Source organism: Penicillium manginii (assembly GCF_028828005.1).
Source record: "Penicillium manginii strain IBT 31320 chromosome Unknown utg000005l:1.0-5665137.0:1.0-5668048.0, whole genome shotgun sequence".
Lineage (NCBI taxonomy): Eukaryota > Fungi > Ascomycota > Eurotiomycetes > Eurotiales > Aspergillaceae > Penicillium > Penicillium manginii.
The window spans coordinates 229,241-339,621 of record NW_026643106.1 but is presented as its reverse complement, the minus strand read 5'-3'; the positions used below and the strand labels follow the sequence as shown (position 1 = coordinate 339,621).

General features: G+C 47.6%; 25 protein-coding genes across 25 annotated transcripts; 17 read left to right on the top strand and 8 right to left on the bottom strand.

Moving 5' to 3' along the window:
- Positions 1-8,973: 8,973 nt before the first annotated feature.
- On the top strand, positions 8,974-9,508 carry N7533_006499 (VOC family protein; the record flags this gene model as incomplete). The annotated part of the gene is made up of 3 exons (XM_057103149.1): positions 8,974-9,190; positions 9,281-9,423; positions 9,476-9,508. The coding sequence occupies 3 exons, from the start codon at positions 8,974-8,976 to the stop codon at positions 9,506-9,508; spliced, it is 393 nt and encodes a 130-aa protein (XP_056958106.1).
- Positions 9,509-10,647: 1,139 nt separating this feature from the next.
- Positions 10,648-10,944, top strand: N7533_006498 (uncharacterized protein; the record flags this gene model as incomplete). Its single annotated transcript, XM_057103148.1, has 1 exon — positions 10,648-10,944. The coding sequence occupies one exon, from the start codon at positions 10,648-10,650 to the stop codon at positions 10,942-10,944; it is 297 nt and encodes a 98-aa protein (XP_056958105.1).
- A 308-nt stretch (positions 10,945-11,252) lies between these two features.
- Positions 11,253-11,792, top strand: N7533_006497 (uncharacterized protein; the record flags this gene model as incomplete). Its single annotated transcript, XM_057103147.1, has 1 exon — positions 11,253-11,792. One exon carries the CDS (start codon positions 11,253-11,255, stop codon positions 11,790-11,792), a length of 540 nt encoding a protein of 179 aa, XP_056958104.1.
- Positions 11,793-12,982: 1,190 nt separating this feature from the next.
- On the top strand, positions 12,983-13,602 carry N7533_006496 (SBDS family protein; the record flags this gene model as incomplete). The annotated part of the gene is made up of 3 exons (XM_057103146.1): positions 12,983-13,146; positions 13,289-13,412; positions 13,546-13,602. 3 exons carry the CDS (start codon positions 12,983-12,985, stop codon positions 13,600-13,602), a joined length of 345 nt encoding a protein of 114 aa, XP_056958103.1.
- A 417-nt stretch (positions 13,603-14,019) lies between these two features.
- N7533_006495 (H(+)-transporting V1 sector ATPase subunit A) lies at positions 14,020-16,106 on the bottom strand (the record flags this gene model as incomplete). The annotated part of the gene is made up of 6 exons (XM_057103145.1): positions 14,020-14,115; positions 14,167-15,063; positions 15,121-15,306; positions 15,370-15,788; positions 15,851-15,935; positions 15,990-16,106. The coding sequence occupies 6 exons, from the start codon at positions 16,104-16,106 to the stop codon at positions 14,020-14,022; spliced, it is 1,800 nt and encodes a 599-aa protein (XP_056958102.1).
- Positions 16,107-16,690: 584 nt separating this feature from the next.
- On the top strand, positions 16,691-18,211 carry N7533_006494 (F0F1 ATP synthase subunit alpha; the record flags this gene model as incomplete). The annotated part of the gene is made up of 1 exon (XM_057103144.1): positions 16,691-18,211. The coding sequence occupies one exon, from the start codon at positions 16,691-16,693 to the stop codon at positions 18,209-18,211; it is 1,521 nt and encodes a 506-aa protein (XP_056958101.1).
- Positions 18,212-19,309: 1,098 nt separating this feature from the next.
- Positions 19,310-20,479, top strand: N7533_006493 (CCDC90 family protein; the record flags this gene model as incomplete). The annotated part of the gene is made up of 1 exon (XM_057103143.1): positions 19,310-20,479. The coding sequence occupies one exon, from the start codon at positions 19,310-19,312 to the stop codon at positions 20,477-20,479; it is 1,170 nt and encodes a 389-aa protein (XP_056958100.1).
- A 1,373-nt stretch (positions 20,480-21,852) lies between these two features.
- Positions 21,853-25,588, top strand: N7533_006492 (cation-translocating P-type ATPase; the record flags this gene model as incomplete). The annotated part of the gene is made up of 4 exons (XM_057103142.1): positions 21,853-24,474; positions 24,524-24,665; positions 24,718-24,961; positions 25,003-25,588. The coding sequence occupies 4 exons, from the start codon at positions 21,853-21,855 to the stop codon at positions 25,586-25,588; spliced, it is 3,594 nt and encodes a 1,197-aa protein (XP_056958099.1).
- A 2,769-nt stretch (positions 25,589-28,357) lies between these two features.
- On the top strand, positions 28,358-30,958 carry N7533_006491 (oleate hydratase; the record flags this gene model as incomplete). Its single annotated transcript, XM_057103141.1, has 3 exons — positions 28,358-28,911; positions 28,984-29,962; positions 30,914-30,958. 3 exons carry the CDS (start codon positions 28,358-28,360, stop codon positions 30,956-30,958), a joined length of 1,578 nt encoding a protein of 525 aa, XP_056958098.1.
- Positions 30,959-38,855: 7,897 nt separating this feature from the next.
- On the bottom strand, positions 38,856-40,418 carry N7533_006490 (flavin-containing monooxygenase; the record flags this gene model as incomplete). The annotated part of the gene is made up of 2 exons (XM_057103140.1): positions 38,856-39,950; positions 40,008-40,418. The coding sequence occupies 2 exons, from the start codon at positions 40,416-40,418 to the stop codon at positions 38,856-38,858; spliced, it is 1,506 nt and encodes a 501-aa protein (XP_056958097.1).
- Positions 40,419-41,571: 1,153 nt separating this feature from the next.
- On the top strand, positions 41,572-45,280 carry N7533_006489 (uncharacterized protein; the record flags this gene model as incomplete). The annotated part of the gene is made up of 9 exons (XM_057103139.1): positions 41,572-43,113; positions 43,735-43,792; positions 43,855-44,228; positions 44,296-44,424; positions 44,480-44,575; positions 44,641-44,857; positions 44,967-45,046; positions 45,129-45,174; positions 45,243-45,280. 9 exons carry the CDS (start codon positions 41,572-41,574, stop codon positions 45,278-45,280), a joined length of 2,580 nt encoding a protein of 859 aa, XP_056958096.1.
- A 562-nt stretch (positions 45,281-45,842) lies between these two features.
- N7533_006488 (FAD-dependent pyridine nucleotide-disulfide oxidoreductase) lies at positions 45,843-46,111 on the top strand (the record flags this gene model as incomplete). The annotated part of the gene is made up of 2 exons (XM_057103138.1): positions 45,843-45,850; positions 45,895-46,111. 2 exons carry the CDS (start codon positions 45,843-45,845, stop codon positions 46,109-46,111), a joined length of 225 nt encoding a protein of 74 aa, XP_056958095.1.
- A 495-nt stretch (positions 46,112-46,606) lies between these two features.
- N7533_006487 (uncharacterized protein) lies at positions 46,607-46,864 on the bottom strand (the record flags this gene model as incomplete). The annotated part of the gene is made up of 1 exon (XM_057103137.1): positions 46,607-46,864. The coding sequence occupies one exon, from the start codon at positions 46,862-46,864 to the stop codon at positions 46,607-46,609; it is 258 nt and encodes an 85-aa protein (XP_056958094.1).
- Positions 46,865-47,899: 1,035 nt separating this feature from the next.
- On the top strand, positions 47,900-48,413 carry N7533_006486 (uncharacterized protein; the record flags this gene model as incomplete). Its single annotated transcript, XM_057103136.1, has 2 exons — positions 47,900-48,024; positions 48,074-48,413. The coding sequence occupies 2 exons, from the start codon at positions 47,900-47,902 to the stop codon at positions 48,411-48,413; spliced, it is 465 nt and encodes a 154-aa protein (XP_056958093.1).
- A 4,911-nt stretch (positions 48,414-53,324) lies between these two features.
- Positions 53,325-54,669, bottom strand: N7533_006485 (uncharacterized protein; the record flags this gene model as incomplete). The annotated part of the gene is made up of 2 exons (XM_057103135.1): positions 53,325-54,216; positions 54,266-54,669. The coding sequence occupies 2 exons, from the start codon at positions 54,667-54,669 to the stop codon at positions 53,325-53,327; spliced, it is 1,296 nt and encodes a 431-aa protein (XP_056958092.1).
- A 4,666-nt stretch (positions 54,670-59,335) lies between these two features.
- On the bottom strand, positions 59,336-60,007 carry N7533_006484 (uncharacterized protein; the record flags this gene model as incomplete). The annotated part of the gene is made up of 3 exons (XM_057103134.1): positions 59,336-59,450; positions 59,523-59,707; positions 59,789-60,007. 3 exons carry the CDS (start codon positions 60,005-60,007, stop codon positions 59,336-59,338), a joined length of 519 nt encoding a protein of 172 aa, XP_056958091.1.
- Positions 60,008-67,162: 7,155 nt separating this feature from the next.
- On the top strand, positions 67,163-67,707 carry N7533_006483 (uncharacterized protein; the record flags this gene model as incomplete). The annotated part of the gene is made up of 2 exons (XM_057103133.1): positions 67,163-67,222; positions 67,483-67,707. 2 exons carry the CDS (start codon positions 67,163-67,165, stop codon positions 67,705-67,707), a joined length of 285 nt encoding a protein of 94 aa, XP_056958090.1.
- Positions 67,708-67,901: 194 nt separating this feature from the next.
- Positions 67,902-69,743, bottom strand: N7533_006482 (tubulin alpha chain; the record flags this gene model as incomplete). The annotated part of the gene is made up of 7 exons (XM_057103132.1): positions 67,902-68,371; positions 68,427-68,930; positions 68,990-69,061; positions 69,117-69,204; positions 69,268-69,421; positions 69,482-69,540; positions 69,732-69,743. 7 exons carry the CDS (start codon positions 69,741-69,743, stop codon positions 67,902-67,904), a joined length of 1,359 nt encoding a protein of 452 aa, XP_056958089.1.
- Positions 69,744-73,085: 3,342 nt separating this feature from the next.
- On the top strand, positions 73,086-75,641 carry N7533_006481 (fungal specific transcription factor domain-containing protein; the record flags this gene model as incomplete). The annotated part of the gene is made up of 5 exons (XM_057103131.1): positions 73,086-73,280; positions 73,337-73,489; positions 73,576-74,315; positions 74,371-75,465; positions 75,542-75,641. 5 exons carry the CDS (start codon positions 73,086-73,088, stop codon positions 75,639-75,641), a joined length of 2,283 nt encoding a protein of 760 aa, XP_056958088.1.
- Positions 75,642-77,544: 1,903 nt separating this feature from the next.
- On the bottom strand, positions 77,545-78,636 carry N7533_006480 (isocitrate lyase/PEP mutase family protein; the record flags this gene model as incomplete). Its single annotated transcript, XM_057103130.1, has 3 exons — positions 77,545-78,167; positions 78,227-78,374; positions 78,427-78,636. The coding sequence occupies 3 exons, from the start codon at positions 78,634-78,636 to the stop codon at positions 77,545-77,547; spliced, it is 981 nt and encodes a 326-aa protein (XP_056958087.1).
- Positions 78,637-80,135: 1,499 nt separating this feature from the next.
- N7533_006479 (YoaK family protein) lies at positions 80,136-81,010 on the top strand (the record flags this gene model as incomplete). The annotated part of the gene is made up of 3 exons (XM_057103129.1): positions 80,136-80,268; positions 80,315-80,344; positions 80,424-81,010. 3 exons carry the CDS (start codon positions 80,136-80,138, stop codon positions 81,008-81,010), a joined length of 750 nt encoding a protein of 249 aa, XP_056958086.1.
- Positions 81,011-100,262: 19,252 nt separating this feature from the next.
- N7533_006478 (uncharacterized protein) lies at positions 100,263-101,620 on the top strand (the record flags this gene model as incomplete). The annotated part of the gene is made up of 3 exons (XM_057103128.1): positions 100,263-100,559; positions 100,613-101,242; positions 101,354-101,620. 3 exons carry the CDS (start codon positions 100,263-100,265, stop codon positions 101,618-101,620), a joined length of 1,194 nt encoding a protein of 397 aa, XP_056958085.1.
- Positions 101,621-102,283: 663 nt separating this feature from the next.
- On the top strand, positions 102,284-103,293 carry N7533_006477 (uncharacterized protein; the record flags this gene model as incomplete). Its single annotated transcript, XM_057103127.1, has 2 exons — positions 102,284-102,356; positions 102,413-103,293. The coding sequence occupies 2 exons, from the start codon at positions 102,284-102,286 to the stop codon at positions 103,291-103,293; spliced, it is 954 nt and encodes a 317-aa protein (XP_056958084.1).
- A 463-nt stretch (positions 103,294-103,756) lies between these two features.
- On the bottom strand, positions 103,757-104,379 carry N7533_006476 (uncharacterized protein; the record flags this gene model as incomplete). Its single annotated transcript, XM_057103126.1, has 3 exons — positions 103,757-103,946; positions 103,999-104,016; positions 104,078-104,379. The coding sequence occupies 3 exons, from the start codon at positions 104,377-104,379 to the stop codon at positions 103,757-103,759; spliced, it is 510 nt and encodes a 169-aa protein (XP_056958083.1).
- A 1,354-nt stretch (positions 104,380-105,733) lies between these two features.
- Positions 105,734-106,412, top strand: N7533_006475 (uncharacterized protein; the record flags this gene model as incomplete). Its single annotated transcript, XM_057103125.1, has 2 exons — positions 105,734-105,813; positions 106,124-106,412. Coding segments are annotated over 2 exons (369 nt in total), but the record flags the coding sequence as incomplete, so codon positions are not given.
- Positions 106,413-110,381: the final 3,969 nt, after the last annotated feature.

Here is a 110,381-nt window from a genome sequence, read left to right as displayed (position 1 = left end):
ACTTGAAAGTAAAAGATCTATGATCTCGTCTCTCTAGGGGCCCAGGCCGTCGTATGACATGGTGGCTAGGAGAAGTGCACTATTCCCCATGGAGTCCAGATGGTTGACGTCAATGTGCTCATGATTTAAGAGAATTTGTATTGCAACGGGGTCGTCGTATATGACAGCCAGATGGAGTGCGGTGTACCCTCGGTCATTTTGAATGTTGATATTGAGTCGCAGGTCTTTCAGAAGGATCCTTAAGACCTCGTGTTGTTGATATTCGAGGGCTATCAGGATCGGAGGTTGAGATTTTGGACTTCGACCATTTATATCTGTATCATATCGACGAAGTAGCTTTTGAACGGTTGGTAGTTCTCCTTGCATGATAGCAAAGGATAGGGCGGCTTGTGCCCATTGTTTGGGGTAAGAGACATCTAGAGACTTGCCGCATGGCAATAGACCAACAAGACGAGAGGCTTTTTGGAGCGCTGATCTCATCAGACGAATTAGCTGCCTTTGGTCGTACTTAGGCTTGAATGAGTGGAGATGACTCACGAACGAAATGTGGGGGGCCCGCCATGTTCTAGTAAAGGATGGGATTATCGCGCTATTTTTTCGCTGGATGATTTGTATCTCAACAAAGGAGATCTCGTTGTTGTATCATGCGACAATTAAATCAGCACAAAGACATTCAAGGTGATATTTATAGTGAGATTTCATTCCGAGCATCTTTGACCTTGAGAATATTTGATCTGCATTCACATATTTTCACATATGAACTCCCATAGTTGGTTTGCTCCAATTTTCAGCTTTACTTGAAGCTCATCCAATTACAACATGGATCGCTGTAGTTCCCAGAAGAGATCGATTCCGCGGAGCAAGCAATTGGCTCCCAGGAATGAAGCTGTCATGGGCTAATGTATCCGTAGGTGCGGATGGTGTTTTTCGAAGCATTAACCGCCAAAAGTAGGGAACCACAAGCTGACCATAGACGCAAGACTTAGCGCGAGGCAACAGAAAAGTATTTAGCTTCTTCTTGTTGAGAGTAGCAAAGATGAGCTATGTGGGACCGTGCCCTGCACAAGTCGTGTATACTCAATGCCAGTCCTCGACACATTTTTAGCAGAGTTCCCAGGAACTTGGTGTGAATAGTTCATTGCGCGAGCTCAAACCCGGTGGCAAGGCAAATATTCTTAACGCAAAGAATGACGACTCTCCTCCTCCTTGGATACACTAAGGCTCCCCTGGCTTTGAACTAAGCGTCGCCGTATTTAACGATCTTTATTTCGCAATCGGGACCCTCTTCTCACCGTGACACGTTGTTTCAATGTCTTTTGTCATGACTACCGAAATATATTTCCAAGCACTGCTAATTACAATGCTTCTATTTGCTTTGATAGCCAGGCTGCTCCTCTTATGGGTCTTCGGAGATGATTGGCCATTTCATAAGACGGACTTGGCCCTATACGTCTTATCCTTTCTCCTGTCCGCTGTATTGACAGGGCTTTTCTGGAGCGAGAAGAAATCGATATGGATTCAAATTCTCCTTGGAATTCTTTCAACAATTCCTTCTATGCAAAATGTTCGTTATAGCTTGAGAAAGCCAGTTCTACGCTGATTCTGGCCTAGTTTCTCCGCATCGACCTCCAGCAGCTCAATAATCCATTCATAAATCGATCGACACGTGTCGTATTCAGAATCTATGCTTTGACATCAACGGTCTTGAAGATAGTATTCATATTTATTGGAATATTCATGCTGGGTGATATTCATTTCACCACTCCCTTCCTGCTTTTCCTGGATCATCTCAGTGAAATGGCTTGGTGTCTGTGGTTAGTAAAATGCGCCACGCAGGGCCGGAAGAAGCTGCATTTTATCTTGACCCATTTATCAAACATGGGTGCTATATTGCTAGGAGTCGCTATCTTTGGTGCGATTTCAAGAAAATGGGACATTGCACTTGAGGTGATTTTCCATCATCTAAGCTTACATTATGGGAGAGCTGACATAGTTTAGATCCAGCTCATCATATGTACTATGCGGGCGATATACAGCCAGGCTATTACGTAAAGTGCAATGAATGGCTTTATGTAAATTGGCTGCGCCAAAATAGGTCATTTCGAAGGATCAGAAATTCAAATTGCCAATGATGAATCAATCATATCATTGGCTCCAATGAAAAGGGGTCTTAAGTGAAGAAGGGGGTGAAATGGCTGTAAATTTCGGTTGTGACTTTTTCATGTAGGCTAGATTTACACTACATAAAATGATTGTATACTAAGGGGCCTGTTGAGTACAGTACTTTAAATAAAGCGCTAGTCCTGGAATTCAAGTTCATTTGCCCAGGGAATCATTAGTTACGGTTTACCACTTACCAATACCAATGCCGGAACTTGCCATTACGCTATATTTGGTGAATCACCAGGAATACGTGAAGAAAAGATGGCGGGGCACTCATTGGCCTAATGCGGTCTAGCGCGGTATGAGTGGGGCACCGGGAAAGAAGACGTGTGTGTGCCGAGCGGGCGCTAGCGGCACCCATCCGCGGGGCCTCCCGAGCCCCTTCCAACCAAGAACAGGCGACGGCCGGCAGAACCGTTGAACCCGGAGATCATGTCAAAGATTCTTGGCGTCATGATGGATACGAGACTCAGATACAAGGAACACATCGTGAGGGCAGCGTCCAAGGGACGCGAGGCGGCGATGGAGCTTCGGCGGCTTCGGGGCCTATCCCCGCCAACAGCGCGGCAGCTATTCACCTCGACGGTGGCCCCGGGGTGGACTATGCCTCCAGTGTCTGGATGCACGCTTTCAAGAATGAGAACATCGGTACTTGCGCGGAAGAACGGTGAGTCAGAACGACGGAACTCGCTCATGCAGTCCGCCCGAAATCACAGCCTGCTTTGTTTTTTTCGAGTTCGCTCTGCGGATTAATTTTTACATTTTGCTCGTCTCAAATGAGAATGGCGAAACCACTTTTGCGGAGTCGATTTGACATGCCCGCCAAAGTCAGCAACCGGCGGTATTGAAATTGACGGTCATCGCGGATTTGCCGCACTAGACGTATCCTACGAGGGCGTAGAATACACGTGCCACGCCCACACGGGAGAGTAACATCACCGGCAACGTTTGAAGTCAACAAGCACATCTTCCCCACCATGCGTCACAAACTGGCCTGGCATCTTTCGAGTAACAATTGGGCCATTGTGACCGTCGCGGCAATAGACTGGCCGTACTTGCGAGGCTGCTTCTGCCAGCGAGTCCATGCTACTCGGTAGTGAAATCGAGGAGGTATTCGGTCGGGTTGCGGTTCCATTGAGCATAGCATCGGGGGGAAACAGCGAACTTCATTTTAGCGACTTGACAACATGGTTAGTTGGCTTCCAAATTATTCTAGTGCAGCACGGTTCCTGGTGACTGAAGGTGGTACAGACCTGCCCGTCAATGAAGTCTGGCATCGAGCATAGGCAAATCAAAGACGATGTAGCAGGCGTTAGCTCGATAACACGTCAGAAGGCCCGGAATCACTCCGTATCGCGGGAGATGGATGTTGGCGATGTTGGCAATATCTGCCAATGCATAGCCGTTTCGTATTTGCTGTTCGTGCGCCAGGCAAATCTTCAACGTGTCAGGACAAAGTGCCACTGGAGGAGAGAGTCATGGTATTTGGTCTAGGGTAAATTAGGAACTGGCCTGAATCGAATGCTCTCGTGGCGAGAAATCTGGGGTAGATCTAGTGTTGCGGGTTGGCTTGTCGCTTGCTCAGATACCACTGGGGCTTCATAGCGCTGGCTCTTAGCTGGTGATTGGTAACTTGACGCATCACTGGCTAATTCTGCTTTTATATAAACCCTAAAAACCGTGATATCTCTCGGTTGCCGTCCATGCTATGCTTCTCTTTGCTGTCGCCGGGGCTGCGATGGCTCACTTGGTCTAGCATGGGATCGGGTCATAGCTGCCGACAACCCTTCGGATCTGACGTGGGACGAGGGGTTCATAGCCGCCCTAATAGGATAAGCCCCTAATGCAGTGTCAGTTAAGTTCCGATCGGACAAGTAATGCCGGAGATGAAAACACTCGGAATATTACCATATGGCTAATCAGAGGGCATCGAGCCCTCCTGGACCGGGTCCACTAGATACGTCGAGCGAACGGCCGTTTCAACCAAGTGTGTCGAAGCAACGAAGGCGCAAGTATTCTCGCAGTGGCTTGGCCCATCAAACTGGTATACCTGGCTGGTGCACCTGGCTTAGTTTCAAGGACGACGGGGAATACGGCTAAGTAGTATCGAGGGCAATATTGACATTCGCCCTATGACGAGAAAGAGACATCAGCGATATTTTCCGAAGAACAGAGAGCCACAAACAAATAGACTCCGCACTGAGGCTTTAAATGCAGTCTCAGGCATTGGGAATAGGCAGTGGCAACGCATGGGGCAACTTACAAGACATGGGCAGGCTCATTTAAAACAATCGCTTTCCTAACAGAGAGTGATCAGCACAGGCTAACTACTCTCGAAACTGCCGGAGTGATTGAAACATACTTTGCCAGCTACTGCTGCGTGTGGCGTTCTAGTTCGATCAAGTCGACTTGGTGGTGGCTGATTTCGATCTATGATAAACCATCAGTAGGTAGCTTATGGGGGCCTTTCGTTACTCACTGTCTTCGCAACATGAGTTGATTATCGAGACCATTCCAGGTCCGTTGATTGAATCCCCAGAGGAACAGCCGAGACGGAACTGATATTCGACATTTTCCATGTTAGCATGGTCTCAAATGATCGGGTCACTAAACTTACCTGCCGTTTACAGATTTCAGTGTCGAGCATAATCAGACTAGGAGCAATACAACAGGTCAGTTAGATCACAAGTACATCACAGTTCGGGGTCTGGTCAGTCCGTACTGGAGGAGAGTAGCTGGCGAGGTCGAGAAATTTTCGATATTCTTTGCTCAAGATGACAAGGGAATGCTTGAGAACGACCATTCTGGTGGCGAGAGTTCCGGTACTTATAGCCTTGCATCCAACCCTTACTCTCGAGTCGATGTAACAATCCTTGCGAATTGTGAGGGTCTCAACACCGCTGACCCTCAGATTTCAGCTGGTTCAACATTTAACCATTGATCAGATGCAGTATTAGGAGGCACTGCGGCTTTTTCTTGATAATTGAGTATATCAAAAACCATACCTCACTGTTGGCACCGTTTCAACACTCCCGGCGGTCCTCACAAAAGCGCCGATGACGTGTTTCAGTATTCATCAACATGGGTTTGTACTTTATCGCTACCAGAGGTGGCACAACAACGGCCACCTCATTCAAATATGTTCACTGATAATGGGCAGTGTTTCGCCGATCAAAACGTTGAATGATGTTTGCGTCGTCGTTGTCGTCGTCTTTTCTTTCCCTTTTGTTAGGGTTTCACGCTAGGTCGAGGTCTGACTTGCATGTATGTGAGTGCCTATACGCAGTGCCGGATCTGCCCATTTTGACAGCTCTTTTTTTCTGATTGTTTTCTGCTATCGCTACGGAGCAGAACTGTGCTATCTGCATTGTTTTTTGATATTGCTATTTGCTTCTTCAAGACCCGCAAAGTACCTCCTTCGCTCAGTTTTATTCCTGAGCAATAGACGAGGCTCCAATCTTATTATTGTTCGGGTATGATGTTTTGGTGCACTTTGCCAGCCCAGTCAAGCCATTGTCGGAGCAAATATCCCACGATCCGGAAACTGTTTTCGGGGCTACTTTTGACCCGAAGATGTGTTCGTATCCCGCGAGATAATCATACGGGGAAATCGGCTCGAGTTTGAAGTACTGACTAGTGCTGACTAGTGCTCAATCGAATCATTGAGTTTAGTAGTTGAGACAAGACCTATTGCAAAGTGCTAACCGATACTATTATAGACAAAGCGCCTCTCCATGGTCGAAGAAATATGGGTAATCTGTCATCGTATTATGTGGCCCCTATTAGTATCAGGGCTTCAAAAGACTAAGAGCATCTCAAGAAGTTCATCTCAGAACGAGAACTCTACAGGTCTCTCATTCCGGTCTTTCTCCCAGGTACGAATCATTCATATGTAGACTGATCGGTTCCACACCCACGATTGTCAAGGTTGCTTCATCTGGTCACTGCCCCAGCTACAACTCGTGAAGCTATTGAAATCAGCTGCTTCTCCTTACCAAAGCTTCCGTTGGCTGCGAGATGGTCCTCTTCGTGCGCGGAAATCAAGAAAATGGCATTGCTGCCATCGGCTTTGGCTGCACGGTAACAGTGACCTGGACAGAGGCTGTGTAAGTTCACATCATAGAGTGATAGCCTTTGCATGAGTACTTTCGTGCGACCCGCTCCACATGTGAGGTATCCGATCGGTTTATGAGGAGACAGTCTGATTGATTCCACTCACCTCGCTCGAGTGACCAGAATTTGGCTTCAATTTACTGTCCGAGTAGTTGGTCTGGTACATCTTGCATCAGAGGCTGGGGATTGTTGGTTAGACAACTCTGTGTTTGTATGTGTATTGCTTGCGCTGGCTGGTCACCAGAGGCTGGCAGTCACCAAATTTGTATAATATCTGGTCAATACCCTTCCCCGGGCGGAGGCCGACGATGAAGCAGATTGAGCTTTTCGTTGAGACGCTCGCTCTCCATCCCTCTTTCCAACCGTCCTTGCTCCTCAGGGGCCCTCCACAGGCCATCAAGGAAGTCCTGAAGACTTCTAGTTCTTCCGGCCTAGAGGGACTGCATGCTACTGGCAGACTGTCCGTCCCTAAAGAATATCTGGCTCTGCTCCTCTCCAGTTAGGGGCCTTGTTCATCCAGGGAAGCCCAGCAGGCCACTATCTGCATTCTGAAGGGCTATCGTGCTATACTGTAGTAGGGCGCTCGTGTCCGCGACATGAATCAAGGTTCGGGATAGCCGATCAACGACGATAACTTCATGTTAGATTTTGGCTTAGAGCAAACCATATGGCTGATAGGGATCTCGGAGAGAGAGAGTCGAGTTTCCGAATAATCAGAAGATGCTGCAGTGGTTGCAACCTGCACGCCCCTCGAATGTCAGCGCCAAACCCCTTTGGGAAAGGTTTGCCGTGGGGCGGGCTCTTGTGAGTTTGGGTATGCTCGGTTTGTCCACTGCCTTGGCACTCCCTTTTCGGGCAGTTGTGATTCATATCTTCCCATACAGAGCTTTCCTTGCTGTCTTTGCTGTCGTGGGTCGAATACAGGAAAGAGAGGCGGACCAAGAAATTTGGGGCTCAGCAACAACCATGCAACCTTTGCTATCGGTGCTAGAATATACGTGGCCAATTCTATTAGAGAGATCTTACTACAGCGTTATTACCATAAAACTGGATTTTTAACTAATTGGGGCTGTGTCAAGGATACGGGCCAGCCAATGCCGCCTTTTACGGAGTCCTGGTCGAATCCGTTCCATGACGATCCGCCAAAAGGATTTCCAAGAACATAATATTCCTCAATCCTGGTGGAGGGGCTGAAGGGCCTAGAGTTTGCTGAATTGAAGGCAGGGGGAAAGGACAAGGGAAACAGGAGGAGAAAGAGGTAGTAAAGGGAATCTGTCATTGCTGTACTTTTTGAGGCGGTCATGGCGTGACGGCTTTCGTATCTCGCAGAGAAGCACGGCCTGCTACCGGAAACTCAATCTCAAGGGCGACCAATTAGAACCACTAAACAGGCTATTTTGGTCCTCTCTAACGCGATTGACCGAGTGTAGTATACACACGGAGTTTTGACCTTAGCAGCTTTTAACTTGAAATGTGCCTTCATTGGAGTCCAGAAAGTGAGCCTGAATACCCACCTATGTGCAGGGAAAATCCCAGTCGTGGCCAGAAAATGAATTATGCGCTTCATGACTAACCGGCATGCTAGCATTGGATTCAAAGATCTCCGAACCGAGGTCACGCTTCTGGCAAATGCGGCACGAGCACAGGGTCCACCCCTCTCGTCTATTCTATTTCTACTCTTCAACTATGACCTAGTCAACCAACCCGTAACCTTCCACGGCGGCGCAGTGCGTTGCTAGAGCATCTCGATCAACACTGCAAGATTTTGGCGTGCGTACAGTCCTGAATGGGCAGTTTTTCAGGACATGTGAATGAAAGAAGTCGTCAATTAATATGTTCTCTCCATGGAATGGAAGCGAAACCCAACTGAATCTGAGTGTAAAACGGTGGTACAAACCGTCTCCGTGTTTTCACATAAATCGATATAGTTGCCTCAAACCTGGATACTCCACGCCAGGCATTGTATCAATGCTGCTACCACCTTGAGAGCCTGCTAAATGAGAATGATCAGCTTGTTTCCATTTCATCGACAGAATAGCCATTGCGTCACTGTGGTCGTCTACGTAAGAATTGTCTTGCACTAACACGTCGCTTCTCGACCCCTATCTGAGAAAACACTAGTCTGGATTGGGGTACAGTAGGACTGACCACTGCCCAAGTGCTTGGCGTCGTATAATGTAGAAAACTCTGGCGCTCAATGAGTGATCGTTACGTTACTGCTTAGGATATCCTAAATATGGTTCCCGAATGGCTGGCGATCTGTGGATCTAATCCTCCCACTTTAGTTGACACAATTCCCTCCACAGGTTCGATGGTGTATAGATGTGAACGACAGCGACCGTGAAGTCTATACATCACGAGCCTTGGTCAACTCGCTTACGGGCGCCGAATCCCCGCTCAGATAAACCCTTTCTTCTGGGGGAAAGAGGGGAAGCTTTCCGTAATACCGTCTATGTGATGGGACGCTAGGATATGATATCGTACTCTCCTTATTATAGACAGGAAAGCTGGTAGCAACGTTCACATGGTTCATGCTGTTTGTGGCTAGTGGTGCTCGTATTGTCCAGGCAGCATTGTGGTCCGTGCTGTCCTTGGTTGTATACCCGACCCATGTTCCCTTCCCTTGATATATAAAAAGATGGCAAAGGAATCTCCTCAAATATAACCTGACCTTTTCTCAATTAATCAACAGCCAGGATGTCCAGCAACATCGACCATCTCACTATCACTGCTCCGGAAGAGCACTTCGAGCCTCTCATCGAGTGGTATAAGAAGGCTCTCTCTCCCCTAGGTTATAAAGAAATCATGCGTTTCCCAAATATTGTCGGACTGGGCAGCGAGATCCCCGACTTCTGGGTCGCCCAGAAGGAGACACATATCCCGTCGGGGTTCCATTTTGCCTTCACTGCTCCTAGTACGGTGACCTCTCCTAGACATTCCTCCTATGGACGGCTTTCTTGCCAAGACCCCAAGATATTTGGATTCATGAACTGACCCGAGATAGACCGTGCTGCTGTTGATGCGTTTCACACAGCTGCTATCGATGCTGGGGGCACCTGCAATGGCAAGCCTGGGTTGAGACCAGAGTATCATGAGAATTACTACGGGGCTTTCGTTTTGGATTTATTGGGGAACAATGTGGAGCTTGTAAGTCCAGGTACCTTACTTCCGCATCTTCCTGGCTCATCTGGGGTTCTAGGTTGCCCATTCGCCTGAAGGCCAGAATGAATAATGCTCTTGCGGAGTGGAGGGTTTGGTCGTGACACTATATAGTTGGAAAAAGAATGGATTGGTGTTTCTCGTCAATTTGCCCAGGATAACCAACCGGCTACTACGTGTTTATTTCCATATTAAGTTTAAAAAATGACATGACCTGGATGCAGACACCACTTTAGAAGAACGTGATGGGTCCGAATATTAGGTCACTTGTAGCTTGATGCACTGCAGTAAGTGAGGTATTGTGACTCAAAATCCAAGGAACTGTGAAGATCTTTTTTTTTAAAAAAAGAAAACTTGCGATTTAGCGCTTTACTCTTTGTCATTCTGGTGAGCGGGCGTTCTGGGCTAGCTTTTAGACACGAGAACTCTAGTAATGCCGAAGGTTGTTGTTGCTATCATCAGGAACCCAAACTGCTCGCGGTAATGGCCGCTCTCGTTGGTATGATTGGAGGATCGGTTGCACTATCTTGGATGGCTCTCGCCATCCGGACCATCACACTAATATGCTCTAGGCCAAGGGTTCACTGGTGCTCAGTGACTGACTTGGACTAGAAGCTGTCCGCTCCCCCTCTCCGCCTAGGTAAAACATAACTGGGAGGGAGATCCTAGTACTGTAATGCACAATTTACCGTACGTAGTAGCATGGTTCCTCGATTCCCTGAAAGGACTTAGCGTGTGTAAGGTCTGTTAGGCAAGGGTACGGTTGAGAACAGATTGTTGGCGTTGAAAGCACAGCGACCTAAAGCAACTACAACCCAGAATCCTTCCAAAATAACGATGACTATTTAGCAACGCATAACACCAACCTTCAACGTGATGATTCGTGGGTCGTCGGGTACCCGCACAAGCGACTGTGACCTGACGTTGTCCGCAATCTAGACGAACAGACCAACAGCTCAAAACAATCAACCGTCAAGGGAGGTTAAGACAACAATGCTATATACTGATTCAACTACAGGGCTCGTTGGTAATTCAACTTTGGGTAATTAACTGATGCGATGGTCGAAACGCGAAATCTAATTACCTCTCAATATACCCCAAAGCCTCTATGTAGAAGACTGTGGAGGATCTGATCGTCGGCCGATAGTCCTTAACCGAGTAAGCATCGCTTTTTAAACACGATTCTCAATCGTGACTCTCAGTGGGCATCAAATGTTCCATGCAGGTTTCCTGGAACCGCAGGCGGTGGTCATGGACGTCGACGAACCTCCAGATTCAAGTGGCGCAGAATGCGCAGCGTCAGCCTCTGGTGAAGTCCATAGGGAAGCCGTGATACTCGAAGGAATTGCATGTAGAGTGGATCAGGCATACGAAGCGCTGTGGCACGCTCGGATAGAGTATTTGAACTCGGGCGGCCTGAGGGCAGTCCTCTGGCACACTGGCACTTCGTACCGACCGCTGGCGCAGGCGCAACTGGTGGCAACGCCGCAGCGCCTATGTCTGCACTAGTTGAGAAATTTTGAAATGACCCATTCGGATATTATGAAAATGCCATTAGCAAGTAATCCTGTTGCGAGTATTTGTTTCTAAGTGGGGAGAGGCGATGAGATCGCACTAAGGCCGGAAGGAAAGCCGGATCTTCGTGCGAGTTACCGACCCGTGGTTGAAAGCTCCGACCAATCAGCCGCTATGTACTTTCCAAGTTTTGAATGTTTTTGCTGTCACACTTACATATGTATGCGCTCACGACTGTACCCTTTTGTTGGAAAACAAAAGGGCGTTATATTTTATCTAACTTCACATAATCGCTCTATAATATGGATCGAGTTAGAAGAAACTACCGAACGCGTCAACTGATGGAGCGGTTGCGAGAGCAAGAGGATGAAAACGATTACTTCGGCTTTGATCCTGTTGCTCCATTGGCGGACAAAAGATACAAGCCGCACCAGGAAACTGGAAATCATTCAACCCCACAAATGCAGGATATCGCGGGGCATTTGTCTACAAGCTTATGTCTCAAGGAGCCGGAATCTCGTGACTTACCAATGAGACTGAGTCCGGAGTTCTACCATCCTGATAATGCTTTTCAATGCCAAAATGAAGAGAAAGGCTGCACCACACCGGACTTTTGGGGATTCGACCCCGCCATTCCTTCCAAACAAGCACCTATCCCCTCGGAGAAAACTTGGACTGAACCCGGGTTTAAAGTAGAAAAGCCTGCTGGAAAGACAACGGACAATGTGGTACAAATATTTCAGATCCCTATTGGATTTGAACTATTTGAAAAGAACCGCGGAAAGCCGCCTGTGGCACGCAGCAAACCCAATCATGCACTCTCACCAAATAGGCAGCCTTAATGAAAGCGGAATTTCAGACATTTGCAATTCGAACGACACCTTTACAGCATACGTTACCTCGTGTTTTCTTTTTAAAACCAGCTTGATTTCGCGGCAACGATGTCTCGATGAATGGGAAGAAAAGCCAAACAGCAACAACTACCGTTTTCGTGAAGCATGTGGATAACAGTTTAATGGGATTTGCACAAAATTCGTGTCAAACTCAGCAACGAGAAGCATTTCTGGGGCCTCCATGTCGAGACATCCATTTCATGCGATCTACATAGCGAAAATCAAGCTCTAGCTGAATCGTTGTGCTACGATCTGCCATGACCTTCCACACTAAAACTAGCCACCGACCACAGTAGATCTCCAATAAACCGAGGATTTACTGCAAGGCACGGCAACGTAATGCGTTCTTCTAAGAGAGGAACCCCTGCGATGAGGGCTCTCGAGTCCTCTATTTATGAAGTATTGCAGCTCCTAACGCAATGCCCGGCACTGAAAACCAAACTCCAGAATCAGGAACAAGAAAGTGCGCTGTGGCACGCCATCACCCATGAAACTTGTTGCAGGCTACTTTGCAAATCAGCTCTCTCCTGAGCCCAGCCATGTCTTTCCTAACTTACCCCCGTGCGAAATGCTTTCCTGCGATGAACTGTTCACGATCCAAGAGATATCCATATTCGCAGTCAAAGTAGTTCGATAATTTAGAAAGTTGTTCTTACTACAGTTCCTTGAAAGTAGACACAAAAGGGCTTCAAGATTACATATTCATTCATTGGCTTCAATAGTGTCACACATAACCTCCTTCCAATCACAAGTCGCACATAGGGCAATACCACGCTTCGAACCCACGCGGAGTAGGCCTCTTGAACCATCCGACGAGAAATTCTTCGGCTTCGACCCAGTTTTGGCCCCGAGGCTATCATCACCAAATGATCCTCAGAAGGCAGAGGTAGAGAACTCGGTTGAGCTCACTAATTCATCTCAAGATAGCTCGACTTTTCTAGCACCCAAGGAAATGTTTCATGAGCAACATAAGATTGATTCGGCTTCTTTGGATCACATGAATACTTGATAACCCTCCCCCCGGCAAAATATTTCTTAATCTTTAGCGCCCGTATATAACCTTCTGTCATCTGTTTTACATATTTTCACTCACTTTCACAGGCTCTATTTGTATCAAGAGATACAAACATTCAGCCACAATGGTCGGAGCGAATACAAGACAGTCCAAGGTTTTCTATCAGGGCCAGACTGAGGACTTCGTCATATTTGTTGCAGACATAGTCACCGCGCAGAAATGGAAGACAGATCATTCAATCCCGCTTGAGCAGGTGATGGATGTGTGGAAGATATACTCTTCGCATCAGTAGGTACCCGCTCCTGAATGCTCGTATATTGCTCGATGTCAAAGAATATATATTGGCGCAGTCAACAAATTTTGGCCTTGTCGGCAAAAAATCCCTATAGGCGCAAAGCTACCTGCTAACGATACCTTGCAATTTTACTAGACATGGATCTCAATGGATGCATAATGAAGCCAGCAGGGCCACTCTTACGCATGAGTTCGGGACATCCAATGATCGGGAGGTCATCTTCCATATCTTGGAGAAAGGCGAACTTCAGGAGGGTACCGTGCGTAACAACCTCTCTCTTCGCCTGATCTCTTCAGGAGCCCTGTCAGATCAGTCATTATCCCATATTACATAGGATCTCAACACAAAGCCATTTTCTTTGAGACGAGTTCTAACCATCCTACTACATGCAGGCCTCTGAACGACAAGGAGTTAGGAACGAATCACAAGGATCACGAGGCATTCATTAGAGTTCAGGTGAAGACAGATCATTGTGTGGCCCCTTATCCTCCTCTTATTATCGAGACTCTTATTCGCACTTTATTACGACCCATTCAATAACCCCGCCAGCAGCATAATCTTATCTTCGCACATTTTGAGAACATGGATCTGAGATTGATTATCCTAATGACCATAGTATCGAATGAAATTGTAACCGTATCTACATAATCACTGATGAGGGTGCATCAGTGCTTCATCCCAGTAGTCAATAATCAACACATTGCCCCCCAATCTTCCGAAGTAGTGAAATTAAGCTGGTATGGGTCTCAGGAGCCGTTGTTTCTTTGGGAACAGCAGGCTTTGATTTGACAAATTTACCCGATAATGACCGACAATCAGAATTGAGGAAGATAAAGACTTGGCTGGCATGTAACGTATTTGACATCTTAGCATATTGAAGACTGTGCTCGTTCCTCAGGGTCAACTTCACTAGTTAGGAAAGAGGCAAATATTTCAGAAAGTATGCGCAGAATATTTTCATACTGTTCAAGGGTCAAATTGGATTAACGACCGTACTGGGCCTAATTTCTCACCTTTGTTATCACCGTAGCTTCGTCATCAGGTATTTCAAACTTCATGTTCCGAAGTGCCGTCCAGGTAGTGGCGGTGTATTCTTTGACTTTTGCCCATTTATGGCCCTGAGAAATGATCCATTGGCTCTCATCATGAAAACGCATAAAAGCCTTCATCATATACTCGGTTTTCCAGAGAGGGCAAAATTGGTCATAATCACTATAGCCGTTCTGCTGTAGGAAATCTTCTTCAACCATTGAAGCCACACTAAGTGTAATTTTGTCGTGGTCATTAAGTGCAGTCTTGCCGACCAGTTGCACGAGCTGTTTCAAAGCTTCTGAGCTTGATAGAAGCTTTTTCATCTTGTCCCTTAGCTGTGGGAACCCAGGGTGGTACTTCTCATAGTGCGGTTCTAAGACTGCTGAGTATTTACTGTAAGATAAGGAGATGTTGATGGAAGGAAAGTGTTTCCTCTGCGCGAGCTTTTTGTCCAGACCCCAAAACACCTGAACAATACCAAGGGTGCAGCTAGTGACGGGGTCTGAAAAATCCCCACCGGGAGGGCTCACTGAACCAATAATACTGATGCTACCCGTCCTTTTCGCACTGCCGATAACCAGAGCTCGCCCTGCACGTTCATAGAAGGAAGCCAGCTTGGAACCTAGGTAGGCAGGGAACCCTTGGTCTGCAGGCATTTCCCCAAGGCGACCAGAAATCTCACGTAAAGCTTCGGCCCAGCGAGAGGTAGAATCCGCCATTAGCGTTACATTTTTGCCTTGATCCCGGAAATACTCCGAGATAGTAATACCGGTATAGATTGAAGCCTCGCGGGCGGCGACAGGCATGTTGGAGGTGTTAGCTACCAGGCAAGTTCGTCTCATTATAGACTCCATCTTTCCATCCTTGCTTATAGACAGCTTTGCTTCGAATTAGAATAGTAATTCTCGAGGTCCGGTACGGCATTCTTAACATACCCGAGGAAACTCCATCAAGACCTCTGTCATTTCGTTACCACGCTCACCACATCCAACATAGACAATGACATCGCTGTTTGAGAATTTGGAAATGCTTTGGCTGATGACTGTCTTGCCGCTTCCGAACGCACCAGGGATACATACCGTGCCGCCCTGTGCGCATGGGAAGAGAGCATCGAGGACTCTCTGTCCGGTGAAAAAAGGGGAATTGCAGCACAAACTTTCCGTGACGGGTCGAGGAACGCGTACCGGCCAAACATGCATCATGCTATACTCGACTTCGTTGCCATCGAATTCGATTGCCAAAAGCTTCTCGATAACCGTGTAGCTACCCGCCTCCGCTATTCGCGTGATTCTTCCCCTTGCACGCGGAGGAAGCATAATCTTATGGTCATCAAGTAAATTATTCTCGAATACATTTCCCCAGATATCACCGCCGGTGATGTGATCCCCAACTTTGAATGTTCCCGGCTTGAAGTCCCAAGTCTTTTCGCGGTTGAGTGCAGGAACGTCAATCCCACGTGGGATATAAATACTTTTTGTCAGGCATGAAATAGCCTCCAGAGGCCTTTGAGTTCCGTCGTAAATAGTACCCATCAGTCCAGGCCCAAGTTCGACAGTCAGAGGCTCTCCTGTGCCGGTTACAGGGTCACCAACTGCTACACCACCTGCCGGTCCGGTCATATGACGTCAGCAGCGGAAAGTGGGTAACGAACGGATAAAAACGTACTTGTTTCCTCGTAGATCTGTATGGTAACTTTATCGTGCTCTATTTTAATGATTTCCCCCACTAACGAGTCGTACCCTACCCGACACTGTAGAAAAGTTAGTCAAAAAATTCTTAGCATGTTGGACTCATAATCACTTACAAGTTCGTACATACAGCTGCCTCGCATATTCTCTGCAATAATAATTGGTCCTGAAATAGAGAATACTGAGCCGGTTTGGCCATTTTCCTTGTATAACTGTTCAACCCTCGACGCCATCGCATATGTTTTCGTAAGTACCGGAAGTTGTGGTACGTAAGGTATTTTGTGAAAACTTGTAAAAATGCGGTCGCAGATGCGTCGGAGAATATCAATACATCAAGTTGGCGGCGACTCGAGGGCGTTTCGTTGGCTGTGGCTTGCTTATATACCAGGTACAGAACGGCACCAAATGAAGAATCGTGAAGTTGATTATTGCAAATTGACTGCGGTTAGGCGCTGCCATTTATACTGAAGGTTTCAAATATTGGTATTGCGCGAAATCATTAATTACTTGTGCGGCTGTGCCACCCACCCACACCGCTCCCACGCACTCATTGTGGGCGGCTAGTTACATCATCATGACTGTAGTCGTTACCTTGACACTATCTTCTAGCTTTTCCTGACGATCTGAATCTTTAGGTTGGGAAATTTATCTAGGCATGTTTAAAAACACATGGCGGCTAATTAGTCGCTCCATCAATGATGCTTGCGCCGCTAGGGTCGACAGATGCTTCGACCGCCCAACAGCAGGTTTAATATCTTCTCACAAGCAGCTTTGTTCGTACGCTACTAACGCCAAACCATCCGCTGAAGCCTCTTCGATGCTTCAGCAGAGGATACACGACATTAAGGAGACATCTGACCTTCCAGAGGAAGGCCGAGTCTTGTCTGTCAGTGACGGTATAGTTCGTGCACATGGATTGACTAACATTCAAGCTGAAGAGCTTGTCGAATTTGCCTCCGGTGTGAAGGGTATGTGCATGAACCTAGAAGCTGCTCGTGTCGGTATCGTCCTTTTTGGTTCGGATCGCCTCGTCAAACAGGGCGAGATTGTCAAGCGAACTGGTGAGATTGTCGATATTCCTGTTGGCCCTGAGATGCTAGGTCGAGTGGTGAACGCACTCGGAAATCCCATCGATGGAAAAGGGGCCATCAAAACCACCGAGAAGCGCCGGGCTCAGCTCAAGGCCCCTGGTATTCTACCTCGCCATTCCGTCAACCAGCCCGTCCAGACTGGCCTAAAAGCAATTGACGCCATGGTACCCATTGGCCGCGGTCAGCGTGAGCTGATAATCGGGGATCGTCAAACTGGGAAGACGGCCATCGCTCTGGACACTATACTAAACCAGAGAAGATGGAATGGCTCCGACGCCGAGACTGACAAGCTGTACTGTATTTACGTTGCTATCGGCCAGAAGCGCTCAACGGTGGTCCAGCTTGTCAAGACCCTGGAGGAGAATGATGCCATGAAATATTCGATCGTTGTCGCAGCTACAGCTTCAGAAGCTGCTCCTCTTCAATACCTTGCGCCCTTCGCTGGCTGTGCTATTGGGGAGTGGTTCCGAGACAACGGCAGGCATGCCATTATCATCTATGATGATTTGTCAAAGCATGCTGTTGCCTACCGTCAGATGTCGCTGTTGCTCCGTCGGCCTCCTGGACGCGAGGCTTTCCCTGGAGATATCTTCTACCTCCATTCTCGTCTCTTGGAGCGCGCCGCAAAATTGAATAATAAGCAAGGTGGCGGTTCTCTCACTGCTCTTCCTATCGTTGAGACGCAGGGTGGTGACGTTTCTGCATACATCCCCACCAACGTGATCTCCATCACTGATGGTCAGATATTTTTGGAATCTGAACTCTTCTACAAGGGCATCCGTCCTGCGGTCAATGTTGGATTATCTGTGTCTCGTGTTGGCTCTGCTGCACAGCTTCAATCTATGAAACAGGTCGCCGGTTCCCTCAAGCTCTTCTTGGCCCAATATCGTGAAGTTGCTGCCTTTTCTCAACTAGGTTCAGATTTGGATGCCGCCACCAAGCAAACGCTTAGACGTGGTGAGCGTCTAACAGAGCTTTTGAAACAGAAGCAGTACGCTCCAATGGCTGTCAATGAGATGGTACCCTTGATCTACGCTGGTATTAATGGCCTTCTTGACTATATATCTGTTAACAGGATTATGCGCTGGGAAGCTGAGCTCCTTGCCCACTTGAAAAACAATAAGCCAGAGATACTCTCCAGGATTCAAGATGAAGGCAAACTAAGCAATGGCCTGGAAGCTCAGGTCAAGAAAGTCATCATCGACTTCAACAAAACTTTCACGCAGGCAGTTGTTTCCGGTGCGTAAATCTGCGTCGCGTTGTTTTTCATTCGAGCTTTGGTTCCACGCACGTTTCCATCTACGATATTTACACGTGAAACGGCGTAGCATCGGGTTAACTAATTCCTGCTCTTCGGCCTCAAATTGTCACCAAACTTTCGTAGGAATGAGCCTTGGGTATGAAGTCCTCTGAGATATTCTGAGATATATATCAAATAACATTCGACGCCTCATTACTTAGTTTAGAAAATCTGTTATGTACTTCCGTCCACTAAATCTCGTTCTGGAGCTGATTGTTAAGGGATATTCTTCCGTGAGACCTTTGAATTTCGGAAACACTTAATCTCTTTATACCCGAGGGCTGTCCTTGTACTACTGTCACCTATTAATTAAAAACGGTATCTTTTGATCCATTGTTCTGCCGTTGATTTCGGACAGTCCATGACGTCACATCTACTACGCCACTGTCATCTGCGTACGTTTGTAAGCTCCACATTGATACTTCGCTGCTTTTCCTCTGTATCCTTGGATCTTATTCGTCAACTGCCAGTGAATAAGAGTCAATTTATAATATACGAAGGCTCTGCTTTTTAGTTTCCTACAGGTAGGTGGGTGGTGAAACGCAGCTCCCCTCATAGTGTGTGACATCCTAAATGATTATGCTCACGTTGGGGTTCTCACATATTATGACCCGGTATTCTCCCTGAGATTGGCAAATATACAGGAGTGAGGTGAGCCTTTGTACGGTAATATTGCTATGTGCGCCACACGATGTTACATCATTACGAAGACACCCCAGAGCTGGTGTCCAATGAGTACGGTCTGCATTATAGTTCACCTACCAACAATGTTTCTAGTTGCAGGTGAGCCTTGGTAGAATAAAGTGAAATAAATTATCTGGAATGTCAAATGAAGTTGTCGTCCAGTGGTGGATATATAATTGCTTTATGAGTCAGAAATGCGCACCCTGACAATATCTTTGTCTAGCGGTATATTTTCTTGTTATTATTGACACCCGACTGCTTGACCACCATTCCGGAGTACGAGGTAACTGCATTGTGGTGGACCTTACACTTCGTTTTCTCTATAGCGCAATACTCTATCTGAGCTTTTGCTTATCGTATTATGGTGACCCCGAAGCTTCCATTTCTCCATCCAAATTTCATACGCGTCGCGCAGTCATATAAACGATCTTCCGGCCGCACCATTCGATTTCCTTTCAGCGGTGGCTCTAGCCTTCACGCCGGTTTCTATACTAGTCTACAATACAATCAACAAGTGCATCCACAGTACAACTGCTCATATGCCAAGCCAAGCCTCCATCCATGCAGGCGATCGAAGGACGGTTCATCCAGCCAGCTCGATGAAGTCACATTGTCCGGAGAAGGCGATACAAGTAGCAGTGAGAGGAACAACATTTTGCCAGACCAGCAGCTTCAAGATGCCAAAAGGGTGACTACAATTACATTCTTTTCAACATCATTCGATAAGCAAGCTTTTCTAGACTCGAAGCAAGGCAACTCGTTGGTAGATTCAGAGCAGCAAGAGGAGCATGTGATGGGCAATGATGGGGCCCAAGATGCCTCTACCTCTTCCGCTCGTCTTGCACGGACGGAAAGCAAAAAGCCACATATATCTCCCTACCCGAACCAGGGCGCGTTTGACGATGCAATCCACATGCCCACCCCCTCAGCCTATCTGACCCCCCCTGGACTAATAACACCACACAACAAACCCCCACGCCCGATACCAATTCGTAGCGAGTATCAACCCGATACTTATTTCTTAGTTCGTGATCTCACAAATGGCGGCTTTACAAATGAGCAATCGGTGACAATCACGAAAGCTATGCAACATATCCTACAAAAGAACATCGATATCGCAAAACAATGTCTGATTTCCAAATCCACTGTCGACAACGAGTCCTACCAATTCAAGGCAGCCTGCTCAGAATTCCGATCGTCCTTACAAACAGCGTATAATTTGGAAACGAAAAGACAACGTGCTTTGCGGATACAATTGGAGCAAGAATATGATACTCTCTCGCAGCGTCTCACCCAAGAAATTGTTGGCATGAAAGATAGTATCAAGGGTATGTTAAATGAATATAGCATTGCCACCCGAGAGGACCAACGGATTATCGAAATCTTGCTCCAGGAGCTCAATTACAAAATTAGTGTGTCACTAAACAGCGATGGGAAGACCGCAATCGACAGTATCAGATGGATGTTGACACGTCGCGCTGCCCTGACTATTGCATCTTGCGCTTGTGCGTCTTTAATGCGTCTCGAATAAGATCTGAAACCTCATGGCTGACGATATCCTTTTACCAAGTGATGATTGTCTTCTTCCTGAAGTACTCTTCTACCCGCGCGCAAGATTCAGAGCAAAACATCAAAAACGAATGACAGTCTGTTGCAAAGGCACCTCTCAAACAAAGTGAGACATCCTCTCTTTATTACCTTCTGATGGTTATCAATACTGATCATGGTATCTTCAAGTGTGCCCCGAGGAACCAGGACAGAAATAATGGTCTAACTCCGGGGCACCTTATTGACGCATACTGTATTGAGCTGAAACAAACTTAAGCCTTATCATATTACCCATTATCTTCGTACTCAAAATGGGGCTCTTAAACGCAGCTCCATAATACCAACCTCTAACCTCAGGAATATATGATGGAGTGTGGTTCATGGCCTACTGTACCCTCCATAAATGATACTAGAGTCCTCAACCACCCCAGAAGAACCACTGCATTAGCTGACTTTGTATTTTGCAGGTCACACTTGTATGAATTGTGGAGAAATAGTCCATTCAATTATTACTTCTCTGCGAATAAGACATGTTACCAGATCATTTGCTCGGTTGATCCCGAAGCGCAGTCACGTTTTATATAAATTCAGCACTTTGTTTTCCGTCGATGGGGTCTGGGTCTTCTTCACTCGATGCTGAAGGTTGAGATTAACATCATCCTGATCTGCCCTAATCTAAAGACGACAACCTTTCAGTGGAAGATTCTTGGATCCATGATAATGCAAACAGTGGAAGCTCACCGCAGCCTCGCTCAATGTAGCCAGGGCTTCATCCCATTTAAGCCCAGTTTTTGTCTTTTCTGACAGGTCCGTGGCCAAAGGCGCTGATTCAAAATCATCAGGAAACCCGGTAGCAACAGAAGTTGGAGTAGTTCTCTTTGTAGTGCTGAATTGGGGTAGTTCGTGATAGCAAGCCCTAAAAATATGACCGACCCGTAGAAGTGAACAAGGCCTGGCTGATAGGGGTCGCATGGTAGTAGCCACAGGCTTGGGTTGTTGAGTGTTGTGACTGACGTGAATAACGTGACTGATTTCTGCTTCAATGATGTAGTGTCAATGGTGAAAGCTAGTCGTCTCGATTCAGAGAACAGATTAATTTGGATGGAGCGTAACTTTGCTGATCAACTGATTGGCGGTTAGGTGACTGTTGGTCATTATGAGGTCAATACTCCGTATTGTTTTCCGTAGATGCAGATGACAAATTCGATACCGTCGTTGTTACCCCGCTATCGAGCTCAATACTATTCCAAATATTTAAAATTCGAACCAGTTTTATTTTTACCATAACGCCTCTATACAAAAATACTAGCTATCAAATCGATTTAGGGCACTTATGCATTCTCGCACCAAGCCGGCATGACCGACTCGAATACCCATCTGGTGTCCGTGCCCTTTACGCAGTCTGGTGCCAAGTCAGTAGAGTCAGAGAGCATTCCTCAAAACCTTTTTAGCCAAGGCAGAGACACATATGCTCCTCTATCATCTCACATATCGCTGGGTAGAGACAATTCCGGCAATGATGGTGGTACGCTCCAACCAGGACTCAGCGGGGAGTCCAATTTCGAAGCGGCGAACAAGAAGTTCGCCTTCTCGCTGGACCAGCTGAACAAACTCCTAAACCCCAAGAGTTTCAGCGCCTTTAGCGCTCTAGGTGGCATGAGTGGGCTTGAAAAAGGTCTGCGAACCGACGTGCTGAGCGGCTTGAGCATTGACGAGACCGTGTTGGATGACACGGGGAGTTTTGACCGGGTGGGTGTACGAACCTTCGTGGCACCGCATGATGCCAGTCTGGAAGAATCAGCAATGAAGTGGCCACAGGACCAATTTGCGGATCGCCAGCGTGTGTTTGGAATTAACAGGCTTCCCGAGAAGAAGCTCAAATCTATTTGGGAGCTCGTCTGGATCGCGTACAATGATAGGGTGTTGATTCTTCTATCAATTGCCGCTGCTGTATCCCTTGCCGTTGGTATTCCGCAAACTGTGCGAGGAACGGGCGTGGAATGGGTGGAGGGAGCAGCGATCATAGTTGCCATCTTTGTTGTCGTCACCGTCGGTGCGGCGAATGATTGGCAGAAAGAACGGCAATTCGCGAAGCTTAACCAAAAGAAAGAGGATCGATATGTCAAGGTCGTCCGATCGGGCAAGAGGGCGGAGGTGTCGAACTATGATATTATGGTCGGGGACGTGATATGCCTGGAACCGGGCGATATAATCCCAGCCGATGGGATCCTGATTGACGGACAGGGCGTCAAATGTGACGAGTCGTCGGTAACAGGCGAGTCAGACCTCCTTCGGAAAACCCCTGGCGACAAGGCCTACAGGGCAGTTGAGCAGAATGACGACCTGAAGAAGATGGATCCATTCATCATGTCGGGTTCTAAGGTTGAAGAGGGTATGGGGACCTTTCTGGTCACTGCTACCGGTGTCCACTCGACCTACGGCCGAACCATGATGTCTCTCCAGGCTGAGGGCGAGACTACCCCGCTACAGGTCAAGCTAAACGTGCTGGCAGATTATATTGCCAAGGTTGGCCTTGCCTCAGGCCTGACACTGTTCATAGTGCTGTTCATCAAGTTTCTAGTCCGCCTCAAGGACATCCAAGGCGGTGCAGAGGCCAAAGGCCAGGCTTTTCTGCGGATTTTTATTGTGGCCGTCACCGTCGTCGTTGTAGCAGTACCCGAGGGACTGCCATTGGCGGTCACCCTCGCTCTCGCCTTTGCAACAACAAGGATGATCAAGGACAACAACCTCGTACGCTTACTCAGAGCATGTGAGACCATGGGAAATGCCACAACCATTTGCTCCGACAAAACCGGCACACTCACCGAGAATAAAATGAGTGTCGTGGCTGTGACTCTAGGCACCACGTCACGATTTGGAGAGCAACCGTCTTCGAACGATGCGGCCAGCGCACCAAGCCCAGGGACTCTGTCAGCCTCTAAATTTATATCCTCGCTTGCACTATCGATCAAAAACCATTTGCTTCAATCAATCGTCCTCAACTCGACTGCGTTCGAGGGTAAGCGTGATGGAGTGACGACGTTTATTGGATCGAAGACGGAGACGGCGTTGTTGTCATTCGCGCGAGAGCAACTCGGGCTTGGTCCAGTGGGCGAGGCGAGAGCAAACGTGAAGATTGTGCAGATATTCCCGTTCGCCTCAAGTCGCAAATGCATGGCAGTGGTTGTTTCGATGGATAATGGAAAGTATCGGATGCTGGTGAAAGGTGCTGCAGAGATCTTACTCCGCCAATCGACACAGATCGTGCAAGATGCGACCAGTGGTATGGCGGAGGCACCGCTATCCGAGGACAATAGGCTCGCGCTAGATACCATTATAACGAATTACGCGTCTCGCTCTCTGAGGTGTATTGCGCTTGTGCACCGGGACTTTGAAAACTGGCCGCCACATGGGACACCGACGCACGAAAATGACGGCGAAATGGCATACTTTGAGCCAATATTCAAGAACATGACGATGCTAGGCATCTTCGGCATCCAGGACCCCGTCCGCGAAGGAGTCCCCGACGCGGTCCGCCAGTGTCAGCGCGCCGGAGTTTTTGTCAGGATGGTGACTGGCGACAATATTAACACAGCGAAAGCCATCGCCCAGCAATGCGGTATCTACACGCCTGGTGGTATCACCATCGAAGGGCCTGAATTCCGCCAGTTGAACCACGATCGGATAAACGAGCTCATCCCAAATCTGCAGATTATCGCGCGGTCAAGTCCAGACGACAAGAACATTTTGGTCAGCCAGCTCAAGGAACTTGGCGACACCGTAGCCGTGACTGGGGATGGGACAAATGACGCGCTGGCACTTAAGACTGCTGACGTTGGTTTTGCAATGGGCATAACGGGCACTGAAGTTGCGAAGGAGGCGTCAGATATTATCATAATGGACGACAATTTTGCATCAATTGTCAAGGCGATAGCGTGGGGACGCACGGTCAATGACGCCGTCAAAAAGTTCCTTCAGGTAAGATCACCATAACCCGTTCCAAGACCTGAAACTGACTACCATTTAGTTCCAAATAACCGTTAACATCACTGCTGTCGTCCTCACCTTTGTTTCGGCTGTTGCCAGTAATAACGAGGATTCTGTCCTCAGCGCAGTTCAGCTGTTGTGGGTCAACCTCATCATGGACACTTTCGCCGCTCTTGCACTTGGTATCCTTTCCCCATATCTTGGGTTTCTCCAAGGTTCCTAATCGTTCTATAGCGACGGACCCTCCTTCAGCATACGTTCTCGAGCGCAAACCCGATCTCAAATCCGCGCCGTTAATCACCTTGACAATGTGGAAGATGATCGTTGGCCAGGCCATCTATCAACTAGCAGTGTCGCTCATCCTGCACTTTCATGGTCAATCCCTCTTCTTAAAATGGGAGATCAGGTATGTGCAGACAGTGGTGTTCAATACTTTTGTATTCATGCAGATATTCAACCAGTACAAGCAAGTAGTGCGGTTCTCTCCCGGTAGCATCACCTACTGACTGATACCTGCAGCTGTCGCCGGATTGACAACCGTCTAAATATTTTGGAGGGCATCCTAAGCAACAGATGGTTCATTCTCATTCAGGTCATCATCATCGGTGGCCAGATCATGATCATTTTCCTCGGTGGCAAAGCCTTTTCCGTGCAGTGTCTTGACCAGCCCTCCCAGTGGGCAGTCAGCGTGTTGCTTGGGGCTCTTACGGTACCGATGGGGGTAATGCTTCGTCTGATCCCGGATAAAGTCATCTCCAGGGTTATAATATATATATGGAGCCGCGCAAAGGGTCCTGGGCTGGATGTCTCTGGGGAGGACCGCCATTACGGGTGGGATCTCGCACTGGAGGGAATCCGCGACCAGCCGTCGTTCATGAAGAGGATCCGCGGAGGGCGACTGAGGCATATAATACACAAGCACCCCGAAGTTTTCTTCCAGTCCCGCGGCAGCTCACAACTCCCATATGCTTCTACGCTGCCCACAACGATTGAAGACACGACGGTCAGTGGCCTTATGGATGAACATTCGACATCTGCGCCTGCATCTGAGCGGACACCTTTAATTTGCGGTAGTGGGACGAAACAGAGCCAGTCGCAGGTGTAGGCATCACACCATCAGCAAAGACTTTTCGTCGTCGTTTTGATAATCCATGCGGAGGTACGAATCTCTCGCTATATGTGTCTTCAAATGGCGATACTGTAACGTATTTGTTTGACTCTTGTTATGTAAATTAATAAGAAATTTTCAACTTTGGTGCCACAGACCCTACCAGTGAGTCGAAATGACGAGGGGGCAAGCCATCCATGATCATGCGGATTCCCTGGAACCGCAGGCGGCGGCGGTCATGGTCAACGAGCACCAGAGTTAAGTGGCGCAGGACTTTTCGACGTGAGGCTTGTTCCGCAAGTTTTGAAACAAAATCCCATTGTTATTCCTGAAGCTTAGAGGGTGATACCGCATAAATCAAGAAAACATGGACAATCGATCTAAGAGATCCGGTAGGACCGGGAGGGAACTTCAGAGTATAATGATGGCATTTTGATATGTTGTGTAACACTCCTGTCGGTCATTAAATTTGCCAGGCAATAGATCAACAATTACTCCGAATTGACAGGACTTTCCATTTCTCGTCTATTCATGAGTTGGCCACCCCTCCAATGTCAATTGACCGCGAAACTCCGGGCTGTAGACAGAACTCATATTGTCCAAGGTTGCCACATAGCGATTGCGGCCGCCCACTTTGGCATGGGTAGTATAATGGGCCTTGAGATTGTCCGCGCGTTTGAAGGTGCGGTGACATTCTGGCACCCAGCAGGTGTACGGCCTTTCATCTGATGGCATGTCAGGTGTCGCTCGAGGGCCTTTCGGCGCCTTAATTGGCTGTCACACCCCGAGTGTGTATATTTAAACTGCCGCTGGGGTACTTTATGTAGCAATTTCTGAAAGCTCCAGTCCGGAGGATCTTGAGGAGAATCAATAGAGTGACATTGGCAGGCGCGAGAGAACCTGGGCTGGTTACAGCCTCTGTATCACTGTCAAGCCACGTAGAACAGGAATGGCAGGTAGGAATAACTTTTGCCTCGGAGGCCTGGGGCCTTTTAGATCAATATAACAATCTAGAAGGATACGATCTCGGCATATTTCCCAGACAGCAAATGACAGGGATCGATACCCAATGGTCGAGGCCGGAGCCGGAAAAGTATCCTGGTCGTCGAAAAACGCGACCGAGGTGGCCATTCCGATGAATCTGCAAGATATTGTCTTCTGGATGAAACAGCCCAAGCGTTTGTTGTGGAAGGGCCATGCTGATAGGATGTGGAATGAAGCAAGGGTCGGTAATCAAGAGCCATTTGGCTTTCGCTTCGTTCAGCATTGGTCCTTGACTCTAATGGGGTCGGGTCTGCGAATACTCCTCCGGACATGGCTGTCTCAGATAATGCGAATCCATTTGCAAGCGATTGTTCGGGAATTGCACGCAAGCAGTATCGCAGTGTGACTGTTGGCTGCCTTGTACCGAGTAGAAGAAGTAGTAATGCAATAAATGGAATCGCATAATCCAAAACAGCAGCAATGCGACAGGGGAAGTTCGGACGGCGAAAGACTGTACGCGCGATAGACCAATTCCTCTGGTAACCTCTTACAATAGCAAGCAAATATGAAAAAGAAACTAGCAATATATCACAATCAGTGGAAGTGAGGGATTTGTCCTCAAATTTCCTCGAGGGACTTTTGACAGCACCGAGTTGGTGCTTTTCACACGTATGACAATAGCTGAGTTCGAACGATATTTTATTTATCACCGTTAAACGGTTGAAATGACGGTGATGACTCCACGATGAGACACGCGATAGTCCATCCGGTCTGTATCATTCAAAATTTCTTTCTTGCGCGATTTATTTTTACTCCTTCTCAATGGTGATTGATTAATTGTTGCTCCTCTCCGTTAACATTGAAGTGCTTGTTAAAAGAAGAAAAGAAAAACAAAAATAGATCGATCAGAACTCCTCTCTATGTTGAAGAATCTGTGCGAAAAAAATGCAGTTCCTAGAGGCAATTTGGTTGTCACCATGTGTCGTTAGATTGATGAGAAGTTTATTTTTCACGGTTTCACATTCCAGTGCACGCCACATATCGTGAGTTCTAACTAGTCGACCACTTTTCTGCGGCTCACAGCAAATATCTCAAGCAGTATCGCCTTAGCGTCTTCTCAGTGGTCTGTGCTTGCGACCCGCGTCCACTAAGCCGAGGGCCAATGTGCCTTCAGTCCGTGAAGCTGCGACCCGTCCGCGGCAAGTTCTGCGACCATCATTCTCGTGCTGGATGGCCATTCGGATGCTCTCATGAGTTGCGATTGCTCGTGCCTCTCGCAAGCTATATGTATCCACCCTCTGATCCGCTACCAGCGCGTCAACGACGAGAGCATGTGCCACTTTGACCGCCAATTTCAGCGGCGATTCCATCCATCGGTTCTCTAGGTCGGGAGCAATCTTCTCGTGTTCTAACAAAGTCCGGACCATTTCTAAGCTCCCAGCACGAGAAGCAATCCCCAGAGCCGTGTCATGCATCGCCAAAGTGCCTTGGTTGATCCTGAGCCGTTCGCCTTGCTGCACCAACAGTCTAACAGCCTCCACGTGGGGACAAGCAGGCACATTTTGATTGGTTACTTGTGAAAAATAAGCCATTCGAGATGTCGTCATTATTGCCACCTTCTGTGCCGACCATAAGTGCGGGGATCTAGATTTTAACGGCTATATTATAATGGAAATTGAATTGAATCATCCCTTGCACCCACTTTTTGTTTATTCAATTATTTTGCTCGTGACGGTTTATAACAATCCGACTCTACTTTTTCACTGCATTGCTAAGTCTAAGATGAACAAGAAAGATCTCCAAGCTGGAAAAAAGCGTTCTCCGGAGACAACCGAAGCTTGGATTCTTGGGAGTGGGACCGCATCCTTTGCGGCCGCATTGTATCTTGTTCAGAATGTCAAGATACCTGCCCCCAAGGTACATGTCCTGGATTCCAACGTGTCAATCGAAAATGCCCTGCACCACAAGGGTAACTCTATGGCCGGATATGACCAGTTCGCAGGGTGCTTGCCTGTTCCGGTCGGCACACCTTTGAAAGAGCTCCTTGCTTCTGTCCCTTCGGTCGGGAACCAGGGACAGACTGTTTTGGAAGACATTCAGAACGCAGAAATAAACCGAACATCTGTTACATATGATCACGGCACACGTTTCGTGGTGAAAAGGAATAGCACTCTGAGAAATATCCCTACCAAGTCATTGAACTTGAGCTCTAAACAACGTCTGCAGCTAATATGGTTTATTCTGAAGCGGGAGAAACGTTTAGGGAGAAACCAGATACAAGACTGTTTGCCCAATAGCTTCTTCCAAAGCTCATTTTGGGTTGTCTGGTCTGCTCAGTGCGTGATTTCTTCGAGTTGATTAGGACGCTTTTCTGCCAATTCTGACTAATATATTGCAAAATCCTTCAGATTCGGCTTTCAGACATGGCATAGTGCAGCAGAATTCAGGCGTTCTCTCCGTCTATACCTCAACGAATTCCACAGCTTGAGTATCTTGAGCTGCCTGGATATTACGGGTTACTACCAGCATGAGTATATTCTCATGCCCGTGTATCGATTTCTTCACAGCCTGGGGGTGGATTTCCAGTTTGACACGAAGGTTGCCGATATTGCGATGATTTCCCACAACAGTCACCAAACCATTTCACAACTGGAGCTTATTCAGGGAGGATTTGGAACACGGAAACAACTTGGACAAAACGACATTGTTATCATGACACTAGGATCTACTGTCTCCGGCTCAGCAACAGGAACGAACGACCATCAACCAATTTGGCAGCCAGTCGAAACAGGCGAGGAACTGGACGAAAATTGGTCACTATGGTTGGAACTTGGAACCAGAGACCGCAAATTCGGCAATCCCTATAATTTCTGCACTCGTAAACCTGAATCGATGATGGAATCCTTCACAATCACTACTGAGGATTTAACCTTTTTCCAGCAGATCAGTGCATTATCACATTCTATGGTCGGCGCTGGAGCATTCATCACCTTACCCGAAAGTAACTGGAGATTGAATATCTGTATTCCCACACAGCCGGTTTTCTTCGAGCAGCCGTACAACGTGCGCATTCTTTGGGGCTTTGCACTCTTTCCGTGGGGTAAAGGGAGCTACGTGAGGAAGCCAATGCTCGAGTGTTCGGGCGCAGAGATCATGACCGAACTGCTCTGGCATCTGGAAATCCTGCCCGAGATAATCATTCGGCGCACTGTGACCATTCCGCGCGTGATGCCCAGAATGAGTAGCATTCTATTAGCCCACTCCTCGCGCGACCGCCCTGAGGTCATACCCCAGAATACCTGCAATATTGGCTTGATTGGGCAATTTGTAGATATGCCGCGGTATTCGTGCGCAGACATGAGTTACGGTGTTCGGACAGCGCAGATGGTTGTATCTCGGTTGATGGGCGTCGATATACAACAAGAAGAAAGGCGGAAACTACCAATGCCGACTCTGCTGAAAATTCTCTTCTGGAAGTGACAAAACCTACCCCTTCCGCCCGCTGCTGACGAGGGAGAACGCGTATACCCGCGATAAGATTCAAGCTCAGTGGAAGCAGGAGTGGAAATATAGCACCAACGGCGGTCATTTACGGAAGATTGACAGCAATCTACCGGCGGCGTACACCCGAAGATTATACGGAAGCCTACCCAGGGGCCGAGCGTACCTGTTAACCGAACTACGCACGAGCCACAACTGGCTGTTCACCTTCGCCATGGCTTTCGGCTTCCGCGACGACGGTCAGTGCGTTTGCGCCGCGCAAGAAACAGTCATTCAAGCTCTGCATTCCTGCGCTTCACCACTTTCGATGTTGCTATTGAGACTACACTACCGCGTTTTGTCTGGCATCTAGAAATGGGCAGTCAGTTTGTTCAATATTTCCAAACATCTGATCAGGGCTACTATATACTTTATTGCAATCCTTGCCATGGGTCTTTCAGGTCGTGTCAGCAGAATTCTACGATAGGCATGGAGATTTCATCAGGTGGGAGAGGTGGGAGCCGAGTTTTGTGCCTATTTGCAAGCTCTTGCTCAAACTGGGCATGCTACAGAATTCAAGTTTATTCCTCCCAAAAGAAAGTTCAAAGCCGGTCAGTATGCTAGTTGAAACCTGCGACCAGATTCTGATGTCTCGTTATTAGCCAAAGCCGGCGGTAATCCTAGCACTACATCGTCACTTTATGAGCATGAGCTTGAAGCCTTACCTTACTATGTCTGTGAGGACCTTGTCGGGCTCTGGGTCAATATCATCGAGCCTAAGATCAGATATGTGATGATTTCAAACGAGACTGGTGGCCCGAAGCTATACCGTTCAAAAGACCACGGCTGCTTTATAAGTTCGGTATGCTCACCAACCCGCTTAAGGTTCCCTGCTTACTTTAGAAAGAGAGGATTGAGCTACTGGCCTCGTTGCTCGGCGGAAGATTGCGTGAGGTTGCGACCCCCGATGAGCTGTGGATTACTGCTAGTCATTGCACTGGTTTATGCAGATCAGAAACATATCAGCGCATCCTTGAAAAATACTTGAGATATGAGGTGAGCTTCCCGAAAATCACTTGAAAGCTCCAAAGGAGTCATCCGGCTCCCCGATCAACTGGTTTTTATGGCATCGGTCTACGTAGAGGAAGGGACGCCCAGCTTTGGACGACGCATGCAATCACCTACACAAATCAATCGCTAAGAGCGCCGATAGAGATGCTGGTCATCACCTTGGAAGAGGTCGAACGGCAGCTGTTGGTCGCAAAGCCTTGGAAAACGCCGGGCAAAGATGGTCTGCCGGCGATAATCTGGAAGATGACATGGCACGTAGTCAAGCACAGGGTCTTGGAGCTATTCCAGGCGTCGCTGGAAGAAGGCACGTTACCCAAGCAGTGGAGACATGCGAAAATCATACCGCTCAAAAAACCGAATAAAGAAAATTACACCATTGCCAAAGCATGGAGGCCAATTTCGCTCCTTGCGACCCTGGGGAATATTCTGGAATCGGTCGTCGCAGAGCGGATCTCACACGCAGTGGAGAAGTACGGCCTGCCACAGAACGTCGGACGACATTCCAAACGAGTGGATGCAGCACTCCCAGGAAAACATACCCGGCAAGTTGTATGGTCGGTTATCGTGGAAAGAAGCGAGCGTGCTGGCCCAACTCCAGACTGGCATGGCAAGACTTAATGGATATCTTTATCGAATCAACGTCGCAGAGAAGGATCAATGTGCATGTGGACAAGCAAGAAAGACCGTGGAACACTTCCTCTTTCGATGTCGGAAGTGGACCGCACACCGGATAGGAATGCTAAAATGTACCCATACTCACCGAGGGAATATATCCCTCTTCCTGGGCGGAAAGTCGCCGTCAGATGATCAGAACTGGACGCCGAATCTAGAAGCAGTGCGAGCCATAATACGGGTTGCAATCGCCACGGGCCGACTCGACGCCACTTAGCCGTGTCAACCAACACAAATCAACCCTACCCCAACCCAACCCTAATCTAACCCCCACCAACTACCTTGTGCCAGAGACGGTAGACGCGCTTCAACTGCCGAGGATAGGATGCTGAACACTTGGAGAAGCGCCTTCAAGCAGGTCTACTAACCAAAGACTAACCCACAAGGACCAGCCAAGATATTGATATCTGAGATGACATATACTGAAAGAAATCCTGTATGGGCTCCAAGGAGGCATAGCATTAGCTAAGGCATGTATTTTTAGATCAGTGATATTTGCCCTTTCGGTTCAGCCGCCGGGCGTTAATGAATTGTGTGTGTGTGTGTGTAGGAGACACGCTCCTCATCCAAAGATTCGTGAGACCCTCACATAAACTTGAACCAATCATATCTACAGAGACCAGGTGATACATGTTGGTCATCCATGGCATCGATTGGCTCATTATTCCTTGATTGGTATAAGCACACTAATATCCAATCATATAGCATTCTAATCGAGGACCCACAGGCTCCTGGGAGCCATGGCCAGATACTAGGCAATGATTTCACAGAAGACCAGCGCATATGCGGTCCATTCATTGCACTAATTGGTTTATATCTCCGAGTAGTAATCCCTAACATCCACATCCACCTCATTCCCAGGGGATTGATGTGGGTAATAAGTTTGCAAAAAAGCGACTGGCCGCGGAGGCTTGTGTTACGAAAACGTAATTGACCTAATAACTGACACTGTACAAGGGACTCTGTCGTGAAATAGTTCTGCGTGAATCAGTGCCGCGCCATACCATAGCTTAGATCTACTTGATATTTTGTAGGTGTGATGCATTTTCTCCGATATGTGAGGTAGGCAATGAAGAGCACTTTGGTTTGGCTGGTTAAGATCTAGGGTCGCAATATGGCATGGTGTTTGCCTGCCTTTGATGAGTTGCTATCGCGGGGACTAACGGGCTCATCGCCGGTGAGTGAAATGAAATGACATGACTTCGTCACCTCACCCCTCGCAATAAAGGGCGGACTGACGGTGGCGAACGTTGATAACTGTCATCAATTCTTTTTGTGGCATTCTCACGACTGGTTACACGATGCGAACAGCCAGAAAATTTTTCTCATGTTTCGGAACACCAGGCGCAAAATTCAGTGCCTCTGAGAGCCGCTCTGAACCAGTGATGAAATGTTGAGCCACTTATCATTGAAGAGTAGTTTGAGCTTGAGCCCTCATAATTCACAATGATGACCTCATTGACGCAGACCGAATTCTTGGCTGAATTACTATAAATACCCGGTCCCTCGCCAGCAAAACAGTCGTTCGCAAGCATTCCTTTGTGATTATGGGTGAAAGTATATCGAACTTGATTCTTCTCCGTGGCTACTCTTTGGTATGGATTGACCTTCAAATCATGCAACGAAATGAACTGACCTCTTATGTCGCAGTAGCCTAACATTTCTTGGTAATAAAGTCTTCCAACAACAAGTGAGTGTAGCTTCCCAGTCATTTAGAATCATGCTAACTTGGAAGATGCTCGATATCACCCCCACCTCCGCTATTCCTCGGAGAAGCCATTGAACGAACCTTTAGGGACCTGGAATGGTCCAAACTGCGAGCATAGTGAGTTACAAGTTGCCTTCATAAGCTACTTGCTGATGTATGACGATAGATAGATGACATCCTTTATACAGTCCCTGCAGCGGACAGCAATAACTGACAACGTAAGTTTTGAATTTTGCAGGAATCTGAAAGGCAGATATCATGTGCTGACGACCCTCTCTGTAGGATGGAAAACTTCCTATCGCGAGTCGCTCAATGCCTTGTAAGTCCCGCTTGTGCTTTGCCCCTTCCCATTCCCATCGCCCAGTACTGCATTTCAATCTCCCTACCATTGCTATCCATTCGTGGCTCCCTGTTCTCAGCAAATATCGCTGATGATCCTTTTTCGATATAGAGCGAGCTTTAATTTTACACTCGACCTGACAGAGCTATGTTCCCCATCGTCTTCGAAACTAACCCAGCTTCAACAACCTGATGGGCCAAGCCACTGAATCTTACTACGCTTGCGTCTTTGTTGTTTCTGAAGACGTGGTTGACACGGCCATTTCGCCTGGCGCATTTAGCGGGCGCAATTCAGAAAGTTTCGATGCCCTCCTGTTAGCCATATGGTAGAGTTCCAACATGCTATCACCCCCCCCCCCCAAGGTTCACCCTGTCCGACCAAAGGCTAACTCTCACTGCATTAGAGATCTTCCGTATTCCGACAGGCATGATCTAGTCCCATGCTAGGCCGACTGAGTGATCGCAGCACCCGGCGACAACAAAGGAAGGGTAGCATCGATGACCACCGAGAAATACCACGGCTTCGCCGAGAATAGCATTAATCAGTAATGAATCGAGCTTTTGGCCATGGTCTGAAGGATAGCTCTGTCGAGCTCTGGTTGCAGCTGAGCAAGTGACGAGGCAGACTGCAGCGCTCGATCTACCCCAGATCTCTCGCCACGAGAGCAGTCGTTTCAGGTCAATTCCTAGTCTACCCGGGACAAAACACCACGATTGTCTCCTTTAACGGGATCTTGTCCTGACAAGTTTGAAGATTTATCTGTTACCTGAACAGCAAAGACGAAACAGCTATGCATTGGCAGATAATGCCATCACCCCTCTCCAGCGATACGGGGTGATGCCGGGCCCCTCGTGCACGTGTAATAGAGCTGAGCCCGCTACATCTCTGGTTGGCCTTCGCTGATACCAGACTACATTGACGGCAAGTCTCTACAACCCTCAGTCACCAAAAGTCTTGCTGATATAGAGAAGCAGTGAAACGCAGCACTGCTTCGGCCGTTCCTGCAAGTCCGATCGGGATAGTGTATTGCGGCTGGTATTGGGATTCTCATCTAGGCCGCGAGCACGGTCAGTGGCGAACACCCACCTTGCGCCAGTTGCTGACAATCGGTGCTAGATCGAGTATATCCAACTGTTTTGCCTGTGGCCAATGCAAACGGTGTTTCAAAGCTTCTCCCGTGGGCTATATCATGAGTAAAGGGAAGGAGTACGTTCTCAAAGTTGGAAGATGGAATAACCAACTGACTAGACCTGTACATGGGCCGGCCCATGGGTTTTCTTGGCGGCCCATGGGCTGGCCCATTTGGCCCATTTAGCCCCCAAATTTGCACAAATTATATGCAAGATATTCAATATTACTAGTGGTATTTGATAGTGTTCTAATTATACAGCTTTAACTATAGCAAATTACCAAATAGATTACCATTCACCAAATATATTGTAAGTCAAAAGATATATATTTGTTTACTCGCAACCTAGTAGGCCTTCTTACTCTGATCGTTTGTGAATTCGATGTAGTTGAGAACTTTAGGTTTTCCTAGATTTTTTGATACTATAGGGAGCGCAGTAGTCTGATTCGATTCTCTATAATTTTTAACTAATGAATACTACTTTGGTGGTGGCTTAAATCCATTAAGAAATTAACATCGGAGGGTGAAAAAAAAATCAATGCCAACATCTAATCTGCGGGGGATAACACTTCACGAATATCTAGGCTGAATGGGCCGGCCCATGGGCTGGCCCATTAAATTAACCAATCAGAGACCCTTAATAGGAAGTCTCCTGGCTAAATTGTTAACCGGACTAGAGCTGTATACACAACGCGTCCCCCCTGAGTTTCTGCTTTATTGATCTTTCAGCTAAATAGAAAGTATGTACCTGTAGAATAAAATAGTTTGTAACCTCTTTCTCTACTCTCTTCTACTCATTCAACCATACTCGTTCTTTAATTAACTGCCTATTCTTCATTATGCCTGAAATCCAATTACCAGAGATAACCCTTATAGATGATGGCGAGGCATGTGATGTTGATGATTCATCTTTCCTGGATCTTTACTCTGACAGTATTGCGCCTGAGCACTCTGCAAGTCAAACAACACAGTCTTTCCAACCTATCAAGATCCCAGGGTGTCTTAAACCTATCAACAACCACATAATATTCGAAGCAATGAACAAGGAAGAGTTTGTTGAATGGTGGCTTCGTACATCTGCTGGGCAAGCTGAGGATGCGAGAGTATGGGATACAAAGGGCTGCCGAGCAGATATCTGGGCTTCATTCGACCAGGTTGCTCACTGTGTTACTGGGAAGCCAATGATGATGTGCAAGCGATGTGGTGCTATTCTCCACCACCCCAATGCTATAAGTCGTTCTAGTAAGAGCGCACATGGAACTACTGCGTTACACCGCCATCTTACACGTCAAACATGCCAGGCCAGAGGGCAAGCGCAAGGGAAAGGGTCTCATCTACAGCGGCTACTACGGCATCAGGTAAGGACTTTCTTTTCCAGCCGGAAAACCATCTAATGCTTCTCTCTCTTGATTAGGCAGCCATAGCCCCTGAAGCATTCAACGAGAACCGATGGAAACAGCAACTTATTACAACAATATCTACATTACGCCTTCCCTTTACAACGATCGAACACCCTGAATTTCTGAAGCTTATCCGACTAGCTCAGCGAGCTCCCTCTCCTATCAATATGCCCTCTCGCGTAACATTACAACGTCAGATTCAAACAAAGGCAAAAGATCGTCGGAGAGAGATACTTCGGAAATTGCCAAAGCATGCAAAGCTTTCAATTAGTCTGGACTGTTGGACCTCGCCCTTTCAACAAGCCTTTATGGCAGTATCTGGCTATTTTATTGATTCAGAATGGGAATACCGAGAGGTTTTACTTGATTTTAAACCTCTTGAGGGTGAACATACTGGGGTAAATCTCAGTCAAGAGGTTCTTGAACTACTTCGAGAGTATGAGATTAAGGAGCGAGTATTGGCTATTACTACTGATAATGCGTCCAATAACTTAACCCTTGTTTCTTCTCTCCAGGAAACTCATCTCTCTCAAGGCCTGAGCTCTGATACCATTATTATCAGAGTACCATGCCTTGCTCACGTCATTCAGTTGAGCCTTAAGCAGCTCCTTGGTCAAATAAAAGCAAACCCTGTCAATGAGAATGTTGAATCTATTTGGTCAGAAGAGCATATGCAGAAAGCACGTCAAATAGCAAAAGAGTACAGTATAGCCAGCACCCTTCGCAAGGTTTGATGATCTAATACCCTCACTATTCTCCGAATCTCTACTAATTCTATTATGGTTTACCTAGATTCGAAACCTTGCTGTATTTATTAATGCAAGCCCTCAGCGCCGTGCGAATTTTAGGAACCTTCAGCCTGAAGGCTCTCAACTGTTTCCAATTCAAGATGTACGAACACGCTGGAATTCAACATTTCTGATGCTCCGCCGGGCAAAGCGACTTCAGTCCTATCTTAATACCTACTGTGTGGCAGATCACCATACTGATCTTCAGCTGAGTAGAGATGAGTGGCAGCAGATTGATTATTTGATCTGCATTACGCAGCCATTCTATCAATACACTACCGCTCTCTCAAAAACCAAAGGCATTACAATTCACATGGTTTTCAGTATCTATAATCGTCTGTTTGAGCATCTTGAAAGCCGCCAACGTCAGTTGTGCCACAAGAAGATCTTATGGAAACGTCAGATGCTTCAGGCACTGGAAAAAGCAAGAGATAAGCTCAAGGACTATTACTCAGCGACCGATACTCCAGGGCTTATCAACATATATACCAATGGAACTATCTTAGCGCCGCAGTATAAGCTTGAGTTCTTTCAGACCCCTGAGTGGCAAGATAAGGACTTTGCAGGTGAATATAAAGCAGCACTCGAGCAGCAAATTCTTGCCTATGAAGTTCAACTCCATGATACTTGCTCACAATCTGAAGGGCCTTCTTACCCACAGCCTGTTCAAGAGATTGAAATATTGCTTGATAGTTATAGAGCTCGACCCGCAGTACCACTCTCAGAGCTCCATCAGTATCTGAAGGGGGGTAAGTATTCTCCCAAAACACAGTTTCAATACATACCTCTCTAACTATTCATTCAATAGGTACTATACTCACTTCCCCACTTGATTTCTGGAGGGACCATGAGCAGCAGTTCCCAGTGCTTGCAGCAATTGCTCGAGACATGCTTTCTGTCCCAGCTACCGGTGCAGGTGTAGAACGCTTATTCAATTCTGCCCGCGATATCTGTCATTATCGCCGCGGCTCTCTCCATGCAACGACTATTCAGGATCTCATGCTGCTCATGTGTGCTAATCGATTTGATATTGAGGAGGAGCAACTTGCTTTTATACGAGAATATAAAACAGAGTACGAGATAGATATTCAACAGGAGGATACCACAAAGCATATTCTACAGGAGATCATAGAGATTAGTGAGGGGGAGGAGGAGGAGGAGGAGGAGAAGGAGAAGACTCCTCTACAGCATCATACAAAGCGAAAAAGAGATAATTATGAAGCTGAAGAGGATACATCAGATGAGGCAGGAGGCTCTGCGGAAGAAGAGCCTCTACTACCTAAGCAATCTAATACTCAGCGTGCTTCAGGGAGGGCCCGGATACCATCGATACGGCTACAGGGATATACTACTTAATATAATCTATAATTTCATTCACATCTCTGCTCTCACTGTATCTGATTCAATATAAAAATCACTATTGTATCACAGAATCACTTTATTATCGAAACCACAGCATTACAGCCAAGATCTCGCTTAATCTTCATATTTTATGCAACGCATGTTAGCCCTAGAAAAAGCCCTATCTTTGGGCCATTGGGCCGTTTCGGGCCGGCCCATTAATGGGCTATGGGCCGGGTTTTTGACCCAATGGCCCAATTGGGCCGACCCAAATGGGCCGGCCCATGGGCCATGTACAGGTCTAACTCCGATGTTCACAATTAGACGCTTTCCAGGACTGCAAAATAAAATTCATAGTATCTTTTTCTCAAAGGCACTTTTGTAAAAGAGGCCGTCAGACAGGTTGACCCATTTCGCTGTACAAATATCAAAATAATAGTTGCGTCGCATTTTCCATGGGCCAATATCGCCTATCTTTGGCAGGGACTCTGCGGCTTTGGTCACATAGGTGCTATTGAGATTCAAGTACGAACCCGTCTTCATCGCTGCTCTCTCTTTTGCGTCCCCCTCAAAGCGGGGTGTGGCACTGGCCTGTCGTGAGCGAGCCATGCTGGACACCAGACGGCAAAACAGAATAGCCGCTGAATCGGCTCCGAGTGTCCAAGATGCATTTGTATATCCCATGATAAAACAAGCGTTTGGTACATCCTCCAGCATGCAACCCCGCCATAAGACCTTTCTCGATATATCAATCTTTCGGCCATTCACTGATATTTCAATTTTCCCCGCAAAGACCAATCGCAGTCCGGTTGCCGTCACGACAATGTCGACGTTGTCGATGCTTTCACCACTCTGCAAGCAGATCCCTTTCTCCGTAAACCCTTGAATTTGTCCAGTTGAGACAGAGGCTTTCCCAGATCGGAGACACTCAAAGAAGTCACCATCTGGAGACAAACAGAGGCGTTGTTCCCAAGGGTTATACTTAGGGGAGAAGTGAGGGTCGACTGGGTTATTGGCTGGTAGCTTTTGTTGTGTTGCTTTCTTCAACTGTTGTCTGGCAGTCGCTGGAAAGAAGCGGCAGAATTGGAATTGAATGAACAGTGAAGTCATGAACCACCACCGCAGACAGAAATAGAGTAATTTCTCAGGTAGTAGCAGCTTGAGTATGGGTGGAGTACTGTTATCCATGGACACAATATAACCCGGGCTGCGCTGGAGCATAGTAACGTGTTTCGCCTTTTTGGCGAGGTTGGGAAGCAATGTCACCGCAGTTGCACCGGATCCGATGATTACAATGTTCTTGTCCTTGTAATCTTGGTTCTCGGGCCAGAATTGAGGGTGGATCCTTTCTCCTTTAAAGTCGCTCAGCCCTGGAATCTCGGTACTCATAGGTTGCTCATAGTCGTAGTAACCAGTACCAAAAGCGATGTGCTGACAACGGAGTGGCTGTTCATTTATTAGTTTATATTCCAGTGCATTTCGCATAACTCTCTAGATACTAACTTTCAAATGGCCATCATTCTCGATGGTCAGATTCCACTGTGCGCTCTCTTCGCTGAAGTCTGCTTTCACCACCTTGTGTAACAATCGAATGCATGAATCAAGATTTGCAAACCTGATTGCTTCCGTCAGGTACCGTTTGATACTTCCAGCGTCCGCAATAGCACGATCTTCTTTCCATGGATACCATGAAAAGCCAAAGGTGTACAAGTCAGAGTCCGATCGTATGCCAGGATACTTAAAGAAGTCCCATGTTCCACCTATCGAATTACGACCTTCCAAGATGACGAACGACAGTGATGGATTTGATTCTTGGAGACGTTGAGCAAAGTTGATACCAGAAATCCCGGCTCCGATAATTACAACGTCCACAAAGCCCATGTCGAGGGAATTTGGCAGCGTGTTAGGAGCCATATTGTTCAACTGATAAGTGAATGGCGGATTCTATGTTCAAGAAATCTTTAATGTCATGGACAGTGTCTTCGCTGGTATTTGACGATCATCATCGTTGCGCCAAGTTATTGTTATTGACCCACTCAACCGTCTAGCGTAAATAGATTAACTGCTAGCCAATAGGAGCAATGAAAATCGCACTCCGATAGATCCACATTCATGATATATTGGTTGGTGCGAATCGCACCCGAGGGTTTCTCCACCTCCGCTTAGGTAATCATTTCCACATTACGGATAGGAGTAATAGTCTGGAGATCAAGTGTTCAAGGTTTCAAGACAAGTTCCTCGGATATCTGAGCCGGAATTTACCAGCTCAAATGTAAAAATTACCAAAAATTGCATAAAACATGCCTGCCAAACAAGGCCTTAAATCTTGGCATATTTACACTGTTTATACTACTTGAGGGTAATAGGGTAACCTCTAAGACCCGCGGGCTTTCGCAAGCTAAGCCCTCACCCTCAATTTGCGGGGCGGGTAATAAAATGCCAGGCCTGTACCCTCAATTTGCGGGACGGGTATATGGGACCCTCATAGCCCGCGGGTATTCCACAGTCTAGGTGTGATTAGGTTATATATCCCCTATTTTGATTTTCTGAGATTATGCTCTATGTGTGAGGAGCTCAGGTACTTACAGAGATCAAGATACGACGTAGCGTGGCAGACAAAGGAAATAGTAGCGTTCGACGAAAGTAATAGCTTGAGGAGAAAGTAGAAGAGGAAGCTGAGACAGAAGCTAGATACAGATGTAGGCGTGGATTCCTAAGTGGATGCCATCCGCGCAAGGCATCAACAACAATGGGTTGGGAACGACCTAGTTCGTTATATTGAGAACGGATATCCCCACTACAATATCCACATAATGCAATATTAGTCGCGTATCGAATATCCGGTTCGCCCCTGGTGATGATTTGAGCGGGATGACGAAAAGTGTTAAGTCGTGCCAGGATACGGAGTACGTAATGCTAGGTGGGGATGCTAGTCCGCTGAATAAGCGGTGTGGAGAGCCTTCACACTAACTAACGTAATTCCCGCATGACCGGGCCACCCGCTTGACCGGGCCACCCCATCGAAAATCGCGTCTTCCTACCTACACACCAACTACAACTACCTACCATGCCACCAATCCGCACTGAATCCTCGCAGAAACTAGCTAGCCAGGAGGGCAAGATCCTATTAGCCCTTGATGATCTTAAAAACGGCCGCATCAAATCTATTCGTGCAGCAGCTACTCTATACGCAATACCACGTTCAACACTGCAATATCGCGCCGGCGGCCGAGTTGCACGCGTCGATAAGCGCCCAAATCGCCATAAATTAACTAAATTAGAAGAGGATTCGCTTGTTAATTGGATTATCTCTATGGATACGCGTGGAGCAGCGCCTAGGCCAGCTACTATAAGAGAGATGGCGAATATCCTACTAGCTGCACGCGGTAGCCAACCTCCGCCTACTGTTGGCAAGAATTGGCCATCAAAATTTGTTGAACGTCGCGAGGAGCTTCGAACACGATTCTCAGTACGATACGACTACCAACGTGCATTAAATGAAGACCCTAAAGCCCTACGAGCCTGGTTTGCGACCGTGCAAAGTGTGATTGATGAGCACGGGATACAAGCGGAGGATATCTACAACTTTGATGAGACAGGCTTTGCAATGGGCCTTATATCCTCGCAGAAGGTGGTAACGCGAGCTGAATACTATGGTCGGAGACGTCTCTTACAGCCAGGAAATCGTGAATGGGTTACTGCTATTGAAGCAATCTGTGCAGATGGCTACTCGCTACCGCCATGTGTGATCTTTAAGGGCAAAGTTGCTATTGCTAGTTGGTTTAATAACCTACCAAAAGATTGGCGATTTGAAGTCTCTGATAACGGCTGGACTACCGATGAGATTGGCCTACGCTGGCTACAAAAGGTGTTTATCCCATCAACAAATTTGCGTACACGTGGCCGCTTTCGGTTATTAATTCTCGACGGCCATGGTAGCCATCTTACGCCCCAATTTGATCATATTTGCGCAGAAAACGATATAATACCTCTTTGTATGCCTGCACACTCTTCACATCTACTACAACCACTAGATGTTGGCTGCTTTGCAGTAATTAAGAGGGCATATAGCCGTTTTATTAGTGATCTTGCGCGTACGGGATATAACCATATCGACAAGTGTGATTTTTTGGAAAACTACCAACATGCGCGACTAGAGGCCTTCCAAAAGCCATCTATTATTCAGAATAGCTTTGCAGCTAGTGGCTTAGTACCAGTCAATGCAGAAAGAGTGCTTTCAAAGCTTAATATCTCTCTACGAACACCTACACCACCAAGCAGCCGGCCAAGCAGCAGATCTAGCCAATTCACACCCAAAACACCTAGAACTGTTATTCAGCTACAAAAGCAAGTTTCAATGCTGAAGGATCTACTACGCCGGCGGTCAAATAGCCCTCCAAGCCCATCAAAGGATATATTAGATCGCATTATCAAGGGCCACTGTGAAGCGCTGCATAACACTGCATTACTTGCGCAGGAGAACGTGGATCTACGTACGGCGAACGAGAGGATTGTTAAGAAACGCAATCGGTCAAATAAGAAGATACCTTGTGAAGAGGGTTTGACCGTCGAAGAGGGCCTACAGCTAGTTGAACAGCTAAACCAGCCGGTAGAAGCTGATCAGGTAGTATTGCATACGCAGAACGAATTGCCTAGTCAGGCAGATCCACCACCTACCAGGGCCCCGCCTAGGTGTAGTGGGTGTAGGGAGATTGGCCACAGGATTAATACATGTAAAAATCGCTATATTTAGTTGAATTAATGGGTGTTGGTTGAGATAATCGAATTTAAAAATTTCTAATGGGGGTAGGTGGCCCGGTCATGCGGGAATTACGTTAACTAATTGCTCCACATTAAGATTAAGCGATGCCGATCATTCTCTCTCTGGCGGAGATCACTTTATAGTGAGATCCTACCAAGGAATGCACTCCTTTGGAAGACCAACTTGAAGATGGAGATAAGAACTGTGGGTCAATTATGCAATAGTTGATGTACTAATGGGTATCGATTGCAGATATCACTCACCATGGTATCAGGTGGATTCGAGTCAATAAGTGGACTTCCAAGACTGTTGGGAAATCACAACAGGTTTTGAAGATGATTCTCGACATAAATAAATCAGGCACTGCTTGTGTCTCTTGCGCTCCTAAATATCACTGTCAGGCGAAGACGATATCTTCAAGCGCTACCACTCACCCAGAAAGAAGAGCACTCTGAAAAAAGAACATAGATCATGACACCAGTGACTTTTTTCGTCAATCTCGTCCTTTTTTTGGCTCTAGTGGCCGGTATGTTTTTTTGCTTGACTATACTATCTGAATTGACTATTAACTGATTTGGACAACAAAAGAAGGACATACTCGAAGGCCACTTGACCGGAACGAGCTGGCCTCTCATGCTCAAGTTCTCAAGAATTGCGGACCCAATGTTGGCCTTCAAAAAAGAGGTCATCGGGCTATGCGCCGTCGTGAACTCTCTGTTGATGTGAACAGTCATGAAACGACCTACGAAATTCACGCCAATGCGCCGGAGTACGACTTTATCAAAAATTGGACCAATATTCTCACTCCGGAGACCAGTGATGGGCCATACTTTTATCCTCAGAGTCAGACCCTTCGTCAGGACATCCGCGAGGGTCAGCCAGGTGTCCCCTTATCTTTGGAGATTGGAGTGGTCGACATTAATACTTGTGAACCTATGGAAGATGTGCTTGTGGATATTTGGGTAAGTGGAATATTTTGCTTATCTATTTCCAATTGAGTCCTCCGGAGCGCTGATTCTGTGATTATAGCACTGTAATGCTACTGGGTCATATAGCTCTTTCACAGGTCTTTCTCCAAATACGCCTTTCCTGGAACTTTACGCCAATGCAACAAACGGCGGCACTCTGAATCTTACAGAGGGGCTTCCGGACCTTTCTGTGAGTCGTCTTTTTACTGCAATATATCTATGAAATGACGCTGACAAAGAGCCAGTGGCTTGCTACTGATAATAGCACTTTCCTTCGTGGCATGTGGCCGACTAACAAACAGGGTGTGACATCTTTCACTACAATTTTCCCGGGATTCTATGTATGATTCTACAAAATTTGGCTTTGGTTGAGCTCATTACTGACTATAACGTACCACTCTACCAGGTCCAACGAGCGATTCACATCCATGCCCAAGTTCACACGAATTGGTCGGTGATTTCTAACGGAACTATTGCCCACGGGCCAATTGTTAGTACCGGCCAAATATTCATTGATGAGGCTCTCGAAGAAGAAATCATGGCTGTTGAGCCGTACGCCAGCCATACCCAGATTGAGCGCGTCCCTAATGATGATGATGGAATTTACACGACTGAGTCGATGAGTAAGTCTTTTCCATTTTCCTTTGCTTATCGTTCCTCGGGCCTACTTTGTCGTTGCTTATGGTACGAGTGGCTGCGTCGGATCATTACGAATTCTGACATCCATTGAAGCGGGGGCAATGACACTCTTAGATACCGAACCTCTCGATGGAGTCGATTATCGCAATGGCGTCATAGGTTACATCACCCTGGTAGGTACTCCGATGAACCTTGCCCTTTGATTTTCTCTTCAGGTGTTTGGAGCTATTCTGACTAAACTGAATTCATTTCCAGGGAGTTGACCCTTCGTCAATCAAAAACGGTTCAACCATCAATGCGGGTACGTGGTTGAAAACATATTCTGGTACTTGAATCCAATTGGTAGAGAAGCTAATTAAACATCCACAGCTCCTCCTGTTGTCAATCTGACGAGTGTGAGCCATTGATAAATCTCCTACTTTGCGAAGTCAGAAAAATTCGGTATTACCTAATTTTCTAATCAATGCCCGTGAGATGAAACTGGCAGATGTGGCCTAAATTCCTTGACCCGAACAGATATTTAGAAGGGTCGCGTCAGGTCAGGTCATGTAGACTGAACACTCGATCATGGGAAGGAAGATTTGTGACTGGAAGTTTAGCTGGACATGCACCATTCGGTATGGTCTATTTTATTGGAATTATTGTGGGATTCGGCTCTTCATTCGTTCAGATGCCTAAAAAATAAATTCGAAGCACTCTATATTTCAAATATGGGATATCACTGCCATTCTCACTAAAGGGGGGCTTCCCTGAGGCAAACTAGTTAACGAGGATGCTTTTCAGCTGAATGACAAATTGGTATGTTATTACATTTCCGATGAAATAAACACTAAGCTGTATTCGATATATTGCGTTCATACTTCTATTCTCCTCCCTATATAATGGACCCCAGGCTATGTCTAACATTAGAAACTCAAGAAAAGGGCCCGGCTAGCGCCGGCATGTGCATTTTGAGTGACGAGCAATGCCATGACTAAGTTAGTCAAAGACACTGTGAGCAAACTCTATGGATTCCCTGCAGACTTGATTCAACCGTGGAAACTGGTTTACATTCATCGACTGCCATAAACCTGTTGGAGGGATATAAAAAGGACTCTAACAAGAGTCCCCTGCTTGAAGATGGCCTTCCTCGTGTACAGCTCCAAGATCAACATGGACAAAAGGCGGTATTGAAGAATGTCTTCGCTTTGGGCGACAATGCTGTGCTAGAGACCGGAGCTCCTTGTGCGACGGCATAGGCAACCCTCCAGGAAGCTAAGTTGCTATATTCGCATATAAACAAGCGTGAGACAGGGGAGTCACTACTCTTTCATTACAAGAACCTGGGCACTATAGCGTACATTGGAAACAAAAGGGCACTGATGCAAATACCCCACGCCCCCGCGGCACGCGCAACAAATTCCTACCCGATGGACTGACAGGGCGGATGGCTTCATTAATTTGCAACATGGCGTACATATCGATGACAATTAGTTGGAGCAATAAGTCCCGAATGGCGTTCGGGTGGATATTGGATCATGTTATGGAGAGAGATGTCTCGCGGTTCTGGTCAAGGAATTGGACGACCATCCCCAACTTTCCGAAACCCCTTCAGCTCTCTTGACGCCATCACAGCTCAGTGAAGGAATCATTCTACGTCTAGAGCATGGATACCACTATCGGTGGTTCTGCACTGGCATTCCAGTAGCCACTCTTCCCCATTCCATCAGACTTAGGAGCCTTGATGAGTTGGTTCATCCGATGCTGGAAAGACCACTCTGCTCGATGTATTGGCGCACCGCAAAACTGAAGGTGTTCTTAACGGTTCCATTCTGGTTGATGGTCGTGAGCTTCCCCTTTCCTTTCGGCGCTCTGCTGGGTACTGCGAGCGGCTCGTTGTTTTCGAGCCTTTTGCCACGGTCCGTAAATCCTTGGAGTTCTCGGCTCTGCTGCGCCAAGCTGGGAATGGTCCTCGCCAGGAGAAGCTGAAATTTTTCGAAACGATTATTCATATTCTAGATCTACACGATTTGGCCGACACTCTGATCGGCTACGTCGGTGCTGGTTTGAGTGTTGAGCAATGTAAGCGTGTCACTATAGGTATTGAGCTTGTATACATGCCTGTGAGGATGCTCAGATACTCGCAGAGATCAGGATGCGACGTAGCGATATCAGGCAAAAGTAATATCAGCGGCTCGACGAAAGTAATAGGTTGAGGAGAAAGTAGAAGATGAAGCTGAAGCGGAAGCAAGATACGGGTGTAGGCGTGGATGCCTAGGCGGATGCCATCCGCGGAAGACATCAACTACAATAGGAACTACCTACGGAGTAGCCCGATAGGCCTGCGGAAAATCTGTGCACATAAGTTGCCAAGTCTGCCATGAACCTTCTAAACCCTCTTTCTTTAGTCCCCGATAGTTTCATACCCATGAATGGGGTAGAAAATAGCACTACGGCTCATGAATAAACGCCATCATGACCATTCCGATCTATCGGGAGTGGCAGGTTTTCGCATGGAGCCTCCAAGGTATGTATCACGAGCAAGTCTACCATCACGAGTAGATTACGCTGTCCAATTTCTCGACATTATTAAGAAATACGCTTTGTAAGCATCGTACTCTATTGTAAAATAGTTTTTTTTGAGGTATTCTATTTTACCTCTTTTCATACAATACCCTAAATGCCGATAGTGACCGAATTATGGTCCCGAAAGTATGTGGGTCAGGCCTCAAAATCTTCAGAGTGGATCCAATGGGCGGTCTGCTAGAACGGTCTAGACAAGACGGATGATTTTCCCGATCCAGCCGATCACACCGAGGACTACGTCTCGGCTTCCGCTTATGTAACGTGAGCAAAAATAGAGACAAGCTAGAGCTTGATATCAAGCTGACCCCTATATTATAATGGTCGGCTATACTACGGAGTACATCACTTGTCTTTAATTCACAAAATTTTGACGCGTGACAAAATTACTGCACTGCAGTTTTGTCGAGGATCTTGCACGCATGCTTTGAGGTGAAGCTCGAATCGGCTGAACAAAAGACAAGATGAAGCTCTCAACGGCATCCTCTATAGTCTTAAGAGAATGCAATGGGGACACAAGCGTTTCGAGCTGCGAGAAGCCTACAAGCGCAGTCCTCACTGTTGGCGTGCCGGCAGCCATATCAGGCGTGTAAGTGAAAATTACGAAAGATACTCGCTTTAAATTAAACTTTACTTAGGATCGTGGTGGCCGCTATCATTGTTTTCGTTTATCTCCATTTCCGGGCCCGTGCAAACGAGAGGCGTGAAGGTCTCAGGGATATACGACGGGCGTCTAGGTTTCACCATCGAAGTTCCCGGGCGTCGGGTGACCACTCCACGACGCATCACACATCAGATCATCAAGCAGCTGGAGATAGTGATACCTACAGTATATCTAGCACCTCTGAGCTACGATACGGGCGAGTAGCTCCGACCTCAATGTTAAAAGCTGAGGGGTACCAAGAGATCTACGAGCTGCCGTCTTATGAAATTCCCAAGCCACATCTAAGCAATCTGAGCGCAAGGAACGTTGTCTAACTGGCAACAACATGCTCATCACTTCTTGATAGCTGTGGGCTCTCCTTGGTATAATGACCTCGGTAAATTAGCTTCGCTTTAAATGTACAATAATCTTCGAAAGTTTTCACTTATGTGCCGGGTAACTGCCCCCTCAAACAAATTACCAGCAGATAGAAGGCAAAGATTGGACTTGACCGAAAATAGCATTTCTCCTCCCGCTCAGCTATTGTCAGTAGATTCGTTGCCTCTAAAATCTCGAATTCTAGTCCAATTAACTGCGAACTCAAAAACTCTTGATGATCTGGAAAAGTAACGCGTCAAAATAGATTGCTCAAGAGATCCTAGTGGCGCTCCCGCGACAGAGAGATTGGTGGAAGCCCAATTCTTGAGCAAGTCGTACTGCTCTAGCACCAATATGTAGGTTGCAGTTCGTTCATGTCAACCATTTCTGACCATAGAATAACCTTAGAAATGTGTCCAGCTTCGTACGTATCAAGCTCTTGGGAGATTAGACACTTCACGGCGTTGTATGAATCGAATGGGTTCATTCTGCTGGACTAGCTGGCCATTCTCCCAGAGGCATTGATGAAAGCGTCTCAGACGAAGCAAAATCTTACAACAGCACACCAGATGGCATAATAGTGTAGCAAGAGATATCCGGGCTGCCTTTGATCGTTTAAATTCAATGTCTTAAAAGCTTGAAGGAGAGCCCAATGTTGATGCACGAGGGGTTAGCATCCTGACTATAAAAATCATTTGAGAGAGTTCTGGCAGTGCTTGGACTGAGTATTTTGAACTGAACTGACATGCTGTAAGAGAAAGATCCATCCACCGACAAACTAAATATCTATTTGCAGGAGCCCTTCATTGAGTGGTAAAGCAGAATCCGAATAGGGCAGAGGAGAGATGCCGAAAGACCTTGTCTAACCGGTGATCGCGACCAGAGTATGTTGACATCTGATTTACTCAAGCTCTAGAAATATGACTGCACCATAGCGTGCTTTGGGCCAATTGGACCTCAATTCGAGGGATAGGCTGGTCGCCTAGAGGTGAGCAACGTTGATCGCTGAACCGCGAAATAGAGTAGTAAGAATGGGGCCCGAAGGTGGAAAATACAAAGGGATTTTTAGTCCGTCTGTCGAGAGCTGACGGATATAGTTTCATTACATGAAATTTGTGGAGCCTTGGTTAGCTTTTGGAGATGTGTAAAAATATTCATGTTTTGCGAAATGCACTAAGTTTCAATGAATAAAATAAGCCGCCGTTTTCTACAGGGCTATCTTCCACCCGTAGCCAGGAATCTTCCACTTTGAGTAGAAGAAATGGCCTTTTTGGCAAGAATATGTAATTCAGAGAAATGATTGTTGAGTAATTTCTTCTCCGCTGAATCGCCATAGACGCATCGGGAAGGAAATCGAGAAAGAGTAAGGGTTGCTCTGCCAATCAGCTCCAGATCTTGCAAGGCTCGTACATGAGCTGGATTGAGCAGAATATTGTAAAAAAGCAACAACGACGTACCCACCACATAGTACGAGAAAACCCTAGGTTGGTTAGCGGAAATCCGATCTCAGATGTTGTAAATCCTACCAGTAACTCGCAAATGAGAAGTCTTGTCGTGGGACAGAATATAAAAATGTCAGGTATGCACGGCTAGCTTCGATAGAGATGGCCAGGCTGGAGCTTAGGGCCTCCAGATTATCATTGTTCTCGGCCCAGACTATACATCTGCTAGTGGCCTCGTGTATCATTCTGATGCAGTGAATGTACTCTGACTGTATGAAAATCCAACGAATCTCCTCGCAGGGAGCATAATCACATTGGGAAAGTGATGGGCGATGCTCACTCGGCAAAGAAACCCGCCATTCCTCTAATTCTTCGTCGAGTTCTCGAACAGCTCTGATGATATCGGTATTGCAAACCTTCCGAGCCGAGCTTGAATACAAGCAGTTAAAAATCTTAGATTTTATGACGCTAAGCCGCAAGTCACTTGGAAATGGCTGGTCGTGAGCGTCGAGGTAGATTATCCTTTCGCAATATAGCTCTGGGAGTGTCAAATCACAGTGTTCGTCGGAGATAGTAGGTCGTCGACCGGTTCGCATTGTCAAATCCTTATCAAGGAAATAGGTCACCCAGAAAAGATCCCTGGCGTGGCTTCTGGTGTTGAGGTGGCCGCCTAACGAGTATATCATCTGCGCGGCAATGCCCACATACGTATGTATGGCTTCATAGTCTCCCGAACACCCGCGGCCCAAAGCCTGTGAAATTTTAGTTGCGATCGACAACAGTACGAAATTTTATAAGCTTACCAGCATCAACATGGTTCGAATCCCATCAAAAGTGGCTGGCTGAGTTAAAATTTCGGGAACCAAGCTCCGAGCCTGTAATTCGCATTTTTCTAAGTCAATTAGCAAAGATACTTCAGAGAAATGATATGCAATAAAAGCAGTGAATGCAAAAAGACAAGCCTCAGAAGCGCGGCATATATGACCTTCGAAGAATGCAATGATTGTACTTTGGAAGCAAGGAGTGTCGATAATCGGGAAAGTGCGAGCCATTCTCGTAGAGTTATACAAGATCAAACACTTTTGGACCAATGGTTGTGATAAAAGTCTCAGACCAAAATCAGCTCCTTGCTGAATAGGCTTGGAAGTAGTCCATGTTTGAAAAGGGTTATTAGGAAACTCTGGCCGTATCATATCCCGCCTTCCCAATGTGCATCTTGCTATCCATTTTTGGCTGCCGAGAGAGAGTACTGAATTGCACAGACTGGCTTGAAGATTGTCCAGCAAATCTGAAATATATGTCTCCGAGTCTTCGTTCATGTTCATGACGGGATTTATAATTGGAGAGCTCGAGGTAGAATCAGCAGCTTCACCACGCCTTATCGCGTACGGATGATCGATAAGTTCGTTTTCTTCTTGAATCTGTCTAAAGTACTGGTCACTCAATGTCCTTTCCGCCGTGGGGGGAGGGGGGCAAAAGAGCAGCTTACTTCGGCAGGGACGATTTCGTATTCTTCACGCGATATGGGCGAGTGAAGGTACATTGGAGATGTCGATGTTCGCACCATTCACATATAGGCTTCTTACGATCACAATGGATCTTTCACTCATTCAGGATCATCCTTGCTCAGACAGTTTTATACGAATCCTAACCTTCTTTTGGTGACAAGAATCACAAGAGCGAGACATATTTGCTTGAGCAATTTTTCATTTGCTCCCTGCGGAGGACATGTCCCCGCGGTTTGCGATCCGTATCTTATGAGGAGAACAAAACTCGTTGCAGTACCAGAGGTCTTGACTGCAAGGGCTGATGGTCAGCTCTAGGTGATTTCGAAATACCTCCAGGCGAGAAAGCCTACAGCGTCGCTTTAAAAAGGAGTCAGTTAACGTAGGTGACGAACGGCCCAGGACTTTATTCGATTTCCCTCTGTACTGCCACGTTTGAGGTTTTTTGCCACCAAGGAAGGTTACAGTTTTGGTGGGCGTGGAAACTGCGAGAGCTGTTTTAGTGGACCGAAATTCTCTTTACCGAAAACTGGGAGCCAATAGTGACTAATTGCCTGAAATGAGTTGAACCCTAAAATGATGTTGCTGTATGTACTCCGTAATAGCGGACGATACCGAGCGTAATTAACAATACAGGCTATATATGTAATTAGCCGGGACAAGCCGGCAGGATCGCTCAACTACTCCGTAGATTACGCACTTGGATGGAATGACTGACTCACAATTGGATCTCTCCATGACTAGCCCGTGCGCTCTCGCTCCTGTTTGACACGTAATAGCACCATACTTCCGAGTGTATCCCAGTTACTATACAAAATAATGTGTGGAAACGCGTTCTCGATGAGTAAGCACGCTACTGCATCTTCCATGCAGTGTTAGTGGAATTTTAGTGACTTCTAGTTTGGCATTTCTCCTAAAGACTGCCGTACCTCTAACCGTATGTAAGTTGGGGCTAGCTTGGCGTCAAGGCCTGGAGGTCGCTTTACCCAAGCGAAAGTGGAAGAAGCGGTTAAATACGATCCCCGTCTTGTACTCCGTACTCCGTACCGACGGAGTACGGAATACGGAGTACAGTGGCCCAAGTAACTCATCTATATCCACAATTACATGATGTTCTCCCGGCATAACACGCCCCGTTTTCTGCTTGTCCTGGCTTGAAGGATACATATCATAGGCTGTTGATGTAGCGCTAGTACATATGTAGTTAGCCTAGTAGCGGTGAGAAACTGGAGATAGACGAGTCATATTGGCCTCCTACTGTGGCAGTCAGTATTGTTGTGGATTAATGTGGGTCATGACCCAGTGATCTAGATGCAGGTCTAACCCTAATACATGAGTAGTACGTATCATGGTAACAGGACAATACGGGGGATCCAACACTCGGCAACAAAGTTTAAACGTGTTTCATGGGTAGTCCGGCCACCCGAAAACACATGGCAAATGGGATAAACTACAACTTTATCTCAACAAACAAAACGATTCAAGATGGTATATTAAAGTATTGTATTCCAAATAGTATTAATAGGTTACTTGTAGAATGTGTAACTAAAAAATATTCTCGTGGCAGGGATATATATACCGGTCTCCAAAACATCCAAATTATTGCAAATTGTTAGGACAATCCCCGGAGGGCGTCCTGATACGATAAGGATACGAGTGAAGAATGTGAGATATACCTGATATGGGTACGATGATATTCAGACTAATCGCTGGTCCTCCTAAAAGGATCCAGCTCCTCCCTTTAAGGGGATGCTTGTGTGCGTATGCAAGCAGGTAAGCGAGGTGATGTATCAACAAGCGGCTCCGGTGGTGGATAGGCACCTCCTCCGCATCTCCTATACATCATTGTATGGTTGGCGTAACAGAAACGCGATAAAAGGGAATGAAGGAGAAACGGGCCAAGAGGTTTTGGCCTGTCATGTTATTTTCGCGTATCTGGTTCGTTATCATCCCGCGGAGATCGTTTTCTCACTTCGTTGGAAGACGGGCTATGCCTTGCTTTAGGCTTAACATATTCCCCCTCAGAGCCTTTCAAGGTTACACAAGGCTGCCCAAGCTTTTGAGTATCACTGACTGAGTACTGTCTAGTGACCCGATCATGAGTGTCATTGGAAACCTGGGGTAGGGCTCCAAAACGGCTATTATACCTCTTCTCGGTTAAGTCCCGAAGTGCTTCTTCTGTCATGGAGCCAACCAGCTGTGCTGAATTCCCCAAAGATGAAGCTTTTTTAACATCAAATATATCGGCTAAAGTATTCACCACAACTTGATCGCTTTCGCCATCTGCGATTACTTCCCCGACACGGTATTCTTTTCGGCTGGAGACTTCACTTGCAACCCTACAAACCTCTAAGCATTGCTTGGAGGTATTGATGTCGTTCAGTAACCGCGATCTCTCATTTCCGTCATTAGGGTCATTCTTCAACACAAGAGTTTCTAGACGACTCCGAAGTTGATTGATGATCATGGCAAAATTATCCTGGTTTTCTTCCAAAGCTTGACGTGTGAGAGTTTGTGCTTCAAACTGATGAATATCTTGCCCCGCACTATTTGCCCCGCGAAGAAGTGCACATTCTTGAGTCGCCAAAGATGCGATATAATCGCCCGCATTTTCGCAAATACGAAGACATTGCTGAGTCACATCTTTTTCGTCTTTTAAATCGACAGTCGAACTCGAGTTGGCTGTTGTATCGGTGGTCAATTGCGCCATTTTCTCATCAACTCGTTGTAGATGAATTTCAAGGCCATATACTGTATCCTTTATCATTTCATTATATTCTTGAAGAGCTTTCTGGGAGACCTTTGCATTATGTCTTTATTGATATTAGCAAGGTTTCGTAGATAAGACAGGAATGAACAAACATAGTCAAGGTACCCAAGCCGACTGAAATTGTAGATTTATACCCGGAAATTGTATCGATAAATTCATGAATATCACCTCTCATGAACTCCATCTTCGTCCAATCTCGGAAACCTGTCTTCGATTTTCGACTGAAAGCCTCCATTGATTTTTCAAAATCACAGCATACTTGGGCACACCTCTCAATGGGGCCTTGGAGAAGCGCCAGCATTGATGCCTCGGTATCGACCACTTGCTTCAAAGAATCCAATATATTGAAAAGATCGCAAAGCTCATTTTGAAGCCTGCCTAATGTTTTATCGCGATCCTTGAAGCGTGTGATGGTTTCACGAAGTGCTTTTGTTGACTGAACGGCAGCTGTTATCACAGCTAACAGCGAGGCGGTTATGCTCAATGGATCTGCCATTGCGCTTGGTCGTGAGTGTCATTCGTTCAATAGGACTAAAGTATCATTGGAAGCGCGAAGAGGAAGGTGGATGAGAAGGAGGAGGATGAGAAGGAGGGGAATGAGAAGGAGGGGGATGAGATGAAGGGGGAATGAGAAGAAGAGGGGAAGCAGGGGCTGAGCTGAGGTGGTGTGGGGGGGGGGGGAGGAAAAGGCAATACCGTAACGTGGTTGGCCATATTAGCGCTGTGGCTGATGACTTGAGGATGTCATGTGACTTTACAACAGTTTCAGGCTATCGCAGCTGCGGAGATTTAAACAGATTACCAGGATTGTCAGAAAGGCAATGGAAAGCAGGAATGCAAGTAAAGTAATTAGGGCTGTTGCGAATACGAATATTCGCATTCGCTGTTGAGTATCACGGGGTCTAAGGCCCTGTGGTGGGGATCATCAAGAAACATAAATAGATAAGGAGTCCCACATCCGAGATAGACAGATAAGAAATTCAATACAATCAATTCTATTTTGTTGAGATAGGTAGTTGTAGTGTTCTTATTGAGGTTACTATCGAAAGTGGGAAACCCATCTATTTAAATGTCCATCGCTAGTCCCGCCATAAGCTTTGACCACCGCGATACTCAACACTCCCACTCGATGGCAACCCATTACCAATGGTATCAGCGACCATATGATCGCGGTTGCGACGGGCTCCATTAAAACCTTCAAAAACTTCATTTGTGAAGAAAGGAAGGAAAGGATGCCCTACGCCTTAATCTCGTTCAATACAAATAAGGTATCGCAATCACTCGATGCCAAGCCCTCTCCGAAACCACTCAAATCTTTCCCGAGCAAGGGGTTTGGTGAACCCATCAGCAATTTGTTCTGTGGTGGGGATATACTTGAGTTTGACTGTTCCGTTGTCCTGGACCTCTCCCTGCCACTTGCGTTGGATCTCCATATGTTTTGTGCGGGAGTGGTATTGTGGGTTCGAGGAGAGCGCAATGGCTCCTTGGTTATCTCCGCAGATGATCGTGGCGTTTGTTCCTTGGTTCATATTCAATTCGTTGAGAAGCCTTCTCAGCCAGACTGCTTCTTTGGTGGCTTGTGTCTGCCTAGAAATTCGGCTTCGCAGGTTGAGAGGGCAACGACGCCCTGACGTTTCGATTGCCAACTGATGGCCCCACTTCCAATATTGAAGAGATACCCAGCTGTTGACCGTCTCGTGTCACGACATCCTCCCCAATCTGCATCTGTGAAGCCTTTCAGTTTCTGAGGCTGACCTTTGTACGCGAGTCTGAGGCTCTTTGTTCCTTTGAGGTACCGCAGGATACGTTGAGCGAGTTTCATGTGCTGGGGCCCAGGATTTGCCAGAGATCTACTCGCCACAGAGACTGCGTGCGCGATGTCCCCCCCTGGTTCCAAGCATAATGTACATCAGAGATCCGACCATGCGTTGGTAAGAGGTCCTCTGATCTGGAGGGCACGTATAGTCTGGACTGTTCTCTGGAAGCGGTGAGGTTTCTATCGGCGTACCGATGGGAGCGCAGTTGCCAATATCAAATTGATGAGCAACCTTGTCAATGTATGCTTCTTGACTTAGGGACAGTTTCCTGTTTTGGCGGTCTCGCTGGATGGATATCCCAAGGTAGTAGCTGCATGGGCCCAGGTCTGTCATTTGAAAACGGTTTCTGAGGCTCCGCTTGATCTTCTTGATCTCTGCGATACTCGGACCGACGATCAGGAGATCATCAACATACACCGCGATGTACATATTGCTCCGAACGAAGATACCAAGATCGGCGGTGATTGGCTCGAAGCCAAGATTGCGTAGGAAGTTCGTAAGGGTCTGATACCAGATGCGAGGAGCCTGCTTTAACCCATAGAGGGCCTTTCGAAGCTTGCAGACCCTTGAAGTACCGTCCGTCATGTGATGGGGCTGTTCGACGTAGATCTCGTGGTCTATGTGTCCGTACAAGAATGCGGTTTTGACATCCATTTGCTCGATCTCCAGGTCCGGGGCCGCTCCGATTGCGAAGAGGGCCTTGTAGCTCATTGGCTTGACAACCGAGGCAAAGGTTTCATCATAGTCAATACCGTCTTCTTGCGTGAAGCCTCTCACCACCCATCTGCTCTTATGGCGGAGTACTTCGCCATAAGGTCCTCGTTTGAGTTTGAACACCCATTTTCCACTGAGAACTCGCCGGTCTTTCGGGGGATCAACAATCTCCCACGTTTTGTTTTACTTGAGTGAGTCCACTTCTTCAAGCATTGCTCTTTCCCATTCGAGCCAGCTTGTATCGTTCTTCGCCTGATACAGGTTTTTTGGCTCGAAGGGTTCTGTTTCCCCTGCAGCTACCGTCAAGAATGTTGAGATGACGTTCTCTTCGGGTATATTCATTAGTACAAGCGCTTCTTCACTCTCACCAGACGTGTCTAACAAGGCTTGTGGAGCGCGGATTCTGAGTTCAGGGTGGTGATCTAGTGCTCCTTGCTACACCTCATATACTGGGCGGTCAAGTTGGAGTTCTGGATATCGTTGCCATTCTCCTAAATTTAGCCCTTGCTGAGCGTCGCCTTGTTGCTGGTCGCCACCGGACGGTAGGTCAGTCCCAAGGACAGAATCCTGATAAGCAGGTGATAGAGGTCCGAGGGTATCGTCACTCCGTGTGGACGACAAGGTCCTGTCTCCCTGTACAGCAACATCTGGCTGCGAGTCATCGTCACTCGATTGAGACGACGCTTGGATCTGCGAGCTTTTGTTACTCGACTAGGCAAGCACTCGTGAGTTATCGTCACTCCGAGGCAGTGTGTGCGAGATATCGTTTCTCGGCTTAGGTAGGGGCCGCTATAGGGGATCCATCGACAATCGGTACCCCGAAGCAGGCACGGATGCTTGCCGTATACCTACCGACGGTTGATTTATTAGTCCCACCGTCTCACTCCCCCCTACAGCAGCAGCCGTTGCCTCAGGTAAGCCGTCTCATCTAGCTCCCACATCTTCTATAGTCTATGTAGAGGGAGCTGTCAGGACTTCGTGAAATTCAGCGTTTAGAGTCCCAACAATTCTTCCATCTCCCAGAAGGATGCAGTAGTTGGTATTTCCTTCATAGCCTAGCAGAATACATGGCCTTGTTCGCAGATCCGTAAGCTTCTTTCTTTGCTTTGGCGGGATCAAGTATTCCCCTTTGGATCCGATCACTCTAAGTCGTGATAAATCAGGTTTGTCGCCATACCACGCTTAATACAGAGTCATATTGAGCTTCGATGACGGTGATCGGTTGGAGAGGAAAGCTGCGGTTCGAGCGATTTCTGGCCAGAACTTAGACTGCAACTTTGCATATGCTAGCGTAGGTCCAATGCGGTCATAGATTGTCTTATGGGCTCTTTCGGCAACCCCATTCTGCTGATGTTGATCCACTCCTGTCACCTCAGCTTGAATTGCGCGCGAGAACAACATGAACTTCATCTCATCTCCCATTTGTTCAGATATCCGGTCGAGACGTATTCGCTTTCATTTTCGCTCGGGGCGCTCGTTGTGATCGAGGAAGAACCGCAGTGATTCTATGACGAACTCTTGTCTTCGTGGTATAGGGGTAATCTCGATCCAGCCCGTAAAGTCGTCAACAATGGTGAGCCAGTAACGACTGCCGTCAAGGCCCTCGTCAAATAGCCCAGCTACGTCAATATAGAGGAGCTCCATTGCATATTCTCCTCTCCTGCTACTTCCTGATCTGCGGTGGGGTTTTTCGATCATTCGCCCCTACAGGCACGAATTACATGGATGACGTGGCTCCATGTCCCGGACACCGTAAGCCTGTTTTTTGAGTCGCCGAAGATTTGCATCACTCATATGAGCAAGCCGATTATGCCACAGAGACATTTACAGGCTAACATAATAAGAGGGGAAAGTCAGACTTGCCCATAGATCGAGTGCATAGACTCCATAGTATTCGCTGGCAGTAAACAAGTTCTTTCCATTTGACTTATTACGAAGAATAGCATCCCGGCTTGAGAATTCGACTTTAGCCCCTCGTTTAAGAAGCTAGAGCACCGATATCAGATTAGCATGTGCAGATAGAACATAGAGGACGTTATCAAGCACAAGCCATTTCTTTTTGCCGCGTACATTACACAGGATATTCACTGTTCCCACTCCCGAGGGAGCCGTTGAGGTGCCAACGCCTCTTAGTGGGGGGCCATGATACTTGTCCATTTAGACAAACCTCGAGGCACCATTGCAGACGTACTGAGCGCATCCACTATCCACGATCCACGCATCGCGGATAGAGAGGGTCGTTATCGCCATCATTGTGGGGATATGGTCGAGCCGGGCGAAATTGCCTTCGATATCGTATCCAAATGCTTCGTTGACATCTTTCTTGGAGACCTTCATCGCCATGAACGTTGGTTTCTTCGGATCCTTTAGACTACCCGCATCATTATCCTCGTCATCCGTCGAGGGCCGCCTCTTCGACTGTTTGCGTGCGCCCGTATGCATTCTACCGTCTTTCTTGTGGACCTTCAGTTTCGGATTCTTGGTAAAGCATTCGGAGTCAACGTGGTAAGGTTTTCGGCAGAATGAGCAATATGGGACATTATCGATCTCGATTCGACAAGTAGTTCCGTCTGACAACGGGATGAGCTTCTTGTAACCTGGCCCACGGACTAGGGCAAGAGCAGGAAGTGCTTACATCTCTGTTGTTTGTTTGCCCAATTGCCCCTTCCGATACTCTTCCTCAATTGCCTTATTCTCGATATAGTCGAATGTAGGCACCGCTTTAGTGACGTTCCCATTTGCGTCCCTTTCGTTGACAAGGTCCATTTATCGGAAGATATGATCGCGGATACTCTCATACTCAGGACCGAGTACATACACGAAGAAAAATGTTCGCTCAATTTCGGAGGTTACACAATCAGGGTCAAGGAGGAGTTTTTCAGCATGGATCTTCCTAATCTCTACCCCAAGGGCTTGAGTGCTCCCACACTTGTCTCTTGTAAGGGCCATATATCGCCGTTGGAGGTTAACATACGTGCCGAAACCTTCTGGTTTGAAGTTGTCCTGGATTGCCTTAAGCAGTACTTAAACTCGAGGAATCTCAAAGGCATTGATCCTTTACGCCGCATTGTGTGTCAGCTTTACCGTGATCATCGCAGAATAGAACTTTTGGCGGCAAATCCATTGCCGTACTTCTTCTTCTTCTATCGGTAGAGTCGCTCCATCATCGGCAACCGCAGATATCCGAATAAACTCATTGACCTTCTGATTCCACCTAAACCAGTCGCTGGCATTATCTAATATTGGAATTCCGTTATAGAACGTATTGATTCCGAATTGCTCGAACTTTGCGATTTCAGTCATGTCGGCAGAGGATGCTCCTCAGAGCCGAAGAATTCAGAGCCAGATATGTCGTTCGGCCGATCAGAGGTAACCGAGTCACTATTTGATGACTGAGGAGAGCACACCTCCAAGCCGAAGAGTTCAAGGCTTAACGCGGCACTAGGAAGGCTTAAGGCAATAGAAACGCTTCGATCTGATGAACTTGGCGTAGGCGTTCGAGATGGAGGAATATAATCGTTGTCTGAGAGCCCTTATAGATCGAGAGAGTACTTATACGATCTGAAGAAGTGTAGGAAATGACGTCGGTCAACTAGATATTACAGCTTTCTTGGAGGGAAAGTTGAGGGTCTGTTCGGCCGAAGTTCGTAACGACTCGAAACGCTGTTATTGGAAGTAAATTGCTCGCATCCACCCGCAAGGCTTGGTGGGGTCAAGGCCAAAGTCTCAAGGTTATTTTCTGACCGAGTGAGAGTGCCAGAGGCGGGGCAGTTAGAGTGACTTGTCCCCTGCTCGATACTGAATGACGCGGATTACGTTTCGACGGCTGTTGGGAAGCCTTCCACACAGCTGCAAGGTGCAACTGGGATAATGGTCCTCGATGCTCGGCGATTGCGGTCCTCAATAGACAGGTTCCAGTAGGCTCCTCGGAGTGCACTGGAAGAAAGTGTTGGGAAGTATGACGCTTGGATTTGTTTGAAGCCCCAGTGGCAAGTGTATCGAAGGTACGAGAGGATGTTCAGCTCCTCGTCCGTCCAAGAATGTCTCTTTTGTACCTTCCCCCGCATGGTATCGCAGAATCGAAATAGCCCTCGGGCTGGTAAACTCGCGAAGGTGATTCTTGAGCTTGATTCAAATGGTGACACGTCCTAGTTGTAGACACGACTCCACAGTACCCCATGCCAGTGCGATAGCATAACCGCAGCAATAATGGCGCAATGTCTATGATCCTTTCAGCAGAGACGCCATTAAAACTTCGCTGCAAACGGTGACTTGTCTCCGCTACGAGGGTAACCTTGCAGTACCCTATGTCGGCAAGACTGAAACAGTAGCAATGATGAGAGATTTTCTGTGATTCTTTGCCGGAGAAAGTCCAACTGTGTTAGTGCTCCAAGAGTAGTTGAATAGTAGAACTTCGTAATTTTCATCAAGGTACTGGAAATATATGATCAGTTTCAGAACTTCATGGACTCAGTTTTTGATAGAGAAGCTTAGCTGTAATGGCAGGCAGAAAAATGGAGACATTTTTCTGTTTAGATCCTTGAGTGCCCAAAGATAAAGCCACCCGGGCTCATAACCTGTTGAGATAGGTAGTTGTAATATTCTTGTTGAGGTTACTATCAAAAGTGGGAACCCCATCTATTTAAACGTCCATCGCTAGTCCCATCATAAGCTTTGACCACCGCGATACTTAACAATATTGGGGATCTTTGTTCCCTCACGAATGCAAAAGTTGATAAACAGTGCGAAATGATAATTTTTAAATATTAGGTTCGATATGGTAGTACATAGACCGGTCGGTCTTCTGTGTAACCTTCTCTCCGCTCGATCTTCGTCGCGTGCTCTTTGACGATATTCTGTACAAAAAGTGAGGTACATAGTGTCGCTATATGCTGCCTCGTTACCTGCAATATATATATCCCTAGACCAATGCTATTGTATACATTATCAGCGGTAAAATCGGCAACGAACCAATAGAGTAGTAGCGATGGAAAGCCTAATTCTTGTACACATATTTCAGATATCATTTTGTGTCGGCCTGATCGAAAGAAAGGACCTTGTGGAGCTCAAAACGCTGATCTGGCTGGATGTATGAAAAATGGGCGGGTATGATTATTTGGGCAATGGTGGTCATAATTGTGCAAAATCCGCGCCCAGCACATCTCCCAATGTGGTCTAATGGAAATTGCCGCATTGGCTTTCTAATGACGGCCCGGGTTCGATTCCTGCAGGATACATTCAGATGCCCCCTCATTTGAAAGACGGACCAGAAGCTGCTTGATTTTCCGGGTGATTTTGTGTTTTCTACGGTGGATTTTTGGCTCTTGGCCCCTTCGTGATTAAAACGAATCCACTTTCCTGTAGTCACTTGCCCATGCTGACCCAAGGCAGCATCCGGCGGTAATCGGTGCCCCAGGCGACGAGGCCGTGCACTCATGCGTTGCAGCGTCTCGCGCCGGGCACACTTCACACTCGCACATTAACACAAACATGACGGCTACTTTCGAAGTCAATCACTACGTCTTACCACGAGTTATCAAAAACCGAACTGGCATCTTTCGAGTAATAATTGAGCAATTTCGACGTCGCGGCAATCGACTGGCCGTACTTTACGGGGCTGCCTCTACTGATGAGTTCAGGGCGTTCGGTAATGGCATGGAGAAGGGAGTATTCGATCTAGTACCGATTATCAGCAGCTCAGCTGGTGCAAGGAGGTCTTTCGCTGACGAGAACTTACTGACCAGCTTTTAATCGCTGTCTGCATTGGGACACAGCCAAAGCAATTTGCTGTAGGACAAATATGATCTGGCACCATTATCAGCAGCTGGCGCAAGGTGGTCGCTCACAACTCACCGTGCTCGTGGTCTAGAAAAGATCCCCTAATACAAGCCGCGAGCAGCATCCCGACCGGACTCGTGGGAAAGGCCGAGCCCGGGGCTGTGTTTCACTGCCTCTTCGTGTCAGTATGATATCTGGTGACTGAGGATGGTAGAGACTTGCCGTCAGTTCAGTGTGGCATTGGCATAGGCAAACCAGAGATGTGGTGGGCTCAGCTCGATTATACGTGAACGAGGGCCCAGGATCACTCCGTATCGCTGCAAATGAATGTTGGCAATATCTGCCAATGCATAGCTGTTTCGTCTTTGCTGTTCGGATAGCAGATAAATTTTCAAATATGCCAGGACAAAGTCCCGTTGAAAGAGAGAATCGTGGTGTTTGTCCCGGGTAGACTAGGAACTGACCTGAAACTACTGCTCTCGTGGCGAGAGATCTGGGGTAGATCGAGCGCTGCGGTCTGCCTTGTCACTTGCTCAGCTGCAACCAGGGCTCGACGGAGCTATCCTTCAGACGCTGGCCAAAAGCTCGACTCATTTCTGATTGATGCCATTCTCGGAGAAGCCGTGATATCTCTCGGTGGTCGTTGATGCTACGCTTCCCTTTGTTGTCGCCGGATGCTGCGATCACCCAGTCGGCCTAGCATGAGACTAAATCATGCCTGTCGGAATACGGAAGATTTCTAGTGCATTGACAGTTAACCTTTGGTCGGACAGGGTGAACCTGGAAGAGGTAATAGCATGTTGGAACTCTACCATATGGTTAACCGGAGGGTACCGAGCCTTTCTGAATCGGGCCCACTAATAAGCCAGGCCAAGTGGCTGTGTCAACCACGTCTTCAGAAACGACAAAGACGCAAGCGTAGTGAGATTCAGTGGCTTGACCCATTAGGTTGTTGAAGCTGGGTTAGTTTCGAAGATGAGGGGGAACATAGCTCTGTCAGGTCGAGTGTAAAATTGAAGCTCGCCCTATGACGAAAAAGAATCATAAGCGATATTTTCTAAGGAACGGAGAGCTACGAACGGAAAGCGTTCGTTTTGAGATTGAAAATGCAGTACCGGGCGTTGGGAATGGGCAGGGGCAAAGCACTAGCGTGACTTACAAGACATTGAGCGACTCGCGATAGAAAGTTCGCTATCCTATATAGAGGGTCGTCAGCACATGGTGTCTGCCTTGAAAATTGCTGCAGTCTTTGAACTTACATTGTCGGTTCTTGCTGTCCACTGCAGGGAACTGTATAAAGGATGGCACCTCATTATCTTCAATCATTAGCAGGTAGCTTATGAAGGCAACTTGTAACTCACTGTGCTCGCAGCTTGGACCATTCCAGATCCAGATCCTGAAGGTTCGTCCAATGGCTTCTCAGGGATATAGCGGAGACAGGGCTGATATCAAGCATTTTCCATGTTAGCATGATTCCAAATCACTGGGCAGCTACACTCACTTGCCGTTCGAAGACCTCTTGTGTCGAGAAAAGCCAGGCTAATGCGATGCAACAAGTCAGTCAATTTCGTTGCACGATTTCGAAGTCAACATACCAAATAGTAGCCACGGAAACGAGAATTGATCGATATTCTTTTACCCGGATTGACAAAGGAATGCTCGCGAGCGACGGTTCTGCTGGCGACGGATCGGGTTATTTATAGCAATTCAGCCAGGCATTCAGCCTGCGTCAATGAGATCATCATTATGAATTGTGAGGGCTTAAACAAAAACTACTCTTCAATAATGACTGGCTCAACATTTCACCATTGATTCAAAGCAGCTCTCAAAGACATTGCATTTTGTTCCTGGTGATCAAGAACATGAAAAATATTTTCTGGCGGTTGGCATTGTTTCAACAGTCATGAGGAGGCCGCACAAAAGAACCAACGACGGTTATCACCATTCACCACCGTGAGTCTGCCCTTTCATGCGACGGGTGAGGCGACGAGGTCATGTCATTTCGTTTCACTCACCGGTGATGAGCCCGTTAGTCCCCGCAACAGCAACTCAACGAAGGCAGGCAGACCGCAGGTTTCTTCGTTGCGTACCTCGAATATCGGAGAAAATCCATCACACCTACATAATATCAAGCAGGTACAAGCTATGGTGCAGTGTGGGACTAATTCGCAGAGACCACATCTCGCGAAAGAGCTCCTTGTATGCTTATTGAGTCACGAGATCGATTATGTTTTCGCAGAAAATCTTTTCTGCTATCGACCTCGTCTTTGCGTATAGCAATACCCACATCGATCTCCTGGGAACTAAATGGATACTGGAAGGTGCGTACTACTACCAGGAAATATGAGACGATTAGTGCCATAGATGGCCCACATACGAGCAAGTATGAAGTGACATGATTGGTTAATATCTAGCCATGGCTCCCAGGAGCTTGTGGGTCGTAATTATTGATACGATCATTGGATACCACTAATAGAGTGATATCTACGGAGGAATAATGAGCCAATCGGTGCCATGAATGATCCACAGGTACACAAAGCCTCAGTAGAAATTATCGGTCCAAATTTGGCTATGAGCTCCTGGGAGCCTGAGCCTACCATTACATCTACCATAATTGGATAGCCCGTCAGAAATACCCACATCGAATTCCCGGGAAATAAGTGGATATGTGAACTTGGGTACTGCTGCAAAGAGATATGAGCTAATCACAGCCATGAATGCCGACAGACGCACAAGGTTTGGGTGAAATAGTGGCTCATTTTGAGACTCACCCGGACTCCCGGCAGCCTGTGGTCTTCGATATACATGCTGTCGTTGGATGCTATGGATACTAATGATATATGCCAAGAAATGATGGGCCAATCGGTGCCATGAATGACTCGAATGCACCAAAACCTTTAGTCTGCTACGTGGAGAAGACTGCTCGGATGAGCAATTTGACTAAATAGAATAGATGTCTGTTGTTTAGGAGGTATGAGTCATCTTATTAGTTTCTCGAGGTAAATATGAGGCTATATATACAATTGGAGCCAAGTTGATTGTAAATCAAATTGATTGTCTGTATAGACATCTCGGAGCTAATTCCGATGGTGCGGCTTGCTTTCTGATTTGCACCGGCCTCATATCACAACAAGCCACATTGCAACCCTGTTTATCAACCAGCCCAACCACAGAATTAGTCATGTTCATTCGAGTTTTCGTATCTACCTCAGAATATCATAGTAAGTATATCGGACCTATCTAAAAGAGGTAAGGCTGATACAGGCTATGATACAGCGTTGTATTTAGTGATCTGTACAGCCTCATCTCACAATACAGTCCCTTGTTCTCCCGCCTGATCTTACTGTACCGATCTTCATTTCTTACGCTTCTTGAAATTTTGTGGATTGACAGATGGCTTCAGCACAAGAGCTATAGAATTCCTGCTGTGCTCGACTGTGACATTGTAATCATCTGAAGTTATAAACATCCCCTGTGTCAAGCTAAAGACAGGGAATGGAGCTAAGTGGGCTGGCATTGTAGGATCGCAGCTCTGCACGGATTCTTTTTCACCAGGCCCCTTAATATACAATCATTCTTTTGTGGACTCATTTCTTGGGTTATCCGCACGCCGATTTTGGCCCAGTCTGCACAGTCATAAATTTTTTTTCACTTTCGTGGTGGGCTTTGCCCACGCTTGTAGGTCTCAGTCGGAGTACGTCGCCCGGTAGCCAGACCCATAGCTTTCGTGATATAAGTGGCATTTTATGAGTAGGTACAGGGTATCAGGAACTCCCTCGGCAGGCCCTAGTAACCCTCCGCTCCCGAACTCTTCCTCCGGAATATTTGTAGGGTCTATTGTCCTGTAGGCAGATCAAAATAATATTGCAAGTACAAAAGAGGTCACGTTTTGCAACTGGTAGATCCATACAGGATGAATAAGCCACTCCAAATTAGTAGAGCTAATGGTCGCCATTTCGATCGGCCACGGATTTGTTATGTTTTTTGACTTCCTTCGATTCGGATTTAGGATCCAATTCGCCACTTTCGGTGTTGGGTCCTTCCCGGTATATTTTGAGGCTGTCGTATTTATGGCTTTCTCCTTTCGCTTTGGGGGTTGCAGGAGCCGACTTTGGGATTTCTAAAACAGACACGTCGTCAGTTTTACTATTCTACTATACAGGTATATCCAGAGTGACGTCACACCCACTTTGTTTGTAGTCTGCGTTCTTTCTACTCACGTAAATGTATACTTGAGAAGGCTTTTGCCTTCTCATCTTCGGGGTATAACAGGAACCCTTATCTGCGGATAGCGTAACCTTGTTTCGAGCTAACGCCATGATGCGTACATGTTAAAGTTGATGATGGAACATGCCTGCGTACGTTTCTTAATAGCAACTCGTCGAATATTCTGTATCATAGAAATATTGAATAAATATTGAAGAGCCAGCTTCTGAAAATGCACGGGCACTACCCATTAAAAGATATTGTCAGGATGGGGAAAGCTCGTTGCTTATTGCCCCCACCATGTAGCTAGCTAACCATGTTTTCGGGCCCTTGACAATCTGGATAGCGACTCATACTCCAAGAAGAAGTTGCCATCAATGGAACACAATCTTAAGGTTTCGATTTACGCCACGTGATCCTGACGCTATTGCCCCCATTTTCAACGAAATGAGTCACAGGCGGTGGCATGACATCATGCCGGGCAAAGTATTAGGTGAGAAAGCACCTTTCTATAAACAAAGCAATGTCCCACCCGTAAGTAATCTCTTCCCTACAACCCTTTCTGCAATATGCCAGGCGAAAATGAAGCGCACACAGATTTTAAAGTAAGCTTTCTGACAAATTTGTGAGTTACAGGCTTCAGTTAATTATCGAAGCCACCCTTCGACAGAAACGCCCTGGTAGTTCGGCGCTACGGCGTTGTTCCTCTTCGAGAGAAGCTATTTTCCGAAGGATCAAAGGTTGAGTTCGGAGTCTAAACAGCTTTCTTGAGTTGGAAGGCTAATATTTCGCAGCACCGTACCTACTTTGACTCTGCCGAATTTGTTCTAAAATCTGCACATAACCCATCCGAGATCTCCGAAAAGAACACTGGTACCGAGCGCCCGCAACACGCTAGCATCCCTCAGCCATTTTGCGCCGTGCCTGGCACCAGTAATGTTTGTAAGACGGCGAATAATGGATTTCAGAATACCAGTCACGAATATCAGAATTACCAGAGTCCTCTCCATGAAAACTAGGAGGCCGACTGCAAAAAGACAAATTAGGGTTGGCTGTAAAATGGTAACTGATTTAACATCTGAGAAATAAGATCTAAATCCCAACTCGAGCGAGATACCATAGGAATGGAAATGTTGAGATACGAACGTCAAAAGATCTTTCGTAGAGAGACAAACTGTAGATGTAAAATCATAATAACAAAATAAAAGAGTAATCAGTACCCAAGGCCCAAATCCACGTCCGTGCCGAGAGTATCACTGGCGATCTCTTCATAATCCTTTTCCAGAGCAGCCAAGTCCTCGCGAGCCTCGGAGAACTCTCCTTCCTCCATGCCCTCACCTACGTACCAGTGGACAAAAGCACGTTTGGAAAACATGAGGTCAAATTTGTAGTCAAGGCGATGCCATGCCGCGGCGATGGCGGTGGAGTTGGAGAGCATGGTAACCGAGCGGTCGACAGAAGCAAGCTCGCTCTCAGGGACGTTCATGGGTTTTTGGTTGTTAATTCCCAGTTTGAAACCGGTTGGACACCACTCAACCAAGTTGAAAGAGGCCTTGGCCTTAATGTGAGCCATAGCTTGGGTACAATCGTGAGGCACGACATCACCTCGGTACAGAAGGGCAACAGCCATGTACTTGCCATTCTGTGGATCGCAAACAACCATCTGGTTTTTAGATTCAAAGCCTGTCAAGTAATTAATACGAAGCATAGTTGAATTAAATGGAGAGGAGGCACATACACTGTAAGGTCAAGTCTTTGACCTTGAAGCTCTCGTGGCCACTGTGGGTGCTAGATATGACAGGAGCATACGAAATGAGGGGGTAGTGAATTCGCGGAAACGGCACAAGATTTGTCTGAAACTCATTTAAGTCGATATTCAAGGCACCATCGAAGCGCAAGCTGGAAGTAACAGAGCTAACGACTTGGGCCACAAGGCGGTTGAGATGGTCATACCCAGGGCGAGGAATGTCGAGGTTGCGCTTACAGATATCGTACACAGCTTCATTGTCAACGAGGAATGTGCAATCGGAGTTCTCAATAGTATCGTGTGCGGAGAGGACGGCATTGTAGGGTTCCACCACTGCAGTTGCCACACGCGGGGACGGGTAAACCACAAATTCTAGTTTGGTTTTCTTGGAATATTCGGCAGAAAGGTGCTCGAGCAAGAGTGCACCGAGACCAGAACCTGTTCCGCCGCCAAAGGAATGGAAGAGCAAAAATCCCTGAAGAGAGGTGCAATTATCTGGAAGGAAATTAGTCTACATATCAAAGCCACGAGAGGAAGGATTCCCATATACACACCAGCCACGCGGCGAATCCGGTTTACAACGCCCTCCATGAGCAGTTTGCCAACAGTATAATGACCTCGAGCATCTAATATACATTAGCTTTTTTTGGTATGCGTCTTCAAGATCTCGGGGGGTTGTACAATTATTAGCCGCATCCTCTTTTCCGCTTATCAGCTGATCAGGGTGGAACAGATGGCGGTAGGTACCAGTGCGTATCTCGTCAATGGGCTATAGCGCCGCAATTTCATCAGTCTGAATTTCATTTAAACTTGGTTGCCACTCTTTACGCACCGAAGGGTCAAGGTCGATAAAGATGGAGCGTGGGACGTATTTGCCATTGCCAGTCTCGGTGAAGAATGTCTCATACGAGCCGCTCTGGTCAAGTTCTTGGACATAATCAGGATTGATATGACCATCAGCCAGAAGATTATGCTCGAGCAGATAACTATATCATCAATCAATAGTGAGTCATTGCAGAATGAATTGCAAGAGAATCAAGACTTACAGCTCCCAGGCAGCATTGCCCAGTTGGGTACCAGCCTGGCCTATGTGAAGATGGCAGATCTAATGAGTCAGTATATGGGTTTCCATTATTTCCTGTAGGGGTTTGTGTGGCCTTAGATACAATAATGGTATTGAGAGCCACACCGGAATTTTGGGCTGTCCGTATTTTGCGGTTCAAGGCTGGAAAAGAAACAGAAGAGGGCAACACCATTTACATGGAGAACCCTGAGCAGCAATAGGTTGGCACGTACTTCGCCGCGCATTCTGTATGGTCAAAATCCAAAAGGCTGTCGCGTACAGGCAGGCAGATGTGAAATGAAAGGGAGTCGACTTTTTGGGAAACTGAAGTCCAAAATAGGTTAAAGTAGGTCCAATTTGTTATGTTTCTCTCTCCCTTTCAGGTTTAGCGCTAAGGCGTAGTCAGCTGGTGTTGGAGCACGTGTATTTATGGTATTGTACTGTCATCCTGATACGGACTACTCATGCATTAATCTCATATCAGCACTTGCTAAAAGCGTATGGACTAGTATGCATTCAGGACGAATGAGATCAAGCGGAACCAATTCAGGATAAAATGATTGATTGATTGAATCGAAATAAGCATGCGATCGAGGGCAGGTTGAAATACCCCCCCGTATGTGCGTATACTCGGTGGTTATTACACCGAGGTTGCTAGTTGAACCAATTTACCATACAAAACACAAAGAAATGTGGGTTCCTGGGTAATCAATCGCTTGCTAGTGGTAAAATACCACTCGATGCGCTGACACACCCCCTCAGCGAAATCCCTGCGGGGGATTCGCTGTACTACCCTTTCTTCTCATATATTCTAGCCATCGACTAGACCTTCCAGAAGGCTTCCAATATCTTCCATTCCCAGTAGTCGAACGAATTCGACGTGCTTTTGCCGAGGCAGCAGTTTGGTAAGGCCGTCAGCCACCATATCGGACGTCTTGGCCCATTGCACTGGTATGCGGCCTGATTGGACCTCCTGACGCAACCAGTGCCGGTGGATGTCAATATGTCGCAGTTTGGTACGTAATTGAGATGATTCCTTTGTTAAAAGGCTGATAGTCTGCTGGTTATCGCATTGGAGGACGACAGGGTGACCTGAAGAGAACATAATTGTGTCAAACAGTCGAGTCCACATGCATAAGGACTTGCCTGCTTCGGATATTGCCAGTAGCTCGGCTTCGGTGGTGCTAGTAGTCACTGTTTTCTGTTTGGTAGCTCTCCAATCCACTGGACCTCCGAATATCATGCAGATATATCCCGAAGAGCTCCTTCGATCGTGGTTATCCCCATATGACGCATCGCTAAAGAACTGAACAGCTTGCGGAATTGATTCGGCGGGTGCGGATGAGAGCCTTAGGTAACAGATTGCTCTCATTCGAATATCATAAAGATAGATGGTCATCTGGTTGATCGCGTTGATGTGTTCGGAAGAAGGATTCGACAGGAATTGAGCCAGATGAGATGTCGCTTTTGCTGCGTCCGGCCGGGTAATCGTCGTTGCATATTGAGCTAATACGACCTTCGCAGAGAATTCATGCTTCTGCTCATCAGTAGCCGTTCCAGTATACGGCTTCAGGTTAGCAATGGAGACTGGAGGGATTTTGAGGCGTCTCTCCCTCGTTAAATGATACTTATTAGCCATCGTTGAGATACAGGCATCCTGACAGAGCCATAATGCTCCCTGTTGACGGTCTCGGACAATGCGGATACCAAGAAACCACTGTGATTCGCCCATTGATCGAAGCTCCCATGTCGCATTGAGCCTTCGGGCAACATCGGCAGCCTGCTGGCGTCTAGACGGATGGTTGAAGATTATGATATCGTCAACGTAGAAGAAGAAGAAGAAGAAGAAGAAGAAGAAGAAGAAGAAGAAGAAGAAGAAGAAGAAGAAGAAGAAGAAGAAGAAGAAGAAGAAGAAGAAGAAGAAGAAGAAGAAGAAGAAGAAGAAGAAGAAGATGATGATGATGATACCATCATCAACGAACAGGCAGATATCCTCTTGGACCGCATTGAAGCCCAGCGACGTTAAATCCCTTGATGCTTCTTGCTGCCAGAGCCTCGGTGGCTTCCTAAGGCCATGTAGCGCCCGTAGTAGCTTCCAACATCTCATCTTTCTTCCGGCGGGAAACAGGCCTGGTGGCATCTCAACATACACCTCTTCATCCAGGAGGCTGTTCAGAAATGCGTTGACAGCGTCAAATTGAGCTGTATCAAGGTCAAATGCGGCCGCCAGAGCGAATATAGCTCTCGCAGTGCGTACCGCAAGCGTTGCTGAGTACTTCTCCTCTGTTGACATTTTCTGGAGATCTCCTCTCACACATATTTGTGCCTTTTGTTTCACCAATAGGCCGGTACTGTCGAATTTATAGGTGAAGACCAATTTCAGCGGTAAGATCTAAATGCTTCGATCAGTTGGCCGATCCACTTCTTGATACGTTCCTTTCTTCTCCAACGTTTTCACCTCTAACGCTGCGGCTTCGATAAACGCATCTCTATGAGGGTGTCTCATCATTTCTAGCCAGTTTGAGGGTTCAGGAAGCAACTCGTCACGGTGAGGGCGCTGGTAAGCTTGCGGAGAGCTCATTCCTGCAGTGAACGCTAACAGAAGACCTTCATGATAGTCTTTCGGGTCCTGCGAGCCATCCTCCCCTTCCGTTGATGCGACAGATGCGACATACGCCCTCTTACACTTGCCGGGGATAATATTGTTGTCAGAGACTGATGAATTGATGTCTCTGGGTGCGAGAGACCCGCGACGACGGTATCCTGGTGGTGCGATTGATTCGGACAACTCTGGGGTCGCTGGAGATGATACTGTTGCTTGGAGATCGCTGTGGAGCTGTTGATCAGGCATTTCAGATTGATTCAGACCGCTCATCACCCCCTCAGCGAGTGTGTATTGAAGTTATTCCTAGTCTTCCGAAACGAAGATATCTAATTCAGCAATCCAAAAGGGACAAGTCTGCTATTCTAGAATTGACCAATCGTAGCACTTTGCCTATATCAACCGCTTTTCCCCACTACACTACGTAACATTACACAACGCAAATGTTCCAGAACTCAGTGGGATTCCATGGAAACCCTTATTGGATCTCTGCTGAAATTCAGTAGGACAGCCTGGAGTTTGTTTCCGACAAGGATTTGATGACTAGGTCAAGAATTATTCCGGAAGAAGTATCCATCCTCCGTTCCATTCGCCGGCGACCCACCACTTCCATCCGTGAGACGCAAATCTAGGTTTCGCGCTACTGAAAACTTGCTAGCGTCGACGTTTACGACCGTGATTAAGTTTGGCAATCGATTTGACGTCAGAGGCTGCGAGCTTCGAGTCTGCTTGAACCACTCATTATGACCGACTCTGCTAAGGCGGATTTGCTCTATGGCTCCGATCCTTCTTCCCACTCATCTTTGACCTTACAATAATAGTGTCTCTCGATGTTCATTTCTGTCTTCTCGATAACAAAGACAGCCTATCATGAGTAGCTCACGCGAATCCCCTAGACACATAAACCTTGGAACTGACCCGTCTACCCGCGGTACCAACTGGACCTCGTCATTGAGCTCTGATTGTCCTGTGCCTTCACAAGCGCATGCTCATCACGGTCACCCCCAATTTTTTCTTCACGCCCAAGAAACAAGCTCATCAACTTTCTCGGCTTCGGATTCAGGCCCTTACGATTCTCGGGTGGCCACGGGCAAAAAGGTCGCGATCCCTCGAGTGTCTACTCCCCATGTCTCTCGCGGACGGCGACGCTCAGCGCGAGCATGCGAAACTTGCCGACAGCGTAAAACGAAGTGTGATAGCGATCGACCGAAATGTGGACAATGTGTCTATCACCAGAGTCAGTGTATGTATGAGGACGTCAAGCGAGTACGCGACCAAAAACTACTGGAAACATTATCCCACCATGTGAAACGATATGAAAACCTGCTTCGCGAGCTGGAGGGCGAAGTCGCTACACCTATAGCGGAGAGGATCAGGAAGGAACTTAAGGTATGCTGACGTGAATATTTCTGCCTGTTAGTGAAGACGTCCGAAGGCTATCAAAAATCCTAACCTTCAGCTTTCGCCCGTTCTAGTTCAAGGATAAAAAATCCTCATCTCACAATCAAGTCGACGGCTTCGATTCTTCATCGTCGATGGGCTCCCTAGATTCAGTCGACCTGGCAGAGGAAGACCTGGATCGAAATGATATTTCTCGCGCTGCTGGTTTCTTCGGGAAAAATTCTGAGGTGTCCTGGCTGCAGAGGCTGAAGCGTGGCATGGAAATTTTCGATAACCGGGAGCCTCCCATGGTCGGCTTGCCATCCACAGACTCGCAGTCGGAGTATGACCCTAGTACCGACACTGGAATTGAACATGGAAGACTAGCAAAGAATGTACCTATCTCGATGATGAACTACCATCTGGATGACATTGAAGTACCTTTTGTCGACAACACCGACCCATTCGCAATGCCACCGCGAGAAACCGCCGATGAATATTATTCTACGTATATGACCTACATTCACCCGTCTTTCAGCGCTATCAGAAAGCCAGAATTCACATTACAGTATCGACAGTTCTTCAGCCGGCCTTCTCCGAGTACCTCCCGCACCTGGTTGGCGATTTTGAACATGATTTTTGCCATTGGATGTCGATATTACCGACTTATAAGTTCGCCCAGCGAGCTCACTCGTGAAGATGACCTGGTATTTCTAACGCGAGCGCGTCAATTGAGTCTGAATGAGAACCTTCTATTTGAACACGCCGGTATTGAGCAAGTTCAGCTTGAATCAATGGTGGCGGTTTATTTAATTTGCCTAGGGCAGGTCAACAGGTACCTCTAGGACGGGCGTTTTTGCAACATGTCGATAATACTAATAACGTATCAGAGCATCCAAATTCTCGACCATTGCCTTACGCTCCGCTATATCACTCGGAATCAACCTCCGCCTCGAGGATGACGGAAATCGTGACCCATCGAAAGAAGCCCGCCGCCTCCTGTGGTGGTCCATTTATTGTCTAGAGCATCTACTCACTTCGATGACGGGCCGCGCCTCTGTTGTAGGAGAGAGCCTGTTCTCTCATACACTCCCTGTCCCTGTCGAAATAGGATCGCCCCTCGACCAGGCCGGTACCCAGCGCCTTCTCCAAGATCTCCCGTTCCTTGATGCCCAACTCTGCCCAACCCTCTTCGAGTCTCTGACCCAGTTTCAAAGTGGGCCCAATTGGGCGACCAAATGCGAACCGTGTTCGTCTTTGTTCTTTTACTATCTTGTCGACCTCACCATCATAACTCAGTCCGTCTTGAACAAAGTCTACAGTATAGAGGGTGTCCGAGCAGGACCGAGTCAATTAGAGTATCGGCTTCAGAAGTACAGTGTACGCATAGACCGCTGGCTCTCCAAACTACACCCTGAATATCAATTCACTGTTCCCTGTGCAAGCCCCTGGCACGTCAACCACGCCCAACTTGACTACGAATCTCTCCCCTTTATCCGAGAGCGTGTCTGTCTCGCGATGAACTATTATTCTGCTCGCATCACCCTTTGCAAACCTTGTCTCATCCAGACACGTACTCCACCCAGAACAGGATCGGAACACCCTCCTTGGCAGAAATCGAATCCTAGCGCTAAATTCAAAGCAGATACGGCAACAACCTGCCTCCAAGCTGCATGCTCCCTCATCTCGGTTCTTCCTGTTGAACCCAACTTAGCATGGCTGGCGCGCGTAGCGCCGTGGTGGGGCGTGTTACATTTCTTGATGCAGGCCACATCAGTCTTACTACTTGTTCTGTCAAATTGTTCTTTTTCTTCTCCATTTCAGGACAAACGTAACTCTCACCATCCACCGGGTACATATAACTATTCGTCCAACGCGAACTACCCGCCTTTACTGGAGCCCGATCTCAGAACCGTAGTCGCACAAACCAAAAAGGCATTCTTCTGGATCCATGCCATGGCAACTATCGATCCGGCGTCTGAGACGTGCGTTCCTGCTATGCGATGATATTGTCAGGAAGATTGCGCCTGGATTGCAGGTTGATCTTCAGGATTGGCCCAGTGCGGACTCGTTGTTTGGTGGATCTGGAGACACGGAGATCGGGACCTCGCTGGATGGATTTTGGGACCTCATCGATTTTGACGCTGGCAGTTTCCTATAAGAATTTAGAAGTGATGTATCCAAAGAGAGCTGAAATGTCTTTTTCCCTGTAAATATGAAATATTGGACGATTCCTCTAGTCGACCACGATAGGCTTAATGTTAGGACAATCCCCGGAGGGCGTCCTGATACGATAAGGATACGAGTGAAGAATGTGAGATATGCCTGATATGGGTATGATGATATTCAGACTAATCGCTGGTCCTCCTAAGAGGATCCAGCTCCTCCTTTTAAGGGGATGCCTGTGTGCGTATGCAAGCAGGTAAGCGAGGTGATGTATCAACAAGCGGCTCCGGTGGTGGATAGGCACCTCCTCCGCATCTCCTATACCTCATTGTATGGTTGGCGTAACATCTATTAGAACAAGCCAGCGTCTGATAGATCACATTTCTGTGTATGTAACCTTGCGCTAAGCTGCGGTTCCGGCTTATGGGATTCAGGAGTACTTCGAACCTGAACCGGAACACACATCTATCATACACGAATCAACCAACCTTTGCTTTAGGAGCATAAACTGTTCACTTAACTGTGTACACGGGACCTAGCTGGTGATACCAAAAACTCCAATCTGCCTTCTGATGCTCGATCCCGCAGTAAACTACCGCCTTGCATTGGCCACATCTCTTCATTCCCTCCGTCTTACCACACATTTTGCAGGCATTCGCTTCCAGGCGCATTTCATCTGAAATTTGCCGTCTCAGGCTTCCCATGATCCTGTCCATACCATTTCTTGTCTGTGCTTCGCATTCTGCTTTAGAGCAGACAGAATGGACCCATACCGAAAGAAGTGGATGGCCTATATCTTGAATAATAGATATAGGCGTTTGCAAGATCTGCTCAGTGGTCGAACTGCAAATCCCACACTGAGGACTCAATGCCGCCTGACAAGCAACTTCATGCCTTTTGAGGATCGGCCATACTGTACGTTGAAGCAGAACTGCATATTCGGAGTCTCTCGGAATGACCGTAGAATCGACCGGAACAAGATTACGAGGAAGATTGTGAGTGTATGAGAGATTATTAAATGTATTTTCACAATTAAATTCAATCCGAATTGGACACAGAGACATGGTTAGATGATAAATCTTCGAATCAAATCTTCAGTTTGTTTTTTTATTCGAAATCGTTCCCCGCTTTGCGACAGTTATCATCACATGCTATAAATATAAACTTTGTAATTATGTTCCCTGCAGGTCTGTGTCCAATTAAAATGACTGCAAACTCTTGACATATGTCCTTTTCTCACCGCTTTTGATAGTATCACTTCCTTACTCATATCTTACAAAAAACTAGTTATCTCCCCTTCCTTCACTTTTTCGTTTCAGGGCATCAGCGTGCGAAGCGCGCGTCACCAGTCCCGCTGCCAACCTCTTCGCTGGTCTCGGCGCTAATTCGTCCGTTGTCTTGCCAAGAACTGCTCTTATTTGCTATTTCATTCTCGCGCTTTCGCTTTCCTTTGGCGTTGCCTCACGTGATGAATGATGAATCCTCGCTCATCCAGTCAATTCTTACTTACACCGCAGAAACGTGACTTGACTTGCATAAACGAACACGCTTTTGGCCTTCCTGCAACTTATCAATCCGTACGTTCGACTTTCGTGTTTTTATCTTCTTCTTAGCTCTATCACGCTTTTTCTTTTTTCGTTTCAGGGCCACAGCGTGCGCAGCGCGCGTCTTCCAGTTTTATTGGGATCTACACCAACATTACTGAGGGCTTCTTCCCCTCCTACAACTGCCCTGCGAGAGTTGGCTGCTTGTCTCTGTAGCTATCTCGTCATCTCTCACGCAGTCAAGACTCGATTTGTCCCTCCCGCCTTCCCTCTGTACATTGAAATCAGAATAATATTGAGCTAGCGAATGTCCTGTACATGCATTGTACCTAATATTGCATTGTCGGACTTTCATCAAACACCATCGACAAAGCCATCGCCTCCGGCCTCTGTATCCACCTTCATTGATTCTGTGAGGCCACAGACTTCAAATAACTTGCGAGGACCAAGCCCCTCAGGAGTTCCAACGACACCTTCGTTCTTTAGGTGCTCTAGAGCGGAGCGAATACCCAGATAAGCCGGGGCCAGTGACGCAAATGAGAAAATCATGATCCGGAATCCCATTTCCTCAGCCTCCTTGGTGGTTATGATTGGACTTGCGCCGTTCTCCACCATGTTCAGGAGAAGGGGCCAGGGGGCCATATCCTGAACTGCCTGGCGGGCTTGCTCCTTCGAGGTGAATCCCTCCAGAAGACCAACGTCGGCCCCAATATCCCTGGCTGTCTTCAAACGACGAATGCAGTCCTCGTAGCCATGCTGCTGGAGAGCATCGGTTCGTGCAATGAGAACAATGTCCGAGTGTAGCCGGTCCTTCGTCAGCTTAGCGGCTCGGATGCGCGTCATGTACTCGTCGAGACTGACCACCTTCTTGCCAGCAAGGTGGCCACAGCGCTTATTCTGGACCTGGTCCTCGATGTGGAAGCCAGCTACACCTGCCTGAATATACTGTTGGACGGATTTGGAAACCATGAGAGGCCCTGTCCGTAAGAGTCAGCTCCTACTTCATCGTCGAGGGTTTTACAGTCTGCAAGCTCACCTCCGTAGCCATGATCCATATCGGCAATCAGCGGGGGCCCGAATGGATCAAGGTTGGCAATCATCTCAGCGTTGGTACGCATGTCGTGGAGTTGGGCTAAACCGAGATCTGCCATCCCTAGTCTGGAAGCTGTTGTCCCTGCGCCTGTCTGCGTTCTTGATGAGCGAATATCCAGCTGAATAAGGGGTTTTGATCCGTACCATGTAGAGACCTTTGAAGCCGAGTTCTATGGCAATGCGAGCAGACAGACCATCGTAGACTCCCGGGCATACGATTAAGTCATTTGTGTCTCTGAGCACGCGACGCAGCTTGGAGGCCGCGGGAATAACATAGAGAGAGACGGTAGGCTCACGATGCATCCCATTTACCTCATAGTAGCCATTACTTTCAACAGTAATAGTAGTAGTCATGGCTGTTTGTTTGTAGGTGAAAGGGGAAGACAGATAATTTATGGTTGTGGCTGAGCTTTGTGACACATCCTCAGACTAAAGAGCGAAGCGAAGGAATTTATATCTCACGATCTACTATATCCTTTATATTATCCGGTGCCAGATAGTAAAGACAGATGGGGTCAACACCAAGAGTACTCAATCGTGGCGGACAAGTTTCAGATAAGAGGTGAGGATTCTTGGTGTCTTGGAATTGCAACCTCTCGCTATATGCCAAGTCTCGACAAGAACAGGTGATTCAACACCCACACACTCTATTTGGTACTACATATATTTTAATTCAGATACTCGTGCCGTAACATGCCAACACTAGCTCCTGAGGCTATGACGCGCTCTCAACAGCGATCTCCTGGATATTTTTCAATAAATTATGTCAATTGGTACTCTCATTATTAACGAATACGGAAGTCCTATGATCGGACCTATCTTTATCTGGGTTCGTACTGATCCGAGCTCAAAAGTCCGAATGACCGCGGCTATCCTTTCCCTTCTCTGTCAGCAAGGCATACGGATGATCTGCGATAAGCCCATCATGTCATAATAGGCACACTATCTAGTCACATGAGTCGTGGGGTTGCAGAAATTGATAGCTCATGTAACAATCGCTTGCTGCGATAATTTTATAGACCGATCATTCAGTACAGTATAACCCTCGGAGTCCTGAGCTAATCAGGTATAAGGGTCTCATCCCAAGATCGCCTAGGAGTATGACTGCACATTATGTGTGCGTGTGTGCCACTCTCACTTGCATATGCGGGATCATTCATTGGTCTGAAAAAGAAATATGGAAGAAACTCGAACTGCTTCGCCGAAGACCGTCTCTTCAAACTCCGTGCACCAAGCCCCTCCGCAATCTATCCTACGGGAGATCAACAGCCCAGAAAAAGCGTGGAGCGCGAATAGCCTGGCCATAATACTAAAGTCATTCAAGCATATAACCACTGCTTAGAAGAAACACTGGAGCAAGTAGTAGGCGGTATTCATCCAGTATGATGTTATATTAGTCCCTAGAAAGCATAGCCACACGCGGCCTCCTGTTAGTGGATCTCAGGGCAAGTAGCCACGCTGCCAAGGATCTCGCCACGGAGACCGTTACACTCGGGTTCAGCTTGGCATTCTCAGTGTAGATCACGGCCTCGAAAATCATTTCGCAAATTGGATCACCAAGAAGTCCGAGGAGAGGCAATATGTAACAGTGGCTGCCCTTGTCTTGCAGAATCCAGGGCTCGAGTTTGCTTAGCGCTACCCTCTGCAAAACTTCCCCTCCTTTTGGGTACTGGAGGTCGTCGTCTCGGTAAAAAGGAACCCTCCAAGAGCTATGCCGCTAATTGACCGCTGGGATCACTGAATGGACCACGGAAAATATCGCTGAGAGGATTGTCGTCTTTCAAAAGCGGCTTCCGATCATTTCTCCCGTTTTCTCCCCACACGTTTCTTCCATGTAACTGTCAGAATTCCTAATGGATCAAGAAAAGAGAACGTTTGCCGAACTAATAGCCTTCTTGGGTGACGAAGTCCAAACTCAACATGCGGACGTACTACTGTTTACATGCTGCTTGGCCTCCGGGTTAATTGACAGCACAATATACAATGGTGCGACTCATTTGTGACTACCTCGATCTCAAACTAACTTTTGCAGCCTACAACACCTTTGTATCAATGCAGACTGGTAAGATATAATGCCGGAATTGCAAATAAAACATCCAGATTTGAGAATTGATGGATTGATGGATTGTGGTGCGTTTTAGGGAATACTATATTTGTCGGCCTAGGCGCATCAAACCAAAACTTGCGTCCATACGGCTGGGCTCGGTCATTAACATCTATCGGCTGTTTTGCCGTGGGATGTTTTCTGTTCGCACGACTGAATCACGTTGTCGGCGCACGGCGACGTGGGTGCTTGATGCTCTCCTTCCTCATCCAAGCGAGCACCATCCTTATCACCGCTGGTCTCATCCAAGTTGGCGTCATTTCAACTGATTTGGAAAGTCAGTCACAAGAAAAGACGCAATGGATCCAAGAGGTTCCAATCATTCTTCTCAGTCTTCAGTCGTCCGGTCAGATCGTCGCAAGTCGAGCTCTGGGTTTCAATGAAATCCCGACTGTGGTGATCACGAGCCTTCTGTGTGATCTGATGTCGGACCCGAAGCTCTTTCTGTTACGAAATGGAAAGCGTGATCGACGTATTGTGGCATTCGTTCTGACTCTGATAGGTGCCATTGTCGGTGGTTGGATCACCAAGGCCACGGGGCAAATTGTGCCGGTTCTCTGGCTGTCAGCGGGAATCAAGATGTTAATTGTCATTGCATGGGGATTCTGGCAGACAGGTCAATAGATAAAGAGCGGATGGTCTCTCTGTTTCCTGATCTAGTTGTAATATAAAGTTCAGAAGGTTAAATTTGAGGGTGCAGTAACAGGGGAATGCTCGTTATGCCTACATAGCTACTCACAGTAAGAGACTAAATAGTCGCTCAGTTCAAACGTGGAGATCGACCAAATTTGGCCTCCGAGTATCTGCGAGCATATAAACAAACATGCTGCTTCTTGATCTTGAAGTTCACACGAGTTCTTCCCAAGGCGATGGGCAGTCGCAGTCGTAGTGCCGGGCGAAGGGCGTAATACGGCATGAAGGAGGGTTCCATACTCGACGGTAGGCTTATCGGTATCGACTAGTACTTGTGAGGGTGAGGGCTAATTGAATCATACCAGCAATTGGTTGATTGAAGAAACTATCCGTATGTCTCCCTTTCAAACCTGCGAATATTAGTACTGGCTAGCTCTAATTTTACTCGAATCCCTGAAATCGTGCAGCTTAAGCTTCTGGCTATTTTCCATCCCCATTTCCCCGTTTTTCATTATATTATGTCTCAATATACCGATGCTTCCCGTATCCTTGCTCGCCTCGGTGTCTTTTCTCTCACCACAATTTGGCTGCTCGTCGCTGCGTTCAATTCCGACAGTGCTCTCTTTGCAGATAATTTGCGAGACCAAGCAACAGCTGGCCTCATTGAATCCGACAACCCCATCTGTACAGCACATTCCGAAAGCTCATGAGTGATTTTCGCAAGGCAATGATCATTGTTGCACTCTCCCTGGCCCTGTTTTCCCTGTTTGGCGCTACACTTTTCGCTTACCCAAGGTGGATACAAGAAGGGAGAAGTGCCCTTGATAACTTCTTTTTCGCCCAATTCCTCTTTGGAGTGGGTGTGTTGGCTTTGGGTGGGTATATTATGGACAAGATGCATGAATTTCTTGAATTATTTGCAGCATTCGACGACCGAAGCGTCTTCCCTTGTTGCAGCATTATATACCATGGAGCTATTGGACAGATTGTACTTGGTGGCCTTATGATTTTGACCAGCCTCATCAGCCTCGGATATCCTTTTCGTGTCAGTTAGCAGGCAATATTGTGGAGACTATGCAGGCAGAACGCAGACGAGAGGCAGGCAAGAAATAGGTCCTCGGATATCAATTCACTTTTCTGCCTTTGTGATGACATAGGGACTCAGAAATACAGAAGTATTTGATAAATAGAGAGCCGAAACCAGCCACATAAGAGAGAAGCAATGTAATTTTGTTTCATTGACGCACCAAATATGGAGTTCTACTAACAAGGTTCTCAAGAATAGAGTGCGTCAATTAATTTCCTCGTGGCGGTCCTTTTTGGCACTAGATGACTTCAGCTTTAGTATTAGGATTCAAAGATCCATTTGGTAAGGTGAATAGCTCAACAATAGTATATGTAAGATTAAGCTTGCGCCAAAAACTCGTTACATTTCCGATTCTGCATCTCCAGTTCAACTCACAGGTCTATCTGAAATTTCCGCGGAGATTATGGACGAAAAACCCTGGATCGAGGCAGGGCAATGTAGGCAGAGTGGAGTGCGGCGACATCATGAAGCGCTGAGTGTAAGGAAGGGGCTCCAAGCGGGGCCGCATGGACAGTCGGAAGCGTGCAGTCTGTGCTGCAGAGCATACTTGGGAGATAATGTTGAGAACCTGCTCGCGCACCCGAGACAGATTCCCCATCGCTGTCTCGATTCGTGGCAAGAAAAAGAGATGCTCCCCGATCAACTCATCAAAGAGGCAGTCAAATCTTGAAAGACGGAATTCCGCCCAATAGACTTCCTCTGATAGCAAGAAGAAGGAAAGGTACACAAAAATATCCTCCGCCTGGGTAGACGGAGAAAGAGGATTCGGACCTGTCCACGGAAAGCTTTGTTGGCTTTCATAATTCGGATAGAAAACACAGTCGACCAAAGATAGGCCGTAAACTTCAGGGCTGAAGACATCTGATAAGTTTCTAGAAGCCTGCCTCGCATGGCTGCGGTCGGTAGCAAGGCAGGGGGGTACAGCGGGTACGTTAGAGGACTCCTGCCAGGCTGCGTGGATGTCGATATCGGAGATAAAGTCTGTCTGGCGGTAAGTATGCGTTTATGGGAGATGTGAAATGGACTTTACCAACCAATTTGAGCCAAATGATTCATTTCCTCAGACGTCGGTAGTTCAAGGAGTTGGAGAGAACAGAACTGGATCATTGGTATTAGATCGACGAACTTGTGGGCTGGAAATGGAGCGAGCAATAGGCTAATTAAATCTTCTTATCAGAGCCAGAAATCATAATAATCAAAGGTCGATTGATCCTTCAAGCGGTCTTATTTGAGCAAAGTATGGATAGTCACAAGCTCAACGGGAATTAACTCTCGGCTGCATCGACGTCTCAACGGTCAACCCCGTTGATCGTAAGGGAAGATCATCCGGCACCCTCGCCTTGATACATGTTCACCAATGTTTGTTGATTCCTCAAGAATAGTCCATCTGGTCAGAATTACGGTCACACGTCCGTAACAATGAGATGATTCCAGCCTGGACAGCATGGGCTGCGCGCTCACGGTCCCAGAGTACCAGGGCCTGCTCATTACAACGCTGCTGTAGAAGACCATTTCCGGCTTTAATTTCATCATTTGACAGCCAAAGTTGACGTTGCTCGTGTTCCAGTCGAATTTTCTCGGCAGATTTGACAACATAACATTGCCAGAGACACAGGAACAGGTCGAGTAGGTCGAGAGCTGGTCTCGAGATGGAAGAGCCCATCCGCAGAATCTGCTTGGCCTCGGTTGTCAAAAGGCTGGCAGCGCCGGTGGTGTTCTATTACATGTTAGTTAGGCTCTCATTTCACTACTGGGAAGATCCTAACCTTGAACTCGATACTTTCGCGCTCCGAAGGTTCTCGGAATAGGCCGTGCAGGTTGGCAGTAGTGTCATCCCCAGAGTGTTTGGGGAGCTGCCGCTGTCTTTTAATTGGTCGCTCGGCCGATGAAGAACGATCTGGTGCGTCCATTTTCTTTACGAAGTGAGCTGCATAGGCTGGATGAGGAATATCGGCAGAAGCTTCTTAGTTATATAATGAGGGAGAGCATGTGAAACACGGCAAATTTCGGAGACCCGCGAGTATTAACTTCTCCGCACGCAGAACGGCGCAACGTCTCGACGCATGTATAGATTAAAGCCTATTTGACATATCACATAGATGAGGATCATTAACAAGGTCGCTCATGAATTGATGCGGAGAGAAAAATTTCGGGGCAGCATTTATCCCTGATTACTGTCGAGCTATCAACGACACGCTCTATGAAGGTTGGCATTATTCTCAATCCATCAAGTTCCTGGCCTTCCACCATCCCATTCCACACGTCATCACTGATCCACACCTCTGCTGGCTTTTCAATGCATTTTGTATCGCCCTGCTGTACAATTATTTTGCTGATGTCTGAGAAATCGACTGATTCTCCTTTTCAGTGATGAGGGTGTACTTGCACCGCGACGGCTGCGGAGATCGTTGACCCGGTTCTGGTTTGCCTCCCGAATTGGACCCTCCTTGGCAAAATGAAGCGATGCCCCCCAACTGTTACGCTTCATTCTCCGGTCCTGCAGCAGCATGTCAACTACCACCAGATGTCCCCCTTTTACTGCAAGCAACAAGGATCCTCGAACCAACGATTCTGATAGTTGGGATCAACTGAGGGATGGCGTAGTAAAACTCGCACCATCTCCGAGTCGCCTGCCCGGGCGGCGATACACAGGGCGGTGTCTTGGACGGTAACAGTGCTCTGGTTAATTGCAAGAGCCTCGCCCTGCCGGACCAAGAGCTTTACCGCTTCCAAGCGGCCGTTTTCCACCGCTCGACAGAGGGGCGGATCTGCCAACTCGGTCGCATTGATCTCTAAGCCTCCCTTGCCCAAGAGCATCGCCATCGCATGAGTGTTGCCTTTCGCGGCCGCCGTGGAAAAAGGAGTGACGCCTGCCACACAGAGATTGGGGTCAATGCCAGGTATCTCGGGAAGCCACCGCAGAGCGACAGTGTCACTCCTTGCGACCGCGTGGTGCAGCGAAGTGGAAAGCGTTTGGGTCTGACCACGACCACCCACAAAGTTGATATCAATGCCTCCCGTCTCTAATAGCCTCTCGGTCATGTCGCTATGCGATAAGAATGTCGACAACCAGAGCGGAGTGTTGCCGTCTTTGTCTCGACAATTGATACTGGCACACGGGTGGCTCAACAGCACTTCCACCACTGCCAGACGCCGACACCGAACAGCGAGGTGGAGTGGAGTATCCCCGTTGTGATCCTGAACATCCAGGGCCAGCTCCTTCTGCGTCAGAAGTAGCTTGACAGCGTCTGCGGATCCGTGGGCTACTGCTTGGTGGAGCGGCGGCTCACTTTTATCAGTGGTTTGATAACCGGCGGATGGCCTGTAGAAAGAGAGCGAGTGCCCAGCTCCCTCTGGGCCTACAAAAATCGACTTCATGGACGGCCGGCCGATGCGCCATGCCCATGCGCGGGGTGACTTGCCAAAGTCATCTGTAGTGAGAGGATCGCTGCCGCTGGAGAGGAGCAGACGCGCCAGGCCCGTTTTGCCCCACCAGACCGCGAGATGGAGTGCCGTTCGTCCTCGCCTGTGCGGGAGGTCAACTTGTAACTTTGGGACCTGCAGCAAGCTCTGTACCACAGAACAAGTTCCGTATGTGACAGCATACCATAGCGCGTTTTCTTGCGCCTGGTTTTGAAGGTTGATATCCAGCGTGGGGCTTTCCAGCAGGACCTGCAATACGTCATAGGATGAGTACTTGAGAGCCCTCATCACCGGGGTCTTCCCTCGAAAGAACGCGTTGACGTCTGCCTGCGATATAGGAGACTCTCGGCGAGGTCAATATCGTTGCTCATGGCAGCGAGGCCGAGCAAATTGCTGTTTTGGCATTCGACGTTGATTGCAAGTATGGCCGGCTGTAGCCTGGTTTGGAGATTTCGACATGATCTCGCAAGAGCAAATATCTCGCTGCTCTCGAGATATGCTGCAACTCTGTATAAGATTGGATTCGGTAGACCTCGCAGATGGGGCTGCCTCTAGTTTAGTATGTAGTTGCCAGCGTAAAGGATATACGTAACGAACCATAATGAATATTGGGAGGGCGAGCAAGGATAGGGCAATATGATTGCGCGTAGGGTTATGATGGTCTCGTGAAAAGAGCGGCTAGGCGAGTTTATATCGTACGTCGTGCCGCTACATGGCAATCATCGTATCGAATCCATCAAGGTAGCTCCTACTACAAGAATGCGTCGCGAAGAATGGAAGTCCCTTAAAGCGGATTGTAATAGCGGCACTGCTCATGCCCCCAGGATTGCATTCATAGTTCCTAGGAGAGCCAGATATTCCTAGGCACTACCTTCAACCCACAATGGGACTGGTGCTTGAAGCAATGCACTCTGGATGCAATGAGACTACAGTGGAGCGTCAATGTGAATCTTGGTCCTGATTTCTACCCGCAGACTTATTTGAGTGGGTGTGACGGTTCATCATCATGCCGTTTCGAAAGCAACTATCCGAGGTACGATCCAGATGGGCTAAGACGACTATACATCCCGTTCGTCCGCTATACGAAGCACCCTCACCCATATTGGCCCTATCGTTTACCTGACAGCATTTTGTTCCGTTTGACTTTTCTATCCTTCTCTAAGGCCAAGAATCCTTGCATGTGTGGTTTCTGTTAGGTAGGCCGAATCCAGTCAACCAGTCATTTTGACTCGTCTGAATGACCGATTCTCTGTGACCTCGCTAATGTCTTCTCGAGCGCCAGGAGATACCGGAAACTTACGTCGGTGACTCTCATCATGCTCGCGTAAGGCTACCGAGAGAGGATATTGACCAGGGCACAGAGCTAAATGAACAATATGCAGCCTGTCATGGACCATCCACTCCGTGTCAAAGTGAGCTACAACTCTCATTAATCGTCGTGTTGTTACGAGGACAGCAAAACGCGATAGCAATGTGAGGGTGATTTGAGACACGACTTGCTCAGTCCATATACTTCCGTCTTTGCTTCTCGGCTCTTGGGCAGATGAAGCTGTTTTTTCTCTGGATCCGCGGCGGACCCGAATGATCGATTGGCCCGTGCCTGTGTTGGACATCACCGAGAGGCTGATCGCCGACGACAACGGAGGGTCCAATTTCCGCCACTGCTAGGGGATACATAGGCTCCGGTATTAGACCGTACAATGCAGACCTTTCGTTGAGTGAAACCATCGCGTAGTACCTTTTGAATTCATCCAAGTCTGCGAACAGGCATTGTTTGGTCCGCTGCGGAACGAACTGCTGACGGCACCCGCACACTGCGAGGTTCGACGAGTCCAGAACCATATGGCAAGTATCAGAATTCATAGCTATATCTAAGCGAGGATCAATCGAGGCTTACCTGGGTTTGGATGCAGAAGCTCCCGCTTCATGCTGATACAGTTTTCCTCGTGTAGTATGACATGATACGCCGCCCCATCCAGGCCATGCTTCCGAAACAGCTCTGTCTCGCTGCCTTCCCAAGCAAACGCCAAGCCGCCCTTCGAGGGCGTCAACGTGATCTGGTGTGGCATGTACCGGAGTAGACGTCGGATATGGCGCATATACCTCATCTCGGTGGTCCGAGGGGTCTGAGAGCCTCCAAACACGGACGAGATGGAAAGAGATAAGAGCTCCTCGACGATGTGGCCGCAAAGAAGGGTTCGTACTTTCCGCTTTCCTTCTTCGCATTACGAAGAACCCAATTCCGGCACGGCGTTCGCTGATTTATACCGTCAAAGTCCAGCCATCGGCGGTGGACCTTTAGTGTCCTTTGCTGAGGATTATACACAACATCCGCCCTACTATCGAATCCTTCGACATAAACTACTTGAATCCTCTGCATTGAATCTAACAAGGCAAAGCATGCTCTCAGTGCCTTCCGCACAGTTTTCGAGAAGGTAGTACTCGGGGGGGCTACAGACCTCGGCATTTTGGAAAAGCATTGAAAATGCTTCCGCAGCACTGCGGATAGGCGTAGTCGACCGCAGTAGGCGCCACAATTCTCGCGACAGCTTCATGGGCTTTTTTCCAATGGTCTCTCGTATCATCTTGACATCCTAGATTTGCGTTAGCCTGTGACAAGGGATATGGATATTGGACTTCCGAGAAACCTGGGCTCCGGATGCTTCGCAATAGAAAAAGTCCTTGCCCTTGGACTCGTGTAGCAAATACGTCCAGATACGGGATATCGTCGAGGGTAAGAGCAAATCAGCAGCCAGACTAACGTCCATCAGCGCTGGTGTCTTTCGGAGGAGGCTCACGTATATCGGAAGAAGGACGTCCTCGTGCGTTTGAAGGGCGGACTCCCAGATCCGGCACACTCGCTCTGCCAGTCCATGCCGGTCCATGAGCCATCGCCGATCGCGATTGAATTTCCCCTCGGTAAAGTTATAACCAACTTTGAACGGGTAAATCGAGTTTGTTCCAGAGATTAGCACGCCGTGGGCATAAATCCTACCAAGGAGATTTTGGTCAAAAAGCAGGTCCCCGTGGCTTGTCTCAACCACCGAGGACGGGTAGGAGAGGCCATGAATATCCAGAGATATTTGCAGCCACTCAAGGAATTCTTCAGGTGCCACCGGTCGACCCTGAGTGGTGCGTCCGGGGCCGATGAGCACGGCAACATCGCGCTCGGTCTGGAAGCGCAGTCCCGCAATATCCTCGGCCCATTCCGTCCGGGTGGTCCCAGATTGGCGCGATGGGGTGATGGTACAATGGAGGCGAGACTTGCATGGCTCCCGCAAATGAAAATTCCAGGAGCATCGGCTTGCTGCCACCTGCAGCCTGTACCCATCCCGGGACAGCGCCACGGCTGCCAGCTTGAGTCCGTCACCGTGGGAACCCGCCAATTGCTCCTGGCTGCCTTTGGTAGTGAAGCCTAACTCGAGAGCCTCGAAGGGCAATTGCAGGCAGGCGTTCGCCAAAGTGACCCGACTGGACTTTTTGTCATACTTGATGAATCCCAGGGATCGGCGGCCCTCGGGGTCCACGGGGTCTGGTACCAAGACGGCGTAATGATCGCAGGCGTCGACGAAGTACGGCCGGAAGGCGATTCGGTCGATCTGGAACCGTTCCAATATGGCGTCCTTCCTGTTTTATGATTTAGCCTCATGATCCGACAAGATGACAGACACGTACCAATTCTGATATAGTTCCCGAAAGGCATCGGCAGAGGTCCAGTGACTCACGTAATGAGGAGAAACCCCAAGCGAGACAATTCGCCGCGAATGCACAGCAGCTGGAGATGATCCTTGCTGACACTGAAGGAGTTCGCGTTCAAGTTGCTGATTCGCGTGAGTCATCTCGCGGCTATCGTCACTGGAGTCGATTTCCATGCAGTCGGCCATCCTGTTGCAGGGAGGTGTCCCTGAGAACCTGGGCTCCTTGTCGACTATTTAAGTCCCGTCCGTCTGTAACTCTAGCGCATAGCTCTGGTACGATTTTCCATGGCCAGCTGGCAAACGGTAACCAACGTCATGATATCAAGATAAAATCAAGCACAGGGTCTTGATGGGAGAACGATAATCAACCACCAGCAATCGTGCGGCTGATTGCGCCATCCCTTCCACCTAGGTGTGTGTGTCATAGTATCATCATGGGCCGTGCCACAGATATTTCCCTCGCAGCCTGGCTTCAAGATGGTATGAGGCTTTTGATCATATATTGATGTCTTCAGTCATGGCCTTGCGACGATTCTGCATCGTCGACAGTCGGTGCTCAACATTACGCAAAAGTTACACCCAAATTGTCAACAAGAATCAATATCTTTACAGAATTGGGGCGTGCATCAATGAAGTTCAAATCATCTTGTTGAGACGAGTCCACGACACGCTGTTTCGGGCCGACTCTGCAGACTGACCGCGGTGATACTCGTTTTACCCGCGTCACCAACGTTGACGAGGCAAACGATTTGTCACGGGTCATCTGGGCCAACCAGGGGCCTCTGGTGGGTCAGCGCTTTCCGTGATCAACCATCTTAATGCCCAGTGATGGTCCCTGCCAACATATCGCAGAATTACTTTTGCTTATTCTTAGAACTTAGCATTATTTTCCTCACCCGTCATCATCCGTCATCACATATCTTCAATTTTAAGCTACCGAGTACTACCGCACGCCCATGATTCTATAAATTGAGATGATCTCTGCCTTGCTTGAAATATCCGAGTCAATTGTGGCACTTCATTTTGAAAATGCCAGAGAAAATAGAGGAAAGTGACAATGAGATCCTCGAGGTCCTATCCAGTTACGGAGACCTTGGTATTGAAGAGACGGATGACGATTCTACTTCTACAGAAGGTGACATGTCGGAAACCAGCGAGGATCGCAGATTTGTGGCATCAGAGAGCGATGATGCCACATATTCCGACGAAGAGTCGCTAGGATCCAGTCTTCCCTGCATACACCACCTCATGGATGGTCAGGAGACATCGAGCAATGTAAGTGTGCCCATGGGATTTCTTTGGGCTGCCGAGCTAACGGGAGCAACCAGGTCGGCAAAAAGATACCGATTAGCGCCATTGCCTCTCGCTTGATCTCCGAAGATGGAATTTCAGTGGTACAGTATTTGGTCTTGTGGCAATCGTGGGAGCGCGAGATGCCGCATGAGTATGTTGTGAGCGAGGATCTGTCTTCTTCGCCAAGGTCATGTATCTAATACGAGAAAGTTTTGGATGCCGTCTCATTATTCAATATCGAATGCTCACCACCAGCCTTCTATGCAATACCGAGACGAATAATCAGATTGAAGTCAGTTTCATCTCACTGGATGGCAAGTCGGTCTGTCTCGCGTTTTCTTCGGAGCAGGTTACCGATGGATAAAGTGCCTCGCCAAGGGTTCAAAGATCAGGTGTATTTGCTTCGGAGCTCAACTTCTTTTCTTCGAAATTCTATCATCCCTAGCACTGCAGTACTGTAACAACCAGAACAACACTGTAGTTCTGTCCAGAGACTTTAAAACCCATCGAACACATTTGAAATTTTGCGTATGCGGAATTCATACGTGCACGAGTGTTGTGAGTCCCGGAAAAGCCATACTTGGGAGAACTCTTTACGTGCGGTTCATGATTATGAACTTGGAAGTCCGCCTGTCTGAATTTGTCACACAACTAAGAACTTTCAAATCAAGGACGTCTCGTCGAAAGTTTTCTAAAATGTTATCTTTCGGCATCCTTACACAGAAAAAAGTGAATTTTGTTGGACAGGAGATGGCCCTCACTAGACACAGTAGCGTATCGTATCTTCCTGATCATCTGAGTATCTAAATATGACATAATTCCGTCTGTCTAGGATAGACTAATCATCATCTATGCAAGATGATTGATGTGAAATGGTACTGGTACCAACGAGGGAAAATGAGCTACAGGTGCCATTCCTTTCAAGTAAGCCTGAGCAGTTAATTGCCAGACTTTGGTCACTGTCAAGATTGAAATTGCGAGCCTATCAATGGGAAAAGCAAGGTGTACCCCAGAGTTCCAGCCATGATCGATCCCATTGTGGCGTATAAGCCCCAAGAGGTCTTGAGCCAGAATGTTCCTTGGCTCTCAGCTGCCAGTGTAGCAGCCGTTTCTGTTCCTGATAGCAGCTTCACGGGAGATGTGACCATAACTTGCTGGGTGGAGATTGAGGAGCTTAGTGCACCTGTTGTAGTTGATATCGCGGACATAACTGGTATTGCCATCCAGTTGAGGTATTTCGGGGCTAGTGTGGCGTGAACCGAAATCTTGTTGGTAGCATAGCAGGATGCGTAAGTTGTTCCGGTAATATGACACGACAGGGACGCGATGCTGCAATGATTCATTAATATCAAAAATTCTTTGAGTGTATACAGGGTACCAAACTATTCTTTTTGTTGACATCCACCAGCTCTATGGAGTCATTCTTAAGGATAGCCGTCATTCCTGCTTCGGAAACGCCGCAGTCAGATGCAGCGACGATTTGAGAGCAAGTCACAAGGAATGTTGTCGCTTCATCATCCTAGAATTTAGATAAGAAGTCAATTCAGATTCTTGAAGTCTAATATCTCGGCATTTCCTCACATACGGTAGATAATATGCTCGCCTCCAATTCACGCCCTTGAAATCCTGGCAGTAAGAGGCTGACTGTTTGTCCGAGAGTTGTTGTAGCTGCACCTAAAAAGAAAATGCAGTAAGTGAGTAACATATTCACTCAGAGTTTGGCCGTCTCAAGCTTTGGGGGATGACTGTTGCAACCTTGGACACTCAATCTGTCAAATCAGAGGCTTGATATACTGCAAATAGCTTGGAGGACGGATTATTGTATTATGACTGAAAAAATCTTGACTTGTTCAGCAGGAGCCACGCGGAATCCTAAAGTCTTCTCTTGATAGACGAGAAAGCAATAATTTATCAGTACGGCATTGTGGGAAGCGTTTGTGATTATCTTGGAAGATCCTGTTGAGTGACCTCAAACGACTGGTAATCAAAAGCTGTTATAACTGGAACAACCGCTTTTGGGGTCGGAGAGTCCTTTTTTTCTTTCTTTCAGCGGATCTTTGATAGGTTTCTAAGGATTCTCGGGGCTCCATCTGGTCACTTGGGCACCCCTTGAGCGGCCACGAAATTGCAAATGGAGCCGTACGACAGTAGTCAAAGTGCGCATACAACTTCTACCGATGATTGTCTCTTTAAGTTGATAGCCAATATTGTTGTATCAATTTCATGGGAACAACAAAAGCTTGCGGTCTGTTAGCGATTGGAAAGTTAATAGATTCCCATTTAATTCCACAACAACTCATCACAAAAAAGGCTTTACAGATACGTTCGGTATGAGTTCTTTGGCCAAGTCAAGATTTTGCTGACCATGTTAAACATATTGAGAATGGAGTGTGTCCAAAAATTCCTGTAGCTTAGTTAGAAACGGAGTTATAAGTAGCTTCACGCGCGTCGCCAAATGCCTGGTTTAAAGAGCAAGACAGATCCTGTTTTTGACGAAAACCCCCATCTTCAGCTCCGAAAGAGACATGCATTGCTTGTTGATTTATTCTACACTCATATCGGCGGTCTTTGGCGGAACACTTTAGATCATTGACCATAATAACCATTGCTTTGTGTATTCCACGGAGAACTTCGACTGCACCGGGATCTCGGAGTCGTTTGCGCCTCTTGACGGCATATCATGTTCCCGTAAGTAATGCAATCTACTGACGAAAGAACAATTTTTCTGACATCTTTGAGACCTGAGCCCAGAAACCAAAGGCACACACTCCAATTCGTCGTCATTCAAAGCCATGTTTTGTGGCTCCAGTCAGAGTTCTGCGTGGGTTGAGGTACATCGAAGCGGCTTCATCAACTTCCACAATGAAAAAGGGGATGCGACAAGTTGCAAGGTCGCGGAGGCCCTGGTTAAGGGAAGCCTGTGCACCGCCAGCAATAAATCAAGGTCTTCAACGAAAGGCATTGAATCCCAACTGACTTCTTCGTCTACCACAACCATCCATGTGTCAGTGACAGCACCATCGGCGGCCCCGACTACTTCCTCGGGCCCGAACAGCTCTTCGAATATAACATATTGCTGAACCAAAAATTTTGCTTGATTTTTTAAGCTTGTGCTAGGCTATGCTGCTACTGTTCTATCGATTAAGTCTACCATTTTACTATGGAGCCCCAATCCCGGCATGGGATGTTCTTCTTTTCCTGCACCTCGCTGCCCAGGTTTCCAATTTACAATTTACAAGCAGTCTACTTTTTTAGCACTAAAATAAAATAAGAAAAAAAATTCTTCGTATGCCTGAAGTTTATATGAGAGTCCTGCATCTATTAAAATAACATGAATAATCAACCCAGTGGATCTGACAAAAGGGAGCCAGAGTTTCAAAGCACAAGCTGGGTATTTGGTATCTAATCTAATACTGTTGTCTACTTTTAGTATGACCTCCGGACAAAAGATCGATCATTTAATCATTGCCGCTAAAATGGGCAACCTCTATTGGGGTTTCTGATTCTAGAAAATGGTTCTAGAAACCGCTGAATTGATAGCAAAGCTAGTGTATCAATATTATCCGCATGCATCACACGCGAATTACATCAAAATCTGACTATACATTATTTACTTGCAACCGGCGGCAGGCGAGGAAAATCTTTTGGAGGCAAAAGCATTTTCATGTCACATCTTGGGGGAAATATTTCATACATTAAGGCAGCCGAGATCTCAGACGCAAGCCATGAAATGGAAGGGGTGGTCATTGCGACACATAAACATCATCTTCTAGGTTAAAGATTTGAATCTTCTCGATATTACAAAGCTGGCCAGCCCTCCAATGTCAATCGACCGCGAAACTTAGGGTTGTAGGCAGGACTCGTATTGTCCAGGGTTGCCACATAGCGGTTGCGACCGCCCATTTTCGCATGAGTCAGGTAGTGAGCCTTCAGATTGTCCGATCGTTTGAAGCTACGATGACATTCTGGCACCCAGCATGCGTACGGTCTTTCATTTGAGTGGCATGTCAGATGTCGCTCGAGGGCCTTTCGGCGCATGAACTGGCGGTGGCAGCCCGGGTATTTGCATTCGAACTGCCGCTGGGGTATTTTGTGTGGCAATTTCTGGAAGCTCCAATCCGGAGGTACCTGAGAGGAAGAAGGAGGCGCGGCATTCGCAGGCTCCCGAGAAACCGGGCTCGTTGCAAGCGCTTCATTGCTGTCAAGTCGCATAAAACAGGAGTTGCAGGTAGGGGCCACCTTTGCCTCAAGGGCATGGGGCTTGGAGGATGACTCTAATGGGCTGAAAGGATACGAATTGGGCATATTTTCTAGCCAGCAAATGACAGGGATCGGCTCGCAATGGATGAAGCCAGGATCGGAAAAGTGTCCTGGTCGTTGAAAGCCGCAACCGACGACACCATTTCGATGAATCTGTCGCAACGCTTCTTCAGGATTAAGCACCCCAGACGACTGTTGTGGAAAGGACGTACAGATGGGACGTGTGATGAAGCAATTGTCGGAAATTAAGGGCCATTGATTGTTCGGCTCGTTCATGATTGATCTTTGATTCAAAGAATGCGAATTCATTTGGAAACAATCGTTCGGAAATTGCACGCACGGGATATGGCTCTGTGACAGTTGGCTGCTTTGTACAGAGTAGAAGAAAGCGAAATGCAACATTGGCGATCGCATAATCCAAACACCAATCTGCGACGGGAGAGGTTTGGGCGGCAAGATTCTGAGCGTGCGATAGACCGAGGCCGCCAGTAGCTTGATACAAACGGCGAGCAGATATGTATACAAAAGAAAATGGCGATATACAAATCGGTGGAAATATGGAAAATTTCCTCAATATTTCCATGGAATACTTTTGACAGCACCCAGTTGGTGCATTTTACAAATATAAGAAAAATGCGTTTGAGCGATATCTCATTTATCACTGTTTCAACGGCTGAAGTGACGGTGATGATTCCACGCTGAGACAACCAAAGCTTACTCCCACTGTGCCACTTTTAAACTCTTCTCTTGCACGAATTTCTTCATCTTTTGTCAGTAATAACCAAGTTAACGTTGCTCCACTTGATTCAAACTGAGTTATTTGTCGACCACATATTCCTTGCTAATAAACAATTGGTTATAATAACATCATCAAGCGTTGAGCATTATGGAGAACCGAATTTGATGGCTTTATCGGTCTTCGTGGCTATAAATTAGATGAAATAATGCTTAATCTATTCATACTACATATATCCAAATTCTCAAATATATTACCATGAACAGAGAAATGGATCCTTTTGCTGTGTGCCATGACCTACAAGGGGACGGAAAGACCGATTCCGATCCAACTTCAGGCCCAGATGAGCGACTGAACCCGGAATTGACAGCTGCAGAGACTCCTACTCAGGTAAGAACTATCTTAACCTCTAATGTCGTGCATGATGCTAATCCACGCAGCCGGTCTCCCAGCGGCCAGCCGACGAAGAACAAACTTCTGCAGCAGAACCCTTCCAGCCGATACTACAGCTTCTTGCAGAGCTTGAACGTGATGATCCAAAGCTCGCCTTTCAAGCAGCTCGAATCTTGGGACTCTACCGACGACTTTGGGATTCATGCATGTCGAAACATACTGGCAGTGAGAAGCTCCGTCAGACCAACCAGGAGTTGAAAAGGGAGAATACACGACTGGAAAATGAAAAGGGGATGTTTCTAGCTCATCATGACGAGCAGCTATCTCAGTTCGATTATCTAAATCAAGCATTGGAGGCATCTCGGGGGCGATTGCTCAGCATTCTCAATGATTGGGAGCAGTGCTCGGAAGGCCAACTGCCAGGGCTGATGAATCGCGAGCGAGGTCAGTGATAGAATCCTGGTCAGTTTATATTCCACTCTATGAGATAGTGAAGTAAATAGTGGTTTTTGTCCAATTTATGTTTTACCCCTTGATATTCAAAGTCGGATCCATTCGACCTCACACGCCACACTGTATCATGAATAAATTAATGACATCTGGAGATAGCCGAAAAGATAGGATGGGTGGTTGATTCGACAATAGCTGTAAGAAGAAAACCAAACTGTTCATGTTTGCCGATGGAAGATCCCTATGTGAAAGGGAACCATACATCGATAAGATATCACATTATTACAAAATGAGATATAGGTAGCTTATAGGTGGCCGAGAATTTAGGTCATGGAAGCTATTTGAGAAACATGGCAAGACAGCGATTGAGGGGTCGTAGAACTTCGCCGTGCTTCACATACATGGTACAGTAAATAATATTTCCATGGAAGTTCCAGCTGAAGTTGTACTATCGAAAAGAATAAATATTTCTAAACGGACAAAAGACGTATGGCTCTGTGCATAAATCAAGGCCTATCAATGCGATAGTAAGGGAGATCGATGGTTTCCAAGGCCGATATGACATTCACATGGAATGCCTTCACTGTCCGTTTTCGACTCTCTAACTCCACTCCCTGCCGGTTGCAGCATTGGAGGAGACTATCGGTCTCTTCTTCCAGCAATTCGTTTAACTCGCATATCTGACGCCGCTCATCTTCGAGCCGGATGCTCTCCGCCGATTTCACAACATAACTTTCCCATAGACATAGATACAAATCCAAGAGTCTTAGGGCCGGTAGGGCGAGGTCGCTTTTGCGGCGCAGGATTTGATCAAGTTGCGTCGTAGGGAGGTTGCTCACTGCGGTAGAGCCTGAGGCGGGTGAATTATCCTCTGCGTTCGGGTCGTTGCAAGTGTCCTCGGAGAGTCTTCGCTGTCTTTTGGCCGGCCGATCCGCGGGTGAAGGGGATGCCGTGAGTGGATTCATTAGTGAGGAATGGGGAAGATTGAGCGTGCACAACAGAGCGGGTTTCCATAGATCTTAAATACAGCATATCACTCTGGGAGAGAGATTTACTGCCATCAAACTATCCTGGGTCATACTTCACCCGTGTTGTGTTGACAGACAGTCCACGCACGTTCTGACCTTTAATGCACGACGTTGAAAAACCTGTGGCAAGAGCAATGCAGTTTCTGCAGCTCCTAAAGGCAATCTGGTTACCACCACGTATTGTGAGATCAATGGTTATATTCCTTTCATGCTTGCTATAAGCTGCAGTACACGTTGCGCATCGTGTATCAATGCTGGTCGGCACTTTTCTGTAGCCCACATTCAGTACCTCAAGCAGCACTACCTCAGCGCCCGTCCACGCAGACTACCCGCGTCCACTATGCCAGGGACCAGCGTGCCTTAATCCATTCACAGCGGGCTCTGCGATCATCCATCTCATACTGAATGGCCCTTCAGATACCCTCGTGTGTCGCGATTGCTCGTGCGACTCGCAAACTGTACGTATCCACCCTTGGATCCGCCAGTAGAGCGTCGACGACAAGGACATGTGCGCCTTTGACTGCCAACACCAACGGAGACTCCAGCCATCGGTTCTCCAGGCTGGGGTTAATCTTTTTGTGTCTTAACAGAGTCTGGACTATTTCCAGGTCACCCGCACGGGCGGCAATCCCCAGAGCCGTGTCATGCATCGTCAAGGTACCCTGGTTGATTCTGAGCCGCTGTCTTTGCTGGACCAACAGTCTCACAGCCTCCAAGTGGCCTCCTACCGCCGCTTGGCATAGAGGAGGGTCCATTAAAATTCCTCCCGTATTGATTTCGACGCCCCTCTGACTTATAAGGATTCTCATTGCGCTCACTCTGCCTGCAGCGGCGGCGGCAGAAAAAGGGGTCTGTCTTGCAGCGTAGATATTCAGATCAATACCTGGAGCTGTCAGCAGCTGCATCAAAATCGTGGTATCCAACCGAGTCGCGGCATGGTGTAGTGGTGCCGAGGGTGTGTCTAGCCGACCGGAGCCGCCGATCAAGTTGGCATCAATGTTCTTTACAGCGAGTAGCCTTGCCGTTATCTCGTCATATGACAGTAACGTCGACCACCAAAGCGGGGTATCTCCGACATTATCCACACAGTTCACGTCAGAATGAGGATGCTGGAGGAGGAGGTCAACCACTTCCAAGCGTCGACTGCAGACAGCAAGATGGAGTGCTGTCGCACCATGACTATCGATTGTCGCCACACCAGGACGTTTTTGTCTCAAGAGCACGTTCACAGCATCCACCGATCCATGAAGAATCGCCTGATGCAGCGCTGGCTCATCGAAATTATCTTGCACTAGGTGCAAATAGTCTTGCCCCTTTAGAAAAACGGCCCTCATAGACGGCCGGTTATATCGGGCGGCCCATGCCCTGGGCGAACTGCCAGTTTCGTCGGGTGAGTAGGGGTCACTGCTTTTGGACAGCAACAGCTCCGCCAACCCAATTTTGCCCCACCAGACGGCGAGGTGGAGTGCGGTTTGGCCTCTCTGATGCTGAAGATCGACTGCACAGTCCGTTCGTTCCAGTATGGGCCGCAGCGTCAAGCATGAGCCATATTTGACCGCACACCACAAGGCGCTTTCATGCTCAAGGTTTTGGACATTGATATCTAGCCTACTACTTTTCAGTAGGAGCTTGAGCACGGCGGATGAAGAATATTTGAGAGCTCTCATCACCGGGGTTCTCCCACGAAAGAAGGCATTGACGTTTGCTCCGTGATGAAGCAACAGGAGCGCAAGATCAACATTGTCATCTTTGGCGGCTAGGCCAAGAAGATTGCTGTTCTGATATTCGATGTTGAATTGGAGAATTCCCGTTCGTAGAAGGTGGTTCAGCGATCTGCAGGATCTTGCAAGAGCGAACTTTGCGCTACCATGTAGGTATGTGGCAATCATCAACACTATTTCTGGAGGCAAGTCTCCGATTTGAGACTACTAATCTGTTTAGTTTCCCATGGGCAATATGTCGTGAGAATACTTAACGAACCATGATGTAAAAGAAGTGTGAGAGGGTGTGAAATTGAGAGAAACCTGGCAGAAGGCCAAGAGACACGAGGGCAGCTTTATGAAGGGCTCCAATCCTTGGCCCAGTCCATCCGACTAGAGCGTCCAGCTCTAGGTCGCATCATGCTCCTGGGATCTCTTCGGTGGATCCAGGGGTTTACTTTCTGATGGCAAAATCAGCATTGAGGACCCAATGCGCTTTGTTACTCCTGGGAACACCGAAGGTATTCCCCAGGTCACTACAATTCTCTCAGTGTGTCACAATTGATGTGACTCCAGACCACAGGCTATTTCTGTCCAGAGAATAAGGGGTGAAAGTGTCAAGGCATGCTGAGTGCCGCGACGCTCCAGATAATACCATGTATTTTCAGGCAGCATCGGATCCAGTATGCCGAAAGGGCTCACTACGTACCACTTTAGGAGCCGTACAGCTCGCCACCAAAGCCTTGAAGAATGTTAAAGAAAACGCCGTCCGAAGAATATCATAGCCACGGTTGCTAGTGTATTTAAAGTAGACTCAGTGTCGCTTCGACTGCATTTCACTTCTATCAGATTTCATTTAAATCAGATATTCTCAAGCCACGACCTATCTCCACCACTCTTTGCTTCACCATTTTGATAGAGACAAAAAATTACATCTGCAATCAATCCGATTTCTTTGATTTATATCCGAAGCCATGACAGAGCCTTATGGAATGGCAGCCCCATGCCCCAGAAAATTACGGCGGCCCTGCATCCCCTGTCGCATTTCCAAAAAAGGATGCAGTAGCGATATGCCCGCCTGTCAGTCTTACTGTGACCGTGGGCAACCAGATCTTTGTTTGTATGAAGAACGGGTCCGTTTGGCCTTCGGACAGAAGACCTTGGGGCAGAAGACAATGCCGCCAACCCAGCCAGAAAGTTCGAAGCGGCGAAAAGCTGTCTTCGAGGCCAAGGGGACGCATTATAATGAGGGGAATGAGAAGACCATCGATACACAAAGGGAAACTTGTAAGACCGGGAAAGTTTTCAATCAAACGGGGTATGAATGTCAATCTCCATCTACCGACGTCTTCTCTTCAAGATATTTCCACGCCAGCAACGGCCTGATAGAAGATTGGAAAAACGAAGGCGAGGAGTGCCCGAGCTCTTTCGGCTCTTGTACAACGCAGTCATACTTTGATATAGCACTTTCGGTAAGTTCTGCAGTCTCGTTGTACATTAGCATTCACGGCTCACGCTATTCCAGGTTTCCTTGCCACCTCGGCTCCAACCCCAAATTCCGGCAACTGGCACTCCTTCAGCCAAGAGCCGCCACACCTTTCATCAGCTCTTACTGGTTCTAACCTACTTATTCATTACTGCAATACTCCCTGGAAACGAAGGCTCCTTATGGGCCATAATATACCGGAGTGACTATGACTGGGAGAAGAGTTTCGTCTTGCAGTACAGTCAGTTGCAGTCCTGGCTCACTGATATCCGCGACGCTTTAAGCGAATTTCAGGGCTTACTTACTATGTCCTACGAAGACATGGAAATACAGATCCGGTATATTCTATTCCTCCTCGGACAATATTCATGGCAAGAGTCTAGCTTTGTTCAAACGTGCTTCGAACGACCCTGTTTTCCTTACAGACCATTTGGTGTGGGAGCCAGTATCGCTCTGATATGCTACGCTTTCATGGGCATTGATGCTCTGCATATACGGGGCTACGAATCAAAAGAGATCTGGTTACTTGACGAGCTATTCTGTTCTGCCATGCTGGAGCATCTAAGAATTTCACCAATATTGCCCTCTGACCTCTCGATGGGGCAGCTGCAGTCCATCCTCACAAGCCTTCAAATGGCGTTCCAGAACGAAGAAGTCAGGGTTGCAGCGGTACTTCCCCAAAGGATTGATGTCAAAAACAGAGCGGAGATGATAGACTATTACACGCATGCATTCTTATCATTGGATCCGCTCCTTTTTCTCAGAATCTCTCTGGTTTAGGGGATTAAGCCATTTGCTAACTGCACCACTCGTGATTTAGCCACCGCCTCTGCAATTTTGTTCTACAGCAAAAGTCTGATCCGAGATCTAGAAAAAGATATCAAAATGATCCCTAAAGTTATGCAATCAAAGCCCGATCGCATCGTGGTCACGGAAATGTTTCATGTCAAAGCGTGGCAGGAAATTCATCGGGGTGGCGGCCGAGAAGAATTGTATATTAATGTCTTTTATGTTTCTGTCGAACCTATAGCACAGCGGATGACCTAGAAGGGGCTGATATATTGACTGGATGATCAGATACGAGAAAGAAATTTATCTGCTTAATTCGAATAGAAAGGTCCATTTTGAAGATTTTTGATCGTATGTATCATAACCGAGAGAGTAGGCTGCGGTAAAGTTATAAGAAAAGAATCATGCATGCCCTGCCGTGGTAAAAAGTACTGAAGTTACCGAACTCGGTTTGATGGCATAGCTACAGCCCGATGATTATTCTTAGTCCTATGCAGCGGAGACAGTACCCAAAAAGACTTCTCTGTAGCGAGACTGAGAACCTCTTTCCACAATCACAACATTTCAAACTTTAGCCTCCCTGCAGGGGCTGAGAGGGGCCGAGATGTGTGTTTGTGTATCATTAGTTACTGCACTGGTAAAATCAGTTCAAGTCTCAACGACATAGTGCTAGGTGAATCATCACTAAATAATTTAAATTATGATCCATCACCATCCCATTTCAAAATCTGTTTTGGACAACTGCATAGCTGCATAGCTCGGCGTGATTGCTTTTCTCTCGACATCATCTTGCATAGAAGTGTCTTTGTTGATTTTTTCACACTACATCACCCCCCTAACAAGCCTTTGGATCGCCAGTTTGTCTGTCCCAGCTTCGACGCGTTGCTTTCCGGCCCGTTCTTTATTGGCGACTACAAAAAAATGGATCTCGATTACAAACCATTGTATAAACACTCAAAGCTCGACTCCAATCGCTTCCGTAAAAAGCCTGTCGGTATGTGATATACCTTATTCCGGCTATGGCAAACCAAAAAGCTAATCCTGTTAAAGACAAGCCTCCATCTCCGATGCATCGCTCCTCCGAAGCCTTTGTGAACCGGCTCCCTTTTCTATATTCGAAAACCGAGGAGATTGTCTGGAAATGGGAGCAGTCCAAGCTCTGTGGCCAGAGCATCAACACTACCTTGCAATCCACTATCATGCCACAGGATCACCCTTCCAACAGACCTGACAGGGCAGACAAATTCGTTTCTATGCTAAATGGAAGTGTCGTCGTGAAGCCTTCGGCCCACCTGACGAATCTGAAGCCGGAGGAATATCATGTGGGATTTCTGCATACAGAAAACCTGACAGATATGAAGATCATTCTCCTTGGGCTACCCGAATGGAAAAGACCTTCCAAAGTCCGGGAAAGCATGCTTCGTTTTGAGAATTTGCTGGCCGGGAAAAGTTTTCCACTCTTCTACAATTGGTCAACCGAGTACTGGATCTCAGATTCGGTCATTCTAGATCCACGGTCAACCGATGAGGTGGAGATGATCAGTAAGGGAAAACGGACGGCAAGTAGTCAATATTTGAGGTACCTTTGCGCTGGCATTCCGTCAACCACGATGGGACCTCTTTTCAACACGCTTGTGACCTCGGGGAATGCAGACCCAGCCTGCTTTGAGTATTCGATGGGGTTCATTTGGATTCATGCGTCGATAGATCCGAAGAACTTCGAGATAGAACTTGACACCTCTATCGATCCGTCTTGTGATCGCATTGATTACATGCTACAACAGATGAGAGAGAGATCGTGGTTGGTTCAGGCAGAGCTAGCGATCAAGCTCGAGAGGTCCAGCAGGGTGAAAGCCGCTATCTCGGTTCAGGTTTTGGGCGTTTCTCAAGTCCGCGTCACTTCTACTCATAAACCAATTACTCATCAGTAGGATGTGTTTCAGAGCAAGATGCCATGCTTTTCGCCTGGGCCATGCTATTTGTGTCAAAGTATCTCTTCAAAATTCATCATCTTTCATGTAAAATCAAAGAATAATTGCGTCATTCGCGTCGCGTTGCCGCCGTACCGGAAAGACTTACCGAAGGGACGAATTGGTATATAGACTCGGCCACTGAGCAAAACTGTACCTCCGTGCAATTTGTAATATCGACTGACTCGGTGGGTAGGTATATTCATGAAAGGTCCATTTGCAAGGCCTTTGCTGTATTCGCAGAAGACAGATTTTGTTGCGTACCACCTATTGAAAACACAACAAGAGTCCTGGTCCGAATATTGTACAACTGGTAATCGTAGGAAAGGCAAGTGTGTATTCAGCGTGAGAGAGCCCATATGTCGAATGCTCGATAAATTTCTGCATAGATAATGTCCACAGAGGCCCCCGAGCCAGTTGAATTTTATCCCCGCTGCGACCGCCGGGTCCGCACCGTCTTCTGCTCCGGTCCATCTGGCGTCTCAGTCATATCGCTCTTCATCCGCTCCTCTGATTCCGCCTCGACAGCCTCCAGCCGGTGGAGAAGGTCTGTCAGGTCCTTGCGGAGATCCTCGATACACTTATTTTGGTCCGTCAATTTACATTCTAGGGATCTGGCCTTAGGTCAGCCCTTTGTTCATTGCTTGGAGGGAATGTAAAACTCACTTCACCCGCACGTCTAGTCTTGAAGTATCATCTGTTAGTAGACACGTTGCTTTCACGATAAGGGGTGACTCGGACTAACTCTGCGAGGCATGTGAGAGTAAGTACGTTGCTATCTCTGGGCTGAGATAAGTGTCCGCCGTATTGAGGACTCGGTAGCGCCCCGTGATCGTGGGTATTGGGAGGATCGCCCGGTTGCGGAACAGCTTTGTCGTTTTTGTTCGAGGGGGTCGATGGGTCTTCCTCGGTGGTGTCTCCAGACAGAGATTGAGATGGGCTTCGGCTGTATTCGGACTCCGAGGATGACAAGGACAGTGCGCGCTGCAATCGACGTCGGAAGTCTGGCATCTGCCGGGTGCGTGGAAATTTTCGAATGGCTCCCATAGTCGCGTATCGAATCAAGCGGGGTGTTGCCGACAAATAGATCTGTTTGAAATTATGACGGGAGTGGCTCTTATATGATTCGTGACGGGTGTGACACTATATGTTGTGTGAAAATAGATCCGGCGAGCAAATGCCCGCAGTGGAAGAGGCCATCCCCCTGAGCCCCGGCCAGCCATATCTGGTCTCACATTGTGAAAATTCAAAGCGGGGCGCAATAAGCGTTTGGCAACACTTCAACGGATTTTCGACGGGACAAACGTTGACTAACAAGCTACCTGCACGAATTGGACGTCCCAATCTGCGGCTCGCAGAAAGTTGGCTTCACGGTTGGAATTTCAAGTCAGCGCCCAGCGATCGGTGCCGCTAAGCTGTCACTTTCAACGTGTCCTGCTAGAGAAAGACTCATCTGCGTGCACATTGGGCTGGATAAGCTTGTAATATTCTAGCAGGGGTCAATCGAACTGATAATATAATTGAAGATTCGTTCATTCAGTGCCTATATCAGATAAATGTAGTGAGGAAGGGTAGATGCGTCCCAAAATTGGGAGCACTGCATCGAGGCAGCTACGATGCCAAAGTCTACAAACACAAGTTCGAGGGTATGGTCAGTCGATTTGCCAGAGCCAGCCCATTCTCGAACTTACCAGCCAAGTTGAAAGTCGTTTGACCTTTGTCAACAACGTTGAGGCATTTTGTTTGTCAGGCCTAGACCCCGGAGAGCCAAGGGTCCAGGTGGGGCGTGCCACTCCACCCGCTCTCCGCCCCAAACTCTTGAAATTTCTTATTTCAACGTTGATAAGCCGCCTCAACACCCACGAAATTAGGGTCGCCCGGTGCGAATTTGAAGTCAAAATCTCTGGACTCGGCAAAATGTACGCAAGTGGTCGCTGCCGAAACCCCTACTTAGAATAGCATAAAAGACGCTTTTTTCCCGCCGAAAAGAAAAGCAGGACTTTCCTCCTCACACTCCGGGCCTCGCACCCTTGGGGTGTCTTTTGCAGGTAAGATCTGCGTTACCAAGTACTCTTCGCAGGACGGGCTCTGCGTGATCAAGTGTGCCTCGCAGGAGACCGCTGCGATACCAAGTTCTCCGCAGGAGACCGCTGCGTCACCAAGTTCTCCGCAGGAGAGTGCTGCGTCAACAAGTTCTCCCTCGCAGCAATGAGCCCTGCGATTGTAAGAGTGCGCTCCCTCACAGCCAATGAGCCCTGTGTTGTATAAATGCGCTCCGCAGGGACATCTGCGACATCACGAGCCTCCGCAGGGACATCTGCGACATCAAGAGCCTCCGCAGGGACATCTGCGACATCAAGAGCCTCCGCAGGGACATCTGCGACATCACGAGCCTCCGCAGGGACATCCGCGAGATCAAGAGTCTCCGCAGGGACATCTGCGACATCAAGAGACTCCGCAGGGACATCTGCGACATCACGAGTCTCCGCAGGGACATCTGCGACATCAAGAGACTCCGCAGGGACATCTGCGAGATCAAGAGACTCCGCAGGGACATCCGCGAGATCAAGAGCCTCCGCAGGGACATCTGCGAGATCAAGAGACTCCGCAGGGACATCTGCGAGATCAAGAGTCTCCGCAGGGACATCTGCGACATCAAGAGACTCCGCAGGGACATCTGCGAGATCAAGAGTCTCCGCAGGGACATCTGCGACATCAAGAGCCTCCGCAGGGACATCCGCGAGATCAAGAGCCTCCGCAGGGACATCTGCGAGATCAAGAGACTCCGCAGGGACATCTGCGAGATCAAGAGACTCCGCAGGGACATCCGCGAGATCAAGAGCCTCCGCAGGGACATCTGCGACATCACGAGCCTCCGCAGGGACATCTGCGACATCACGAGTCTCCGCAGGGACATCTGCGACATCACGAGTCTCCGCAGGGACATCTGCGACATCACGAGTCTCCGCAGGGACATCTGCGACATCAAGAGCCTCCGCAGGGACATCTGCGAGATCAAGAGTCTCCGCAGGGACATCTGCGACATCACGAGTCTCCGCAGGGACATCTGCGACATCACGAGTCTCCGCAGGGACATCTGCGAGATCAAGAGCCTCCGCAGGGACATCTGCGAGATCAAGAGACTCCGCAGGGACATCTGCGAGATCAAGAGTCTCCGCAGGGACATCTGCGACATCAAGAGACTCCGCAGGGACATCTGCGAGATCAAGAGACTCCGCAGGGACATCCGCGAGATCAAGAGCCTCCGCAGGGACATCTGCGAGATCAAGAGACTCCGCAGGGACATCTGCGACATCACGAGTCTCCGCAGGAGACCGCTGCGTCACCAAGTTCTCCCTCACAACCCTGAGCCCTGTGATTGTATAATCTTGAGCTTCCATGCAGCCTTGAGCCCTGCGTTATCAAATTTGCGCTCATTAGGCGACCCGTGGCGCCGCGGCCCTCGTCCTGATCCTCTGGCGATTGCAGGCACCTCTTCGTGGTGTCAGAGACTAGTATTCGGGGAGTCCTCGAAGAAGCCAAGACCTGCTCCAAAGAATCGATAGAATCAAGAATCCAGCAAGACATGGTTTAGAATGACTTTTCACTATTGTATGTAGATTTCGAACAATCCATTTTGTAGCGCTCATCCACGCCCTGAGCTTCAGAACTAGACATTCTCTTCCGCGTAGTGTGAATTAGAGCATCGACTCATGGCTGATAGTGAGATGGCCACTTGGGGTGGCGGCTGAAATTCAAGTAGTCTCTATTGGTTTGGGTATTTGTCCCTGCTGGCTGGAGTGGCAGCAGGGTTTGCCTGGATGTAGGGAGATGCGGAGTTTCGACGGTGAGTGGGTGGTGTGCTAGGGTGTTGATGGTGAGGGCATGTTGACGATGAAGACATGTTGACGGCGATTGACGGTGGTTGACGGTGATAGATGATATGTGGATGGTGTGTTGATGGTGGGAATTGGAGGTGAGTGACGGTTGAGACTTGGTGATGATGGTGATGGCGACGGGATCAGTGAATGAATGGTGAATTAACATGATGTGCAGTGCAGTGCGGGTGACTCACGGGCGGTGAAGTGGCGGCCAACGGTAAACACCCATCCCGGTCATAGTGAGGATCTATGTTCCTCACGAATGCAAAAGTTGATAAAAAGTGCGAAATGATGCTTTCTACAAACTGGATTCGATATGATAGTAAATACTTCGGTCGCTTTTCTGTTGACATTCTCTCGATTCGAGCTTCATCGCGTGCTCTTTGGCCATATTCTGTACAATATCTGAAATGCTGTTGCCATATGCTGATTCGATACCTGTAATATATATATTCCCAAACCAATCCTATTAGGTACATTATCGGCGGTAAAATCGGCAAAGAACTATTTGTAACGGTACCAGCGATAGAAAGCCTCATTCATCTAAGCATATTTCAGTTATCATTTGGACTCGGCCTGATCGAATGAAGGACACTTCTGGAGCTCGAAACGCTGATCTTGCCGGATGTGTGCCCAGAAGAACGCGCGGGTGTCGTTACTTAAAATGTGGTGGCTATAATGAAGCAAAAGCGGCGCCGACAGCCTTTCTTCCTACGTGGTCTAGTGGAATTTCACATTTGCTCTCTGTAGCGGCACAGGTTCGATTTCCGCAGGGTGCATCAATTGCAATTGACCCAGAGCGACGGAACTTGCTCATGCGGCCCACCCGAAATCGCAGCCCACTTTGTGTTTCCGATTCGTTTTCCGAGCATTCGCTCTGCGGAGTAATTTTACCTATTGCCATCTCAAACGAGAATGGCGAACCCACATTTGCGGAGTCGATTGACCTTCCCGCCAAAGTCAGCTACCGGCGGCATGAAATTGATGGTCATCGAGGATATGCCGCACCAGACTCATCTACGGGGGGCCAAGGCTGGGTGCACTGGAGCATCGCGTAGAACACCCGTCACGCCCACTCTGAGAGTACCACCAGCGGCTACGTTCGAAGTCAATAAGCACGACTTCTCCACTAATATCACAAACCGAACTGGCATCTTTCGAATAACAATTGGGCCATTGTGACCGTTTCGGCAATCGGCTGGCTGTACTTGCAAGACAGCTTCTGCTGGCGAGTCCGTGCCCCTCAGCGGTGACATCAAGGATGCATTCGGTCGACGTGCGGCTGCATTGAGCATAGCATCAGGTTCCAGCGACTTCACTATGGTTAGTTGCCTTCCAAATTATTCTAGAGATGAGGATGTACTTATCAGGATCAATCATGAAACGAGCCATGGTGGCAGCTTTAATGACCGTCTGCATCAGGTCACAGCGAAGGCAACTTGCCGTTGGATATACCTAGTCTAGCACCGGTTATCAGCAGCTGGTGCAAAATAGTCATTCGCAACTTACTTTGTTCGCGACCTAGACGAGGTCCCCAGCCGGCTATATTGCACTTTCTCGATTGAACTCGTCGGAACGGCTGAATTAGGGCAGTGATCCACTGCCGATATTAACATGATTCCTGGTGAATTGGAATGGTGCAGACTTACCGTCAATGTAGTCTGGTACAGTACATATCAGCGAAAGTCAGCCAGAGATGTAGCGGATTCAACTCGATTCCATGTGCACGAGAGCAAAATCATCATGTACCAGGGGAGCGGATGTACCCATACCTGCCAATACACGACTCAGGGCAAATATTCAACCGGGTCTCGGCAAAGTACCATTGAACAAGAGATTCGGTGTATTTGGTTTACGACAAAATTCGACCTGACCGGGAAATCACTGGTCTCACGGCGAGGGATCTGGGGTAGATCTAAGCCACAGCCTGCCTTATCACTTGCTCAGCTGACATCGGGATTGAAATAACTGGCCTTAAGACTATTGCCAATAGCTCTTTTCAATTTGCTGATTGATGCCACCTGGGAAAGAGTTGGTTGTCTTTTTCCGTGGCGGTGGATTCTCGGCCTCTCTTCGTTGTCGCGGATGCTCCGATGGCTCGCTCGGTCATCAGTGAGACCGGCTCATGGCTACCGACAAGCCTTCAATTTGGACATGGGCAAGAGGCTCATGGCCGTCAGAATATGGTGAGTTGCTAATACATTGGCTGTCAATTTCTGTTCGGACAGGGTAATGTAGAAGAGAGGAATGGAGAGACTTTGGAAGTTTACCGTATGGCTAAGCAAAGGGCATCAAGCCTTCCTGAAATGGGCTTGCTTAATGCGCCAGGCGAAGTGCCCGTGTCAATCATTTCTTCTGAAACAACAAAGACGCAAGTGTAGTGAGATTAAATGGCTTGGCCCGTCAGGTTGTTGCAGCTGGTTTAGTCTCGAAGACGAGGGGGAACATAGCTCTGTCAGGTCTAGTGTAAAGAATCATCAGCGATATTTTCTGAATAATGGAGAGCCCCGAACAGCCAGCGTTCATTTTGAGATCGAAGTGCAGTACCGGGCGTTGGGAAAGAGCAGGGAAAAGCCCAAGCGTGACTTACAAGACATTGAGTGACTTGCGATAGAAAGTTTGCCATCCTACAGAGAGGGCCGTCAGCACATGATATCTGCTATCAATTTTGCCGTAGTTTTTGGACTCACGTTGTCGGTAAATGCTGTTCACTGTAGGGAATTTTGTAAAGCATGACATCTATTTATCATCAATCATTAGTAGGTACCCTGTGAAGGCAGCTTGGAACTTACTGTGCCCCCAGCTTGGACCACTCCAGATCCTTGAAACGATTGTTCAATAAATTCTCAGTGTTGAGCGGAGGATGGGCTAATATTGAGTATCCTCCACGTTAGCATGGTTTAAAATGATTGGGCACCTGCACTCACTTCTTGAAGGATTGACTTTTGAGAAAAGTTAGGCTTCAATGATGTAAGAGGTCAGCTCATTTTATTGCATGATTTGGAGGTCAATCCATACCAAAGAGTAGCCGTGGAGACGAATCATACTTGACACTTTTTGTTCCAGAATCACAAAGGAATTATTGTGAACGATGGTACTGCTGGCCAAGGACCGGGTATTTATAGTTATTCAGCAAGTCATTCACTCTGCGTCAATAAGATCATCATG